This window comes from Oncorhynchus kisutch, linkage group LG9, assembly GCF_002021735.2.
Source record: "Oncorhynchus kisutch isolate 150728-3 linkage group LG9, Okis_V2, whole genome shotgun sequence".
Classification (NCBI taxonomy): domain Eukaryota; kingdom Metazoa; phylum Chordata; class Actinopteri; order Salmoniformes; family Salmonidae; genus Oncorhynchus; species Oncorhynchus kisutch.
In genome coordinates, this window is record NC_034182.2 from 18800401 (window position 1) to 18944579 (window position 144179).

General features: G+C 43.2%; 2 protein-coding genes across 5 annotated transcripts; one reads left to right on the top strand and one right to left on the bottom strand.

The window, feature by feature from the left end:
• Positions 1 to 28640: 28640 nt before the first annotated feature.
• Positions 28641 to 33491, bottom strand: ccdc166 (coiled-coil domain containing 166). Of its 3 annotated transcripts, none has more exons than XM_020491240.2 (10): positions 33244 to 33491; positions 31817 to 31935; positions 31627 to 31680; positions 30877 to 30931; positions 30347 to 30491; positions 30192 to 30271; positions 29822 to 29943; positions 29699 to 29753; positions 29505 to 29591; positions 28641 to 29412 (listed from the first exon to the last, which is right to left on the bottom strand). In XM_020491240.2, the coding sequence occupies exons 1-10, from the start codon at positions 33247 to 33249 to the stop codon at positions 29215 to 29217; spliced, it is 921 nt and encodes a 306-aa protein (XP_020346829.1). In that variant the 5' UTR covers positions 33250 to 33491; the 3' UTR covers positions 28641 to 29214. The 3 variants fall into 3 exon arrangements, with proteins under 3 accessions (XP_020346829.1, XP_020346832.1, XP_020346830.1); XM_020491243.2 differs by lacking the exon at positions 33244 to 33491 and adding an exon at positions 32502 to 32574; XM_020491241.2 differs by lacking the exon at positions 33244 to 33491 and adding an exon at positions 32325 to 32530.
• Positions 32635 to 86227, top strand: si:dkey-183c6.8 (protein O-GlcNAcase). 2 transcript variants are annotated; one of them, XM_020491237.2, is made up of 18 exons: positions 32635 to 33087; positions 42478 to 42529; positions 43061 to 43158; positions 43384 to 43514; positions 43606 to 43777; positions 46623 to 46721; positions 60780 to 60894; positions 61065 to 61219; positions 62668 to 62754; positions 63000 to 63457; positions 64027 to 64201; positions 64359 to 64415; positions 64593 to 64678; positions 66524 to 66628; positions 67004 to 67095; positions 67285 to 67468; positions 67660 to 67819; positions 83965 to 86227. In XM_020491237.2, exons 1-18 carry the CDS (start codon positions 33048 to 33050, stop codon positions 84099 to 84101), a joined length of 2403 nt encoding a protein of 800 aa, XP_020346826.1. In that variant the 5' UTR covers positions 32635 to 33047; the 3' UTR covers positions 84102 to 86227. The 2 variants fall into 2 exon arrangements, with proteins under 2 accessions (XP_020346826.1, XP_020346827.1); XM_020491238.2 differs by having other exon boundaries at positions 43459 to 43514.
• Positions 86228 to 144179: the final 57952 nt, after the last annotated feature.

Here is a 144179-nt window from a genome sequence, read left to right on the forward strand (position 1 = left end):
AGACAGCGCATCGTCCGACCTATCCCAGGATGACCAGAGGAGGGTGACGTGTGAGCCCAATATATCAATCGGTCGCGGACAGCAGACGGAACGTACAGACGACCAGCTGGACACTCGGGGAGAAGGCTCTGCACGTGACGCCCGCTCAATGTCCGCGTCCAGCTCCCACACTACAGGCGCCACCAGACACGAAGCTGGGAGTATGGGAGTGGGATCCATGGACCACTCCTCTGTGTCATACAGCTGAGACAATGTGTCTGCCTTAACGTTCTGGGAGCCTGGTCTGTAAGAAAGAGTAAACACAAAACGAGTGAAAAACATGGCCCACCTTGCCTGGCGAGGATTCAATCTCTTCGCCTGCCAGATATACTCCAGATTGCGGTGGTCAGTCCAGATGAGAAAAGGGTGTTTAGCCCCCTCAAGCCAATGCCTCCACACCTTCAAAGCTTCTACGACAACTAACAGCTCTGAGCTTCTTTGAATAGAAAGCACAGGGGCGAAGCTTCAGTGGCGTACCCGAACGCTGAGTTCGGATGCGTCCACCTCCACTATGAATGGCAAAGAGGGATCCGGATGAGCCAGCACAGGCACCGAGGTAAACAGAGTCTTCAGGTGCTCAAAAGCCCTGTTCGCCTCAGCCGACCACTGCAAGCGCACCGGGCCCCCCTTTAGCAGTGAGGTAATGAGAGCTGCCACCTGACCAAAACCCCGGATAAACCTCAGGTAGTAATTGGAAAACCCCCAAAAACGCTGCAACTCCTTTACCGTGGTTGGAGTCGGCCAATTACGCACGGCTGTAATGCGGTCGCTCTCCATCTCCACTCCTGAAGTGGAAATCCGATGCCCTAGGAAGGAGATGGATTGTTGGAAAAACAAGCATTTCTCAGACAGGCGACCAAGCACCCTGCGCACCAGGGACACATGCTCGGCGCATGTAGCAGAGTATATCAGAATATCATCGATATACACCACTACACCCTGAAGATCCCTGAAGATCTCATCTACAAATGATTGGAAAACTGATGGAGCATTCATCAACCCATATGGCATGACCAGGTACTCATAATGACCTGAGGTGGTGCTAAATGCCGTCTTCCACTCATCACCCTTCTTAATACGCACCAGATTGTACGCACCAATTTTGTTGTAAAGGGTTTAAACACTGTTTCCCATGCTTGTTCAATGAACCATAAACAATTAACGAACATGCACATGGGGAACGATCGTTAAGACACGAACAGCTTCCAGACAGTAGGCAATTAAGGTCACAAGTTATGAAGACTTAGGACACTAAAGAGGGCTTTCTACGGACTCTGTAAAACACCTAAAGAAAAATGCCCAGTGTCCCTGCTCATCTGTGTGAACGTCCCTTAGGCATGCTGCAAGGAGGCATGAGGACTGCAGATGTGGCCAGGGCAATAAATTGCAATGTCTGTACTGTGAGACACCTAAGACAGCGCTACAGGGAGACAGGATGGACATCTGATCATCCTCGCAGTGGCAGACCATGTGTAACAACACCTGCACAGGATCGGTACATCCGAACATCACACCTGCGGGACAGGTACAGGATGGCAACAACAACTGCCCAAGTTACACCAGGAACGCACAATCCCTCCACCAGTGCTCAGACTGTCCGCAATAGGCTGAGAGAGGCTGAACCGAGGGCTTGTAGGCTTTTTGTAAAGCATCTCTTCACCAGACATCACCGGCAACATCGCCTATGGGTACAAACCCACTGTCGCTGAACCAGACAGGACTGGCAAAAAGTGCTCTTCACTGACAAGTCATGGTTTTGTCTCACCAGGGGTGATGGTCGGATTCGTGTTTATCGTCGAAGGAATGAGTGTTACACTGAGGCCTGCACTCTGGACCGGGATTGATTTGGAGGTGGAGGGTCCGTCATGGTCTGGGGCGGTGTGTCACAGCATCATCATTGAACTCGGAAGTGAGTGTTGAAACCGAGGAGAGACTTTTTACATGCTACGCTCTTCAGCACTCAGGGGTCCCGTTCTGTGAGTTTGTGTGGCCTACCACTTCATGGGTGAGCCATTGTTGCTCCTCAACGTTTCCACTTCACAATAACAGCACTTACAGTTGACCGGGGCAGCTCTAGCAAGGCAGAAATTTGACGAACTGACTTGTTGGAAAGGTGGCATCCAATGACGGTGCCACATTGAAAGTCACTGAGCTCTTCAGTATGGCCATTCTACTGCCAATATTTGTCTATGAAGATTGCATGACTGTATGCTCAATTTTGTACACCTGTCAGCAACGGGTGTAGCTGAAATAGCCAAATCCACTCATTTGAAGGGGTGTCCACGTACTTTTGTATATACAAATGTAGTTAGCAGTTCAGCTTTGCATGCTAGGCAGAGTGTAAATACAGAAAATCACAGATAAATAGTGGGACCTGTAGAGAAGATTTAGTTCAGGAGCATTGCATGGTGTATGTTCCAAGCACTTTGCCCCTGTTACACTCAATTTAATCTACACACATCATGTATGTGTGTGCACATTATCTGTGACCAACTGTGAATTAATGGGAAATAGGTGTCTCCTAGTAGTTACCATATATAGGACGGGCTCATTGTCATGGCTGGAATGAAATGAATGGAACAGGTTTCCATATGTTCCATTCATTCCATTCCAGCATTAAAATGAGTCCATCTTCCTATAGCTCCCACTAGCCACTCTGTGCCTTCTACTCTCCCATACTCAGCTGGTCTCACTAACATAGAAACAATGTTTTCACACTATTTATACTGAACACATATAAATGCAGCATGTAAAGTATTGGTCCCATGTTTCATGAGCAGACATTAAAGATCCCAGGAATTTTCCATACGCACAGTTTATTTCTCTCAAATGTTGTACACACATTTGTGTATCCATCCACCTGACAGGTGTGGCATATTATGAAGCTGAATAAACCGCATGATTATTACACAGGTCCACCTTGTGTTGGAGACAAAAGGCCACTGCACACATGTGCAATTTTGTCACACAAAGCCACAGATGTCTCAAGTTGAATGAGAGCACAATTGGCATGCTGACTGCAGGAATGTCCACCAGAGCTGTTGCCAGAGAATTGAATGTTAATTTATCTACCATAAGCCACCTCCAATGTCGTTTTTAGAGCATTTGGCAGTACGTCCAACCGGCCTCACATCCGCAGACCATGTGTATCCAGCCCAGGACCTCCACATCTGGTTTCTTCACCTGCAGGATCGTCTGAGACCAGCCACCTGGACAGCTGATGAAACGGGGTTTGCATAACCAAATAATTTCTTCACAAACTGTCATAAACTGTCTCCGGGAAGCTCAGGTTTCTGCATGATAATGCACAGCCCCATGTCGCAAGGGCCTCTACACAGTTCCTGGAAGCTGAAAATGACCTGCATACTAACCAGAAATATATTACCCATTAAGCATGTGTGGGATGCTTTGGATCGACGTTATGACAGGTTGTTCAAGTTCCCGTTAATATCCAGCAACTTCGCAGAGCCAATGAAGAGGAGTGGGACAACATTCCACAGGCCACAATCAACAGCCTGATTAAATCTATGTGAAGGAGATGTGTCGTGCCGCATGAGGCAAATGGTGGTCACACCAGATACTGTTTTTCAGACACCGGGAAGACCTTTGCTAAAACCAGTATCTCATTGTCTCCTCTGCTTCATTAGAAATGGAAGAAGAATTGGTTTGTCCTCTACCCAGCCAGTCAGAATGGCATTGCACGACTAGAGTTCTATGATTGTTCTGGGGGAGGGGCCAGCGACAAGCCCAACACCAAGAAACTCGACAAAAAAGTAGGTTCAAATCCCGGGTCCTCCTTCTTTTTTGTCCTACACCGATGACCACATTAGAATCTATCAGAGTATCTTTATCTGCCCTGCCCTCACTGAAGCCTGTCCCACTGACAATATAAAATGAATAATAATCTTTCTCTCTCCTGCCCTCTCTCCCCCCTACCCTCCTCTTCAGATTATTCGTCTTTCAGAGTGTATCTCTATCCTTCCCACCCTCACTGAAGCCCTTCCCAAAGACAATATGTCTTCCTTCTGTGTGGAGACTAATGACAAAACACATGTGTTCGCTGCTGAGAGGAACGTCAGCACAGAGTGGGTGGAAAAGATGTGTGAGATCGCCTTTGGGGTAAGACAATGTTTGTGTGTGTGTGTAGGTTCAGTCTGTGCCACTAGATTCTGAGGCCAGTTCCTTAGCTTTCTGGTATTGCAGTGTTCCCACTTGTCCCCTCAGTATAAAATGTGGGCTGGATATCAGTTAGAAATATTCACATGCACTGTTGAGGAGAAAAGAAACTAAGGGAATATTTTGCTCTCTCTCTCACTTGTCTCTCTCACGTAGATTATAAAAAGTGCTGAAAAGCATGATTCTTATGTGAGTCTGAATTATAGCACAACTGAAGTAATTAATAACCTCTCTCTCTCAGGGGGATAGTGGTAGCAGCACTAGTGTCTTTGACTCCAACAGAGGACAAACTGATCTACAGATGGCTGAGAATCTCATCTATTACACCAGAGAAGAGGGTAAACACACACACACTATTCCCCCTTGAATTATTGAGTGCATTGACCCGTATAAAAACACTCATGAATGATTTATTACGGGCTGATCATTCCTTAGCAACGTTCATAGCAACTCGACCCTCTAGAGAACGGGTGGCCATTTTGCTACGATTATCTTTATTAATCAAATCACTTCAGTATTCCAGTTGTCAACACAGCCCTCCCTTCCACAGACACGGGACAACTGTTGACATAGATTTATACGCAGAAGCTGGGAGGGATACAGAAGTAATGTATTTGGTCGTTGAGGAAAAAAAGAGGCGTTTGATTTTACCTTTGTACATTGTTGCATCATCATAATGATGCAATAAACTAACTTTCTGTGGAAGGCTGAGTGACAAACTAAAACGTCAGTTAGAAAAATAATATGCATTTTAAACCTGCAATTTTATTTTTTTCTAGATTTGTTTCATTCTAACAGTGTGAGAAGAGTATTGAAGGCCAGCTCTACAAAATTCTCCTGCTTTCTCAGTCTATGTTCTTCGTAGGACAGTCCCTGGCATTGGATTCATCTCTCTTCTAGTGTTAATTCAGTCACTCTATCTTGAGGAAAGTGGAACGTTTCTTAAGTCGCCTGATGCTCAGACAGAATGTCAATGTAACTGTCCTCATTGACCTGCATAGCTCCCCTTTTCTCGCTCTGTCCTTTCCTCCTATTCTCTTTTATTTTCTCCAGTAAATAAGCATTCAAACTCTTCTCTCTTCACTCTCCCTCTTTTGTGAATGAAGGGTTGTTTCTGAACAGGGCATAGGTTAAAGGGCATACATCCATCGGACGGACAGGGAGAAAGAACTAAATGTCTATCGCCCCGTAGCATGTCTGTCATCATGAAGTGCTTGCTTTGAGAGGCTATCACCTCCACCTTACCAGACACCCTAGACCCACTACAATTCGCATACCGCCCCAACAAATCCATGGACGACGCAATTGCCATTGCACTCCACACTGCCCTATCCCACCTAGACAAGAGAAATGCATATGTAAGAATGCTGTTTATTGACTACAGCTCATCACTATCGTGCACTCCAAGTTCATCACTAAGCTCAGGGCCCTGGATCTGAACCCAGCCCTGTGCAACTGGGTCCTAGACTTCCTGGCGGGCTAACCCCAGGTGGGGAAGGTAGGCAACAACACCTCCGCTACGCTGATCCTCAACACATGGGCCCCACAGGTGTGCATAATCAGCCCCCTCCTGTACTCCCTGTTCACCCTTAACTGTGTGGCCACGCACATCTCCAATTCAATCATCAAGTTTTCGGATGACACAACAGTAAGCCTGATTACCAAGAATGACGGGACAGCCTACACGAAGGACGCACGCTGCTTGCCCTTCAGGTCATCAACAGCACCCGGTGTCACAGGAAGGCCAAGAAGATCATCAAGGATCCCAGCCATCTGAGACACGGCCTGTTCACCCCGCTACCATCTAGAAGGTGGAGACAGTACAGGTGCATCAAAGCTGGGACCAAGAGACTGATAGAAGCTGTTTATCTCCAGACCGTTAAACAGTCACCACTAGCTGGCCTCCGCCCAGTAAACTGCACTGAACACACTGTTACTATCCGGCTACCACCCAGTACTCTACCCTGCACCTTAGAGACTGCTGCTCTATGTACATAGTCATTGAACACTGGTCACCAAAAGAGTGGACTCAAGTCACATTGACTTGGACTCAAGTCTGACCTTGAGTCACACATCTGATGACTTGAGACTCAACTTGATAGAAAATAAAATTGAGACTTGACTTTGAGCCCCAAGACTCAGGAGTCGACTAACTTGAGACTGACTTTGAAATTATCTGGCCAGGTTATGTAATGTTTTGTCAGTCATTTTGTGGCTCACTCGGCTCTCTGATTGGACCAGCAAACTGTCAATCAACGTAGGTCAGGTGGAGCGCAAACGTCAAATTGTAGGGAGATCTGGATTGCCATTAATTAATATGCAGCTCTACAAATTGTTTGGTGATCAAGAATATGAACCGTTTACTTTATAAGCTCACCTGCAATGGGGTTTCAAGCAACAATTACTAGCATAGATAAGCCAATAGGCCTTTTGATAAGTCAAAATTGCTGCTTGAAATGTATAATTTATTTTTAAAGCTTGCATTTGGAATTTGTAACAATTAATTATTACATGTTGTGGACAAAATAATGAAAAGGGCTGTCAGGTAGCCTCAATAAATAGACAAAGATTTATAGTTGAACAAGTCATTGCCTGTATAGATTACTTTTTTTACTTGACTTGAAAAATCTTGATTTGACTTGATCCTTAGAATTACATGACTTGGACTTGACTCGACCTGTTCTACTTGGGTCTCGACTTGAGACTTGGACCTTGTGACTACTGCTGTACATACCTTTTCTATTCATATACAGTGCCTTCAGAAATATTCATACCCCTTGACTTATTTCACATTTTGTTGTGTTAGTCTGAATTCAAAATATATGTATATTTTTCCATCTTTGGCAGCGATCTAAGTGCTTTGCAAACCTGGATTGAACAATATTGTCATATTATTAAAAAAATTCTTCAAGCTCTGTCGAGTTGGTTGTTGAACATTTGCTAGATTTAAGTCAATCTAACTTGGCTTAGTGTTCAGGAAAACTCAACGTCTTCTTGGGAAGCAACTCCAGTACCTTCGAAAAGTATTCAGACCCCTTGACTTTTCCCACATTTTGTTTCCACAGCCTTATTCAAAAATGTTTTCCCCTCATCAATCTACACACACTACCCCATAATGTCAAAGCAAAAAAAGGTTTTTAGAATGTTTTGCTTATTTATAAAAAAAAATATGAAATATCACACTTGCATGAGTTTTCAGACCTTTTACTCAGTACTTTGTTGAAGCACCTTTGGCAGCGATTACAGCATTGAGTCTTCTTGGATATGATGCTACAAGCTTGGCACACCTGTATTTGGGGGAGTTTCTCCCATTCTTCTCTGTAGATGCTCTTATGTTGGATGGGGAGTGTTGCTGCACAGATATGTTCAGGACTCTCCAGAGATGTTCGATCATGTTCAGGTCCGGGCTCTGGCTGGGCCCCTCAAGGAGTCTTGTCCCAAAGCCACTCGCATTGTCTTGGCTGTGTGCTTAGGGTCATTGTCGTGTTGGAAGGTTCCAACAGGACCTTCGCCCCAGTCTGAGGTCCTGAGCCCTCTGGAGCAGGTTCTCTCTGTACTTTCCCTCGATCCTGACTAGTCTCCCAGTCCCTGCCGCTGAAAAATATCTCCACAGCATGATGCTGCCAACACCTTGCTCCACAGTAGGGATGGTGCCAGGTTTCCTCCAGGCATTCAGGCCAAATAATTCAATCTTGGTTCCATCAGACCAGAGAATCTTGTTTCTCAAAACTCCAAGTGGGCTGTCATGTGCCTTTTACAGAGGAGTGGCTTCTGTCTGGCCAATGTACTGTAAAGTCCTGATTGGCGGAGTGATGTTGAGATGGTATTTTTTTCATACCCTTTCCCAGATCTGTGCCTCGACACAATCCTATCTCTGAGCTCTACGGACAATTCATTCGACCTCATGGCTTGGTTTTTGCTCTGACATGCACTGTCAACTTTGGGACCATATATATATATATATATATATATATATATATATGAGATGTGTGCCTTTCCAAATCATTTTGAATCAATTGAGTTCACCACAGGTGGACCCCAATCAAATTGTAAAAACATCTCAAGAATGATCAATGGAAACAGGATGCACCTGAGCTCAACTTCGCATCTCATAGCAAAGGGTCTGAATACTTGTGTCACGACTTCCGCCGAGGTTTGCTCTCCTGCCCGTTCGGGCGGTGCTCGGCGTTCGTCGTCACCGTCCTACTAGCCACTACCGATCCCTTTTCGTGTATCTGTTGGTTTTGTCTGATTGGTTTCACCTGTGTGTTGTTTAGTTAATTAGTGTCTGTATATAATGTAGGTTGTCCCACCCTTGGTTTGTGCGGGATTGTTTATTTTGTCATTCATTTTCGTCTGTCGTGGTTTTCGTGTTTTCTTATTCTCCGGTTTGTCTGTTATCCTATGTTGGATAATTTCACCCTGTGTTTGTTTGGGTTGACCGTGTTTGTTTGTTTACCGGAGAATAAACTTCAAGATCGCATTCTGCTCTCTGCGCCTGATTCCACCCACCTTGATTAGACGTGACAGAATCCCGCACCCGCCATGGAATCAGCAGGAGCAGCAGCGTCTCCTCTCCCATCGATGGAAGAGAGGGTCCTCCATCATACCAGCCTGATTCACCGGATTGGTTCTGCTATGGACCAAATGATGGAGAAAATGGATCGATGGGAGAGGAGTGGCCTCCCCACCTCATCTTTAGCAACCCCTTCTCCAGCACCTCCTGTTTCTGCGACCACATCTGGCTCTGGGGCTCTTCGGCTGACACTCCCACGGGAGTTTGACGGATCGGCGGCTGGGTGCTAGGGTTTCCTCCTTCAGCTGGATCTATACCTGGCTACCGTGCGTCCTGCTCCCTCTGGAGAGGAGAGCGTGTGCGCCCTCGTCTCCTGTTTGACTGGGCGAGCCCTCGAGTGGGCCAACGCAGTGTGGAATGGTCCGGACTCGGCTAAGGATAATTACCCAGAGTTCACCCGCCGATTCCGAGCTGTTTTTGACCATCCACCCGAGGGTCGGGCGGCGGGTGAACGGCTGTTTCACCTGCGTCAGGAGACAGGGAGCGTACAGGATTTTGCCCTAGAGTTTAGGACTTTGGCAGCAGGAGCAGGATGGAACGACAGGTCCTTGATTGATCATTTTAGATGTAGTCTCAGTGAGGACGTCCGCAGGGAGCTGGCATGTCGGGACGCCACATCCACTCTGGATGGACTTATCGATCTGGCTATCCGCATCGACAACCTGCTGGCTGCTCGCGGGCGTTCGGATCAGGTCCTGTCGTTTCCAATCTCCAGTCCCCCTGTTCCTATCCCTATGGAATTAGGAGGTACGGCTTCAAGGGGGACCGGAGGAGGAGTGTCCTCCTGCACCAGTTGTGGTCGATGAGGGCACACGTCTGACCGGTGCTGGAGGAACTCGTCTAGGAGTCGGGAGGACAGGCGGAACACTGCTCGATCACCCCAGGTGAGTAAGCACCAAACTCATTCAGAGCTTCCTGTCGGTCATGTGTTTGTATTGATTTCTTTCCCTGGTTTTCCCCCCTCTCTACAGCATAAGGCGCTAGTCGATTCAGGCGCAGCTGGGAATTTTATGGATCGCGGGCTTGCGTTAAGGCTAGGGATTCCCCTGGTGTCGTTAGATCGACCTTTCCCCGTGCACTCCTTAGATAGCCGACCATTAGGGTCAGGAGTAATTAGGGAGGCTACGGTGCCGCTGGACATGGTAACGCAGGGTGATCATAAGGAGCAGATTAGTCTGTTCCTTATAGATTCACCTGCGTTTCCAGTGGTGTTGGGGGTTCCCTGGTTAGCTCAACACAACCCAGTGATTTTCTGGCGACAGGGGGCTCTTAAGGGGTGGTCAGAGGAGTGTTCAGGTAGGTGTATAGGAGTTGCCGTTGGTGCGACTACGGTGGAGAGTCCAGACCAAGTTTCCACCGTGCGCATTCCCTCTGAATATGCCGATTTGGCTATCGCCTTCAGTAAAGGGAAGGCGACCCAATTACCACCTCATCGTCGAGAGGACTGCGCGATAAACCTTCTGGAAAACGCTGCACTTCCTAGGAGTCACGTGTATCCATTGTCCCAGGAGGAGACAGTTGCGATGGAAACATATGTTTCCGAATCGCTGGGACAGGGGTACATTCAGCCCTCCATATCACCCGTCTCCTCAAGCTTATTTTTTGTGAAGAAGAAGGATGGAGGTCTGCGTCCGTGTATTGATTATAGAGGTCTAAATTCCATCACAGTGGGGTTTAGTTACCCACTACCTCTCATCGCTACAGCAATGGAATCATTTCACGGGGCGCGATTCTTCACAAAACTGGACCTGAGGAGCGCGTATAATCTGGTACGTATCCGGGGAGGAGATGAGTGGAAGACCGCATTTAGTACTACTTCTGGTCATTATGAGTACTGCGTCATGCCATACGGGTTGAAGAATGCTCCAGCCGTTTTCCAATCCTTCGTAGATGAGATTCTCCGAGACCTGCTCGGGCAGGGAGTGGTAGTGTACATTGATGACATCTTGATCTATTCTGCCACACGCGCGGAGCATGTGTCTCTGGTGCGTAAGGTACTTGGGCGACTACTGGAGCATGACCTGTATTGCAAGGCGGAGAAATGTGTTTTTCAAACAGTCCGTTTCCTTCCTGGGGTATCGTATTTCCACCTCCGGGGTGGTGATGGAGGATGATCGCGTTACAGCCGTGCGTAATTGGCCGACTCCGACCACGGTGAAAGAAGTGCAGCGGTTTTTAGGGTTTGCCAATTACTACCGGAGGTTTATCCGGGGTTTTGGTCAGGTGGCTGCGCCCATCACCTCACTGCTGAAGGGAGGACCGGTGCGCTTGCGCTGGTCAGCAGAGGCGGGCAGAGCTTTCAGTCGTCTGAAAGAGCTGTTCACCAATGCGCCCGTGTTGGCGCATCCGGACCCCTCTTTAGCGTTCATAGTGGAGGTGGATGCGTCCGAGGCTGGGGTTGGAGCCTTGACCATCGTAATCTCGAGTACATCCGGGCAGCTAAGAGACTAAATCCACGTCAGGCTAGATGGGCCATGTTTTTTACTAGGTTCCAGTTTACCCTCCCATATCGGCCAGGCTCCCAAAACACTAAAGCTGACGCACTGTCTCGCCTCTATGATACCGAGGAACGGTCAGTAGAGCCAACTACCATCATTCCACCGTCATGTCTCGTGGCACCGGTGGTATGGGAGGTGGATGCTGAGATAGAGAGGGCCTCACGGTCAGAGCCGGCTCCTCCTAACTGTCCAGTAGGGACCAAGTATGTGCCGAGGGTGGTCCGGGACAAGCTGATTAGGTGGGCTCATACTCTTCCCTCCTCGGGTCATCCTGGTATCAAGAGGACAGTGCAGAGTCTGAGAGGGAGATACTGGTGGCCCACACTGGCTAAAGACGTGAGATTTTATGTATCTTCCTGCTCAGTGTGTGCTCAGAGCAAGGCTCCTCGGCAACTACATAGAGGGAAATTACAACCCCTCCCCGTTCCACAACGGCCTTGGACACATTTATCGGTGGATTTTCTCACCGACCTTCCCCGTCCCAGGGAAGTACTACGATCCTGGTCGTTGTGGATCGGTTTTCTAAGTCCTGTCGTCTCATTCCGTTGCCCGGTCTTCCTACGGCCCTGCAGACTGCTGGGGCTTTGTTTACCCATGTCTTCCGGCACTATGGGGTGCCTGAGGACATCGTCTCTGATTCCCCAATTCCCCAATTCCCCAATTCACGTCCAGAGTGTGGAGGGCGTTTATGGAGAGACTGGGGGTCTCGGTTAGCTTAACCTCAGGTTTTCACCCCGAGAGTAATGGGCAGGTGGAACGCGTTAACCAGGATGTGGGCAGGTTTCTGCGGTCCTATTGTCGGGACCGGCCTGGTGAGTGGGCTAGGTATGTTCCATGGGCCGAACTAGCCACTCCTCTACTAACTTGTCTCCTTTTGAGTGTGTGTTAGGCTACCAGCCGGTCCTGGCTCCATGGCATCCGAGTCAGACCGAGGCTCCTGCGGTGGAGGAATGGGTACAGCGCTCCAAGGACACCTGGAATGCCGTTCAGGACTCATTACGGTTAGCGGGAGAACGGCAGAAGAGGAGCGCTGACCAACACCGCAGTGAGACCCCCGTGTTTGCACCGGTGGGACAGGGTCTGGCTCTCGACCCGAAACCTGTCTCTCCGCCTGCCCTGTCGGAAGCTGGAGCCGCAGTGTGTGGGGCCGTTCAAAGTCCTGAGGAGAATAAACGAGGTGTGTTATAGGTTACAACTTCCTAGGTATTACCGTATTAACCCCTCGTTTCATGTGTCTCTCCTCAGGCCGGTGGTGGCTGGTCCCCTGCAAGAAGGTGAGGTGTCTGAGGTCCCTCCGCCCCCTCTGGACATCGAGGGGGGCCTACAGTACCTCGTGGACTGGGAGGGGTACGGCCCGGAGGAGAGATGCTGGGTTCCGGTGAGGGACATTTTGGACCCTTCTCTCCTGATAGAATTTCACCGCCTCCACCCGGATCGCCCAGCACCTCGTCCTCCGGGTCGTCCTCGAGGACGGTGGCGGCGCGCTGCGGGAACCGCGCGTCAGGGGGGGGTGGGTACTGTCACGACTTCCGCCGAGGTTTGCTCTCCTGCCCGTTCGGGCGGTGCTCGGCGTTCGTCGTCACCGTCCTACTAGCCTCTACCGATCCCTTTTCGTGTATCTGTTGGTTTTGTCTGATTGGTTTCACCTGTGTGTTGTTTAGTTAATTAGTGTCTGTATATAATGTAGGTTGTCCCACCCTTGTTTTGTGCGGGATTGTTTATTTTGTCATTCATTTTCGTCTGTCGTGGTTTTCGTGTTTTCTTATTCTCCGGTTTGTCTGTTATCCTATGTTGGATAATTTCACCCTGTGTTTGTTTGGGTTGACCGTGTTTGTTTGTTTACCGGAGAATAAACTTCAAGATCGCATTCTGCTCTCTGCGCCTGATTCCACCCACCTTGATTAGACGTGACAACTTGTGAGTAATGTGTTTCTGTTTTTTATTTTTAATACATTTGCAAACATTTCTAGCAACCTGTTTTTGCTTTGTCATTATGGAGTATTGTTTGAATATTACTGAGGAACATTTTGTATTAAATACATTTTAGAATAAGGCTGTAACTTAACAAAATGTGGAAAACATAAATGGGTATGAATAGTTCCCGAAGGCACTGTATATTTGGCCTTGTGTTTTAGGTTATTGTCTTGCTGAAAGGTGAAAGCAGACAACCAGGTTTTGCCTGTGCTTAGCTCTATTCCGTTTCTTTTATACTAAAAATACTCCATAGTTCTTGCCGATGACGAGCATACCCATAACATGATGCAGCCACCACCATGCTTGAAAATATGAAGTGGTACTCAGTGATGTTTTGTGGAGGATTTGCTCCAAACATAACGCTTTGTATTCAGGATATAAAGTGAATTTCTATGCCACGTTTTTTTGCAGTTTTACTTTAGTGCCTTTTTGCAAACAGGATGTTTTGGAATTCCTTCTTTTCACTGTCATTTAGGATAGTATTCTGGAGTAAACTACAATGTTGTCGATCCATCCTCAGTTTTCTCCTATCACAGACTTTAGAGTCTTGACGCAGTGGTGCATTTATCTAAGTAACATATTTTTTACTATCACCATAAAAATACATCAGTTTTTTGCATGGGCTGCATCTCAATCCACTACAGCCATCTATGGTGGCCTTCCGCATATACAGTGGAAGGTAGCCAAGCTACAGCGGTGTTTGTCAGACCATGAGATCCTGAAAATCGGTTTTCTCGCAAAAAAGTCTTTAGCGTCCGAACGGTTTGGCCTAATTATTATGACCACTCTATGGAAAGGGGGGACTCTCACGGACATGGCAGTGTTCTCCGTTTTGCTCTATGACCCACACAAGTGTCACAGGACTCATCTGAAGGTGACCAGTACTGGTTAAAGTATGGAGGTCGTTTTGTGCCTAACCCAAAAAAGAGGGTAAATATCTATAAAAAAAAACGTTAATATTTTCGGAGCTTTCTTATGCATCAAATCAAAGTTTATTTGTCACGTGCGCCGAGTACAACAGGTGTAGACCTTACAGTGAAGTGCTTACTTTCAGGCTCTAACCAATAGTGCAAAAAAGGTGTTCGGTGAACAATAGGTAGGTAAAGAAATAAAAACGACAGTAAAAAAGACAGGCTATATAAAAGTAGCGAGGTGTACATACAGACACCGGTTAGTCAGGCTGATTTGAGGTAGTATGTACATGTAGATATGGTTAAAGTGACTATGCATATTTGATGAACAGAGAGTAGCAGTAGTGTAAAAGAGGGGTTGGTGGGTGGGACCCAATGCAGATGGCCCGGTTAGCCAATGTGCGGGAGCACTGGTTGGTCGGCCCAATTGAGGTAGTATGTAAATAAGTGTATAGTTATAGTGACTATGCATATATGATAAACCGAGTAGCAGCAGCGTAAAAAGAGGGGTTGGGGGGGTGGGGGGGGGGGGGGACTCACAATGCAAATTGTCCGGGTAGCCATTTGATTACCTGTTCAGGAGTCTTGTGGATTGGGGGTAAAAACTGTTCAGAGCATTTTTGTCCTAGATGTTGCCATGCGGTAGGAGAGAGAACAGTCTGACTGGGGTGGCTGGGGTCTTAGACAATTGTTAGGGCCTTTCTCTGACACCGCCTGGTGTAGAGGTCCTGGATGGCAGGCAGCTTAGCCCCAGAGATGTACTGGGCCGTACACACTACCCTCTGTAGTGCCTTGCGGTCAGAGGCCGAGCAATTGCCGTACCAGGCAGTGATGCAACCACTCAGGATGCTCTCGATGTTGCAGCTGTAGAAACTTCTGAGGATCGCAGGACTCATGCCAAATCTTTTTTAGTTTCCTGAGGGGGAATGGGCTTTGTCGTGCCCTCTTTTCACGACTGTCTTGGTGTGTTTGGACCATTCTAGTTTGTTTTTAATGTGGACACCAAGTAACTTGAAGCTCTCAACCTGCTCCACTACAGCCCCGTCGATGAGAATGGGGGCATGCTCGGTCCGCCTTTTCCTGTAGTCCACAATCATCTCCTTAGTCTTGGTTACGTTGAGGGATAGGTTGTTATTCTGGCACCACCCGGCCACTCTGACCTCCCTATAGGCTGTCTCGTCGTTGTCGGTGATCAGACCTACCACTGTCGTGTTGTCTGCAAACTTAATGATGGTGTTGGAGTCGTGCCTGGCCATGCAGTCGTGTGTGAACAGGGAGTAAAGGAGGGGACTGAGCACGCACCCCTGGGGTGCTCCAGTGTTGAGGATCAGTGTGGCAGATGTGTTGCTACCTACCCTCACCAACTGGGGGTGGCCCATCAGGAAGTCCAGAATCCAGCTGCAGAGGGAGGTGTTTAGTCCCAGGATCCTTAGCGTAGTGATGAGCTTTGAGGGTACTATGGTGTTGAATGCTGAGCTGTAATCAATTAATGACATTCTCACATAAGTGTTCATTTTGTCCAGTTGGGAAAGGGCAGTGTGGAGTGCAATAGAGATTGCATCATCTGTGGATCTGTTTGGGCGGTATGCAAATTGGAGTGGGTCTCGGGTTTCTGGGATAATGGTGTTGATGTGAGACATTACCGACCTTTCAAAGCACTTCATGGCCACGGACATGAGTGCTACGGGTCTGTAGTTATTTAGGCAGGTTGCCTTTGTGTTCTTGGGCACAGGGACTATGGTGGTCTGCTTGAAACATGTTGGTATTACAGACTCAATCAGGGACATGTTGAAAATGTCATTGAAGACACCTGCCAGTTGGTCAGCACATGCCCAGAGCACACTTCCTGGTAACCCGTCTGGCCCCGCAGCCTTGTGTATGTTGACCTGTTTAAAGGTCTTACTCACGTCGGCTACGGAGAGCGTGATCACACAGTCGTCCGAAACAGCTGATGCTCTCATGTATGCCTCAGTGTTGCTTGCCTCGAAGCAAGCATAGAAGTGATTTACCTCGTATGGTAGGCTCATGTTACTGTGCAGCTCGCGGCTGTGCTTCCCTTTGTAGTCTGTAATAGTTTGCAAGCCCTCCACATAAGACGAGCGTTGGGGCCGGTGTAGTTTGATTCAATCTTAGCCCTGTATTGACGCTTTGCCTGTTTGATGGTTCGTCGCAGGGCATAGCAGGATTTCTTGTAAGCTTCCGGGTTAGAGTCCCGCACCTTGAAAGCGGCAGCTCTACCCTTTAGCTCAGTGCGAATGTTGCCTGTAATCCATGGCTTCTGGTTGGGGTATGTACGTACAGTCACTGTGGGGATGACGTCCTCGATGCAGTTATTGATAAAGCTGATGTGGTGTACTCCTCAATGCCATCGGAAGAATCCCGGGAACATGTTTGCAAAACCGTCCTGTAGTTTACCATCTGCTTCATCTGACTACTTGTTTTATAGCCCGAGTCACTAGTGCTTCTGCTTTAATTTTAGCTTTTAAGCAGGAATCAGGGGGATAGAGTTGTGGTCAGATTTACCGAATGGAGGGTGAGGGAGAGCTTTGTACGCGTCTCTGTGTTTGGAGTACAGGTGATCTAGATATTTTTTTTTTTCCCCCTGGTTGCACATTTTAACATGTTGATGGAAATGTAGTATAACTATATACACAAGTATGTGGACACCCCTTCAAATTGGTGGATTTGGCGATTTCAACCACACCTGTTGCTGAAAGGTGTATAAAATTGAACACAACGCCATGCAATCTCCATAGACAAAAATTGGCAGTAATTAGTTTCAAGCTCAGCGACTTTCATCATGGCACCTTCATACAGTAGGATGCCACCTTTCCAGCAAGTCAGTTAGTCAAATTTTTGCCCAGCTAGAGCTGCCCCGGTCAACTGTAAGTGCTGTTATTGTAAAGTGGAAACGTCTAGGACTAACATTGGCTCAGCAGCGAAGTGGTTGGCCACATAGGCTCACAGAACGTGATCGCCGAGTGCTGAAGTGCGTCTGTCCTCAGTTGAAACACTCACTACCAACTTCCAAACTGCCTCTGGAAGCAACGTCAGCACAAGATTTGTTCGTCGGAAGCCTCACTAAATGGGTTTCCATGGCCGAGCAGCCACACACAAGCCTAAGATCACCATGTACGATGCCAAGCGTCTGCTGGAGTGGTGTAAAGCTTGCAGTAAGTGGAAATGCACTCTCTTAAGTGATGATTCACGCTCAACCATATGGCAGTCCGATGGATGGATCTGCATTTGGTGGATACCAGGAGAACGCTACCTGCCCGAATGCATAGTGCCAACTGTAAAGTTTTGTGGAGAAGGAATAATGGTCTGGGGCTGTTTTCCATGGTTCGGGCTAGGCACTTTAGTTCCAGTGAGGGGAAATCTTAACGCTACGGCATTCAATGACCTAGACGATTCTCTGCTTCCAACTTTATAGCAACAGTTTGGGAATGGCCCTTTCTTGTTTCAGCATGACAATTGTGGGATCCTGTGTTTTACATTTATAGCCATTACCATATATATGATTAAATATTATCTGATGTTGGTTGTGTGAGGTATCTGCATTTGTGCACTGGAGCATCATTATGAGATTAAACAACTGCTTGCTACTTGCCTGTTTGTGTGTGTGACAAGAACTGAGTAACATGGTGTGACCTGCATGTTGCAAAACTGTAGATAACAGCCCAGCAGATGCTTTGTCCTTGTGTTTGTATGTAACAATATTGAGCACATGGTGTGACATGCTGTATCTTACAAAGTTGTGATGGGGAGGTGTGGTCATCACGAGGTTTAACTGAGATGGAAAAATACTGAACAACACAATAGCAGGAACTGAGCAACTGTTATAACTAGGCTGCGATCCCAGAACAGTAAGAATCTATACATCGACGGAGGGAGGACTCCAAGAAGCGCCAAGAGGCGGGGACCCGCCTGAGCGCCTGCGATAGGCTGAGCAAGTTTAAACCACACCCAGCCTCTACTGTGATAGTTCCAACCCGTCTGTTGGCCTATGTCCATCAATGTATAAGAACACTGTTTACATACATCCTGTCAGTTCCCTGTTCTGCCCTGCGTGGTATTACAGTGAGCCCGTATATACAAAAGTTGCATTTGCCATTTATTACTTAGCTAATAAAAACTACATAGTATACAATCGGTGACTCATTGCTATATTTATCCTGATACCAGATTCGAATTCACGCAACTCTAACACAATGCCCCAGTGCACAAAGCGAGGTCCATAGAGAAATGGTTTGTCAAGATCGTGGAAGAACTTGACTGGTCTACGCACAGCCCTGACCTCAACCCCATCGAACACCATTGGAATGAACTGGAATACCAACTGCAAGCCAGGCCTAATCCCCCAACATCAGTGCCTTTCCTCACTAATGCACTGCTGGCTGAATGGAAGCAAGTCCCTGCAGGAATGTTCCAACATCTAGTGAAATCCTTCCCAGAAGAGTGGAGGCTGTTATAGTAGCGAAGGGGGGACGAACTCCATATTAATGTCCATGATTTTGGAATGAGATGTTCATTGAGCAGGTGTCCACATACACTACATGACCAAAAATATTCCCTGCATATTAGACAGACACTTCAAAACCTTATTCCTTATGATTTATTTTTGGACTGTCTTTTTTTGGCATTTATGAATGCGTTATTAATTTTGTTTCTGTGGGCTATAATAGGAAAGGCCAAATTCATGATTTTATCAAATACATTTAAATTGTATTTTTTCTAAATCGAAATGGGTAAATTAAGACCACGTTTCATTTAAAATAAAAACGGTGCATGTGTATGTATGATTTTATTTTTCAATCCGATATTTTAAATTGGAGATATAATCTATTATATTCTCCTGGGTTGCACGTGCACCCAAAATATTTTATAGAAAGTTGTCCAGCCTTGACTTAGATTCAGGTGAGTACTTTTGCAACGCTGAGCCATTGACTATCTGGCTCCATCAGATGGCAGTGTGTGTTTCTTTTGACAATGCACTGGACTACAGCCATATCGTTTTGAACCTAGAAACCTTTTAGATGGGAGTAGGCAAGGAGGAGTCGGCCGAGGTTGGTCAGAACAGTATGGTAAGTTACTGAGTGAGTGTCTTTGATAACTGCGTAGTTGGTTAGCTAGCTAGCTAAGTGTAAACACTGTGTTTTACATTTGGCTGGCTAAATAATGGACTAACTGCAGTTATCATAAACCAGACAAATACACTTAGAGCTTATGATTTAAAAGGTCTAAAATAAATGCAAGTCTCATGTCCAAAATGAGATTTTTTTTAATTAATGTATATCATACTGTTGTCTTAACTCCAACTCAATCATCAAGTTTGCGGACGACACAAGTGGTAGGCTTGATTACCAACAACGACGAGACGGCCTACAGGGAGGAGGTGAGGGCCCTTGGAGTGTGGTGTCAGGAAAATAACCTCACACTCAACGTCAACAAAACGAAGGAGATGATTGTGGACTTCAGGAAACAGCAGAGGGAACACCCCCCTATCCACATCGATGGAACAGTAGTGGAGAGTGTAGTAAGTTTTAAGTTCCTCGGCGTACACATCACAGACAAACTGAAATGGTCCACCCACACAGACAGCATCGTGAAGAAGGCGCAGCAGCGCCTCTTCAACCTCAGGAGGCTGAAGAAATTCGGCTTGTCACCAAAAGCACTCACAAACTTCTACAGATGCACAATCGAGAGCATCCTGTCGGGCTGTATCACCGCCTGGTACGGCAACTGCTCCGCCCACAACCGTAAGGCTCTCCAGAGGGTAGTGAGGTCTGCACAACGCATCACCGGGGGCAAACTACCTGCCCTCCAGGACACCTACACCACCCGATTGTCACAGGAAGGCCATAAAGATCATCAAGGACAACAACCACCCGAGCCACTGCCTGTTCACCCCGCTATCATCCAGAAGGCGAGGTCGGTACAGGTGCATCAAAGCTGGGACCAAGAGACTGAAAAACAGCTTCTATCGCAAGGCCATCAGACTGTTAAACAGCCACAACTAACATTGAGTGGCTGCTGCCAACACACTGACTCAACTCCAGCCACTTTAATAATGGGAATTGATGTCAAATCTATCACTAGCCACTTTAAACAATGCTACTTAATATGTTTACATACCCTACATTATTTATCTCATATGTATACGTATATACTGTACTCTATATCATCTACTGCATCTTTATGTAATACATGTATCACTAGCCACTTTAAACTATGCCACTTTGTTTACATACTCATCTTATGTGTATACTGTACTCGATACCATCTACTGCATCTTGCCTATGCCGTTCTGTACCATCACTCGTTCATATATCTTTATGTACATATTCTTTATCCCTTTACACTTGTGTGTATAAGGTAGTAGTTTTGGAATTGTTAGTTAGATTACTCGTTGGTTATTACTGCATTGTCGGAACTAGAAGCACAAGCATTTCGCTACACTCGCATTAACATCTGCTAACCATGTGTATGTGACAAATACAATTTGATTTGATAAATATGTATCCCAGACAAGATTAAAGAATGGGACAAAGTGAATATAAGTCAGTGCTTGCGTCCGTAGCAGGTTGTATGGATTTGAGTGGTTACATACAATACATGTTGACAGAATGGCTTCGAGACAGTTGCTGTATACCCAGGTAAGGCCCTTGCTACCGGAACCACTAAAGACCCCCAGAATTCAGTGCTACATCTAAATGTAATCCATTTTACATTCAGTATAACAAAGTCAACAATACTTTCTGAAGGCGCCGTACTGTCCACACCATATACAGTTTATTCGGAAAGTATTCAGACCCTTTTGACCTTTAGCCACATTTTGTTACATTACAGCCTTATTCTAAAATGTATTATATCATTTCCCCCCTCAATCTACACACAATACCCCGTAATGACAAAGTAAAACAGAAATACCTTACTTACATAAGTATTCAGACCCTTTGCTATGAGAATTGAAATAGAGCTCAGGTGATTCCTGTTTCCATGGATCATCCTTGAGATGTTTCTACATCTTGATTTGGACAAGATTTGAAAAATGACACACCTGGCTATAGAAGGTCCCAAAGTTGACAGTGCATGTCAGAGCAAAAACCAAGCCATGAGGTCGAAGGAATTGACCGTAGAGCTCAGAGACAGGATTGTGTCGGCACAGATGTGGGGAAGGGTACCAAAACATTTCTGTAGCATTGAAGGTCCCCAAGAACACAGTGGCCTCCATCATTCTTAAATGGAAGACGTTTGGAACCACCAAGACTCTTCTTAGAGCTGGCCGCCCAGCCAAACTGAGCAATCGTGGGAGAAAGGTGACCTCAGGGAGGTGACCAATAACCCAATGCTCACTCTGACAGAGCTCCAGAGTTCCTCTGTGGAGATGGGAGAATCTTCCAGAAGGTCAACATTCTCTACAGCACTCCACCAATCAGGCCTTTATGGTAGAGTGGCTAGACGGAAGCCACTCCTCAATAAAAGGCACATGACAGCCCGCTTGGAGTTTGCTAAAAGGCACCTGAAGGACAGACCATGAGCAACAAGATTCTCTGGTCTGATGAAACCAATATTGAACTCTTTGGCCTGAATGCTAATCGTCACGTCTGGAGGAAGCCTGGCACCATCCCTACGGTGTTGGCAGCATCATGCTGTGGGGATGTTTTTTAGCAGCAGGGATTGGGAGACTAGTCAGGATCGAGGGAAAGATGAAAGGAGCAAAGTACAGAGAGATCCTTGATGAAAACCTGCTCCAGAGCACTCAGGACCTCAGACTGGGGCAAAGGTTCACCTCCCAATAGGACAATGACCCTAAGCACACAGCCAAGACAACGCAGGAGTGGCTTCAGGACAAGTCTCTGAATGTCCTTGAGTGACCCAGCCAGAGCCCGGACTTGAAGCCGGTCGAAGATCTCTGGAGAGACCTGAAAATAGCTGTGCAGTGACGCTTCCCATCCAACCTGATCTGCAGAGAAGAATGGGAGAAACCAAATATAGGTGTGCCAAGCTTGTAGCGTCATACCCAAGAAGACTCAAGGCTGTATTCGCTGCCAAAGGTGATTCACCAAAGTACTGAGTAAAGAGTCTGAATACTTATGTAAATGTGATATTTGGCAGCCCCCCGCACCCTCTCTAATTCAGAGGGGTTGGGTTAAATTGGGGAAGACACATTTCAGTTGTACAAGTGACTAGGTAACCCCCTTTCCCTAGTTACATACTTTTTTTTTTAAACGTTTGCAAAAAAAATTGTCATTATGGGGTATTGTGTGTGTGTGTGTGTGTGTGTGTGTGTAGATTGATGGAAAAACGATTTGTTCCATTTTAGAATATGGCTGTAACGTAACAATGTGGAAAAGGTCAAGGGGTCTGAACACTTTCTGAATGCACTGTATTCATAAAGCATGTTGAGTTGTTTTTATGCATGCCTGCATCCTGGGGAATAGGGGAGCGCATACTTACGTTTGGCCTTGCATGCTCCTGTTCAAGTCCTTTTCATGCACTAAGAGAGGTCGGCATATTTTTCTTCAGAAAAAATGTATGTAATAAGCACAAACGTCAAGACACACAGTATTTTGTTCATGAATATTGGTGTATATCTGGTGTTTACTCAAGGTTGTGGTCAAGATTCAGTTATAATTGTATTTTTTAGGATGATATTAACAAGCTTGCTAATCTTTTATATGTGTGAATGATGGCTATCTCCTTGACTGATCCTTGTCTTTTGTATTGTGTGTAGAGAGAGGCGACAACTTGGCCGAACATATTTGTGCTCTACAAATGTTTTGTCTTTTCTTTTGGATGGATTCTGATACATTAAAACAGCCTGATCTCTGAAGTCCACGTCTTCGGTCCCAATCCATCACACACACAATGCAGAGCTACGGCGGTGCAGTAGTACAGTACCGGCTACATTGGTGCCTTCTAGACCCGGATTCATCGCTGAGCAATGTCAGCTCAATCACTGCGGCATTATTGCTCTGGAGACTGTTTACATTATTGAGTTACTCATATCGCCATGTGGCGGAAAGTGGAACTGCAGTATATTTTATTTCTGGTTTCATTTATTTCATTTAAACTATGTATTGAGAGGGATGTTTATATTTAACAAACATAAACATGTTTACCAACAGAGATGTGAACATAACAGTGTACTGACCCCCAGCTGGCAGCAGTATTCCAATACAAGTCAGCCGAGAAATGGGACTGCGAATGAAGTACAGGAGAGAACATATCAAATCAAATCAAATCAAATTTATTTATATAGCCCTTCGTACATCAGCTGATATCTCAAAGTGCTGTACAGAAACCCAGCCTAAAACCCCAAACAGCAAGCAATGCAGGTGTAGAAGCACGGTGGCTAGGAAAAACTCCCTAGAAAGGCCAATACCTAGGAAGAAACCTAGAGAGGAACCAGGCTATGTGGGGTGGCCAGTCCTCTTCTGGCTGTGCCGGGTGGAGATTATAACAGAACATGGCCAAGATGTTCAAATGTTCATAAATGACCAGCATGGTCGAATAATAATAAGGCAGAACAGTTGAAACTGGAGCAGCAGCACAGTCAGGTGGAAGTTGAAACTGGAGCAGCAGCATGGCCAGGTGGACTGGGGACAGCAAGGGGTCATCATGTCAGGTAGTCCTGGGGCATGGTCCTAGGGCTCAGGTCAGTTGAAACTGGAACAGCAGCATGGGCAGGTGGACTGGGGTCAGCAAGGAGTCATCATGTCAGGTAGTCCTGGGGCATGGTCCTAGGGCTCAGGTCCTCCGAGAGAGAGAAAGAAAGAGAGAAGGAGAGAATTAGAGAACGCACACTTAGATTCACACAGGACACCGAATAGGACAGGAGAAGTACTCCAGATATAACAAACTGACCCTAGCCCCCCGACACACAAACTACTGCAGCATAAATACTGGAGGCTGAGACAGGAGGGGTCAGGAGACACTGTGGCCCCATCCGAGGACACCCCCGGACAGGGCCAAACAGGAAGGATATAACCCCACCCACTTTGCCAAAGCACAGCCCCCACACCACTAGAGGGATATCCTATAAACATGAGCCTCTCACAACAAGCCTTCGTGCATTTGTAACAGTATCCTCAAAGCAAGTAACAGTACAGCTCCATTTGAAGGCTGGGCTGACGCTGGTGCGTGCAGTGACAGTTCTCACATCAGACGCCAGACAAGATGGGCAGACTGCAAGTACCGAGAGGCTCATTCACCTGCTTGAGCATACCTTAGAGAAGAGCATACCACCTATAATAGTTTCACAGACACAAGCCAAGGTGCCATCTTTCCCTGCCCAGCCCTTCAGGCGTAGGGAATACAGGGTTTGTGGCTCAACAGATCACTCCACTGTGATGCACTGTAGACATGGGACCTATGCCTCTGGTGATTTCCCCCAGATCATTGGAAGTCAAATTGTTCAAAACAGGATGAAATCTATGCCAAAACCAATGGTGCCCAACACAGTAGCAGAGAAACCCACCACAGCAGTAACCGTTAAACTGACATGCCCACAGGTGAAAGTGGTAAATGTGAGTGTTCAATTGTCTGCCGCCAAGAAAGAAAACATGAGTTTGTGCACTGATGAAAAATATAAAAAAAACAGAAAAATGTTACGTTAGATTGACAAGTGGTTGAGGTTTTACATGGGAAAGTGCAGCTTAAAGGTGCATGCTTGACATTGAAACTATGGACTGTAGATTGAGTGAAATCACTGTGCAGATGTGAAATGGCTAGCTAGTTAGCGGGGTGCGCGCTAATAACATTTCAATCGGTGACGTCACTCGCTCTGAGACCTTGAAGTAGTTGTTCCCCTTGCTCTGCAAGGGCCGCAGATTTGTGGCGCGATGGGTAATGATGCTTTGAGGGTGGCTGTTGTCGATGTGTGCAGAGGGTCCCTGGTTCGAGCCCAGGTAGGGGCGAGGAGAGGAAAATGCACTTACATCGGGTGGATGGTACACACCCTTTACCACACCAATGGACTGCACAATTCCTGGAAGCTGAAAATGTCCCAGTCCTTCCATGGCCTGCATACTCACCAGACATGTCACCACCCGTTGAGCACGTTTGGAATGCTCTGGATTGACGTGTACGACAGCGTGTTCAGCCTGATCAACTATATGCAAAGGAGATGTGTCGTGCTGCATAAGGGAAATGGTGGTCACACCATATACATATATACTGACTGGTTTTCTGATCCACGCCCATACATTTTTTGAAAGTTGTGACCAACAGATGCATATCTGTATTCCCAGTCATGTAAAATCCATAGACTAGGGCCTAATGAATTCATTTAAACTGGCTGATTTCCTTTTATGAAGTGTAACTCAGCAAAATCTTTGAAATTGTTGACTGTTGAAGGTCTATATTTTGGTTCAGTGTCTACATTTCTCAAGTGTTCTTTGGTACCTGGACAACTTGGTCTTTGCACCCACCGAGGAAATGGCTCTGCAGCACCTTGAAGTTGTGTTTAGCCGTCTACGTGCCAACAATCTCAAACTAGCACCCAACGAGAACAGTGTGCCGGGGGACCCTGAAAAGGTGGAGGCCATTACCAAGATGAGCCAAGCTCAGCTGATGAAAGTGGACTGATGCACTCACTCTGCGCAGAGCCTGAAATCCTTCTTGAGTATAGTATTATTGTCACGCCCTGACCATAGAGAGCCTTTATTTTCTATGGTGGAGTAGGTCAGGGCATGACTGGGGGGGTTAGTCTAGTTTATATTTTCTATGTGGGGTTTTAGTTTTGTTCTCTATATTGGTGATTGGTATGATTCCCAATTAGAGGCAGCTGGTAGTCGTTGTCTCTAATGGGTGATCATATTTAGGTAGCCTTTTTCCACCTGTGTGTTATGGGATATTGTTTTGAGTTAGTGCACGTAGCATCTCGTTAGTCACGGTTCATTGTTTGTTTCTTTATTTGTTTTGTTCTAAGTTTTCACTTTAATAAATTATGTGGAAACCATATCGCGGTGCAGCTTGGTCCAACCATTATTCTGACGTACGTGACAATTATATTACCAGCATTTTATTCCTAACTGTTCTGCCATAGCTAAGCCCTTGTTTGTACTCAATGGGGGTCAAAAGAAAAGCAGAAGAGATGGGAAGAAGGACAACAGTGGGATTTTCTGCAAGTTAACACAATCGGATTGGACTGAGGAGTGTGTCGTTGCATTCCAGAAGCTGAAGGATGCTCTTCTGAACTGTCATGCTGCTTCACCCTGACTTTGAGAGGCTCTTCATTCTCTTCAGGGACACCTCTTTGGATGGTCTCGAAGCTGTGCTTTGTCAATTGCCCGGAGAAGCAAGTCCCATACAGTACCATTCGTAAGCAGACCCTGAGCAAGTAGCAGAGAAGTTATCCAGTACACAGACTTGAATTTCTAGCACTGAAATGGAGTGTGTGTGAGATATTCCGTCACTGGCTTAAGGGGCAACGAGTTCACTATCTGGACAGATAGTAACTCGTTAACATACATCATGATGAAAAAACCCAAACTGGATGCTTTTGAGCAAACGTTGATCTGAAGTGCATCCCAGGCAGCAAGAATACAGTAGCAGATGCTCTGAGCCGCGCAGAGACTGATGAGTGAGTCGTACCAAGAGCACTTTTGCGTGAGGCTGTTGGAATGGTGAATGATGATGTCCAAGATGCCTTCTGGTGAGTTTCATAACCCCAGGAGATAACCTCCTTGACCACTGCTGGGCAAGTTTAGTGAAGCGGTCAGTCACCACCAGAACATAAACTGAGTTCTTCTTATGGTCTTCCACTGTCCAAAAATCCAAACACACCAACTCCATGGGAGAGCAGGTATTAATGATCTCTGATGGGGTCTGGCTGCTGGCTCTGGAGTCTTTGTTAGAACTTATCTCTGGCAGCATTGTACATAATCCTTGATGTCTCTCTCCATTGCAGGCCAGAAAAACACCTGTCTGGCTTGGGCTAGAGTTCTAGCTTGGCCTTGATGTTCTGCAAGGTTGCTTTGAGTCTTAATGCCTCTGGTAAGACATACTGGAAATATATCCGGTTGTGTGGCTCTCCCTAATGACACGGTACAGAGCTCCCTCTCTTAGGATCAAGCGGTCCCACTACTTCATCAGTAACAATACTTTGGAAGAAACAGCATATCGGTCACGTCTAGTGGGCCGTTTCTTGTTGAAGATGAAAGAGATAACCTTGTATATCACAGGGTCTTGCAGCTGGAGATCTCAAAATTCCTCATGTTCAGGCAAAGTATCAATACCAGGAGGAAGCAGCTGTTGGATGATGGAACAAAGCTGGATTGTTTGCATCTCAGTTGAGCATTCCCAGTCGGTGCTGACAGAGTATAGCTATCACTTCAGCAGCAGCCACTCAATGTTAGTGATTGCTGTTCAACAGTCTGATGGCCTTGAGATAGAAGCTGTTTTTCAATCTCTCGGTCCCAGCTTTGATGCAAATGTACTGACCTCGCCTTCTGGATGATAGCGGGGTGAACAGGCAGTGGCTCGGGTGGTTGTTGTCCTTGATGATCATTTTGGCCTTCCTGTGACATCGGGTGGTGTAGGTGTCATGGAGGGCAGGTTGTTTGACCCCGGTGATGCGTTGTGCAGACCTCACTACCCTCTGGAGAACCTTACAGTTGTGGGCGGAGCATTTGCCATACCAGGCGGTGATACAGCCCGAGAGGATGCTCTCGATTGTGCATCTGTAGAAGTTTGTGAGGGATTTAGGTGACAAGTCAAAGTTCTTCAGCCTCCTGAGGTTGAAAAGGCGCTGATGCGCCTTTTTCACCATGCTGTCTGTGTGGGTGGAACATTTCAGTTTGTCCGTAATGTGTACACTGAGGAACTTAACTTACTACCCTCTCCACTACTGTCCCGTCGATGTGGATAGGGGGGTGCTCCCTCTGCTGTTTCCTAAAATCCACGATCATCTCCTTTGTTTTGTTGAGGTTATTTTCCTGACGCCACATTCAGAGGGCCCTCACCTCCTCCCTGTAGGCCGTCTCGTCGTTATTGGTAATCAAGCCTACCACTGTAGTGTCGTCTGCAAACTTGATGATTGAGTTGGAGGCGTGCATGGCCACGCAGTCATGGGTGAACAGAGTACAGGAGAGGGCTGACAATGCACCCTTGTGGGGCCCCAGTGTTGAGGATCAGCAGACTGGAGATGTTGTTTCCTACCCTCACCACCTTGGGGCGTCCCGTCAGAAAGTCCTGGACCCAGTTGCACAGGGCGTGGTCGAGACCCAGGGTCTCGAGCTTAATGACGAGTTTGGAGTGTATTATGGTTTTAAATGCTGAGCTGTAGTCGATGAACAGCATTCTCACATAGGTATTCCTCTTGTCCAGATGGGTTAGGGCTGTGTGATTGCTGGTCCTATCATGTGGATGCATTTTCTTGGCAAAGGAGAAATATTTACTAACAGGGATGTAAACAAATTTGTGCACAATATTTTAGAGAAATAAGCTTTTGTGCTTATGGAAATTTCCGGGATCTTTTATTTCAGCTCATGAAACCAACAATTTACATGTTGCCTTCATACACACATATCCATCGATCTATATACATTACCAGTCAAAAGTTTGGACAAACCTACTCATTCAAAGGTTTTTCTTAATTTTTACTATTTTCTACATTGCAGAATAATAGTGAAGACATCAAAACTATGAAATAACACATGTGGAATCATGTAGTAACCAAAAATGTGTTAAACAAATCAGAATATATTCAAAGTAGCCACACTTTACCTTGATGACAGCTTTGCACTCTTGGCATTCTCTCAGCCAGGATCATGAGGTATTCACCTGGAATGCATTTCAATTAACACATGTGTCTTCAAAAGCAATAAGGAAAGAAATTCCACAAATTAACTTTTTAACAAGGCACACCTGTTAATTGAAATGCATTCCAGGTGACTACCTATTGATGCTGGTTGAGAGAATGCCAAGAGTGTGCAAAGCTGTCATCAAGGCAATGGGTGGCTACTTTGAAGAATCTCATATATTTTGATTGAACACTTTTTTGGTTACTACATGATTCCATATGTATTATCTCTCAGGTATCTGCTGTGTGGTGGTGTCTTGTGTCTTCTCTCCCTCTGTCCACCCCCAGTGGCCGAGTGTGGGACCCTGGTGGGGTCGGCCCCGGGGTGGCTCGGAGGCGCCTCAGCTCCCTGACGTACTCCCTCTCCAGTAGGAGCTGCTGCCTTTGGGCCTGGAGCTGGTCCTGAAGTCCCCTCAGGGAGTGGGCTCTCTGGATCAATCAATCAATCAATCAACCAACCAACCAATCAATCAAACCAATCGATCAATCCATCAATGCATCCATCCATCTTTTGGCTATACCTGTATCAGCTGCTGCAGCTCTTCCCTCAGATGCTGGTTTTCCAGGGACACAGCTCTAGTGTGGGACAGTAGGCAGCGAGATGCCTCCTAGGGGGAGGAGAGGGGGTGGGTATGGAGGTGTGTGTTTGTGTACACATGTTCTTGTGGATGTGCGTACGCATGCGTGCATGTCTATGCATGTGTGTGTTACTCACCCTATTAGCGGCGAGGGCCAGGGCCTGTATTTTTAGTTTGGCCTGTGCTTCGTACCTATAATAATAAAAATAATACATTTACAAAGGAATTTACAGTCATGCACACACACTTTTCCCATTTACCTCTCTTTCTCACTGAGGAAGCCAGCCTTCAGGGCCTGCAGGGATTCAGAGTGACGACAGTGCATACTGGTCACCTCCCTCTCTAGCTCTGCTATACGCCCCAGCTGCTGCTGCTGCAAGCTCTGTTACACACACACCATATTAAAGCACACACATGAATAGCCATGTCGATACAGTATACACACACACTCACATATGCATACAGCCATGCAAAGGGTACTAATATAAAATAAGATTATAATAAAATGTGTAATATTAGTAGATCATATATTCTGTACACTAAGTGGTGGTGTGTGAGGAGATGAGAAGGCAGAGGAGAGAATGAGAAGACGGGTGGGGGGTAGGAGGAAAGGGTGAGGAAGTGTCATACTTTAAATTCTCGGAGCTCAGCAATCTCAATATTTAACAGCGCCAGTTCATTCTCCTTCTCCAGAATCTCCTTCTTCAGCTCTGTTAGGATAGGTTAGATTAGAGTTAGCTTCCTGCTCTCTCCTCATTGGCCCCTGGCACTTCCTGCTGACTCACCATTGGCCTGTTCCTGGTATTTGTCCAGATTCTCCTCCCTCTGTCTCTTCAGGTTCTCCTGCGCCTGGTGGTTTTGGTCGCTAAGGGTGACGATGGCACTCTGACGCTTCTGGGTCCGCTTGGACATGTACGACATGTACTCTTGCTGAGAAGGCGAGAGATGGGGTCAGGAGGAGAGGGATAAGGAATTATATGCATTGTCACTTTACCCCTACCTACATGTACAAATTACCTCAACTAACCTGTACCCCTGCACATTGACTCGGTACCGGTACCTCCTGTATATAGCCTCGTTATTGTCATTTTATTGTGTTACTTTTGAGTTTATTTTATTTAGTAAATATTTTTTTAACTCTATTTCTTGAACTGCATTGTTGGTTAAGGGCTTGTAAAAGTAAGAATTTCACAGTAAGGTCTACACCTGTGGTATTCGGCACGTGACAAATCAAATTTGATTTGATTTTATAGGGAGGGAGATGGGAAAGAGAGAGATGGGGAGAAAGAGAGTGTCAGCCTTTACTGTCACTCACGCTCTCCATGCGAGTCTGGTTGGCCTCATTCTGTAGGAACTCATTCTCACGCCGTCTGGTACAGCAGCCGCAGTTAAGGGAAGTGAGGAAAGTATTCTTGAGAAGCTATCGCTATCACATGAACAGGGGTGGGTCAATTCTAATTGACGGCAGTTAATTCAGGAGGTAAAATGAAATTCAAATTCCATTATTAAAGAAGGGCATTTTTACAATTATTTTCAATGATAACTGAAATGTAGAAGCTATTTATTTCAAAAGTTTTTAATTCAGACTACTTCCTGATTTAAATGCTTTCAATTCGAATTGCCCCAAATACTGGAACGGAGGGTAACTATTTTAAAGGGCCCTTCACTTAAACAAAAATGGATGCAGATGAATTAACAGTTTACAATTTAGCGGACTTGTGTGTGTCTGTGACAACTAAATCCTGGCTGTCTATCTGCAGTGTGCAAAGTGAAAGCTTTGGGAATCGTCCTGGACTGGGACGCCATCTGCCAGACCTTCTGAACAGGAGGTCTTGTGCAGACAACTTCCAGGAATAGTGTTCATTATGTGGCTTCATCAGTGCCTGCTCTAGTGAGGCAGAAACAGACTGCTTGAACTGCATTTGTCTTTATGGCCAAATGCCACATGTTCTGGTTATCATTTGCCCAGTATGTATAAATTGAATTGGCAGATGTGTTAGAAATGCCTGGGCCGATTTCTGGTTCCACTCTGTCACTGTTGTGAAGTCTGGGATTTAAAGGATACAACTTTTCCACTTTCCTCTTGAGGTTGTTCAAGGTGTCGGTTAGCTTGTCATACCTGTAGGTTACAGGAAGTGAAGTACAGAGTCACATGATGACAGGCAAGCAGACAGACAGGTAGGCATAGAGAGAGAGAGAGAGAGACAGGCAGATAGGCTAGCAGACAGACAGACAGACAGACAGACATGTCTCACTCTCTCTGTAGCAGAGCCTCACTGTCAGACCCAGGGTGTTCTGAGTCCTCTACTCCTTGTCCAGCTGTATCCTGCTTAAGGGCAGACTCTCCTTTCTTCTTAGGGGGCATTCTAGTTGCCTACACACACACACACACACACACACGTCATCTGTAGGGATCATTCTTTGCAGAAACAGTGACATTTGATTGAATGGCACCACATCTCACCAGTAGCCTATGTAACGTTAGCCAAGCATGAGCCCACCATACCCTCGCCCACGCTTGTTAACAAACCCGTTACAAGAGAGCACTGGGGCACCGAAAGCGCTGCAAGTTAGTTAGCTAGCTAACCGCATCAGTAATGATCACTGATCAGACTACACTCAACGCTGGCTGTGCTGTTCGCATTTGTTGGCTCAGCTCTCTATCAACTTTCCATTGGGTGTAAATATAGCTTTGAATACATCTCTAGTTATAAAGTGTAATTTGATAGCTACAAAAGTAGCAAACATCTAGTTATGTCTCACCTTCACGTTTGTTTAAAACGCTCCCTTGTTGCCAAGACAACTACATTGACAACACATTTCTACAGGGAAGTCACGTTCCCTAAAAATGAAAATAATCAAGGTCGTAAAGACCGCATTTATATAAAAACACCGATCAGTCCGAGCCTGGAGTTACAATGTTACATATGTTCCACTGACCGCATTTGCCCCGCTGCCGAACTTGACCCATCATTACCACGGTTCGGTGATCTGATTTCACATTGCATTACCGTAAAGATCTGCTCAAAAGGGCAACGGACAGACAATCGCTCTACTATCATGCTTCCAGCGGGCGGCTTTGCCTTGCCTGGCAGCCGTTTACTTTGGCAATAAACGTCAACATTTGTATTACATACAGCTCGTTTATATAAATACAACATATCTCCTATAAATAACAAATAGCTCGGCATTTTGAAGATTACACGTTTCATATCGACACAGACGAGGAAATAGTATCCTCCATTCCTCACACCTTGCATTTGCGTGCAGGAGGTGAGTGCGCCTGTGCGGGAGTTGAGCTAGCTGAGCAGGGAGAGCCAGCCGTGGCGGCACAGATGGAAAGGATGGAAATGGAGAACTACTCCGGCGCCTGACCTGAGACGGTACTAGGAAACGTTCGGTAGGCTAGGCTACTGCTCCGGTCGGTTGGATTGCTGGAGAGAGGCGAGGCGCACGGTGAAAGCAGGGGCGACACAGACAGAAAATATGGACGGGAGAAGCGAGTTCCTTTGCGGGGTTGTGGAAGGTAAGGACAACGGTCGTCTGGTTATCTGATCTTTTAATGTTCACGGAGAAGTTCATATGAAATACCATGCATAAAAAAAACAAGATTTTCAGTGTTTGTAAAGCTTTGAAATGTGGTAGCTATTGTAGCCCTATGATCAATCAGACATAACCTCACATTCATCTTTTATTCTCGTCATCTTCATTTTCTCATCATTGGTGTCCCAGTTAGTTTGCCATCGTTCAAGCCTGCTACTCCAATCCTCGAGTATCACCAAAAGCACACATTTTTGTTGTAGTCTCTGACAAAAAAAACACCTGAGGTGCGTTCAGTTCACTTCAACGTTTGCTACCTTGCAGAGCGGTTTGTACTGACAGACATGTTTATCCAAAACGTTCTTGAACAGACTTTGAGGTACGTTTGGTGAGTGTGTCTTAAAGCAATGAGTGACGTATTTAAAGGGCAGTGGCCATGCTGACATCCTACTTCAACCCACAAACCAACCCTTCCCAATGTTCAACTGATCATTCAGTACAGCACCTTTTCCATTCAATTGAATGTTCCATAACCTAAAAACTTACTGAACGCAGCCTTGATTCAATTCATTGTTTATTTGACAAGTTGAATCGGGTGTGCTTGTCCGGGGTTAAAAAGGTGTACTGTTGGGGGTACTTGAGGACTGGAATTGGGAACCACTGAGCTAGTCAGTCAGTCTCTCTCTTGTGTTCTAAGGTGAGAGATAGAGACAATCTGAAAGGAGCATGGAGAAAAACATTGATAGAAAAGATAATGATGTGACTGCACACAGCTGGATCCAGAATACCCCCTCCTCATTACTGACCAGTAGCGGTGCATGGGTAAAATCACTGTGGAACCACAGAGATTTAGAACCACAGAGAGTTACTGCAAGTCGCAAAGAAAAACAGGAGCTGCTTCCACTATTCCAGCACCATTTAAATTTCAACATCAATATAATTAATAATAATAATTAATATAACCTCTGCTTTTTAAAAATGTTTTATTTCACCTTTATTTAACCAGGTAGGCTAATTTGAGAACAAGTTCTCATTTACAACTGCGACCTGGCCAAGATTAAGCAAAATAGTGCGACACAAACAACACAGAGTTACACATGGAATAAACAAACATACAGTCAATAACGCAATAGAAAAAGTCTATATACAGTGGGTGCAAATGAGGTAAGATAAGGGAGGTAAGGCAATAAATAGGCCATAGTGGCGAAATAATTACAATGTAGCAATTAAACATGAGTGAAAGATGTGTAGAAGATAAATGTACAAGTAGAGATACTGGGATGCAAAGGAGCAAAAAATAAAATAACTAAATAACAGTATGGGGATGAGGTATTTGGATGGGCTATTTACAGATGGGATAGGTGCAGTGATCTGTGAGCTGCTCTGACAGCTGGTGCTTACAGTTAGTGAGGGAGATATGAGTCTCCAGCTTCAGTGATTTAAAAATTATATATTTTTTGTCTGTAGCAGTTTGGGTCTAGAGTGTCTCCCCCTTTTGAAGAGGGGGATGACCGTGGCGGATTTCCAATCTTTGGGGATCTCAGACGATACGAAAGTGAGGTTGGACAGGCTAGTAATAGGGGTTGCAACAATTTTGGCAGATAATTTTAGTAAGAGAGGGTCCAGATCCTCTAGCCCGGCTGATTTGTAGGGGTCCAGATTTTGCAGCTCTTTCAGAACATCAGCTTTCTGGATTTGAGTGAAGGAGAAATGGGGAGGATTGGGCAACTTTCTGTGGGGGGTACAGGGCTGTTGATCGGTGGGGTAGCCAGGTGGAATGCATGGCCAGCCGTAGAAAAATGCTTATTGAAATTCTCAATTATCGTGGATTTATCGGTGGTGAGAGTGTTTCCTAGCCTCAGTGCAGTGGGCAGCTGGGAGGAGGTGCTCTTATTCTCCATGGACTTTACAATGTCCCAGAACTTTTGGGAGTTTGTGCTGCAGGATGCAAATTTCTGTTTGAAAAAGCTAGCCTTTGCTTTCCTAACTGCCTGTGTATATTGGTTCCTAACTTCCCTGAAAAGTTGCATATCGTGGGAGCTATTCGATGCTAATGCAGTACGCCACAGGATGTGTTTGTGCTGGTCAAGAGCAGTCAGGTCTGGAGTGAACCAAGGGAAATATCTGTTGCTGGTTCTATTTTTTTTTTAATGGGGCAAGCTTATTTAACTTCTTATGGCTGGGGGGCAGTATTGAGTAGCTTGGATGAATAAGGTGCCCAGAGTAAACTGCCTGCTACTCTGGCCCAGAAGCTAAGATCTGCATATTATTAGTAGATTTGAATAGAAAACACTCGGAAGTTTCTAAAACTTTTTGAACGATGTCTGTGAGTATAACAGAACTCTGAAAAAAAATCCAACCAGGAAGTGGGAAATCTGAGGTTTGTAGTTTTTCAACTCTTTGCCTATCCAAGATGCAGGGTAAATTTGGTCCGATTGCATTCCTACGGCTTCCACTAGATGTCAACAGTCTTTAGAACCTTGTTTGAGGCTTCTACTGTGAAGGGGGAGAGAATGAGTGCTGTTTCAACCAGAGGTCTGGCAGTGCCATGAGCTCAGTCTCACGCACGACCGTGAGAGTTAGCTGCTTTATCGAACAAAACCTTGCATGTATTGTGTAACATGAAGTCCAATGAGTGTCATCTGATGAAGATCATCAAAGGTTAGTGATTCATTTTATCTCTATTTCTGCTTTTTGTGACCCCTCTCGTTGGCTGGAAAAATGGTTTTTCTGTGACTAGGTGCTGACCTATCATAATTGTTTGGTGTGCTTTCGTCGTAAAGCCTTTTTGAAATCGGACACTGTGGTGGGATTAACAACAAGTTTATCTTTAAAATGGTGTAAAATACTTGTATGTTTGAGGAATTTTAATTATGAGATTTCTGTTTGAATTTGGCGCCCTGCACTTTCACTGGCTGTTGTCATATCGATCCCGTTAACGGGATTTCAGACATAAGAAGTTTTAAGATGGTGAGGAAAGCACTTTTTAAAGAACAATCAGACATCCTCTACTGATGGAATGAGGTCAATATCCTTCCAGGATACCCGGGCCAGGTCGATTAGAAAGGCCTGCTCGCTGAAGTGATTTAGGGAGCGTTTGACAGTGATGAGGGGTGGTCGTTTGACCGCAGACCCATTACGGACGTAGGCAATGAGGCAGTGATTGCTGAGATCCTGGTTGAAGACAGCAGAGGTGTATTTGGAGGGCAGTTTGGTTAGGATGATATCTATGAGGGTGCCCGTGTTTACGGATTTGGGGTTGTACCTGGTAGATTCATTGATAATTTGTGTGAGATTGAGGGCATCAAGCTTAGATTGTAGGATGGCCAGGGTGTTAAGCATGTACCAGTTTAGGTCACCTAACAGCACGAGCTCTGAAGATAGATGGGGGGGGGGGGTCAATCAATTCACATATGGTGTCCAGGGCAGAGGGTGGTCTATTGCAAGCCGCAACAGTGAGAGACTTGTTTCTGGAAAGGTGGTTTTTTTAAAAGTAGAAGCTCAAATTGTTTGGGAAACAGACCTGGATGGTAAGACAGAACTCTGCAGGCTATCTCTGCAGTAGATTGCAACTCCGCTCCCTTTGGCAGTTCTATCTTGTCATTTTTTTTTTGGGGCCTTCCTAAGCCAGGATTCAGACACGGCTAGGACATCCGTGTTGGCAGAGTGTGCTAAAGCAGTAAATAAAACAAACTTAGGGAGGAGGCTTCTTATGTTAACATGCATGAAACCAAGGCTTTTATGGTTACAGAAGTCAACAAATGAGATTGCCTGGGGAATGGGAGTGGAGCTAGTCACTGCAGGTCCTGGATTAACCTCTACATCACCAGAGGAGGAGTAGGATAAGGGTACGGCTAAAGGCTATAAGAACCCGTCTTCTAGTACGTTCGGAGCAGAGAGTAAAAGGAGAAGGTTTCTGGGTTTGTTAGAATAGATTCAAGGCATAATGTACAGACAAAGGTATGGTAGGATGTGAATACAGCAGAGCTAAACCTAGGCATTGAGTGACGATGAGAGAGGTATTGTTTCTAGAGACACCATTTGAACCAGGTGAGGTCACCGCATGTGTGGGAGGTGGAACAAAAGGGTTAGCTAAGGCATATTGAGCAGGGCAGGAGGCTCTACAGTGAAATAAGACAATAATCACTAACCAAAACAGCAATGTACAAGGCATATTGACATTAGGGAGATGCATGCGTAGCCAAGTGATCATAGGGTCCAGTGAGTAGCTAGGTGACCTGGAGGCACGGTGATTCGGACAGCTAGCAGATGGGCATTCAGGGGATGTTGCGATGGAGGAGGCTATTGAAAAAAAAAAACTTGGGCGGATTACGTCGGTAGTCCAGTCGTGATGAATCGGCGGGGCTCCATTTCAGCAATGAAAGGGGTCCAGGCCAATTGGCAAAATAGGTATTGTGGCCCAAGGAGTGGCTGATGGACCTCTTCAGCTAGCCGGGAGATGGGCCTAGCATAGGCTAGCTCCAGGCTAATTGGTGCTTGCTTCGGAACAGAGACGTTAGCCAGGAGTAGCCAATCGGATAGCAGCTAGCTAGCTGCGATGATCCAGGTGGAAAGGTTCAGAGCTTGCGGTAGGAATCCGGAGATATGGAGAAGAAGTCCTATGGGTTGAATTGCACTGTGCAGACTGGCAGGAGTTTGGGCTAAAGGTTAGCTGATGACCGCTAGCTGACTACTAGCTTGTAGCCAGCTAGTTAGCTTCTAAAGTAAAGAAAATAGCAGATCCATACCACATTGGGTTAGGCGGCTTTCAGGAGAGTATGTTGAGGTCAAGAAAAATGTGAAGAAAAAAAATATAAAAAGATGTATACATGGGACACGACAAAGATGCCTGACTGCTACGCCATCTTGGATTTTGATTAGTCTAATACAGTGATATCTAAAATATACCAAAAACAATTTAGTCCAATCAATGTAAGCTAAATATGATGTGGCTGTCCATGGTTCTGATTTCTGTGTGCGTGCAAGTAGAAAAACATGTTGACTCACCCTACTTGTAGGGAAACACCAATGCCATCCTCCGCTCTTTCATTTTGACCAAACGGTCTATCACTCTGTCATACAGTACAAGCTTACATTTTGTTGTCCTAGGCTACCTGGCTAAAATGCTTGCTAAGCCAACTTCCATTCATGGGCAACATTAGCTAGTTAACATTGGCCTTCTACATATAGCTACATATTGTACGTCCATCCTCTCAGGCCAGCATCACAACAATGTATGAATTAATGGTTGGATCAGAATCTCTGTTATAATCATTGGCCAGTACGGATAAGTCCAAATCGCTATATCCGTCCATGACCAATTTAGGAACGGGCTAATTTTAGCTAGCTAGCTAGCCACCGGAAGACAACAACACAATGAGATGCAACAATTCAAGTTTTTCTGTCAATTATGTGTGCTCTCAATGGAATTTGATAGGAGTGATGCCAAATCCAAGCTGGCTTCCCTTGACACAATTTTTTGGTGCACCAGGACTATTCACAGTTGTCAACGGAGTCCAGATGCTCGCTAGCTTCCCTTCAATACAACCAATGGTAACATACTCGTTTGGACCAGACAGCTTCAGATAGATGGCCTACACGTAGAGAGAAAGAGGGGCGCTATTTCGCTCGCTTGGATGCTTTCCCCTGTGATATACATTCAGCCTCTTGCGAATTTAATGATAATTCTGAAACACAGAGCGATGAAAGATACGTTTTTTTTCTTTATAAATCTTCTTGGTATTTTTTTGGGGGAAGCCTAGCTTGCTAGCCCTTGGTATTCATGCATACACGCTACTGACCCACTTACCTTCTTACACACAAGCATGCACTCAGTCAAAGTTAAAGGTGCTGCATGGTCAATCCGCCATCTGCATTGTCCTTGCAGCATTTACTGTGACATGGCCTCTGCAGAAGTCAGGGCATTCGTACTTCTTGCGCTCCGCAGAGCAGCGCACAGCTGTTGTGAAGAAACTTGTCAAGGAGGTTTGTGTTTATACAGGACTTCCCGCCCTCACCTACCATCAACCAATCATGTTAATGCTGAGCTATAAGGCTCCCTCAGCATTGTTACAATATTTTAGAGGCGCATAGCAATGCTTTACTGAGCTCAATTTGGCCTCTGCATGCCTCCGGAGGGTCCGCAATTGCGTCACACCATCCATATGGCGCCTCCGACCACAATTTTGGATCAAGCATAACATGGCTCTTTTAATCACACTACCCAACTAGCACATGTGGTTCTTTTGAAGTTATGGGAAGCTATGTTTTTGGTTTCACATTGTGACGTTCTTCACGTTGTGAGAACGAAGTCATGGGTTCCCTGACCTGTACAACGTAACTTATTAAAAACGTTACAAGAACAGAAGTGATAACTTTGTCTGTTCAGGAAACTTTTATTTTTAGGTTGCAGGGAGGTTCTGAGACTGTTTTACTCCGGTTCCTTATGTCTTCCTGGGAGGTTTTATTAACACTCTGAGAACGGAAATTATAGGTTACTTTTAATGACTGACTTTCTTAACTTTAACTGAATGTTTCAGTAAGACTTTTAGCATGTTACTATCTTAATATGGTTAACTTTTTTAAACTCCAAGCACAGATGGGAAACATTATTCATTCGAACACATGTATTTTTTATTTTGACACGGCATCAGTGAGATTCGAGACCCCATTTCAAAGAAACAAGCACTCATTAAGATCAGGTATGGCTAAGTAGTGGGCGTGGCCAACACACAACACACTTATGGCCTAAACTCACCATAGGTGAGCGTGCAAGTGATTTTATTTTAGAATACATTGTTTTGAATTATAATGACCCAACCGAAGCTGGGCGGAGGGTTGTCTGCTTTGACCTATCATTCAATTAGAACATGTTTCTATTTTTGCGTTTTACTGCTGGCGCTGTAGTCACACAAAATAATCTAAATGTTGTCATATTTTTATTTATTTCTAGCTCATTTGAATTGGAAGAGGTAGCTAAGGGTTGAGGCTTTACATACATGCTAAAATGAACCAATTCATTCACTTATGGAAACACAACATCGCAATCAGCAAAAATGATTGGAGATATGGACTATCCTGCTAGCAAAACGTTACTGCTCCGCCTGGCTGGTCCTTTCCACCTGCCTCACTCTGCTCACTCTGCTTGCTCCGCCCGCCTGCTTCTTGTGAGTTTTTCATTTTAACAAGACAAGAGAATAGAGAGTTTTGTTGACGCTGAGAACAGGATGTATACTTCAGTCTTAACTTTCCATGAACGTTCTTTCTTCATGTTATTAGAATGTAATTTAGAGCTTATTGATGTAATGTGTACAATCCGGTTTTTTTAATTCACAGAATATTAAACAGGAAGAATGTTGTTTCTTAAAACCTCTTAAGGGTAGGCGGGACGCATATGTCTCAACTGGCCAATTGCCAGGGGAAATGAAGAGCGCCAGATTCAAATAAAATTCAAACTTTCATTAAATCACACATGTAAGATACTCAATTCAAGCTACACTCATTGTGAATCCAGCCAACCAGTCCGATTTTAAAAATGCTTTTCCGCGAAAGCATAAGAAGCTATTATCTGATAGCCTGCACCAGCAGTGAACAAAGGAGCTAGCATATTACAACCCGGCATGCGCTACACAAAACGCTGAAATAAAATGCATTACCTTTGACAAGCTTCTTTTGTTGGCACTCCAATATGTCCCATAAACATCACAATTGGTCCTTTTGTTCGATTAATTCCGTCCATATATATCCAAAATGTCCATTTATAAAGCGCGTTTGATCCAGATAAAAACAGCTTACAAAAACGCAATGTCACTAAAATATATTTCAAAAGTTGCCTATAAACTTTGCAAAATATTTCAAACTACTTTTGTAATACAACGTTAGGTATTTTTAAATGTTAATAATCGATCAAATTGTAGATTGGGCAATCTGTATTCAATACAGGAAAGAAAACAAACCAGCTTTTCACGTCTTGCGCAACTCACAAAAGTGTCCCCAGTTCCGAGTTAGCCTACTTCTTCATTGCACAAAGGAATAACCTCAACCAAATTTCAAAGACTGGCGACATCTAGTGGAAGTGGTAGGAACTGAAAATAGGTTCCTATGAAATATCCCATGGCAAAGACAATACAGGGAACAGAGAGGGGGAAAAAAATCTAATATTCTGAACAGTTAGTCCTCTGACTTTTGCCTGCTACATAAGTTATGTTATACTCACAGACATAATTCAAACAGTTTTACAAACTTCAGACTGTTTTCTATCAAAATCTATGAATAATATGCATATCTTATATTCTTGGCATGAGTAGTAGGAAGATGAAATATGGCACGCTATTTATCCAAAAGTGAAAATTCTTCCCCCTAGCTTCAAGAGGTTTTAATGTTCTCTGAACAATTGGAGAACATGACCTTAATCAGAACCATGACAAACCAGTAGGAACCTTTTTATCATGAAGTACTGAAAATCCCAGAGAAGAATGTTGTTTCTTAACGTTCTCTGAACTATTTGAGAACATTCCCATGTCAATCCAGTTGGAGAACATTCTTAGAACATTACCAAAATAGAAATTAAATGCATCCATGTTTGAACTTTTAGGAAACTTTCTGTTAAAGTAATGAGATTAAGTTATTTGTTAAAGGGCAACTTTAGACATGAAAAACGGTCAAACTCCGCCTCTTTCTCAATTTTGAAACAGAAATGTGTGTGCCTTTGGTGGTTTATGTGACGACGATAATTTACTCCCACTCGCCAGAAAAAGCAACTGTATTAGTTGACACTGGAGGTTCTCAGAATGTTATGTGCTAGCTGGCTATGGACAATGGCGATGCTCCCATTTCTATATGAACAATTGTATGGCATGTTCTGCTGTATTTGCAGATGAGGGGTTGCCTCATAGGCAGGAATTTGTTAGTGTGGTGGAACTGGCCTGAACACTATGTTCACCATTCCATTTCACTTCACCAGTCTGGCATTCCTCCTCACTGAAACGGTCTGTAATGAGGGACACTATTCAAAATGAACTTATCTGCAATCGGAACCAATCACAGGATGAACAACCTAATTCAAAGCACAGTGATTGGCCATGTGGGATTTTGTCCTAAACCCATTGTTTCTGAGGATGCTGATTGGACCGGTCCTTTTCTAATTTATTCCAAACCCCCATCTATTGGGGAAAGGTCATACAGATACGCCAAGTGAAATAGAATGGTGAATGCAGAGATCAGGCTGGTTCCACCAGGGTATGGCCACTTCACCAATGCGTGTCCATGAACAAATACTGTGCATGTACTAACATGAATATAGGTCTGAATGGCAACACTGCTTAATTGTACACTAGCATTAATGTCTCTCTCTTTCGTGTGCTTGTCTGTGTCTCAGGGTTCTATGGGAGGCCCTGGTCTATGGAGCAGCGGAAGGTCCTTTTCCAGTGGTGAGTACTTTGTGACAAACAGAAAGGTAACATACAGATGTAGGATCTTAATTTGATCACCCTGTTGCAGGATAACTTTCCTGCAATGCATGACATTTTAAACATGCTGTGTACTAGAGGTTTAAAAAGGCTTCTGAAGATTGTAATGACAGACTTTTATCAATCTATACAAATGTGTCCATTTTAATTTTATCCACATAGTTAACATTTCCGGTTGCTGCAGGTTTATTTTCCTTCTGTAGCAAACCGGCTCAAATTAAGATCCTAAATCTGTATGGTTGACATAGGAGGACATGGAAAGGGATAAGGAGGGAGTGAGTATGATCTGCAGTTGAAACAAAAAGAAAGCGGTGGTTGACTTTGTTTTGGTAAAAAGCTGAGGGATGGGCCTGGAGAAATGTATCAACTCTCAAATGTATAGACAGAGCTATTGGTGCAAGGACTTGACTGTCCATGATATCAAAATGATTTCCAGAAACTGACACTAGGTCAATATCACTGTAAAGAACTCTCTCCCTTTCTCTCTGTTAGGATGCAGAGGTGGGAGTTGAACACCTATCTGTACGGTCCTAAAGATGATCTGAAACACAGACTACTCTGGAGAGAGGTCTACTCCCCTGAAGAGGAGGGTAAGGGATCTCCCCATCCCTCACTCATCCATCTCTTCATCCCTTCATTTATTAGTTAACATCTCTCTTTTAGTCCACCTTCCCAACCATCTCCCCATACCCTCATCTCACCTTCTCTCCTCACTCTGTCCTTTTCCCTCCATCTCTCACTTTTGCTTTAAACTAAATGTATCTCTCCTGGTGCTGTCCTTGTTTTCTCCACTCCTCCTCACTCCTCTCTTGCAGGTCAGTTGCGTACTTTGATAGTAGAGTCAGAGAAGAGAGGTCTGAGGTTTGTGTACTCTCTCTCTCCTGGTCAAGACATTGTCTTCTCTTCTTCCTGCGACCTCTCCCTGCTTAAACGCAAGCTACGACAGGTACATACATGCACCTACACACACTTGCATGCGCACATAGGCATGCACACGCATACCTACACCCCTGCCTTACTATCTCTCCTCTCTGTAGGTGTCGAAGTTGGGTTGCCAGGCATTTGCGATCCTTTTTGATGACATAGACCACTCCCTGTGTCAAGCTGACAGTCAAGCCTTCTCCTCATTCGCTCACGCCCAGGTTTCAGTTGCCAATGAGATCTACCGATTCCTGGGAGAGCCGCCCGTCTTCCTGTTTTGTCCAACAGGTGTGTAGTTGAGATGTGTGTAGTGTCCTTTCTCTCTCTCACACACACACACCACCAACAACAACAAAGTTCCAAAAGAAATAGAGACATTGCAAATGTCATATTATGGCCATATACAGTGTTGTAATGATGTGCAAGAAGTACACCCCTGATAACATGTAAACACAGTTAACGTTCATAGCAGCCACATTTTAAATGTATTTATTTTATTTGACATTTATTTAACCAGGCAAGTCAGTTAAGAACAAATTCTTATTTACAAAGGCGCAGAGGCCCATTTATCAGCAATCATCACTCCTGTGTTCCAATGACATGTTGTGTTAGCTAATCCAAGTTTATAATTTGAAAAGGCTAATTGATCATTAGATAACTCTTTTGCAATTATGTTAGCACAGCTGAAAACTGTTGCCCTGATTAAAGAGTAATAGAACTGGCCTTTAGACTAGTTGACTATCTGGAGCATCAGCATTTGTGGGTTCGATTACAGGCTCAAAATGGGCAGAAACAAAGACCTTTCTTCTGAAACTCATCAGTCTATTCTCGTTCTGAGAAATTAAGGCTTTTCCATGCAAGAAATTGCCAAGAAACTGGCCCGCATCTCAGTCGCCTCTTTACTGTTGACATTGAGACTTGTGAGGCATCTGTTTCTCAAACTAGACAATCTAGTGTACTTGTGCACCGGTGCCTCCCACTCCTCTTTCTAATCTGGTTAGAGCCATTTTGCGCTGTTCTGTGAAGGTACTGAGAGTACTACACAGCGTTGTACGAGATGTTCAGTTTCTTGGCAATTTCTCACATGGAATAGCCTTAATTTCTCAGAACAAGAATAGACTGACTAGTTTCAGAAGAAAGTACTTTGTTTCTGGCTATTTTGAACCTGTAGTCGAATGCTGATCAGGCGAAACAAAACTTTCCAAAGCCAGACCGCTACACATAACCGCTACACACAGCCTACATCATTGTCACCACATTAGCTGAAGTAACATCATAGTCAACATAGCTAATAGAACTAACATGTTAGTAAACCCACTATAATCATGCAGTAACGTTAGTGTACAGTCAGTAAGCAGTTTAGCACTTACACCGGCGGGGCCCCGTGGCAATAAGTTAGTAAAACCAAAAGGATACCTTGACTTGGAAGAGTTCCAGTGTTGTGTTGGATAGTCATAGCCAGCTAGCTAACATAGCATCCCTCTGTTTGAGCAGGGTGTCTGAGTAGGCTAAACTAGCTTGCTGCATTTGCTAGCTAAGTAAGTGAAACTGAAAGTGAAAAAAATGACTCTCTCTTGCTTTTCCTTCATTTTGAATGAAATTCTTCTTTCAGTACTAGATTAATTCTCTGAACCTTTGATTGTTTGGACAACATCTCAGTTCATGCTGCAAGAGCTCTGATAGGTTGGAGGACGTCATCATAATTACTATGGAAGTCTATGGAAGTGGGTTAGAACCATGAGCCTCCTAGGTTTTGTATTGAAGTCAATGTACCCTGAGGAGGATACACCATGGTGCTACCCTACAGAGTGCTGTTGAGGCAACTGTAGACCTTCATTGCAAAACATAGTGTTTTCATTTCTTACAGATACGTGGGACGGTAGCGTTCCCACCTGGCCAACATCCGGTGAAATGGCAGAGTGCCAAATTCAAATTTAATTACTGTAAATCTTAAACTTCCATGAAATCACAAGTGCAATACATCAAAATAAAGCTTAACTTGTTGTTAATCCAGCCGCCGTGTCAGATTTCAAAAGGGCTTTACGGCGAAAGCAAACCATACGATTATCTGAGGACAGCGCCCAGCACACAAATGCATAACAAAACATTTTCAACCAGGGAGTTGCGACACAAAAGTCAGAAATAGCGATATAATATATGCCTTTCCTTTGAAGATCTTCTGTTGGCACTCAAAGGTCCCAGTTACATTACAAATGGTAATTTTGTTCGATAGTCCTCTATATCCATGAAAACTCAGTTTAGCTGGCGCGCTTCAGTCAATAATCCACTCGGTTTCCCTCCTTCAAAATGCATACAAAATTAATCCCAAACGTTACCAATTAATTTATACAAACAAGTCAATCAAAATGTATAATCAAACCTTAGGTACCCTAATACGCAAATAAACAATACAATTTAAGACGGAGAATCGTTATTGTCTTCACCGTAGAAAAATACCAAAGAACGCCTCCCCATTCACACGCTTGGAAACACTACAGCCAAAATAGAAGCCACCTAGAAAAACTACAATTCCTGGCTCATTTTTCCAAAACCAGCCTGAAACTCTTTCTATAGAATGTTGACATCTAGTGAAAGCCCTAGGAACTGCAATCGGGCATGATTTCGCCCTATTATAAAAGTGCCAGCCATTGAAATCAGTGCTAGGATTATTTTTTTTGGGGGGGGGATCGTTTGTCCTTGGTGTTTCGCCTGCCATTTCAGTTCTGTTATACTCACAGACATTATCTTAACAGTTTTAGAAACTTTAGAGCGTTTCCTATCCATATCTACCAATTATATGCATATCTTTGCTTCTGGGCCTGAGTAGCAGGCAGTTTACTTTGGGCACGCTTTTCATCCGGACGTCAAAATACCGCCCCCTATCCCAAAGAAGTGAATCAATTATTTGCTGACATGAATATATTAAGTATAGTTTAATCTAAAAATGAAAAACTTTAAATTTTAAATTTTACAATTTAAAACATTCTGAAAATCACTGAGGATGATGTACCTCCTCTGAAGAGTCTCCACTGCTTCTCTTCTAATTAAGTAATTGCATACTGATATTGTGTTACTCTCCTCTTTCCCTCGCTCACCCTCACTCCTCCCTCCCTCTCTCCACTCCTCTCTCTAGAGTACTGTGGCTCTCTATGTTCTCCCAGTGTATCTAAGTCTCCATATTTGATGACTGTTGGAGAGGACCTGCTGCCTAACATCTCTATCATATGGACCGGTGAGACACAGACAGGCTTTCTATCCTTTAGATTAAAAAAAAATGTTTATATTCTGTAAATTACAATGATATGGCATGATAATTCCCAATCTCTATCTCTTTCGCTCTCCCACTACCTTCCCTCTCTCGCTCTCCCTCCTTCTATGGTCAGATGACATGGAAATAGGGCTTTGGCCATGCAGTGGTGGTTTCCTTCTGAGCGCTGTACTCAGATTATTGCATGGTGTGCTTTTTCGGTAAAGCTTTTTTGAAATCTGACACAGCGGTTGCATTAAGGAGAAGTTTATCTAAAGGTCCATGCATAACACTTGTATTTTCATCAACATTTATGATGAGTATTTCTGTAAATTGATGTGGCTCTCTGCAAAATCACCAGATGTTTTGGAAGCAAAACATTACTTAACGTAACGCGCCAATGTAAACTGAGGTTTTTGGATATAAATATGAACTTTATCGAACAAAACATAAATGTATTGTGTAACATGAAGTCCTATGAGTGTCATCTGCTGAAGATCATCAAAGGGTTAGTGATTCATTTTATCTCTATTTGTGCTTTTTGTGACTCTCATTTGGCTTGAAAAATGGCTGTGTTTTTCTGTGACTAGGTACTGACCTAACATAATCGTTTGGTGTGCTTTCGTCGTAAAGCCTTTTTGAAATCGGACACTGTGGCTGGATTTATAACAAGTTTATCTTTAAAATGTTGTAAAATACTTGTATGTTTGAGGAAGTTTAATTATGGGATTTCTGTTGTTTTGGAATTTGGCGCCCTGCAATTTCACTGGCTGTTGTTGAGGTGGGATACTACCGTCCCACATATCCCAGAGAGGTTAATGAATCAATTGTATAATCAGACTTTGGTCAAAAAAAAATCTAACTAAAGAACAACATAATGGTAATCATTTATGATTTTTTTTTAAATAAAAGCCTTTCGTGAACTAACACTCGCACTTGAGTCTTTTCCTTCTTGCTAGCTCTGACTTTGCTGATAGCTACCTTTTTTATTGAGGAACAATTTTCTTACTATGACTGTGGTAGGTGGTTGTTTCACCTCGCTGTCTTCAGATGAATGCACTAACTGGAAGTCGCTCTAGAGAAGTGTTTGCTATATGACTCAAATGTAATTATAAATCTCTATTGATAAAGTGGGTAAATAAAGATGTAGCCTTGGCTTATTGACATGACTGCAGAGTGTGCGCTGTCTCTTTAATGAGGAATGACGTCATTACTGGGTAGTGAATTGTGTAGCCCAGGGTAGTGAATTGATGATTGCTTCAACTGTAAGATAGCAGCAAAATCGCACCGGAGAAGATGGATGACGTTTCACATGCTCCTAACCAACTGTGCTATTTTGTTCGTTTTTTTTGTGTTGTTTGTAACTTTTTACTTATTTTGTACTTCATGTTGCTGCTACCGTGTCTTATGACCGAAAATAATTTCTATACATCAGAACAGTGACTACTCACCTCAAACTGGAAGAAGCTTTTTCCTTTAACGAGTCCATGAGACCGAGTCCATCTATAGTTACCACCACAAACCGATAATGGCACTAAGACCGCACTCAACGAGCTGTATAAGGCCATAAGCAAACAAGAAAATGCTCATCCAGAAGCGTCACTCCTAGTGGCCGGGGACTTTAATGTAGGCAAACTTAAATCCGTTTGACCTCATTTCTACCAGCATGTAACATGTGCAACCAGAGGAGAAAAACAAACTTGAGACCACCCTTACTCCACACACAGAGATACAAGTCTCTCCCCTGCCCTCCATGGCAAATCTGACCATAATGCTAACCTCCTGATTCCTGCTTTACAAGCAAAAACTAAAACAGGAAGTACCAGTGACTCGCTCAATACGGAATTGGTCAGATGACGCGGATGCTACGCTACAGGACTGTTTTGCTAGCACAGACTGGAATATGTTCCAGGATTCATCCAATGGCATTGAGGAATATACCATCTCAGTCACGGGCTTCATCAATAAGTGCATTGACGTCATCATCCCCACAGTGACCGTACGTACATATCACAACCAGAAGCCATAGATTACAGGCAACATCCGCATTGAGGCTAGAGCTGCCTCTTTTTCAAGGAGCAGGACACTAATCCAGACGCTTATAAGAAATCCTGCTGTGCCCGCAGACGTACCATCAAACAAACAAAGCGTCAATACAGGATTAAGATTGAATCCTACTACGCCGGCTCTGACTCTCGTCGGATGTGGCAGGGCTCGAAAACTATTACGGGCTACAAAGGGAAACCCAGCCACAAGCTGCCCAGTGACGCAAGCCTACCAGACGAGCTAAATGCCTTTTATGCTTGCTTCGGGGCAAGCACCACTGAAGCATACACGAGAGCACCAGCTGTTCTGGACGACTGTGTGATAACGCTTTCTGTAGCCGATGTGAGCAAGACCAAACAGGTCAACATTCACAAAGCCAGACAGATTACCAAGACGTGTACTCAAGGCATATACGCGGACAAACTGGCAAGTGTCTTCACTGTCATTTTCAACCTCTCCCTGTCTGAGTCTGTAATACTGACATGTTTCAAGCAGACCACCATAGTCCCTGTGCCCAAGGAAGCGAAGGTAACCTGCCTAAATGATTACCGCCCCGTAGCACTCACATCGGTAGCCATGAAGGGCTTTGAAAGGCTTGTCATGGCTCACATTAGCAGTATCCTCCCGGATACCCTAGACCCACTCCAATTCGCATACTGCCCCTACAGAACCACAGTTAACAATCTCTATTGCATTCCACACTGTCCTTTCCCACTTGGAGAAAGGGAACACCTATGTGAGAATGCTGTTCATTGACTACAGCTCAGCTTTCAACACCATAGTGCCCTCCCAGCTCATCACTAACCTAAGGACCCTGGGACTGAACACCTCCCTCTGCAACAGGATCCTGTAATTCCTGATGCGACATCCCAGGTTGTGAGGGCAGGCAACAACACATTCCCCACGCTGACCCTCGATACTTAGTCCACTCCTGTACTTCCTGTTCACCCATGACTGCGTGGCCGAGCATGACTCCAACACCATCATTAAGTTTGCCGAATACACGACGATGCTAGACCTGATCACCGACTACGATGGACAGCCTATAGGAAGGAGGCCTGGCAAAATGGTGCCAAAAAACAACCTCACCCTCAATGTCAGCAAGACAAAGGAGCTGATCATGGACTACAGGTAACGGAGGCCCAAGCATGCCCCAATCTCCATTGACGGAGCTGAAGTTGAGCGGGTCGAGAGCTTCAAGATCTTCGGTGTCTACATCACTAAGGATCTATCATGTTCCATACACGCCAACGCAGTTGTGAAGAGGGCATGGCAATTCCTCTTCCCCCAAAAAATATTTGTCATGGGCCCTCATATCCTCAAAGTTCTACAACTGCACAATTGAGAGCATCTTGACTGGATGCTTCACCGCTCGGTATGGCAACCGCTTGGTATCCGACTTCAAGGTGTTAGAGGGTAGTGCGTACTTGGCTGAGCTCCCTGCCATTCAAGACGTCTGTACAAAGGCGCTGTCAGACGAAGGCCATAAACATTGTCAGACTCCAGCCACCCAAGTCATAGACTGTTCTCTCTGCTGCCACACAGCAAGTGGTACTGATGCACAAAGTCTGGAACCAACAGGACCCTGAAAAGCTTCTACCCCCAAGTCATAAGCCTGCTAAATAGTTGGTCGGTAGCTATTTGGTTAACTATTTTACTGTCTGCGTTAACCCTTTTTGAAACATTTTTGACTCATCACAAACAGTTGAAGTCGGAAGTTTACATACACTTAGGTTGGAGTCATTAGACTAGTTTTTCAACCACTCCACAAATTTCTTGTTAACAAACTATAGTTTTGGCAAGTTGGTTAGGACATCTACTTTGTGCATGACACAAGTAATTTTTCCAACAATTGTTTACAGACAGATTATTTCACTGTATCACAATTCCAGTGGGTCAGAAGTTTACATGCACTAAGTTGACTGTGGCTTTAAACAGCTTGGAAAATTCCAGAAAATTATGTCATGGCTTTAGACGCTTCTGATTGGATAATTGACATCATTTGAGTCAATTGGAGGTCTACCTATGGATGTATTTCAAGGCCTGCCTTCAAACTTCAAATCAGCCAAGACTCCAGAAAAAAATTGTAGACCTCCACAAGTCTGGTTCATCATTGGGAGCAATTTCCAAACACCTGAAGGTACCACGTTCATCTTTACAAACAATAGTACGCAAGTATAAACACCATGGGACCACTCAGCCATCATACTGCTCAGGAGAGAGACGCGTTCTGTCTCCTAGAGATGAACGTACTTTGGTTCAAAAAGTAAATAGATCCCAGAACAACAGCAAAGGACTTTGTGAAGATGCTGGAGGATACCGGTACAAAAGTATCTATTTCCACAGTAAAACGAGTCCTTTTTCAACATATCCTGAAAGACCGCTCAACAAGGAAGAAGCCACATCTCCAAATCCGCCATAAAGCCAGACTATGGTTTGCAACTGCACATGGGGACAAAGATCGTACTTTTTTGAGAAATGTCCTCTGGTCTGATGAAACAAAAATAGAACTGTTTAGCCATAATGACCATCGTTCTGTTTAGAGGATAAAGGGGAGGCTTGCAAGCCGAAGAACACCATCCCAATTGTGAAGAACGGGGGTGGCAGCATCATGTTGTGGGGGTGCTTTGCTGCAGGAGGGACTGGTGCACTTCACAAAATAGATGGCGCATCATGAGGAAGGAAAATTATGTGGATATATTGAAGCAACATCTCAAAACATCAGTCAGGAAGTTAAATCTTGGTCGCAAATGGGTCTTCCAAATGGACAATGACCCCAAGCATACTTCCAAAGTTGTGGCAAAATGGCTTAAGGACAACAAAGTCAAGGTATTGGAGTGGTCATCACAAAGCACGGACCTCAATCCCATAAAAAATGTGTGGGCAGAACTGAAAAAGCGTTTGCTAGCAGGGAGGCCTACAAACCTGACTCAGTTACCCCAGCTCTGTCAGGATGAATGGGACAAAATTCACCCAACTTATTATGGGAAGCTTGTGGAAGGCTTCCCAAAACATGTGACCCAAGTTCAACAATTTAAAGGCAATGCTACCAAATTCCAATTGAGTGTATGTTCCATACATACATACATACACTTACTTACTTACTTACTTACTTACTTACTTACTTACTTACTTACTTACTTACTTACTTACTTACTTACTTACTTACTTACTTACTTACTTACTTACTTACTTACTTACTTACTTACTTACTTACTTACTTACTTACTTACTTACTTACTTACTTACTTACTTACTTACTTACTTACTTACTTACTTACTTACTTACTTACTTACTTACTTACTTACTTACTTCCTTCCTTCCTTCCTTCCTTCCTTCCTTCCTTCTGACCCACTGGGAATGTGATGAAAGAAATAAAAGCTGAAATAAATTATTTTCTCTACTATTATTCTGACATTTCACATTTTACAGTATATAAACATTACTGAAGTTACCAGTGTTCAATGATTATGTACTGTACAGGTTTTTCAGTCTCTTGTTCCCAGTTTCGATGCACCTGTACTGTCTCCGCTTTTTAGATGGTAGCAGGGTGAATAGGCTGTGGCTTGGGTGACTGAGGTCCTTGATCATCTTCTTGGCCTTACTGTGACACTGGGTGCTGTAGATGTCGTGGAGGGCAGGCAGTGTACCCCTGGTGATTCATTGGGCTGACCGCACCACCCTCTTTACCAGGTGGTGATACATCCCTCAGAATGCTCTCAATGGTGGACAAGTATAACTTTGTGAGGGTCTTAGGGGTCAAGCCAAATTTATTCTGCCTCTTGAGGTTCTTCACCACACTGTGTGGATGGACCATTTCAGGTTGTCAGTGATGTGCACACCAAGGAACTTGAAGCGTTTCACCTTCTCCACTGCGGACTCAGTGTGGGTGAGCGTGCTCTCTTTGCTCTCTCCTGAGGTCCACAATCAGTTCTTTCGTTTTGTTGACGTAGAGGTCAGTGCCCTCACCTCCTCCCTGTAGACTGTCCCATCGTTTTTCGTGATAAGGCCTACCACTTTTGTGTCATCTGCAAACTTGAGGATTGAGTTGGAGACGTGTGTTGCCACGCATTCATGGGTGAACAGGGAGTACAGGGGAGCTGAGCACAAATTTTCGTGGGGCCCCTATTTTGAAAATCAGACCTACCTCAAATTTTAGTGGGTCTAGGCTCATGTGTCGGGTAACAGCAAGCTAGCTAAATAGGACAAATTAGCTAGCAACTGCAAGCTAGATAGCTAAATTGCCTTTTTGACCTGTCCCCAAATTAATATAATTGGTTCAGAGTTTGTTTTGATATTTTAACCTGCGTGTCTTGATCGTTTGGTGTAGGGGGACAAAATCAATTTGCACACAATGGCACGTGGCCGGTTTGGGTACAGTGTAACAGGACAGAAATATCCTCCTATTTGTATTAATTGCAAATGATTTATATCAAACAAATCGGGTAATTTTTCCATCACACATGTTTACCTTGGATCAGCCTCTCCGAATGGTACTAAAAACAAACAAGAAAACCAGAAATATACAAAAAATTGCCCATATTAACATAGTGTATTCAGACCCCACAACTTTTCCCACATTTTGTTACGTTACAGCCTTATTCTAAAATGGATTCAAGAAAAAATGTTCCTCATCAATCTACACACAATACCCCATAATGACAAAGCAAATAGTTAAAAATATATATATTTTGAAAATTTAGAAAAAGTACAGAACCTTATTTACAGAGGTATTCAGACCCTTTGCTATGAGACTCGGAAAAATTGAGCTCAGGTGCATCCTGTTTCAATTTATCATCCTTTACATGTTTCTACAACTTGATTGGAGTCCACCTGTGGTAAATTCAATTGATTGCACATGATTTGGAAAAGCATACACCTGTCTACATAAGGTCCCACAGTTGACAATGCATGTCTGCACCAAGCCATGAGGTTAAAGAAATTGAACAATCGGGGGAGAAGGGCCTTGGTCAGGGAGCTGACCAAGAACCCGATGGTCACTCTGACAGGGCTCCAGAGTTCCTCTGTGGAGATGGGAGAACCTTCCAGAAGGACAACCATCTCTGCAGCACTCCACCAATCAGGCCTTTATGGTAGAGTGGCCAGATGGAGCCACTCCACAGTGAAAGGCACATGACAGCCTGCTCAAGATTTTCTGGTCTGATGAAGCCAAGATTAAACTATTTTGTGCATTTCAGGTAAAATAACAACTCAATGTTTATATCCCAGGACAAATTAGCTAGCTAGATAGGACAAATTAGCTAGCAAGTGCAAGCTAGATAGCTGAATTGCCATACATGTTTAATGCTTTTCGACCTGTCCCCAAATTAATATAATTGGTTCAGAGTTTTTTATATTTTAACCTGCGTGTTGTGATTGTGTTTGGTGTGGGGGAACAAAATCAATTCATGCACGATGGCTCACGCGCGCAGCTGGTTTAGGTTCAGTGTTAGAGGATCTCATGTCAGATGTCTACAGGTTAATCTGCCTCCCCTAAAGCCTATGCGCATAGGAAGTTGCTATAGACCACTGAATGCTAAACGTCAGTATTTGGACTGTGTGAAATACTCGATAATGTATGTGACATCAACAGAGGGGTATATTGTCTGGGTGACCAAAAGATTGACTGGTTGTCACCAAGTTGTCCACTCAAGCAGTAAATAATACTTGCAATCTGGTTCAGGTTGTCAGTCAACATACCAGGGTATTTACAAACAGAACTGGAACTAAGTCATCCACATGGATTGACCACATCTTTACTAATGCGCCCAAAATCTTCCCTGAAGCAGTATCCAGACCCATTGGATAGTGATCCATAGTGATCATAATATAATAGCCATATCTAGAAAAAACTAAGTTCCAAAGACTGGACCTAAAGTGGAGTATAAGCAATCATACAAGAGGTTTTGCGATGTCATAGTTGTGAAAAATATTTGTTGGTCTGATGTGTGTGATGAGGAACAACCTGACTCCACAATTGAAGTATTTAGGAAATTGGTTTCTTCTGGTTACTTATGCGCCCATCAAGAAACTGACTGTTAGAACTGCCAAATCCCCATGCATAGATGAAGAATTTTAAAACTGTATGGCTGAGAGGAATGAGGCAAAGGGAATAGCAAATAAGTCTGACAACACAGCAGATTGGCAAACATACAGTAAATTGACAAAATATACAGTGTCTTCAGAAGTTTTTTTACAAATGTAATTAATTAAATAAAAAATGAAAAGCTGAAATATCTTGAGTCAATAAGTATTCAACTCCTGTGTTATGGCAAGGCTTAATAAGTTCAGGAGTAAACATTTGATTAGGTTAAAAACTAAGTTGCATGGACTCACACTGTGCAATAATAGTGTTTCACATGATTTTGAATGACTACCTCATCTTTGTACCCAACTCATACAATTATCTGTAAGGTCCTTAAGTCGAGCAGCAAATTTGAAACGCTGATTAAACCACAAAGACCAAGGAGGTTTTCCAATGTCTCGCAAAGAAGGGCACCTATTGGTAGATGGGTAAAAATAAAAAAGCAGATATTGAATATCCCTTTGAGCATGGTGGTTATTAATTACACGTTGGATGGTGTATCAATACACAAGTCACTACAACGATACAGGTGTCCTTCCTAACTCAGTTGCCGGAGAGGAAGGGAAACATCTCAGGGATTTTACCATTGGGTTTAATGGCTGTGATAGGATAACTGAGGATGGATCAACAACATTGTAGTTACTCCACAATACTAACCTAATTGAGTGAAAAGAAGGAAGCCTGTTGAAAATACAATTATTCCAAAACATGATTCCTATTTGCAACAAGGCATTAAAGTAAAACTGCAAAAAAAATGTGACAAAGCAATTCACTTTTTGTTGTGAATACAAAGTGTTATGTTTGGGGCTAATCCAATACAACACATTACTGACTACCACTCTCCATATTTTCAAGCACAGTAGTGGCTGCATCATGTTATGGGTATGCTTGTAATCGTTAAGGACTGGGGAGTTTTTCAGGATAAAAAAGAAATGGAACTAAGTACAGGCAAAATCCTAGAGGAAGATCTGGTTCAGTCTGCTTTCCACTAGACACTAAGAGATGAATTCACCTTTCAGCAGGACAATAACCTAAAACACAAGGCCAAATATACACTGGAGTTGCATACCAAGAAGACGGTGAATGTTCCTGTGTGACCGAGTTACAGTTTTGACTTAAATCTACTTAAAAATGTTCAGGCAAAACCTGAAAATGGTTGTCTAGCAATGGTTAACAACTCATTTGACAGAGCTTGAAGAATAAATTGGTGCTTCTAATAATTGGTGCTTCTGCAAAGTATTGACTCAGGTGTGAATACTTATGTAAATTCGATTTCTGTATTTCATTTTTCATAAACGTGGCAACATTTTTTTATTTAATAAAACTTTTTTTTATCCAATTTTGTGATATCCAATTGCAATCCTGTCTCATCGCTGCAACTCCCCAACAGGCTTTGGAGAGGCGACGGTTGAGTCATGCGTCCTACAAAACATCACCCGCCAAACTGCGCTTCTTAACACCCGCCCACTTAACCCGGAAGCCAGCTGCACCAATGTGTCAGACGAAACACCATTCAACAGACGACCAAACCCTCACGACGCCTATGGGACTCCCGGTCACTGCCAGTTGTGATACAGCCTGGGATCGAACCAGGAGTCTGTAGTGACGCCTCAAGCACTGCGACGCAATGACTTAGACCACTGCACCACTCGGGAGGCCATATGCAAAAATTTCTGCAAACATGTTTTCATGTTGAAAAAAGGCTGTAACACAACAAAATGTGGGGAAGGGGTCTGAATAGTTCCCGAATTCCCTGTAAATCAAAGGGTATGAATAGTTTCTGATGGCATTGTAACTAAACAAAAAGAAGAAGAAAGTATTCTATGGAACAAAGAAATTATATAAAGAATGATAGTAAAAAGATTTGGAGTACCTTAAATGAAATTCTAGGCAAATAAGCGAATTGAGGCAGACTTGTTCATAACAAAACCCTTTGATATTGCCAACCACTTTAATAACTTTATTTGTTGACAAGATATGCGGACTTAAGCATGACATGCAATCAAAAAAAGCTGAGCCTTCATATTTATGCATAACGAACTAAATAATGAAATACAAGCACTGTAGTTTTGAGTTCCGCGAAGTTGGTGTGGAAGAGGTAACGAAATTGGTGTTATCTATAAATAAGGACAAGCCACCTAGTACTGACAATCTGCATGGTACATTTCTGAAGTTGGTAGTGGAATACATTGCGACTCCTTTTTGCAACATCTTCAATTTAAGCCTGGAATACGGTGTGTGACCTCAGGCCTGGGGGAAGGCAAAGGTCATTACGCTGCCCAAGAATAGCAAAGCACCCTTTAATAGTTCAAACAGCCTCTTGCCGGTGCTTGGAAAACTTTTCGAAAAAAGCTTCTCTATTGCAAATTTGGTTGAGTGGGGTGTACCGCAGGGCAGCCGGCTTTGCCCATCATTGTTTTCTGTTTCTACTAATGACCTTCCACTGACCCGTGGCTATTGAGCAAGTTGAGGAGACAAAACTCCTGAGTGTAACCCTAGATAGCAATCTACCATGGTCAAAACATATAGATAGACACAATGGTTGCTAAAATGGGAAGAGGTCTGTCCATGATAAGGCGTTGCTCTGCTTTCTAAACATCTAAATCAACCAGGCATGTCCTACAGGACCTAGTTTTGGCACACATGGACAACTGTCCAGTTGTGCGGTCATGTGAGGGCAAAGAAGGACATAGTAAAATTGCCATTGGTCCAGAACAGCATCACATATTGCACTTAGATGTACACGGAGGGCGAATGTCAGTGGTATGCATGTCAATCTCTCCTGGCTCAAAGTTGAGGAGAGATTGACTGCATCACTATTGGTCTTGTGTGTGAGGTGTTGATAGGTTAAAGGTACCAAACTGTCTGTTCCAGCAGTTGGCACACAGTCCGGATACTCATCAGTACTACACAAGTCTTGCAGCCAGAGGTCTCTTCACAGTCCCCAGGTCCAGAACAGAGGCTGGAAAACGCACAGTATTAAATAGAGCCATGACTACATGGAACTCTCTGCCACAGAGAGATATTTGGAATTCACATGTGAAAAGGTTAAGCTTCTGCTCTTAGGAGGGGAGGAGGAAAGGGGAGGCATGATTTGATTTGCCTTGTAGCTGTCCCAGAAGGGGGTGTAGCAATGGTCAAGAGTGCTTGGTGAGCGATTAGCACAGGAGATGTTGATACAATTTTGGTAGTATTTTTTCCCTCAGATTTTCTTTATTAAAGTCTCCAGCTTCAATAAATGCAGCCTCAGGATATACATTTTTCAGTTAGCATTTCCAGTGTAGTTCCTTGAGAGCCATCAGTGTCTGCTTGAGGGGATATATACAGGGACGATCATTCGTTTTTGAACGAAGCAGCTGTCTGTTCTAGCTAGCTATGTTGTGCTAACTGGCAAATGGTGATGCTAACATTAGCTAGCAAGAAAACTGGTTGTGTGCATTGTGCTGGATTTGCCACCCCATTCGTTTCATGTGAAGTGTAGCTTGCTAGCTAACTAACTAGTGCACTAGTACATCAAACCTGACAAAAAAATCCTTCTTCAAGCATTAAACTCCTTAGCTAGATGTAAAGACTGGCTATAGAAAAAATATATGTATTATGTAGCTTTATTGTTTTAGCAATTGTACGGAGCCCCGTCAGTGAGAAGAAGAAAAAAACAGGCCAGGCTAATCAGTTCCCTCCTTATTTTTCTTCCTTTCCTTTTTTTAAAATAAATGTAAAAATATATTCCCCCAACATAAAAACCATGCTTTCAATATAAAAATGTGTTCCATCAACATAATAACGTGTTCCCTCCTGCCAGTTTATTCATGCGCATGTCCTTATCATGGATTGATCACAGTTAAATGAATTCTACTTCAATCTGGGCTTGAAATAGAAAGATTTTCTTTGTTGTTTGAATATGTTACTGAGAGAAATCTATTTCCAGTTTCAGTGTTTTCATATGCCTCTGAATCATAAGAGCAAATAATGGGTCACGGACGTGCAAAACCACTCAATTAGGTGCAATGATGCACTCGCATCCCTGCGCTAGTCAGGTATTCCATCTGGCTCCGCTTCATTACCTTAGCTGTTCTACAGTATATCTATACTTTGGGGGAGTTCATTAACTACTTATCCTTCTGATGAAATGGGTGGGATTACACTGAGAAGTGCCTTTTTTTCCCCTTTTTGTTGTCACTCCTGTCTGCTCTCATGTGGAGGTTTTTGGCTCAGTCAATTTATCTGCCACTAACGAGCATTGCGATTCTGCAAGTAGAAACGTCAGGTTCGTCAGTACCAGGTTGGTACGCAGCACAGTATGTCTTTTGTTCTAGCAAGAGAAGGAACGGCCTCCTACTGTGCTAAGTACCGATCAGCAGTGAGATTTTTCAATCTTAGATTGCTCACAGGGTTCTCCAATCTCAAAAAAACATTTTAGAGAATGTGCCATTATCCTCGCAAGGTGGGGTATTGAAACTGAGGTGTCAATACTTTTGACCTATCTTTTTTATAAAAATTTATAACTTTTTATTGTTTACAAATTTTGGGGGGCATACAATACAGCTCAGTATTTGTATTATTTATTTTATCATCTTTTTTGCAAATATTTTTGAAGGGTGCCACTAATTATGGACCTGGCTGTATATGTAATATACACTGCTCAAAACAATAAAGGGAACACTAAAATAACACATCCTAGATCTGAATGAATGAAATATTCATTTTAAATACTTTTTTCTTTGCATAGTTGAATGTGCTGACAACAAAATCACACAACAATTATCAATACATCTAATTTATCAACCCATGGAGGTCTGGATTTGGAGTCACACTCAAAATTAAAGTGGAAAACCACACTACAGGCTGATCCAACTTTGATGTAATGTCCTTAAAACAAGTCAAAATGAGGCTCAGTAGTGTGTGTGGCCTCCACGTGCCTGTATGACCTCCCTACAACGCCTGGGCATGCTCCTGATGAGGTGGCGGATGGTCTCCTGAGGGATCTCCTCCCAGACCTGGACTAAAGCATCCGCCAACTCCTGGACAGTCTGTGGTGCAATGTGGCATTGGTGGATGGAGCGAGACAAGATGTCCCAGATGTGCTCAATTGGATTCAGGTCTGGGGAACGGGCGGGCCAGTCCATAGCATCAATGCCTTCCTCTTGCAGGAACTGCTGACACACTCCAGCCACATGAGGTCTAGCATTGTCTTGCATTAGGAGGAACCCAGGGCCAACCGCACCAGCATATGGTCTCACAAGGGGTCTGAGGATCTCATCTCGGTACCTAATGGCAGTCAGGCTACCTATGGCGAGCACATGTATAGCTGTGCGGCCCCCCAAAGAAATGCCACCCCACACCATGATTGACCCACCGCCAAACCGGTCATGCTGGAGGATGTTGCAGGCAGCAGAACTTTCTCCACGGTGTCTCCAGACTGTCACGTCTGTCACATGTGCTCAGTGTGAACCTGCTTTCATCTGTGAAGAGCACAGGGCGCCAGTGGCGAATTTGCCAATCTTGGTGTTCTCTGGCAAATGCCAAACGTCCTGCACGGTGTTGGGCTGTAAGCACAACCCCCACCTGTGGACGTCGGGCCCTCATACCACCCTCATGGAGTCTGTTTCTGACCGTTTGAGCAGACACATGCACATTTGTGGCCTGCTGGAGGTCATTTTGCAGGGCTCACCTGCAGAACCACTCCTTTATTGGGGGTGTCTTGCTAATTGCCTATAATTTCCACCTGTTGTCTATTCCATTTGCACAACAGCATGTGATAGTTATTGTCAATCAGTGTTGCTTCCTAAGTGGACAGTTTGATTTCACAGAAGTGTGATTGACTTGGATTTACATTGTGTTGTTTTAAGTGTTCCCTTTATTTTTTTTGAGCCGTGTATTTTATAATATATAATATATTCTCTCCCCCCAGGTAGTAAGGTCATCTCTAGAGAGCTGAGTGTGGAGGGTCTGTCTGAAGTACAGTCTGTCCTACAGCGCCCTCCTCTGGTGTGGGACAACCTGCATGCAAATGACTACGACTCCAGGTAGGATAAGATGAAATGAGATGAGAAGATAATGTAAGGTCTTCTATATTTTGTCTGTATATTTTGTTTATTGTAAGACATTGTCAGCACCATTTCACCAGGTCAAATTATTGGTACATGCCAATGTACTTGGTGAATTAGGTTAACTCTTATTGTGATTCTGATTCCAGACGTCTCTTCCTGGGTCCCTTCAAGGGTCGCTACCCCCAGCTTGCCACCCAACTCCGGGGCTTGCTACTTAACCCCAACTGTGAGTTCGAGGCCAACTACATACCCCTGCACACGCTGGGGACTTGGTACCGCACTGGGAGGGAGGAGAAGAAGGGTAAGAAAAGGGGTGAAGGAGGGGAGGGGAGTGGATGAGGGATGGGGGAGGAAGGGAGGGAGAGGGAAGAGATGAGGGGGAAGGAGGCAGAGGGATGATAGTGGGTGAGGGAGGGAGGAGGCAGGGAGGAGGCAAGGAACATTTTGGACAAATAAGTGACATGGTGTTAGAGAAAAACACACACACACTGGGTACACTGACACTATCAGAGCAGCAGACCCTTAGACTAGCGCTACCCACAGTGACAACATCATAGAGGGATTGGGGGGAGGAAGGAAGGAAGGAAGGGGGGCGAGAGGAGGGGGAAGGAGGGATGGGGAGGGGGGGGGGCAGGGAGGAAGGATAGATGCGAGAGAGGAGGAAGGTTGATGTCAACTAAATATTTTTGGACATATAAGCGACAGGGTGTTATCGATAAACACACACTGGGTCCACTGACACTATCAGAGCAGTAGACCCTTAGACTGACATTATCCACAGTGACAACATCATAGAGGGATTAGGGAGAGAGAAGGAAAGGAGAAGGGAGAGAGAAGGAAAGAGGGATGCATTCAAGAGGGGAAAGAGAATTTAAGCGCAAAAGCATGAGATCAAAAAGACAAGTGAGGGGTGAAAAAAAGAAGATATGAAGTGAGTGAGGTCAGAAAGGAAGGATGGAAGAGCGATGTACAGTAAAGGAGAAAGAGAAGGATAAAGAGACAATTGAGGGAGTGAGTGTGAGAGGGGGTGAGTGTGAGAAAAAGGAGTGAGTGAGAAAGAAGGAGTGAGAGAGATAAAGAGAGGACTGGAGCGTGTGAGTGGGCTGAGAATCAGAACACTCAGTGCCTCCATACCCCTAGGGGTAACCGCTATCACCAGGGTTACGATAGAATGTTGGGGGTCAGGCCAGTGTGATACATGATCTGACTGGCTCATTATATTTGCTTTGCAAAAAATGTATACATTTTACTCAAGTTCTGACTGAACTACTTTTCCCATACATTTTGACAAACCATGTGTGTCATATCAAATCAAAATGGTTAGCAGCGTAGCGAAATGCTTGTGATTCTAGTTCCGACAGTGCAGCAATATCTAACAAGTAATCTAACAATTCCACAACAACTACCTAATACACACAAATCTAAGTAAAGGATTTGTCTGTATCATCATATATGGATGCACAATGACCGAGCAGCATAGGCAAGATGCAATAGATGGTATAAAATACAGTATATACATATGAGATGAGTATTGCAAGATATGTAAACATTATTAAAGTGGCATTATGAAAGTGACTAGTGATCCATTAGTGTTTTTTTTGTGTGTGTGTGTGAGTGAATGTGTATTTCTCACCATAGTGTGTGTGTGTATGTGTTTCTAACAATGATGTGTGTGTGAGTGAATGTGTATTCTTCATCTTGATTTGTGTGTTCCTAACCATGGTGTGTGTACATATCTGGTGTGTGTAGATGAGGAGCACCAGTACTGTCCAGAGATGGCGCTGTCTACTGCACTGCACGACTGGATGGAAGAGCTCAGCCAACCACTGCAGCCAGGTTGTTTGTGTGTGTGTGTGCGTGTGTGTGGGTGTGTGGGTGTGTGGGTGGTACTCAAAAGATCTCAACTCAGCTTGATCTCAACTGTTCATCCTGATGTGGATTCAGATCTGTGTCAATTCTAATTCTACCAATCTACTCATTCTAATTCTATAATTCTAATTTGAATTCTACTCATTCAAATTCTGTACTTGTAATTCTATAATTCTACTCATTCTAGTTCTATATGTGTGACTTCTCCACAGGTCGCCAGAGCAGACAGGCAGACCAGAGGTCATCGGGTCAAAAGTCGGGGACCCTAGAGAGTGAAAACTGTCACCCCACCACCAGAGAAGGTCGCCCTAAACCCCCTAGAGAACCTCCGCAGGGGGACAGCCCTCCCCCCTCCAGCCCTGAGGGAGAGGAAGGGGTGAGGAGGGGGGAGAAAGAAGGAAGGAGTGAGGGAGGAGACAGAGAGGAGAGAGAGAAGAAACTCCACAACAACCAGTTCCAACAAGGGCCAGGCCAGCCAAGGAGTCCAGGGGGGGTGCTTTGTGTTGGGAAGGCTCCTCTAAGCGAGTCCCAAATCCGTCTGCTGGTAGGTCTCCACTACCTTCCCCATGAGCACGGCCCATCAGCCCAGAGATTGTTACAGGATCTCACCTGGCTCAAAGAACACTGCCACCTGGTCAGCGCCAATGACAAGAAGGGACCGCCGCAGAAGGTCTGTGTGTGTGTGTGTTTGTTTGTTTGCCAATTTACTGAATCTGATGGCATCTCAACTGTATGTGTGTGTATGTACACTATGTCAAAAAATAACATTGTATTTGTGGCACAGCGGTCTAAGGCACTGCATCTCAGTGCTAGAGGTGCGAATCCAGGCTGTATCACAACTGGCTGTAATTGGGAGTCCCATAGGGCGGCGCACAATTGGCCCAGCATCGTTGTAAATAAGAACTAACTTCTTAACTGACTTGCCTAGTTAAATAAAGGATTAAAAAAACATATATAATTAGTCACATGCATCGCAAACAACAGGTGTAGACTAACAGTGGTGCTTACTGATGGGGCGTTCCCAACAATGCAGAGAGAAACAGAAAAGAATAGAAAGATAATAACACTGGGAATAAATACACAATGAGTAACGATAACATGGCTATATAAACGGTAGACCAGTACCGAGTGCAAGGGTACGAGGTAATGTGTGTGCACCTGTGTGTGTGTGTGTGTGTGTGTGTCTGCATGCTTGTGTGTGTGTGTGTGTGCCTTCATGCTTGTGTGTATGTGTTGCAGGCGGAGGAGTGGCGTGGCCGAGCGGCTGGGTTCCTAGGTGTGTGTGAGGAGATTGCAGCGCTGCATAGTAGTGTTGTGAGTGGAGTGCGCAAGGCCGTGCTGTATGACCTTTACCCTTACGTATGGGACCTCAGAAACACTGCACTGGTGGCCAAGGCCTTTATCTGCTGGCTCGGTGAGTAGAGGGGGGAGGGAGGGAGTAGGAGAGCGAGAGAGGGGCAGAAAAAACATTTTAAACTTGGATAAAGCATACACTGTAAGATTTACTATACTCTCTTTCTCTCCACCTCTCCCTTTATCTGTCCTCCCCCCTCTCTCTCTTTCTGTCTAAGATGGGCGTGTGTTGAGTGACAGCTCTCCGTTGGGTTCCTGGAGGAACTGCTTCCACTGTGAGTAGAGGTGACTCCTGACCCCTCAACCCTGATCCCTCAACCCCAACCCCTGACCCCTCCACTGTCTTTGACCCCTGATCCTTCAACCCTGAACCCTCATTGGGTCGTTATGGAATTGGGCATGGTCTTCCTTAAATGCTGTGTGATTGACAGGTGGGTTCTCATCTATGATAGGGTGCGGGACGACCACGGGGGCAGAGTTACTGGGGGTGGAGTCAGAACCCTGGGTGTTCAAAGGGGGAGTGTCCGGAGAGTTGCAGGTAGGACCGTGTGTGTGTGTGTCTGTATGTGTATGTGTCAAACAAATCTTATGTCACATGAACGTCTTTAGCAGATGTTATTGTGGGTGTAGCAAAATGCTTGTGTTTCTAGCTCCAACAGTGCAGTAATATCTAACAATACACACAAGGAATGGAATTAAGAATATATAAATATTTGGATGAGCAATGTCAGAGCAGCATAGACTAAGATATAGTGAAATAAGATACAGTATATACATATGAGATGACTGATGCAAAATATGTTAACATTATTAAAGTGGCCAGTGATTTCAAGTCAATGTATATAGGACAGCATCCTCTAATGTGCTAGTGATGGCTATGTAACAGCCTGATGGCCTTGAGATAGAAGCTCTTCTTCAGTCTCTCGGTCCCATTTTGATGCTCCTGTACTGACCTCGCCTTCTGGATGATAGCAAGTTGAACAGGCAGTGGCTCGGGTGTTTGTTGTCCTTGATGATCTTTTTGGCCTTCCTGTGACATCGGATGCTGTAGGTGTCCTGGAGGGCAGGTACCTTGCCCCCGGTGATGTGTTGGGCAGAACGCACCACCCTCTGGAGAGCCCTGCGGTTGCGTGCGCTGCTTTTGCCGTACCAGGCGGTGATACAGCCTGCCAGGATGCTCTCAATTATGCATCTGTAAAAGTTTGAGGGTTTTAGGTTTCAAGCCAAATTCTTCAGCCTCCTGTTTTATTTTTATTCATTTTTTAAACCTTTATTTAAGTAGGCAAATCAGTTAAGAACAAATTCATATTTACAATCAGGCCTACACCGGCAAAACCAGGACGACGCTGGGCTAATTGTGCGCCGCCCTATGGGACTCCCAATCACGGTCGGTTGTGATACAGCCTTCTTCACCACACTGTCTGTGTGGGTGGACCATTTCAGTTTGTCAGTGATGTGTACGCTGAGAAACTTGAAACTTTCCACCTTCTACACTATGGTCCCGTTGATGTGGATGGGGGGTGCTCCCTCTGCTGTTTCCTGAAGTCCACGATTCACTCCTTAGTTTTGTTGCTGTTGGGTGAGCGTTTATTTTCCTGGCACCACACTCCCAGGTCTCGTCATTTTTGGTAATCAGGACTACTACTGTTGTGTCGTCTGCAAACTTGATGATTGAGTTGGAGGCGTGTGTGGCCACGCAGTCATGAGTGAACAGGGAGTACAGGAGGGGCCTGAGCACACATCCTTGTGGGGCCCCAGTCTTGAGGATCAGCACAGTGGAGGTGTTGTTTCCTACCTTCACCACCTGGGGGTGGCCGGTCAGGATGTCCAGGACCTAGTTGTACAGGGCGGGGTTCAGATCCAGGGCCTTGAGCTTAATGATGAGCTACTATGGTGGTACTATGGTGTTGAATGCTGAGCTATAGTCAATGAACAGCATTCTTATTCCGATTGGTCAGACCAGCGTTGAATAGTCCTTAACACGGGTACTTCCTGTTTAAGTTTCTGCCTATAGGAAGGGAGGAGCAAAATGGAGTCGTGATCAGATTTGCCAAAGGGAGGGCGGGGGAGGGCCTTGTAGATATCCTGGAAGTTGGAGTAGCAGTGGTTGAGTGTTTTAGCAGCACGAGTACTACAGTCAATGTGTTGATAGAACTTCGGTAAAGTTTTCCTCAAATTTGCTTTCTAAAAATCCCAGCTACAATAAATTTGGCCTCAGGATATGTGGTTTCCAGTTTGCATAAAGTCCAGTCTGTGTGTATTATGTCGTATAATTTAAGCGCATGTATAAGAGAATATATTCATTTAAAATACATTAATTTTCCATGTATTGTGTCTTGCTTACTTTCACGAGCTTGTTTGACATTTTATGTCTGTCCTACAGATGCTTCTACCTATAGGCAGTAACAGTGAACTGTTCAGCCACCCTCCTCCTCTCTTCCCCACCTCACGACTCTACAACATACGACCCTACCACAACAAGGACAAGGTGAGAGGACATTTTCACTCACACACACACACACACACACACACACATCGTTCTGTCAGCTGACTGACTCTGTATTTTATGGTGACTTTCTGTGTGTATACATTATTTTTGTTATATATTATTATGTTATATATTAAGCCCATGACGGTTCTATGGTCGAGAGCTGCCAATACCCTAGACCAGGGACTTGCAACTCCAGTTCTCAGGGGCCTGATTGGTGTCACACTTTTGCCCCAGCCCCAGCTAACACACCTGACTCCAACAATCAACTAATCATGATCTTCAGTTTAGAATGCAATTAGTTTAAATCAGCTGTGTTTGCTAGGGATGGGGAAAAGGTTAAACACCACTCGTATTATACCTCCTGTCCCCTAGGCGGAGCTGTATTGTATGGTGCGCCAGCTTCAACAGGGAGCCCAGGGGAGCCCTGATTCCAGCCCAGCACATCCTGACCTCATCGGAGACAGGTGTGTGTGTGTGTGTCTGTTCCTATGCTATGAGTCGAGCCAAGCTGTACTGAGCTGGCTTTGTTATGCATGGTTCAGGTCGGCAGAATAGTGTCAAAAGGGTATGTGTCTCTGAGCGTGCAAGCTTGAGGACAAATTATCAACAGTTTGTGTGCCTGTGTATTTATATGCATGCGTGTGTCCCTGCAGGTGTCTGGGGCCCTGCCTGACTTTGTGTCCTGAGTACAGCATGGTGCTGGAGGATGAGCTAGGTGTGTGTGGGTGTGTGTTGGGTGTCGTAGATGTTCGTTCCTTTGCCAAGCGCTGCCAGACTTGCTGGATGCCCGCCATGAGAGATAAATACCCACCACGCACCGGACATGCCAACTCACAGGTTAGAACAAACAAACACACACGCAGGTAAGAACACACACATAACACACACACACTCATTCTCTCCCCCATCCCGCTCTCTATCCCTCTCCCCTTCCCTCTCTCCATCTCTCTCTCCAACCTGCTCTCCCCCCCATCCCCATCCCTCTTTCTTATGTATTATCTAACTCCAGTTCCCCTCCTGTCCTGTAGGAGGTGTTGCAGCAGATGGAGGAGGACCAAGGGGAATACCCAGACTCTCTTCTCTACCACTTTCCCTCCCAGCTCCGTCTGGACGCTTTGCCTGACCTGGTGGACATCAGTGTGACCCGCTGCCTGCTAACCGCACTCCTCACTGCCCTTAAAGCCAATGGTGAGAGTGTGTGTGTGGCGATGGGTTGAGTGAGTGTGGTGTGTGTGTGTGTAAGTGGACGTCAGTGTGAACCCGCTGCCTGCTGACAGCTTTATTTACTGCACTGAAAGCCCACTGTGTGTGTGGGTGAGTGTGGTACATGCATTGCCTTTTGAGGATAACTGTCTGTCCTCGATGGTTTAGGCCCAGGTATAAAAAGTTACAATGATTTATTGAATTATTTATTGGTTATAGACTCCCCTGCGTATATATATATATTTGGACAGTGAAGCTAAAACGTATAATTTGGCTCTATACTCCAGCATTTTGGATTTGAGATCAAATGTTTCATATTAACACCTTTTTATTTTAGGATATTTTCATGCAAATTTGTTTTACTATTTAGAAATGAAAGCACTTTATGTATCTAGTCCCCCTATTTGAAGGTGTCATCAGTTCAAATTCACTTATGTAAGGGAAAACACAGACATTCTGTACATTACCTTGGAAATAATGGACGACGTAGCGGCACAAGGTTGGAGCCGAGTCCCTTTGCGGAGTAAATTTTTCCAAGGTAATGTGCATAACGGAGGCGTTTGGCCCGCGAATACCACAGTTGGCAAAGAAAATCATACTGAAGCACACATTTAGGGGTAGAAATAAATATTTTGTGTTGATATTTACATTTTTAAAAGACAATTCATACTTCTTCATATTTTGGTTGCTCAGGTCCCAGTATTTTGATATTTATGGTCGCAGCCCAGTTGTTTGTTCTATATGTTCTGTTGCCATGCTTGGTGGAAACGTTATTGTCCCTTGCTTCCTAGCTAGCCAACTAGCTACGGCTAACACAGTCACCTCTGCAACCAGAATTACAGCGAAGTAGCTGCGTTTGAGTTTGTTTAAGCTGTTTTCTATTTACATTCATTTGGATACATCCGTAACAATGAGCTGATGATGCTTGATTTTGCCTGGCATAGCTATAAAAGTTTTTCTTCTCGTCAGGACACTCAGCACTGTTCATTATGAGGAGATCGCATTGCATATCAAACTCTAGGCTAGAAGCTAGCTAAATTGTTTGTTGCTAGCAAACCTGCCAATATGACTGCCAAATAAAAAAATAGTAGTTGCTGACAACAGCTGGTCAAACTAGAAACATTTGGGAATATTTGACAGCAAAGTGCCACTTGCGTCATGACTGCAACAGTAGGGACCAGAGAAATTCATGTTCATCTCTCACCATCTTAGATCATCAGATGCTCAAAAACAAATAAATGCTGCTGGCTATCTATGTTTTTCAAATCAAATCAAATTTTATTGGTCACATACACATGGTTAGCAGATGTTATTGAGAGTGTACCGAAAATGCTTATGCTTCTAGATCTGACAGTGCAGCAGTATCTAACAGGTAATATCTAACAATTTCACAACAATACCTAATATCTAACAAATAACGCAACAAAACCTAATACACACAATTTAGTAAAGGAATGGGATAAGAATATATAAGTATAAAATATATGGATGAGCAGTGACAGAGCGGCTAAGATGCAATAATAGTAAAGAATGTATAGTGAAGGATACAGTATATACAGTTGAAGTCGGAAGTTTACATACACTTTAGCCAAATACATTTAAACTCCGTTTTTCACAATTCCTGGTATTTAATCCTAGTAAAGATTCCCTGTTTTAGGTCAGTTAGGATCACCACTTTATTTTAAGAATGTGAATGTCAGAATAATAGTAGAGAGTATGATTTATTTCAGCTTTTATTTCTTTCATCACATTCCCAGTGGGTCAGAAGTTTACAAATACTCAATTAGTATTTGGTAGCATTGCCTTTAAATTGTTTAACTTTTGTCACACGTTTTGGGTAGCCTTCCACAAGCTTCCCACAATAAGTTGGGTGAATTTTGGCCCATTCCTCCTGACAGAGCTTGTGTAGGCCTCCTTGCTTGCACACGCCTTTTCAGTTCTGCCTGCAAATTTTCTATGGGATTGAAGTCAAGGCTTTGTGATGGCCACTCCAATACCTTGACTTTGTTGTCCTTAAGCCATTTTCACACAACTTTGGAAGTGTGCTTGGTGGTCATTGTCCATTTGGAAGACCCATTTGCGACCAAGCTTTAACTTCCTGACTGATGTCTTGAGATGTTGCTTCAATATATCCACATACTTTTCCTCCCTCATGATACTATCTATTTTGTGAAGTGCACCCTCCTGCAGCAAAGCACCCCCACAACATGATACTGACACCCCCGTTCTTCACGGTTGGGATGGTGTTCTTCGGCTTGCAAGCCTCCCCCTTTTCCCTCCAAACATAATTATGGTCATTATGGCCAAACAGTTCTATTTTTGTTTCATCAAACCAGAGGACATTTCTCCAAAAGTACAATCTTTGTCCCCATGTGCAGTTTCAAACCGTAGTCTGGCTTTTTTATGGCAATATATTGATATATCGCCATATATATATATATATATATATATATATATATATATATATATATATATATATATATATATATATATATATATATATATATATATATATATATATATAATATATAATATATATATATATATATATATATATATATAATATATATATATATATATATAATATATATATATATATATATATATATATGACTCGTTTTACTGTGGCTATAGATACTTTTGAACCTGTACAATGTTTTTTCAGAGGTCTTGGCTGATTTCTTTTGATTTCTTTTGATTTTCTCATGATGTCAAGCAAAGGCACTGAGTTTGAAGGTAGGCCTTGAAATGCATCCACAGCTACACCTCCTTAGCCTATCAGAAGCTTCTAAAGCCATGACATAATTTTCTGGAATTTTCCAAGTTGTTTAAAGGCACAGTCAACTTAGTGTATGTGAACTTCTGACCCACTGGAATTGTGTTACAGTGAATTATAAGTGAAATAATCTGTCTGTAAACAATTGTTGGAAAATTACTTGTCATGCACAAAGTAGATGTCCTAACCGACTATAGTTTGTTAACAAGAAATGTGTGGAGTGGTTGAAAAACGAGTTTTAATGACTCCAACCTAAGTGTATGTAAACTTCCGACTTCAACTGTACATATGGCATGAGTAATGTGAGATATGTAAACATTCTTAAACTGGTATAATTAAAGTGGCATGTGTTCCATTTATTAAAGTGGCCAATGATATCAAGTCTGTAGGTAGGCAGCCGCCTCTCTGTGCTAGTGGTGGCTGTTTAACAATCGGATGGCCTTGAGTTTGAAAAACAGCTTCTATCTCTCTGTCCCAGCTTTGATGCACCTGTACTGACCTTGCCTTCTGGATGGAAGCGGGGTAAAACAGGTAGTGGCTCAGGTGGTTATTGTCCTTTATTATTGTTTTTGCCTTCCTGTGACATCTGGTTTTGTAGGTGTCTTGGAGGGCAGGTAGTTTGCCCCCAGTGATGCGTTGTGCAGACCGCACCACCCTCTGAAGAGCCCTGTGGTTGTGGGCTTTGCAGTTACCGTGCCAGGTGGTGATACAGCCCGACAGGATGCTCTCAATTGTGCACCTATAAAAGTTAGTGAGTGTTTTCAGTGACATGCCACATTTTTTGTCCTTCACCACACTGTCTGTGTGCGTGGACTATTTCAGTTTGTGGGTGATATGTACACAGAGGAACTTAAAACTTTCCACCTTCTCCACTGCTGTCCCATCAATGTGGATAGGGGGGTGCTCCCTTTGCTGTTTCCTGAAGTCCACGATCATCTCTTTTGTTTTGCTGACATTGAGTGAAAGGTTATTTTCCTCACCTCCTTCCTATAGGCTTTCTCGTCGTTGTTGGTAATCAAGCCTACCACTGTTGTGTCGTCTGCGAACTTGATGATTGAGTTGGAGACGTGCATGGCCACGCAGTCGTGGGTGAACAGGGAGTACAGGTGGGAGCTGAGAACGCACCCTTGTGTGGCCCCAGTGTTGAGGATCAGCGGAGTGTAGATGTTGTTTCCTACCTTCACCACCTGGGAGTGGCCCGTCAGGAAGTCCAGGACCCAGTTGCACAGGGTGGGGTCGAGACCAAGGGTCTCTAGCTTAATGATGAGTTTGGAGGGTACTATGGTATTGAATGCTAAGCTGTAGTCAATAAACAGCATTCTTATATAGGTATTGATGGGAAATTATGTAAAATATATCACTAGCCACTTTAAACAATGCTACCTAATATAATGTTTACATACCCTACATTATTCATCTCATATGTATACGTATATACTGTACTCTATATCATCTACTGCATCCTTATGTAATACATGTATCACTAGCCACTTTAACTATGCCACTTGTTTACATACTCATCTCATATGTATATACTGTACTCGATACCATCTACTGTATCTTGCCTATGCTGCTCTGTACCATCACTCATTCATATATCTTTATGTACATATTCTTTATCCCCTTACACTGTGTATAAGACAGTAGTTTTTTGGAATTGTTAGTTCGATTACTTGTTGGTTATTACTGCATTGTCAGAACTAGAAGCACAAGCATTTCGCTACACTCGCATTAACATCTGCTAACCATGTGTATGTGACAAATAGAATTTGATTTGATTTGTCCAGATGGGATAGGGCAGTGTGCAGTGTGATGACGATTGCATTGTCTGTGGACCTATTGGGGCAGTAAGCAAATTGGAGTGGGTCTGGGGTGACAGGTAGGATGGAGGTGATATGATCCTTGACTAGTCTCTCAAAGCACTTTATGGTAACAGAAGTGAGTGCTATGCGGCAATAGTCGTTTGTTCCTGTTTCCAATAAAGCTAAGGTAACTGAACTAATGGTGGCCATCTTGAAGCATGTGGGGACTGGGATAGGGGTTGATTGAATGTGTCCGTAAACACACCAGCCAGCTGGTCTGCGCATGCTCTGAGGACGTGGGCTGACAGCCTTGCGAGGGTTAACACGTTTAAATGTTTTTCTCACGTGGGCCACAAATCGGGTTTCCTCATAGGACCTGCATTTGTGCAGTTGTTGGTTAGAAGCTCTAACTTTACAGCAAGTGCAGTCTGCATGAGTAGGCGCATATTGCATCATGATTGCAAGGTGTCCCGATATCTTTTCCAACTTTCCCATTATCTTTTTTTAATTGTCATTCTAGAATGCATTCTAGCCAATCAGAAACGAGTTTTCAACAATGCTGTGTGATGGGTTCTGACTTCGAAACTAGAAATATTGTTAATCCTCAAGTATCCTATGGAAATCAGAAGTGCCACACTCTGGTTTCTACACCAGAAGTTTATGGTTATGTGTAAGGATCAAGACAAGAGACCGAGGACAACCATCCAGCTCACCAACAGATCTACACGTGATCTTCTCTGGAGGCGAGCGAAGAATTGGGAGTTCCTCATCAAGCAAAATTTGAGGTTCATGAGGATCTGACCTCAGCGGACAAAGTGACAAGAGAGAAACTGTGGCTGCAGCTCAAAAGGCAGGGAAAACTTATTTTTTTTATCGGTGCAAGAGTGATCATCGATGGGAAAGAAATGCGTCCAAATCTGAACATTTGAGAGAGAGCCAGTCTAACTCGGACAGAACTGGCAGGCCAAAAAACTGCCTAATTCCCAGGTGAAAAGCTGCCTTTTATTATACAAAATGTACACAAACACTTAAATGAGAAAAGGCTGACCTGAGAACTGGTAAACTGAACACTAACTATAGGTGAATAACTGCTTATTGTAAAGTCTACACAATGTCTCCCCCTTGTGGGAGTAAGAATTATTTGTTAACTTTATGACCTATATTTGTTTGTTTTTGTTGGAGAGGATAATAATGGGATGGAAATCCTTTTGAGTTACATATCCTTAGGAAAAGCTTATGTTAGCATAATAATGTTATTGGTTGAATTTGGTCTTTATCTCTTTGTTCAATTAATGTCAGGGGTATTTGTAATATACTCAAACGTAAAACTATGTTCCTGTATTGCAAATGGTTTAATGCAGACGTTTACATTCTACAAGAGACTCATGCGTGTTCTTCCGGTCTGTCTTTTTGGAAAAATCAATGGGGTAACGATATCTGGCTATCATATGGCAACAACCACTCTGCAGGTATAGCAGTTTTAAGAGGTGCTTTTAAAGGGAAGGTCATCAGTAGTAAGACTCACCACTCTGGACGTTGATTAATTTTGCCAGTGAATTTCAACAATGAAACTTTTTTACTAGGGAATATTTATGCATCCAGCAACAAACAAAACAACAGGATATTATTTCAAGAATTTGAAGAAGCGTTATTGGATATCAAAATGATCTTAGGTGGAGATTTTAATTCTGTATCTAATGTGATGACTGACAGATATCCCCCTCCTAACAGATCCAGCATTGTTAATCCTGAGTTTAATAATCTATGTCTCGGTCTTGGATTAGTCGATATTTGCATATCTAAATATCCTGATAGAAAGGACTTCACTTGGAGTAACAAGGACATGTGCAGACAGTCAAGAATGCACTTCTGGTTGATTTCTAATTCATTAGATAATACTGTAGTCAAGGAATCAATTGAACAATCAATTCTTACTGATCATAAAGTTATATTCTTATCTTTAAATATTAATGGATCTGAAGCTAAACCGAATCGGAGTTATTGGAAACTCAATAGTAGGCTGTTGGAAGATGATCATTTCAAGATGAATGCCAAAGATAATATACAAGACAATTGGAGGAAAGCCCAACTATTTAAGTCTTATGGGAAATATTGGGAATGAATGAAGTATGAAATAAGACAAACAACCACAAAGAGAGGTAAAGAAATTGCTTAACTTAAAAGATTGAGGGAAGATAAACTTAAGGAAATACTTTCCCTAATCTCTATGGAGGACCTTGATGAAGAAGGAAAGCGTCAGTTATTCTCTTTACAACTAGAAATGGACTGAATGTATGAAGAGAGGAAAAGGGGCATTTGTAAGATCAAGAAGGAGATGGTTGGAGGAAGGTGGGAAAAAAAATACAAAATACTTTTGCAATTTAGAGAGAAAAAAAATCTGAATTTACATTATTCACAAGCTTAATATAGATGGCAAAGGAAATGAAAACCCCCAAAGATATTTCAAAATATGTTTCAGAATTCTATGGTAACCTTTATACCAGCAATGCCTGTCTTACTAGTGACATATCTGCCTTTCTAGACTCTGTCAAAGACTATGCAAAATTCATAGCTAAAGTCTTCCAAAAGTCTTGATGAAATTATTTCTATCAATGAAATATAAAAAATGTATCAGCAAGTTAAAAGAGAACAAATCTCCAGGGAATTCTTTAACATTTTCAGGAGGATATTGTGGAATTTATATTTCATGTTTTTAAGGAGGCAATTGGTTTTGGGGTCCTGCCTGTTTCCTTGACACAAGGCCTCATTTCTGTAATACGCAAACCAAACAGAGATTCTATGATGTTAGAAAATTGGAGACCAATCACATTAATGAACAATGATGGAAAGCTACTTGCATCTATCTTTGCAGAAAGATGGATGCCTTGACCAAATCATTGATGATACCCCAGTCTGGTTTTATGAAGGGCAGACATATATGTAATAATATTCAACTAGTATTGGACTTGATAGACTACAATGAGCACATTATTGTAGATAGCTTTATTTTATTTGTAGACTTTTACAAGGCATTTGATACAGTTTAACAATGTTCTTTTTGAGACTTTTCGATTTTGGGGTTTTGGTCAATATTTTCAAAGTGTAATTAAGACACTTTACAATAATAGTAACAGCTCTGTTATATTATCCCATGGAACAGATATTAGACATGGAAATGAACAAGGATGCCCAATTTCTCCTTTCTTATTTTATTGGTAACACAAGTTATGGTGCTTCATATAAATAAGGATAATTTTAGGAGTATTCAGATACAGTGGGGCAAAAAAGTATTTAGTCAGCCACCAATTGTGCAAGTTCTCCCACTTAAAAATGAGAGCGGCCTGTAATTTTCATCGTTGGTACACTTCAACTATGACAGACAAAATGAGAAAAGAAATCCAGAAAATCACATTGTAGGATTTTTAATGAATTTATTAGCAAATTATGGTGGAAAATAAGTATTTGGTCAATAACAAAGGTTTGTACAAACACAATGTACCAAATTGTTGTTAGAGTTGTCCCTAAAGGTACTATTCTTCTTTTAGGAGATTATAACAATACTCCAAGTGCAACTTTTGAATACGTTTTTAAATTTTTATTTATTGTACCATTATTTAACCAGGCATGTCAATTAAGAACACATTCTTATTTTCAATGACGGCCTAGATAACAAAAATGGCTGGTGGCTTTGGTCAACTATTTCAAGCTCGAGTGCTATCCTGGTTGAGTCAACATTGATGCACTGTATAGAAGACCGCACCCCTGCAGCAATCAAGAGGATGACTGGATTGAAGTTCCAGGTCTTGGTGTCAAAGCCAACTGTCGGACCATTGCTATGGAGGTGACACCGTCTGACATCCAAAACTGTGCAGCCATGATGTTAGGAGTCACCCCAGAAGCATTGCCTAATGCCCACGTGAACCTCATAGGTTCACATAGTCCTTACCTGTCTCAACTGGATGTTGCAGAGCTTGAGAGAGCCCAGCAGAGTGATCCTGTGATATCTCATGTCATGGGAGCTGTGAAAACAGGAAATGACCAATGTGCCCCACTAGAGTTGGAGTGTATAGACTTCCTCTCTCTGAAGAATGACAGTGTGTATTCGTAACATCACTCTAATGACAGATCACTTCACTCGCTATGCCCACTAAAGACCAGAAAGCCAGCACTGTGGCCAAGGTGCTTTGTTAAGTGTCCATTATGACCTGAATTCCTGCATCAACTCTGATCAGGGACTTTGAAAGTAGACTCATCCGGGAGGTCCTTCAGCTGGCTGGGATGAAGAAGTCATTCACATAGCCATACCATCCTCAAGAAAACGCGCACTGCTCTATAGGAACTCTTTTATTATTATTATTTTTTTTCTCCCCAATTTTTTTCTCCCCAATTTCGTGGTATCCAATTGTTTTAGTAGCTACTATCTTGTCACATCGCTACAACTCCCGTACGGGCTCGGGAGAGACGAAGGTTGAAAGTAATGCGTCCTCCGATACCCAACCAAGCAGCACTGCTTCTTAACACAGCGCTCATCCAACCCGGAAGCCAGCCGCACCAATGTGTCGGAGGAAACACCGTGCACCTGGCAACCTTGGTTAGAGCGCACTGCGCCCGGCCCGCCACAGGTGTCGCTGATGCGAGATGAGACAAGGATATCCCTACCGGCCAAACCCTCCCTAACCCAGACGAGGCCAATTGTGCGTCGCCCCACGGACCTCCCAGTCGCGGACGGTTACGACAGAGCCTGGGTTATTGGCAGAGTCTCTGGGTTCGCGCTGCAGTACAGCGCCAGCTGTGCCACCAGAGACTCTGGTGTGGCCTTAACCACTGCGCCACCCGGGAGGCCCACCAATAGGAACTCCACATGGAGTCAGCAGTTGGTGTACCTAGTCCATGCCTACAACTGCACCCAAAATTACTACTGGATTCTCACCTTACTACCAGATGTTCGGGAGGGAGGCTAGACTGCCCATTAATCTGTGCTTAGGAGTCACCCCGGATGGCAGCTCTGACCAAGACTACCTGAAGAACACCTCCAATTGAAGGGAACAGCTAAAGGAGGCCTATCAACTAGCCTCCACGGCAGCTTCAAGCAGGAACAAGATGAACAAAACAAGGTACGACAAGAGGGTGAGACATCAAGAGCTACAACCTGGTGGTTGTGTCCTTGTACAGAACTTGAGACTCCCAGGAAAGCACAAAATTGCCAACAGGTTGAAATCTGAACCTCGTTATAGTGCAGTGGCTACCTGGAATGCTCACATATCAAGTACATCCCAAGAGAGGAGGACCTATGGGAACGCTCCAACGAGACCACTTGCTTCCCATTAGCCTGCTGAGTGGTGAATATGACGGTGAGACCATAGAACATAAATAGAGGATGGAGATATGTCAACAGCATAAATCGCCCGTCTCAGTTTCTGCCCTGGCATTTGATGAAGATGAGGAGGCAGTTCTGGGCCTCGCTATAGGAGAGGATGAAGGTGAAGGAATAAATGAAGATGAAGGAAGCTCGGAAGAGGAAATGGGATTCTCTGAAGCTCCAGTGTTGGATTTTCCCTGGAGCAATGCCAGTACACAAGTCCTTCCCTCTCAGCACAAGTTGAACCGGAGTGCCCCTCTGAAGATGAAAGTGAAGTGACCTCTGGAGGATAGTTAAATGGCCCTAGTGTGCAACAGTCTCTTGTGTCAAGCCCTAGTTTAGAGGATTCACTAACCCCAAGCCCTAGCTCTGACGAGTCAGTAGTCCCTGGCCCCAGTTCAGAAATCTTGCAATCCCTTGGCCCCAGTTCAGATTAGTTTTTAGTCCCAGTTCCCTCAGAGAAGAGACAGACTAAACCAATGGTTAAACTCACTTATGACCAGCTAAGAATGCCTTAATACACTCCGCTATCAGTCATACACAGAGGAGTCTCTCTTGCTGCAAATTTCACTTCATTACAGAGTGTTTTCTTGCACCACACACACCTCATATTTCTGAGAGTCTTTTTGGTTTGAGGGTGTTTTTATATGCCTGTGCTTTACTGTTGCATAGTGTTAAGTAAACTTATAGCTCAAGGTGTGTCGTAAACTGTGTTATGCGTTTTAATTCATTGTGATGCTTAATCTTATGTATAACTTCCCGGACATCAGGTTTTCCTAGTGAGGGATGAATGTAACACCCTGTAAAGACTTGGTGTAGTTGTGTGGCAATGCTCATGTCCGTGTTCTGGAACTGCCCGCGTCCCCGTACAGGACTGTCTGCATCCACGTGTAGTGTGGCTGCAAGGATATTGGCAGGGTACACGTAGGTTGGGTTGAGGTGATCTTGTGGAACAACGACAGAGTTCACTAAGAGTGTTGAGACACTGAAGTTTATTGTTCATTTAGCTTTTTGTTTAATAGTCAGGGGTAGTATGAGTGTAGCCAGCTACTTTTCGCTCGCTGACATCACCTGGTTTAAACATCTCTAGAGACTATATCTCTCTCTTCATTATTCAATGCCTAGGTTTACCTCCAATGTACTCACCTTACCTTTGTCTGTACACTATGCCTTGAATCTATGCTATCGTACCCAGAAACCTGCTCCTTTTACTCTCTGTTCTGAACGTGCTAGACAGCCAGTTCGTATAGTCTTTAGCCGTACCCTTATCCTACTTCTCCTCTGTTCCTCTCGTGATGTGGAGGTTAATCCAGATCCTGCAGTGCCTATTTCCACTCCCAGGTGCTCTCATTTGTTGACTTCTGTAAACGTAAAAGCCTTGGTTTCATGCATGTTAACATTAGAAGCCTACTCCCTAAGTTTGTTTTACTCATTGGTTTAGCACACTCTGCCAACCCATATGTCTTAGCCGTGTCTGAATCCTGGCTTAGGAAAACCCCCAAAAACCCTGAAAACATTTTCCGCCAAGATAGAACTGCCAAAGGGGGCGGTGTTGCAATCTACTGTAAAGATAGCCTGCAGGGTTCTGTATTACTATCTAAGTCTGTACCCAAACAATTTGAGCTTCTACTTCTAAAAATTCACCTTTCCAGAAACAAGTCTCTCACTGTTGCCGCTTGCTATAGACCTCCCTCTGCCCCCAGCTGTGCACACGATACCATATGTGAACTGATTGCCCCCCATCTATCTTCTGAGCTCGTGCTAAACACGAGCCCGTAAACACGGGCACCCTCATAGATGTCATCCTAACTAATTCGCCCTCCAAATACACCTCTGCTGTTTTCAATCAAGATCTCAGCGATCACTGCCTCATTGCCTGCATCCGTAATGGGTCTGCGACCAAACGACCACCCCTCATCATTGTCAAACACTCCCTGAAACATTTCTGCGAGCAGACCTTTCTAATCGACATGGCCGAGGTATCCTGGAATAACATTGACCTCATCCCGTCAGTAGATGATGCCTGGCTATTCTTTAAAAGTGCCTTCCTCACCATCTTAACCTGTTGGTGTTAGGGGGCAGTATTTTCATTTTTGGGGAAAAAACGCTCCCTTTTTAAACGGGATATTTTGTCAGGAAAAGATGCTAGAATATGCATATAATTGACAGCTTTGATAGAAAACACTAACGTTTCCAAAACTGTAAAGATATTGTCTGTGAGTATAACAGAACTGATGTTGCAGGTGAAAGCCTGAGACAAATCCAATCCGGAAGTGCCCCAGGTTTTGAAAGCGCTGCGTTCCAATGACTCCCTATTCAGCTGTGAATGTAGCATCAACGAGCTTACGCTTTCTACGTATTCCCCAAGGTGTCTACAACATTGTGACGTAGTTTTACGCATTTCTGTTGAAGAATAGCCGTAGGCAGCCACATTGCGTAAGTGGTCACATGGTGGCTCCGAGAGAGATTCTCGCGTAAAATACAGAGGTAGCCATTACTCCAATCGGTCCGAGTGAAAAATGAATTTTCCCGACTGATATATTATCGAAGAGATATTAGAAAAACACCTTGAGGATGGATTCTAAACTACGTTTGCCATGTTTCTGTCGATATTATGGCGCTAATTTGGATTATTTTTCGGTGTTGTGGTGACCTCAATTTACGGGCGATTTCTCAGCCAAACGTGAAGAACAAACGGAGCTATTTTGCCTACAAAAATAATATTTTGGGAAAAATGAACTTTGGCTGTCTACCTGGTGTCTACCTCGTGAGTGAAAACATCCGAAGTTCATCAAAGGTAAACGATTTAATTTGATTGCTTTTCTGATTTCCGCGACAAGTTTGCCTGCTGCTAGCAAGGCCTAATGCTATACTAGGCTATGATAAACTTACACAAATGCTTGTCTAGCATTGGCTGTAAAGCATATTTTGAAAATCTGATTAACAAAAGGCTAAGCTGTGTTCCAATATATTTCACTTGTGATTTTCATGAATAGGAATATTTTCTAGGAAGATTTATGTCTGTTGCGTTATGCTAATTAGTGTCAGATGATGATAACGGTCCCGTTCACGGGGTGGGGTGTCACTAGAGGTTGTTAAATAAGCATGCCCCCCTCAAAAAATGTAGAACTAGGAATAGATATAGTCCTTGGTTCACGCCAGACCTGTCTGCCCTTGACCAGCACAAAAACATGCTGTGGCGTTCTGCATTAGCACCGAGTAGCCCCCGTGATATGCAACTTTTCAGGGAAGTTAGGAACAAATATACACAGGCAGTTAGAAAAGCTAAGGCAATATTTTTAAAACAGAAATTTGCATCCTGTAGTACTAACTCAAAATAGTTCTGGGACACTGTAAAGTCCATGGAGAATAAGAGCACCTCCTCCCAGCTGCCCAATGCTCTGAGGCTAGGAAACACTGTCACCACCGATAAATTCTTATTGGAAGACTCGACAGCCTTGGTTTCTCAAATGATTTCCTCGCCTGATTTACCAACTACTTCTCTGATAGAGTTCAGTGTGTCAAATCGGAGGGCCTGTTGTCCGGACCTCTGGCAGTCTCTATGGGGGTGTCACAGGGTTAAATTCTCGGGCCGACTCTCTTTTCTGTATACATCAATGATGTTGCTCTTGGTGCTGGTGATTCTCTGATCCACCTCTACGCAGACGACACCATTCTGCATACCTCTGGCCCCTCCTTGGACACTGTGTTAACTAACCTCCAGACGAGCTTCAATGCCATACAACTCTCCTTCCGTGGCCTCCAACTGCTCTTAAACGCAAGTAAAACTAAATGCATGCTTTTCAATCGATCACTGCCCGCACCTGCTCGCCCGTCCAGCATCACTACTCTGGACGACTCTGACTTAGAATACATGGACAACTACAAATATCTGGGTGTCTGGTTAGACTGTAAACTCTCCTTCCAGACTCACATTAAGCATCTCCAATCCAAAATTAAATCTAGAATTGGCTTCCTATATCGCAACAAAGCATCCTTCTCTCATGCTGCCAAACATACCCTCGTAAAACTGACCATCCTACCCATCCTCGACTTCAGTGATGTCATCTATAAAATAGCCTCCAACACTCTACTCAACGAACTGGATGCAGTCTATCACAGTGCCATCAGTTTTGTCACCAAAGCCCCATACACTACCCACCATTGCGACCTGTACGATCTCGTTGGTTGGCCCTCGCTTCATACTCGTCGCCATACCCACTGGCTACAGGTTATCTACAAGTCTCTGCGAGGTAAAGCCCCGCCTTATCCCAGCTCACTGGTCACCATGGCAGCACCCACTCGTAGCACGCGCTCCAGCAGGTATATCTCACTGGTCACCCCCAAAGCCAATTCCTCATTTGGTCGTCTTTCCTTCCAGTTCTCTGCTGCCCGTGATTTGAACGAATTGCAAAAATCTCTGAAGCTGGAGACTCACATCTCCCTCACTAGCTTTAAGCACCAGCTGTCAGACCAGCTTACAGATCACTGCACCTGTACATAGCCTATCTGTAAACTGTCCATCTATCTACCTACCTCATCCCCATACTGGTATTTTTTTTTCCTTTTACACCCCAGTATCTCTACCTGCACATTCATCTTCTGCCAATCTACCATTCCAGTGTTTAATTGCTATATTGTAACTACTTCGCCACCATGGCCTATGTATTTCCTTAACTTACCTCATTTGCACTCACTGTATATAGACTTTTTGTTTTCTTTTGTTATACTGTATTATTGACTGTATGTTTTGTTTATTCCATGTGTTGTTGTATGTGTCGAATTGCTACGCTTTATCTTGGACAGGTCACAGTTGCAAATGAGAACTTGTTCTCAACTAGCCTACCTCGTTAAATAAAGGTGAAATAAAAAATAATAATAAAAAAAACTTATTCCACATTTTGTTTTGTTTAAACCTGAATTCAAAATGGATTAAATCGATTTTTAATCTGACCTACAGTACCAGTCAAACGTTTGGACACACCTACTCATTCAAGGGTTTTTCTTTATTTGTACTATTTTCTACATTGTAGAAATGTAGAATACTAGTGAAGACATATAACTATGAAATAACACACATGGAATCATATAGTAACCAAAAAAGTGTTAAACAAATAAAAATATAAGGGCTTAAAAATTGACCGACTGCAGCCACCCAAGTCATAGACTGTTTTCTCTGTTACTGCATTGTAAGCGTTACCGATGCACCAAGTCCGGAACCAACAGGACCCTCAACAGCTTCTACGCCCAAGCCATAAGTCTGATAAATATTTAGTTAAATAGTTAACCAAATAGCTACCCGGACTATCTGCATTGACCCCAGTCCTACCTACCAACAAGTTATGGAAATATGCTCTTTTTTAGTATTTCTCCAGTAGGTTTCCTCAAGTAGAAAGCCTTCACTTCTATGTCAAAGATAATAAATGAAAAATACTATAGTAAATACTACAGTATACTACAATCTGCAAAAACACTACATTAATTACTATAGTATATACTACAGTTTTATTTTACTACTATATTTATATTATAGTTCACTGTAGTATGTAGAACCCTTCATAGAAGGTTCTAGGAAGAAACGTAAGATGATAAAATGTTTCTTGGTAGAATCGTTTTATAGAGGGTTCTTGGAAGAACTCTTCAAAAGGTTCTACCTAGCACCAAAAAAAGTTCCCCTGTGGGGACAAACCGAAAAAACCTAGAGTGTAGGGTGGCAGGTAGCCTAGTGGTTGGACAGTAACCGCAAGATTGCTACTTTGAATCCCAGAGCCGACTAGGTGAAAAATATATCGATCTGCCCTTGAGCAAGGCACATAACCCTAATTGCTCTAGGGTCGGCGTCAATAATGGCTGATTCCTGGCAGATTTCCATTTCAGATTTCCATTTCACACCACAGACTTGTACAGGTTACACACTTGTACATGTGTGAAACAGGACAAATGTAATATGGTGCCATTTGGGAGGTAACCTTTGTCTTTCTGGTTGTTCTAGTTCAGGGGTGTCAAACTCATTCCACAGATGGCTGAGATATTTTGTTTTGTTTTTTCCTTAATGGAATGAGTTTGACACATGTTCTACTTTCTCTTCTCTGCTCGCTCTCATATTTCTATCAACGATCATCTTATTCACTCTTTGTCTCTCTGTGTGTGTGTGTGTGTGTGTGGTGTGTGTTTGTGTGTGTGTGTGTTACAGGTTCTCATGGTGTGTTCTGTGAGATGCAGCCTACAGATCGCATGAGGCTGGACTTCCTGACTAAACTAGGCTTCCTGGAGATCATCAGAGGAGAGGCACTACACAGAGCGGGAGTGGTACTGGGCAGGCTGCTCTGAACACACACACACACTCACACACACAGAAATGTACACACAAGAGGTGTAATGGTTTACCAAACCCACGGTTCGGTATACACATGATTACTCATCAAAACTACATTTAAAATAAAGTGCCATATGCGTGTGAAATCAATGTGTAAAAATGGCTCAGACATTGTATAGGTCTATGCTAATAATGTTTTTCTTACAAAGAGAAAAAGATGTTCACTTGTGTGACTCTCATAAAGAGAGCATGTCTGTAGCACAGTACTTCTCATCTCCCACTCCGAGGTAATGTGATGGGCTGTCACTGTTAAGTAGCTCTGTATACCTGGAGGTCCATTCATCTGTGGTAAGCATAACAGAGTGTGAATTGGAAAATTAATTTGTCGACCTCACCACCCGCCATTGTACAGAACTAGTTCCCGGCTGCGCCTCACAAAATGACAGTTTTTAAGTGCACCAATTAAGATCACAATTTTGATTACAACGTGCGCATAGGCTGTCGTTGTTTCAAGGGAATAGCCAGAAATGTTTTTTTTTCAGTACAGAATTACTCGAGGCATACATCGCAGCGTAGGCATAGCATATATATTTCAAAAAATGTATTCATTAAAGTTCACAGTACGACCCGAGGTCTCTGTACTGCTACCGTTACACCCCAATACACACCCATACATGCACGCGCTCACCCATTCATTTGCATGCATGCACGCACACACACACACAGCACATGCTCAAAAACACACATATACTCATATAAACACTGTGGAGTACAAAAGGAACAATATAACTACTGTAAGCTTAATCACACACAGGTGATACAGGGTAATGGATTACACAGTGCTGTCTTTACACACACGAAAACGCATGAAAAGACAGAGGGCAAACATTCACACGAACACACACAAACACATATGCGAACACAGATATGAACACACACAAGGCTGAGGGTTATATGGATGATGAAGACAGGCACAAAACCAATATGTGCATCAGATGGCACACAGACACAAACACACACACTGATAAATCTTACTCAGCGTAGGACATATAGCATCATTCATCACGTCCTTTTATTTCTATCTTCTAGAAGCACAAGAACAACAACGCATCCTTTAAACATTTTATACCTGAGACATGTCTTCACTAGAAACCAAGAATGTCATTTTCTATTTAGGAGACTTGGGCTGGGATTCAATCCGATCCTGCTTGTAGACAATGCAGCTTTTAAAGGCAATATCCCCACGTTTGCGGAGATCGCATTCAAGGGATTGGCACGGACCCTGGAACTGACCATATATGTAGCTTTATTACTTTCTTGTGTGTTTTTGTTCTACTTTACTTTTTTTTATAGTACTACTAACTTGAGGAAAAAGCTGCAACATGGAAATTACTTTTAAACAACAACCACGCTGCAACAAGTTTCGGATTGAATCCGGACTTGGTTGAGAAGTCTGTCATCGGTCTATGTCTTTTACCTTTATTCAATTTAATGAGAATAATACACTTTATTTATAGGGTTAGGTCACAGATGGAAGGGATTTAGTTATCAAAATCTTTGACTAGGTGAGTGCTTGAGAACAGTACAAACATGTCAGGTTTTTTCTCTCGATCACTTCCTAACCATTCGTCTCCTATCGGTGTGACTACTTTTCTAGAACAGCAGCGCTTACTATTCATTGTCCTTGTATCACTGTTTCTGTCCCAAATGACACCCTATTCCATATTTAGTGCACTATGGTCAAAAGTAGTGTACTATGTAGGGAATAGGGGGCCATTGGGACGGAGCCTATGTCTTTGCTTCAGTGAACAATGGTTGTTTTGTAATGAGGTCTGTTGTTAGATGTGTATAGCCAATGTTCATTCCATTTAAAGGCAATGGTCCCAGAGATCACATTCACGGTAAAAGCTGCAGAGGTTGGTTCAATGAGAAATTACCTTTAAATGTCAAACGTGCTACAACGCAGTTTCGGACTGAATCCCGACCTGACTGTTCATTCAGGGTGTGTGAGGGTTAAACTATCATGTTACTGTGTAGAAAGAAGTCTGTTTACAAATTACTGCAGTAATACCAATGTTTTAAAATGTAACATTTTATAAAAATGTTTTGTGTTGAAACTATTAAAATATTTTTCCCTCTCCTTGTGCCTTTCAGTGTCTTGTCTTCCATCATGTCATGAAGTTATATCTCTTTAAGAAATTTATTTTTTAGTCATTTTTTTCACATCTACAGTTCCTTCACAAATTCTTCATACCCCTTATTGCACATTTTCGGCAAGGACTCCGTGACGTGTAGTGTTGGATTTTCCCCAAACATAACGCTTTGTATTCAGGACAAAATGTGTATTTCTTTGCCACATTTTTAGCAGTATTACGTAAGTGATTTGTTGCAAACAGGATGCATGTTTTGGAATATTTTTCATTCTGTGCAGGCTTTCTTTTCACTCTGTCATTTAGGTTAGTATTGTGTAGTAACTACAATGTTGTTGATCCATCCTCAGTTTGATCATATCACAACCATTAAACTGTAACTGTTTTAAAATCACCATAAACCTCATTGTGAAATCTGAGTAGTTTTTTTCCTCTCTGTCAACTGAGTTAAGAAAGAAAAAATGTGGGGGAAAAATTGAAGAATTAGTCTGGTAGATGATTGTATCTGGTAGATTTAAATATAACTTAATGCTTTACATTGTGTGATTTAAGTCATCCCTTCCACCACATGTGTATCACCCACATGTAGAGGAGCAGGAGAGCCAGGGAGAATGTGCGAGTCAAAACAACCAGCCTGAAGACACGAGGCATGGGGAGGAATATCCTAATACAGCTTAAAGGGATGGAGGGGAGGGGACAGGAAAACATAATAATAGATGCCATTTAGCAGATGCTTTTATCCATAGTGCCTTTCAGTCATACGTGCATACATTTTACATATGGGTGGTCCTGGGAATCAAACTCACTATCTTGGTAATGTAAGCACCATGCTCTACCAACTGAATTAGAGGACTTCACTTAGCTACAGAGGAGGGAGACCGGTATGGATTGAGGGAGTGTATTTGGGAGAGATACGGGTTAGGGTCAATTCCATCACAATTTCTCTTTGTTCCTGAATTGAATTTGAATTGACCCTAACCTAGGGTGAGTCTGGTGAGATATCATACATTTACATTTTGATATTAAGGGAGTGGGTGTTTAGATGATAGTAAACAATAGTAGCCTCCCAGTGAGCACTGTTTCAGTATGATATGTTAGATAAAGGAATAAAGACAGACACCAATGTCAGGTTCAATAGCCTTGTTTGTGCATTGTGCAAATCCCTACAACTGGAGTCCCGGGGAACAGTCCGGCTAGTCGATTACCTATCAACTAGACTCCGTAACAAGCACCTTCCAAAGTCTGGCATGAACCGAATCTGCACCATACATAGACGTCAATAATAATAGTTCTGATTTGGTCGGATCTGCATCAATCACAGTTGTCTGGTGTGTGTCTAACTTCCTGATAAATTTGAAACATTTTGTTGATACCAGTTTCAATCTGTCAGCGCCACTGACTGACTTGCTGGGGCTTAGCTAGCATATTTTTGTACAATTCATGTGATAGGTAGCAAGCTAACTCATGCCTTGCCTAAACACGGTTCAGTAGCATAATTTGACATCAAAGCAACACTTCACTTTTGGTGTTGGAAGAGGCTGTTTTGGGAGGATGCATCAACACCCTGGAAATATGTTTGGTGCACTCACTCATAACACTATTTGAGTGATAAGGTGAGTAAATGCATGTATTCTCAAATGTTGCGATCTCATACATTCATTATTTTAAATAATTTGCGAGATATTTTCCTTGCCCTTTAACTAGCAGCTAGCTCATATTGATCGTGTTCCTTCTCTTTCTAGAAGCAATTGGTTATAAGGGAAAATACAGTTTGAGTCCTTCAATCAAACTGAGGACAGACAAATGTGTGCACCAGACAGGTCAAGGCTTCTTGCGTGCATGGCATCGAGATGTAAATTACACACAAAAAGTGTTGGGTTGTTGGGATGACCCAATTGCTGGGTTGCAGGTCAAGTGGGTCAGTAGTTGGGTTGTTTTTGTTGTTGTTGTGTGTGTTGTAAATACAGCAAGGTTGAGTTATTGGTGCTGCGTTATTAAGGTTGAGTTATGGATATTTGACCCAGCCAGTGGGTTAGTTATCCCGCCATCAGTGTGAAGTCCACAAGGATGCTTGCAAACGTTCTAGTGCGACAGTGACTGACGAGTGGAAAACGGCTAACGTTATTTCAACAGACTAACACGGAACCCAAACCAACACCAAGCTAGCTAAATAGGACAAATTAGCAAGCAAGTGCAAGCTAGCTAGCTATATTGCCATTAATGTTTTAATGCTTTTCAACCTGTCCCCAAATTAATGTAATTGGTTCAGATTTTGTTTTGATATTTTAACCTGCGTGTCATGATCGCATTTGGTGTGGGGGGACAAAATGCATATATGCACAATGGCGCATGCGCGCAGCCGGTTTGGGATCCGTGTTAAGGGTATTTTGGCTGACTGAAAACGTTAAGTACTAATTATGAATGTGATGGTCATTCAGGTTAAGTAGATAGTCCTATCATAATTAGGTAGGTAGCTAATGTTAGATAGCTAATGACCGTTAGCTGACTAACTGTTTTCTGAGGTATTATCTCTGGCTGTGGTAATGTTAGCTAGGTTACTGAAGTGTTGTTGCGGAATATAACTAAATGTACGGTTTTAGCTAGTTGGCTAACTGTCAGTATCTATAACGGTAACTACCTTAGCTAAGTCTGACACTTCTTCTGGACTGTCTCTGACACGGTTTCACTTGTTAGCCTGCTAGCTAAGTTACCTTAGTTTATATTTATTCTCCATCTGGGTTAATTTAACCAAGCAATTATGCAGGCTTATCTCATGCTTGAATGGTGATTGATTGAGTTAGCTTGCGTTACTGTACTGGTTTTCAAAGGTTTCTGGCAGGCAGTGGCAGCTTTAGTCGGACTTGTGAAGTTGCGAAGGATGGATGCTAATTCTGTTAGCTAGCTAACGTTAGAGTTGACCTTAAACTTCCCCACAGCCTTTTAGAACCATGCGGTCACTTTGGTGCTAGATACATTACATGCACAGCTACCATATTCTGGCCTTAATTTTACCATACTTTCTTTATTGGTCATTTTCACAGATTCTGTTAAAGTGACCAACCTGACACATATCACATGATGGGAGCAGCTCATGGGCATTTAGGGGTAAAGGGCCTTGCTCAAGGGCACAACAGCAGTAGGTGGTACTCATTGTTCTCTTTTTTCACTCCCTTGTATTTGTTCAACCATTTGACAAGGCTTAGAAATGTGGGTGACACTATCCCTTTAAAATATTCCTTCTAAGCTTCGTGGTTAAGATTGTTGTGCCAGTAACTGATACACAAATTGACCAAAAGTATGTTTACACCTGCTAGTCGAACATCTCATTCTAAAACCACGGCCATTAATATGGAGTCCCCCCCCCCCTTTTGCTGCTATAACAGCCTCCATTCTTCTGGGAAGGCTTTACATTGCTGTTGGGACTTGCTTCCATTCAGCCACAAAAGCATTAGTGAGGTCAGGCACTGATGCAGGGTTTTTAGGCCTGGCTCGCAGTCGGCATTCATATTCATCGCAAAGTTGTATGATGAGGTTGAGGTCAGGGCTCTGTGCAGGCCAGGCAAGTTCTTCCACACTGATCTCTACAAACTATTTCTGAAGAGACCATTTCTGTATGGACCTTTCGGTGCATGGGGCATTGTCATGCTGAAACAGGTAAGGGCTTTCCACAAAGTTGGAAGCAAAACATCCTCTAGAAGGTCAATTTATGCTGTAGAGTTAAGACTTCCATTCACTGGAACTAAGGTGCCAAGCCCAAGCCATGAACAACAGACCCAGACCATTATTCCTACTCCACCAAACTATACAGATGGCACTATGCATTCGGGCAGGTAGCGTTCTCCTGGCATCTGCCAAAGATTTGTCCCTTGTACTGCCAGATGGTGAAGCGTGATTCACCAGTCCAGAGATCACGTTTCCACTGCTCCAGTCCAATGGCGGCGAACTTTACACCACTCCAGCCGAGGGTTGGCATTGCGCATGCTGATCATAGGCCTGTGTGCGGCAGCTCGGCCTTGGAAACCCATTTCATGACGCTCCCGACGAACAGTTCTTGTGCTGACGTTGTTCCAGAGGCAGAACTTCCGGCGCCGACAGAGATGGCCACCTCGCTTCGCGTTCCTTGGAAACTATGCAGTTTTTTTTACCATGCAGTGTTTTACAGTGCAGTGTTTTGCAGTGTTATTTCTTACATTGGTACCCCAGGTCATCGTAGGTTTTATTACATACAGTCGAGAAGAACTACTGAATATAAGAGCAGTGTCAACTCACCATCAGTACGACCAAGATTATGACTTTCGCGAAGCGGATCCTGTGTTCTGCCTTTCACCCAGGACAACGGAATGGATCCCAGCCGGCGACCCAAAACAACGACTTCGTAAAAGAGGGAAACAAAGCGGTCTTCTGGTCAGACTCCGGAGATGGGCATATCGCGCATCACTCCCTAGCATACTTCTCGCCAATGTCCAGTCTCTTGACAACAAGGTTGATGAAATCCGAGCAAGGGTAGCATTCCAGAGGGACATCAGAGACTGTAACGTTCTTTGCTTCACGGAAACATGGCTCACTCGAGAGACGCTATCGGAGTCGGTGCAGCCAGCTGGTTTCTCCACGCATCGCGCCGACAGAAACAACATCTTTCTGGTAAGAAGAGAGGCGGGGGCGTATGCTTTATGGTTAACGAGACATGGTGTGGTCACAACAACATACAGGAGCTCTTCAAGTCCTTCTGTTCACCTGATTTAGAATTCCTCACAATCAAATGTCGACCGCATTATCTACCAAGGGAATTCTCTTCGATTATAGTCACAGCCGTATATATTCCCCCCCCAAGCAGACACATCGATGGCTCTGAACAAACTTTATTTGACTCTTTGCAAACTGGAAACCACATATCCTGAGGCTGCATTCATTGTAGCTGGGGATTTTAACAAGGCTAATCTGAAAACAAGACTCCCTAAATTGTATCAGCATATCGATTGCGCAAGGGCTGGTAAAACCTTGGATCATTGCTATTCTAACTTCCGCGACGCATATAAGGCCCTCCCCCGCCCTCCTTTTGGAAAAGCTGAACACGACTCCATTTTGTTGCTCCCTGCCTACAGACAGAAGCTAAAACAAGAAGCTCCCGCGCTGAGGTCTGTTCAACGCTGGTCCGACCAATCTGATTCCACGCTCCAAGACTGCTTCCATCACGTGGATTGGGATATGTTTCGTATTGCGTCAAACAACAACACTGACGAATACGCTGATTCGGTGAGCGAGTTCATTAGAACGTGCGTTGAAGATGTCGTTCCCATAGCAACGATTAAAACATTCCCAAACCAGAAACCTTGGCTTGATGGCAGCATTCGCGTGAAACTGAAAGCGCGAACCACTGCTTTTAATCAGGGCAAGGTGACCGGAAACATGACCGAATACAAACAGTGTAGCTATTCCCTCCGCAAGGCAATCAAACAAGCTAAGCGTCAGTATAGAGACAAAGTAGAATTGCAATTCAACGGCTCAGACACAAGAGGTATGTGGCAGGGTCTACAGTCAATCACGGATTATAAAAAGAAAACCAGCCCAGTCACGGACCAGGATGTCTTGCTCCCAGGCAGACTAAATAACTTTTTTGCCCGCTTTGAGGACAATACAGTGCCACTGACACGGCCCGCAACCAGAACATGCGGACTCTCCTTCACTGCAGCCGAGGTGAGTAAAACATTTAAACGTGTTAACCCTCGCAAGGCTGCAGGCCTAGACCGCATCCCCAGCCGCACCCTCAGAGCATGCACAGACCAGCTGGCTGGTGTGTTTACGGACATATTCAATCAATCCTTATCCCAGTCTGCTGTTCCCACATGCTTCAAGAGGGCCACCATTGTTCCTGTTCCCAAGAAATCTAAGGTAACTGAGCTGAACGACTACCGCCCCGTAGCACTCACTTCCGTCATCATGAAGTGCTTTGAGAGACTAGTCAAGGACCATATCACATCCACCCTACCTGACACCCTAGACCCACTCCAATTTGCTTACCGCCCAAATAGGTCCACAGACGATGCAATCTCAACCACACTGCACACTGCCCTAACCCATCTGGACAAGAGGAATACCTGTGTGAGAATGCTGTTCATCGACTACAGCCCAGCATTTAACACCATAGTACCCTCCAAACTCGTCATCAAGCTTGAGACCCTTGGGTCTCGACCCCGCCCTGTGGAACTGGGTACTGGACTTCCTGACGGGCTGCCCCCAGGTGGTGAGGTAACCTCTCCACCCCGATGATCCTCAACACTGGGGCCCCACAAGGGTGCGTTCTGAGCCCTCTCCTGTACTCCCTGTTCACCCACGACTGCGTCCAACTCAATCATCAAGTTTGCGGACGACACAACAGTGGTAGGCTTGATTACCAACAACGACGAGACGGCCTACAGGGAGGAGGTGAGGGCCCTCGGAGTGTGGTGTCAGGAAAATAACCTCACACCCAACGTCAACAAAACTAAGGAGATGATTGTGGATTTCAGGAAACAGCAGAGGGAACACCCCCCTATCCACATCGATGGGACAGTAGTGGAGAGGGTAGTAAGTTTTAAGTTCCTCGGCATACACATCACAGACAAATTGGTCCACCCACACAGACAGCATCGTGAAGAAGGCGCAGCAGCGCCTCTTCAACCTCAGGAGGCTGAAGAAATTTGGCTTGTCACCAAAAGCACTCACAAACTTCTACAGATGCACAATCGAGAGCAACCTGTCGGGCTGTATCACCGCCTGGTACGGCAACTGCCCCACCCACAACCGTAAGGCTCTCCAGAGGGTAGTGAGGTCTGCACAACGCATCACCGGGGGCAAACTACCTGCCCTCCAGGACACCTACACCACCCGATGTTACAGGAAGGCCATAAAGATCATCAAGGACAACAACCACCCGAGCCACTGCCTGTTCACCCCGCTATTATCCAGAAGGCGAGGTCAGTACAGGTGCATCAAAGTTGGGACCGAGAGACTGAAAAACAGCCGTTGTTGCTCCTAGACGTTTCCACTTCACAATAACAACACTTTCAGTTGACCGGGGCACATCGAGCAGGTCATAAATTTGACAAAAGGACTTGGAAAGGTGGTATGCTATGACTGTGACATGTTGAAAGTCACTGAGCTCTTCAGGAAGGCCATTCTACTGCCAGTGTTTGTCTGGAGATTGCATGGCTGTGTGCTTGATTTTATACACCTGTCAGCAACGGTTGTGGCTGAAATTGCCGAATCCACTAATTTGAATGAGTGTCCACATTCTTTTGTGTATAGATAGTGTAGTTTGTTCCTTCTTGCTGCTTCGGGGATTCTAATCAGCAATCTGCCTTTCTGCCCTTAAAGGCCATTAACCCCCAACAGCAACTGTTCCCACACTTCGAAGATGTGTATTTTGTTTTAAGGCAGCCACCTGCACCTCTCTGATTCATATGGGTTGGGTTAAATGTGGAAGACACATTTCAGTTTAATGCATTCACTTGTGCAACTGATTAGCTTTTCTGCTGCAAAATAGAGGGTAGAAGGGAAGAGATGGACCAGAAAATTCTCTTGCTTTTGGACAACTCAACTATAGTCGGAAGTTAATGAAGAACGTAAAAGCCTTACATGCAGTGAGTATTCTGTAAATGCAACCTTTTTTATACACGTGGGAAGGTCCTCAGGATATACATAGGAATGTGGACACCAAGCATTAGCAGTAGCTGTCTTGCCAGGTACATGTTGAAAGAGCTGTGTATTTTGAAAACGGATTGTTTAAAGGAATTCATAATTAATTGAATACTTTGTGCACACAACAGTGTCAAATGTGATTGGGCAGCCCAGATGACCAAGTAGCTGAACATCTGGCAGGCAAACCAGGTTGCGGAGTACATGAAGGTGACCGCGATACAGAGGGCTCAGTCTACCAGACAGAATGGGGTCGAGATAGTCCGAGAATATCCGTGTCTTGCTGGATACTCCAGGCATGGTGGTTACATTTTTTTACCTAAACATTAGACTTGAATTTGTTGCGCATGGAGAGCTATGACCACACGGGTCTGGAAGGGAAGCTTTTTGTTAACCTCTGTAAGTCTAAGCCATTGGAGGGGGATACGGTGGGAACATGTGGATCTGAGCAAGTGTGATGTCATATACGGTGATCGCTACATAAATAGTCATATTAAACATTCATGAAAATACCAGTGTCTCACAAGGGTTGAAAGCCTAGAATCTTGCTAATCCAACTGCGTTGTCAGATTTAAAAAAGGATTTACTGCGAAAGAATACGATGCGATTATCTGAGAACAAAGCCCCATAAATAAAAACTATTTCAACCAGAACAGGCGTAACATGACAAATTGCAATAAAATAAATTGTTTACCTTTGACGATCTTCCTCTGTTTGCAATCCCAAAGCTCATTGTTACACAATGAATGGTCTTTTATTTGATCAAATGAATTTTTATAGCCTAACACGAAACATTTTGTGAACAGCTTGTGTCGTGAATTCCGTCTCATTCCATGTTCGACGACACATTCGATGTAAATACTTTTCATTACTTTTCCAGTCATGTTTGGTTTCATTGCAATCAACTTGTTTGTTTGTAACACAACCATACCTGATGGGTCATTTCACGGGATGTATTGACTGAAAGAAACCGATTTGAAGACAACAAGTAATCATTGTGCACCAATGATATGACCGCTGTTTCGTTGATTGACTGTATTTTAACCCAATGACCACTGATAGTCTTGAAATCTAGCTGGGTAGATGGCCAATGAGCTGAGGTAAACGACAATATGCAATGTTTGTGTTGGAAGACCAACCCATGTTGTAAACTCCGGCGTAAAGAGGTTCATTCACCATTGAAGATTCATACCGGAAGGAGCCACGCATGTTTCGCACAGCATTGTTTTGGTAAAGCGCATCTTCAGCTGTTTATACACTGCTCAAAAAATTAAAGGGAACACTTAAACAACACAATGTAACTCCATGTCAATCACACTTCTGTGAAATCAAACTCTCCACTTAGGAAGCAACACTGATTGACAATAAATTTCACATGCTGTTGTGCAAATGGAATAGACAATAGGTGGAAATTATAGGCAATTAGCAAGACACCCCCAGTAAAGGAGTGGTTCTGCAGGTGGGGACCACAGACCACTTCTCAGTTCCTAAGCTTCCTGGCTGATGTTTTGGTCACTTTTGAATGCTGGCGGTGCTTTCACTCTAGTGGTAGCATGAGACGGAGTCTACAACCCACACAAGTGGCTCAGGTTGTGCAGCTCATCCAGGATGGCACATCAATGCGAGCTGTGGCAAGAACGTTTGCTGTGTCTGTCAGCCTAGTGTCCAGAGCATGGAGGCGCTACCAGGAGACAGGCCAGTACATCAGGAGACGTGGAGGAGGCCGTAGGAGGGCAACAACCCAGCAGCAGGAGTGCTACCTCTGCCTTTGTAAAAGTAGGAGCACTGCCAGAGCCCTGCAAAATGACCTCCAGCAGGCCATAAATGTACATGTGTCTGCTCAAAAGGTCAGAAACAGACTCCATGAGGGTGGTAATGAGGGCCCGACGTCCACAGCTGGGGTTGTGCTTACAGCTCAACACCGTGCAGGACGTTTGGCATTGCCAGAGAACACCAAGATTGGCAAATTCGCCACTGGTGCCCTGTGCTCTTCACAGATGAAAGCAGGTTCACACTGAGCACGTGACAGACGTGAAAGAGTCTCGAGACGCAGGCAGCAGAACATTCTCCACGGCAACATCCTCCAGCATGACCGGTTTGGCGGTGGGTCGGTCATGGTGTGGGGTGGCATTTCTTTGGGGGGCCGCACAGCCCTCCATGTGCTCGCCAGAGGTAGCCTGACTGCCATTAGGTACCGAGATGAGATCCTCAGACCCCTTGTGAGACCATTTGCTGGTGCGGTTGGCACTGGGTTCCTCCTAATGCAAGACAATGCTAGACCTCATGTGGCTGGAGTGTGTCAGCAGTTCCTGCAAGAGGAAGGCATTTATGCTATGGACTGGCCAGCCCATTCCCCAGACCTGAATCCAATTGAGCACATCTGGGACATTGTCTAGCTCCATCCTCCAACGCCACGTTGCACCACAGACTGTCCAGGAGTTGGCGGATGCTTTAGTCCAGGTCTGGGAGGAGATCCCTCAGGAGACCATCTGCCACCTCATCAGGAGCATGCCCAGGCGTTGTAGGGAGGTCATACAGGCACGTGGAGGCCACATACTACTGAGCCTAATTTTGTCTTGTTTTAAGGACATTACATTACATCAAAGTTGGATCCGTCTGTAGTGTGGTTTTCCACTTTAATTTTGAGTGTGACTCCAAATCCAGACCTCCATGGGTTGATAAATTTGATTTCCATTGATAATTTTTGTGTGATTTTGTTGTCAGCACATTCAACTATGTAATGAAAAAAGTATTCAATAAGGGTATTTCATTCATTCAGCTCTAGGATGTGTTATTTTAGTGTTCCCTTTATTTTTTTGAGCAGTGTATATCAATCAGTATGGCGACTAAGTCAGGGAAAGCTAAATCTAAGTGTAGATATACAGATGTACACACAATTTTAGAAGAAATTGATCGGGAAAGTGAGAGAGATTATTGGAGGACGATTAATTTAGCGATTCCCAAATGGAGGAATATTTTTTTAACGGAGAGGACATCGTTTTGGACTTGTAACTTCTCATGCTAATGCCGTTGTTTGAAATTAATAATATAAAATATTATTTGTGAAACAAAATAGCCTATTTGAGGCTGTTGAGGGGAGGGCAGGCCCACAACAATGGCCAAAGTCAAATGGAGACAGTAGATACAGCTGGTCTGTTGTAATATAATGAAGAGAGTAGATCTTACTGAAATGTCATAATATAAAATAGACAGTAGATCTAGCTGGTCTGTCATAATATAAATGAGACGGTAGATCTAGCAGGTCTATAATAATATATTCAGCCTTATGTTCCCTGTACTCTATATATATATATATGTTTATATATATGTGAAACTATTCCAACTGAACATTTTCTTTCACAGTGACACTGACTCCGAACAGGAGCCCCCAGTGCCAAGGTGTCCATCCCCCACTGAAGCTGGTTCATCCAGCTCCTGCCACAAGTGGTGTTCATCTGCCCAAATGTATTTCTGCAGGAATGGATGTGTCTCAGGGCCAAAAGGGCACAGCATGGAGGCGTCGCTGTGTTCTTTGCAAAATGAAGTCCCCCATCACCTGCACCACATGCTTGGTGACGCTCTGCTTTACAGCAGAAATAGATTGCTATGGCACGTGGCATCAGCAGCACAATATTGTGTAGAGGACTGAGGGTCTTCCAAATATTGAAAGTGTTATTTTGTAAATGTATATATTTTCTTTAATGTTTTTGGTATTTTTTTGATATATCCATTTTGGTATTTTGTATATAGTTATGCCATTCAAAATGTATACCTTCACCAATTTGGCCAAACGGACACTTAAAAAACGGCCAAAATGGAGGGTGGTTGATGGCAAAATGAAATTGTTTTGTTTTCATATACATTTTTGGGTAATAAAATGCATTAAGTTTTGCGCTCTATTACAAAATATTTGATTGCAAATGTTTTACTTTGAAGCCTCTTTTGCTTTCAGAACAATTTCTTTTTTATTGAAAATAAAGTTTTGCTCTTGACAAATAGACATCCATTTGTTGCAAGTTGGGGAGAGGGGCTAATAGCTGAACAATAGACTATTCAACCTTTACTAAAGAATAGTCTAATAGCCGAGCTAGGTGTGATCCCCCTGTCCTATCAGAGACCAGAATTGCCCTAACGACCAAGGGGGATTTAGAGCACTGATTGTGCTTTTGAGACACACAGTAGTGCATTGGGACCAACTGACAATGAATGGGAAATATAAACCAAATAATAAACTGATAATTGTGCACCACTTCAAATGAAACAAGCAGGGACCATGTTTCAAACCCTCAACCTTCTTGCCCCAAGTACAGCGCACTATCGACAGTGTACCAAAAACATACTCAAGCCGCAGAGTTGATAGAGCGCATCCTCGCGGTAGCTAAAAAATGTAAGAAAGTAGACTTTTCAAATAAGTTACCTTACACGTTACCTTACGCGTTGGCTGACAATTTGTTAGCTACAGTTGAAGTTTACATACACCTTAGCCAAATACACTTAAACTGTTTTTCACAATTCCTGACACTTAATACTAGTACAAAAGTCCCTGTCTTAGGTCAGTTAGGATCACCACTTTATTTGAAGGATGTGAAATGTCAGAATAATAGTGATTTATTTCAGCTTTTATTTCTTTCATCACATTCCCAGTGGGTCAGGATGTTTACATACACTCAATTAGTATTTGGTAGCATTGCCTTTAAATTGATTAACTTGGGTCAAATGTTTCGGGTTTCACAAGCTTCCCACAATAAGTTGGGTGAAATTTGGCCAATTCCTCCGGACAGCTGGTGTAACTGAGTCAGGATGTAGGCCTCCTTGCTCGCACACGCTTTTTCAGTTATGCCCATAAATGTTCTATAGGATTGATGTCAGGGCTTTGTGATGGCCAACCATACCTTGACTTTGTTGTCCTTTAGCCATTTTGCCACAACTTTGGAAGTATGCTTGGTGTCATTGTCCATTTGGAAAACCCATTAGCGACCAAGCTTTAACTTCCTGACTTCAATATATTCACATAATCTTCTTCCATAATGATGCCATCTATTTTGTGAAGTGCACTGTTCCCCCCTGTAGCAAACACCCCCACAACATGATGCTGCCACCCCCGTGCTTCACGGTTGGGATGGTGTTCTTCGGCTTGCAAGCTTTCCCCTTTTTCCTCCAAACATAACGATGGTCATTATGGCCAAACAATTCTATCTTTTTTTTCATCAGACCAGAGGACCCTCTTTGTCCCCATGTGCAGTTGCAAACCATTGTCTGGCTTTTTTATGGTGTTTTTGGAGCAGTGGCTTCTTCCTTGCTGATTGGTCTTTCAGGTTATGTCGATATAGGACTCATTTTACTGTGGATATAGATACTTTGTACCTGTTTCCTCCATCTTCACAAGGTCCTTTGCTGCTGTTCTGGGATTGATTTGCACTTTCCGCACCAAAGTACGTTCATCTCTAGGAGACAGAACGTGTCTCCTTCCTGAGCAGTATGACGGCTGCTTGGTCCCATGGTGTTTATACTTGCGTACTATTGTTTGTACAGATGAACGTGGTACCTTCAGGCGTTTGGAAATTGCTCCCAAGGATGAACCAGACTTGGAGGTCGACAATTTCCTTTCTGAGGTCTTGGCTGATTTCTTTAGATTTTTCCCATGATGTCAAGCAAAGAGGCACTGTTTTTGAAGGTAGGCCTTAAAATACATCCACAGGTACACCTTTTAAATTGACTCAATTTATGTCAATTAGCCTATCAGAAGCTTCTAAAGCCATGACATTATTTTCTAGAATTTTCCAAGCTTTTTAAAGGCACAGTCAAGTGTATATAATCTTCTGACCCACTAGAATTGTGATAGTGAATTATAAGTGAAATAATCTGTATGTAAACAATTGTTTGAAAAATTACTTGTGTCATGCACAGTCGATGTCTTAACCAATAGTTTGTTTCATAAGAAATGTGTGGAGTGGTTAAAAAATTAGTATTAATGACTCCAACCTAAGTGTATGTAAACTTGCGACTTCAAATGTACTCCCAAATGTCCCAAGAAGGAAGTCACCGTACCTAAATGAAAAACATTGCTCACTTGTTATGCAAGTGTTGCACACCAACAGATAGAGAAGACCTACACCAATCGAGTAATTCATTTCAACAATAATTTTAATTTGACTTTACAAACAACAAGAGGGTTTAATTGGAGTATATTTCTTCGGAGTCTCTATATGGGGCGCGAAGGCCTCTGAAAGTTCTAATCTTGGATTCAAATTACTTGTGTCATGCACAGTCTGAGATTGAATTATTTTCAAACTGCAATATTTTCTTCGCAAATAAGACACACTGGCTTGTCAAATATGGAAAAGATGGAAAGATTACATTTGATCTTGCTATCAAGCAAATTGTTCTGAACAAATGTGTCACGAATATTACCGAAGGTGACTCCCCTTCTTGTTCGGGTGGCGGTCGTCGTCGCCGGTCTACTAGCTATCGCCGATCCGTTGTTCTGTGTTCCTTTGGTTTTGTCTGATTGGTATCACCTGTTTCTTGTTTGGTTGTTAGGGGAGGGTTATATATAGTTTGTTCAGCCCGCTTCTGTTTCGTGCGGGCTTGTTAGTCTGTTTTGTTGTTTGAGTGTATTTTGTTTGTATTTGGGTTTCACGCTGACCGTTTATATTTCTGATCATTTGTTTTTCTACTTTTGATTCATGTTATGTTTCCGGGACATTAAAGCGTGTTTTTTCCCACATCTTTTGCTCTCTGCGCCTGACTCCACACCTCCTCACTCATTTCTCGTAACAAAATGTTAATGTAAAAAAGTAGTGTGGCCTACAGTAGGCTACATAAACCTGTTTTTCCCCACCAATCAAAGAGATAGTGATTTTATGTGCATAATCAGAGCAAATTATTAATTTATTGTCACTGAATTTATTACATACTAATCATATGTGTTAAACATGTTACATTTGTAGTGTAGGCCAATTAAATGTGCTAATATTATATACTTATTATGTTTTGGCCCGCCGTCATCCAATTGTTATAATATGATTTGAAACAATAGCCTATTTCAGCACTATTTCGCTCTGCTCTGAGACAAGCATGGGGACTGGTCTTGATAAATCAATGAGGTTTTTATTTTCACTGAATCTATCAGTCAGCAAACCATTGCTAGTGGTCATCAGCTAACCTTTAGCTCGGAAAGCTCTCGCCAGTCAAACAACGCGACTCTAACCAGAGCATAACGGACCTATTATTTTTATCCCCGGATTCCCACTGCAAACGGAACATTTTCATCTGGATCTTCACAACTAGCTAACCGCAACACCGGATGACTACTCCTGGCTAGCGTTTCCATCCACTTAGCTTGAAGCTAGCCCGGCCAGAGCTCCTGTGCTACCACCGAAGCATACTCCTGGGCTACAATATCCGGACCCATGACCAGTCTATCGATGGCATGAAGAGGCATAAACAGACTTAACCCCATTGCGATGTGCCCCAAAGGCTAACTTTCTAGCCCTTGCTATCTGCTTGCTTGCTAATTCGGCCTGCTAACTGCTAGCCTGCCCCGGTCTGCTAACTGCTAGCTTGTTTAGCCCCGGTCTGCTAACTGCTAGCTTGTTTAGCCCCGGCCTACTAACTGTTAGCTTGTTAGCACAGGCCTGCTAACTGTCTGAATCGCCGTGTCCCCAGCTAGCCCAACCACTCACCGGACCCATATTTATTTTTATTTTCAACCTTCCGGTAACCTGCCTCACCCAATGTGATACGGAATCGCTATTATTTTTAATTTTTAGAACACATTCAAGAACCTCCAGAAGCTAACCAGCTACAAGCTATTTAGTCATTGTTAGCCACTGCTAGCGGCTTTTACCTTCTGCACAGCCAGCCAGTTTTTTTTTAGCCTGGATAACTGTCTCTCCACAACAACGCCGGATTCCTGCCGTAATCCCTAGACCACTACTTCTGATCTTCACAGCTAGCTTGCACGCCGTACCGAAGCTATCCCTGAGGCCCACTTCCCGGCCTACTCAGCTGTTCACCCGAACCACACTCATACACGGCTAGAGCCCAATACTCCACCAGATCCTTGCTGTAAACTTGGCTACATAGCTGATGCCTGCTGGACACTGTGATCACTTGGCTACATACCTGATGCCTGCTGGACTGTCCATTAATCACGGTACTCCATTCTGTTTGTTTTTATGTTTTTATCTGTTGGCCCCAGCCGCACTCAGGCTCTGTGTGTAGTTAATCCGACCCTCTCTGCCTAGTCAACGCCATTTTACCTGCTGTTGTTGTGCTAGCTGATTAGCTGTTGTTGTCTCACCTGCTGTTTTAGCTAGCTCTCCCAATCAACACTTGCGTTTACTGTATACCTCGCTGTATGTCTCTCTCAAATGTCAATATGCCTTGTATACTGTTGTTCAGGTTAGTTATCATTGTTTTAGTTTACAATGGAGCCCCTAGTTCCACTCTTCATACCTCTGATACCTCCTTTGTCCCATCTCCCACACATGAAGTGACCTCACCCATTACAACCAGCATGTCCAGAGATACAACCTCTCTTATCATCACCCAGTGCCTGGGCTTACCTCCGTTGTACCCGCACCCCACCATACCCCTGTCTGAGCATTATGCCCTGAATATATTCTACCATGCCCAGAAATCTGCTCCTTTTATTCTTTGTCCCCAACGCTCTAGGCATTTTTAAATATTTTATTTTTGCATTTTCCAATTAATAACATTCAAAACAAACGTGAAAAGATAGGACAAAGTGACAGTAACAGACGAGCGTAACAAAAAAAAATATATATAATTATATATACAAACATACAATAAGAAAAAAAATAATAACGAGACATTGGATCACCTGCCGTAAGCTACATATTATACATTACGTGTGAAACATTATGTGAGGATTATATATAGATTCAATCAATGAGATGTGTGGGGGGGGGATTCTCCATATAGTCAAAAGGTTGCCAAATTCTGTAAAATGTCTTTAACTTATTCCTCAAGCAGTAAGTGATTTTCTCCAAAGGGATACAACTATTAACTTCCGATAGCCACATTGCAACTGGCAGGGAGGAATCCAATTTCCATTTCAAGGCAATACATTTTTTGGCAATCGCTAGCAATATTTCTGTTAGCTTTATAGTATGGCTTTGCCAAAGATTGGTGTTAGTAAAGTTACCCAGTAGACAGTTTTTCCCATCTAAGTCGGGGTTTATCTAGCCCAGGCAGTGTTAGTCCTGACATAAGAGCATCGTATACACGGGAAATGGTCTTGAACAGTGGTTGGTCTGCGTGGCAGAGTTGTTCAATAGGTGACATCTTAGGTAGGTTCCATTGTCCCTTGAGAGTCACCCTAATAAGGTTTTGTAGTTGCAGGTAGCTAAAGAAGTCCCTGTTAGGCAAGTGGTATTTCTGTTTCAGCTGATCAAAAGACATAAGAACTCCCTCCTCGTAACAATGTTCCAGAAGAGTGATCCCCTTATCAGACCATGGTCTAAAGTTACTATTCTGGAAAAACATAGGGATCAATCTATTTTCCATAAAGGGGTTTTAGGGGAAAGGAATCCCTCTCGTCCGAACAGCTCATGCAGTTTGCACCATGCCAGGACAGAATGTATGATTAAAGGGTTGTCTGTGATGGTTTTTATAGATTTTCTGTCCCATTTGTAAAACAATTCTGCTCCAGTGTCATTTCCCTCAAGCTTTTCAATGTTCAACCATGAGGGAGAGGGACCATTGTCAACCTCTGAGCCAGAAACCTAGACTGTGCAGCCCAGTAGTACATTCTAAAATTGGGGAGGTTTAAGCCCCCTTGACTGTAAACAAGGGTCAGTTTATCCAGGCCAACCCTAGGGATTTTGCCGTGCCAGATAAACCGTCTGGTCAGCTTGTCGAGAGAGGAAAAAAATGCTGCGGGAACAGGGATAGGGAGAGATTGAAACAGATATAGAAATCTGAGCAGGACATTCATTTTAATTACATTGATTCTACCCAGTAGAGTGAGAGGTAAATCCATCCATTTACAAAGGTCAACCTCCACCTTTTGCAACAAACTGGCCAGATTGAGTTTATAGAGGTTGTTCAGATTACCATCCACCATTATGCCCAAATATGTGAAGCCCATAGGCATCCATCTAAAAGGAAACTTGTGCTTGATGGTATGATGGTCAAAGATAGACAACGGTAAGATTTAGCTTTTATCAAAATTGACCTTATATCCAGAGAAATAACTATAACACTGTAGTAGGATCTGCAAGTGAGAGAGGGAGTGTTCTGGGTTTGTTAGAAATAAGATAAGGTCGTCCGCAAAGAGTGATAATTTATGGGTATGGGGGCCCACCTCAAAGCCATGTATGTCAGGGCACGTTCTAATAGCCTCAGCCAACGGTTCGATGGCGAGGGCAAAGAGGTGGGGGCTAATTGGGCAACCTTGTCTGTTCCCCCTATAAAGAGGGAAAGAGGAGGAAGTAATCCCATTGGTAGCAATCCTAGCTTTAGGAGATTTGTAGAGTGATTTTATCAAATTTACAAACACGGTACCTAAACCGAACTTTTCCAAGACGCGAAAGAGGTATGGCCATTCAACCCTATCAAAAGCCTTTTCAGCGTCGAGGGAGACTGCGACACTAGGTATTTTGTTTTTGTTAGCAAGGTGAATTATATCAAAGAACCTTCTGAGATTATTGGAGGACAATCTATTAATTATGAAGCCAGTCTGATCTGGGTTGACCAACAGGGGAAGACATGACTCCAGTCTCTTAGATAGCATCTTGGTGACCAGTTTACAATCTGTGACTTCTTATGGACGAGGTCCCTGTGGCGGGATCAAAATCAGCGGAAATTTTAGAGCGCCATTGTTTTCGATAAAACTCAAACTTTCATTAAAGCACAAATGCAAGGTAGTGAATTAAAGCTACACTCGTTGTGAATCTAGCCACCAAGTCAGATTTGTAAAATGCTTTTCGGCCCATCCTCGGATGGGGCCACAGTGTCTCCTGACCCCTCCTGTCTCAGCCTCCAGTATTTATGCTGCAGTAGTTTATGTGTCGGGGGGCTGGGGTCAGTTTGTTATATCTGGAGTACTTCTCCTGTCCTATTCGGTGTCCTGTGTGAATCTAAGTGTGCGTTCTCTAATTCTCTCCTTCTCTCTTTCTTTCTCTCTCTCTCTCGGAGGACCTGAGCCCTAGGACCATGCCCCAGGACTACCTGACATGATGACTCCTTGCTGTCCCCAGTCCACCTGGCCATGCTGCTGTTCCAGTTTCAACTGACCTGAGCCCTAGGACCATGCCCCAGGACTACCTGACATGATGACTCCTTGCTGTCCCCAGTCCACCTGGCCATGCTGCTGCTCCAGTTTCAACTTCCACCTGACTGTGCTGCTGCTCCAGTTTCAACTGTTCTGCCTTATTATTATTCGACCATGCTGGTCATTTATGAACATTTGAACATCTTGGCCATGTTCTGTTATAATCTCTACCCGGCACAGCCAGAAGAGGACTGGCCACCCCACATAGCCTGGTTCCTCTCTAGGTTTCTTCCTAGGTATTGGCCTTTCTAGGGAGTTTTTCCTAGCCACCGTGCTTCTACACCTGCATTGCTTGCTGTTTGGGGTTTTAGGCTGGGTTTCTGTACAGCACTTTGAGATATCAGCTGATGTACGAAGGGCTATATAAATAAATTTGATTTGATTTGAAAGCATGAGAAGCTATTATCTGATAGCATGCGCCCCCCCAAAATACCAGACCGTCAACAAAACAACAGATTTTGCGGTAGCCGGCGCTACCCAAAACGCAGAAATAAAATATAAAACATTCATTACCTTTGACGAGCTTCTTTCTTGGCACTCCTATATGTCACATAAACATCACAATTGGGTCTTTTTCCCGATTAAATCCGTCATTGTATACCCAAAATGTGATTTGCTGAAGACCGGTCTGATCCAGAAAAATGCCCCTTTACAAGACGCAACGTCACTTTTTAAAATTACAAAAGTTGCCTATATACTTTTACAAATCACTTCAAACTACTTTTCTAAACCAACTTTAGGTATTAATAAACGTTAATAATCTATTAAATTGATCACGGGGCGATCTGTATTCGATAGCAGCAAGTCTTGAAATCATCGTCCATGTTTTCACAATCATAACATCCTGTGGTGAGCCCAAAGAAAGGAAGTGCTATACGTCACCAAACCAAGGATAAAGCCACCCCTAAATGACAGCACTGGCGACATCGTGTGGAAGCTGTAGGCGTTTACAGGGGATTCCCATGTATTTTTTTCAGCCTTAGACAATACATTGACTGGCGGATGGATATTTTTTTTTGTGTTTTGGTGAACAGTTTTTCGACGGATTTTGACTCCTAAACACGTTATGTTATAGCCACAGACACGATTTAACCAGTTTTAGAGACTTCAGAGTGTTTTCTATACACACACACATATCATATGCATATACTATATTCCTGGCATGAGTAGCAGGACGCTGAAATGTTGCGCGATTTTTAACAAAAAGCTGCGAAAATTCGCAGCCTCCTTAAGAGGTTTTAAGGAGAGAGATTGGTCTATAGGAGGCGCACTTTAGCGGGTTTTTCCCTTTCTTATGGATTACAGTAATCACTGCTTGAGAGAAGGACTCTGGAAAGCAGTTGTCTTCTCTGGCTTTTTTAAGTACCTCCATAAGGTAGGGCACCAACAGCTCCCTAAATTCTTTATATAACTCTGGAGGGAAGCCATCCTCCCCAGGAGATTTATTAGAAGGTAAGGATTTAATGGCCTCCAACAATTCAGGAACTGAGAAGGGTTCACTCAGGCGCTCGCTGTCTTCCCCTGACAGGCATGGGAGGTTGAGAGAGGAGAGAAAGGAGTCAATCTCTGATAGATCGTCGCTTGATTGGGAAGTGTAGAGGTCTTCATAGTATTTCTTAAAAGTATTATTCATTTCCGTAGGGTCGAAAGATATATCATTAAGAGTTTCTATGGCATTAATTGTCCTCTTACTTTCCTCTGCTTTCAGTTGCCATGCCAATACTTTGTGAGCTTTCTCTCCAAGCTCGTAATAACGCTGTTTTGATTTAGTGATGGCCCTCTCAGCTTGATATGTGTTCAGAATGTTATATTTGAGTTTTTATTTACCAAAAGCCTGTATAGATCTTTAGTCGGGACTCTTTGGTAGGTTTTCTCTAGCTCAGAGATTTCAGATTCAAGGGCACTCAGTTCTGCACCGTGTTTTCTCTTCAGCACTTTAGTATAGGAAATAATCTGTCCCCTCAGATAGGCCTTCAGTGTGTCCCAAAGAATGAAGCTGTCAGGAGCAGTAAGTAAAAATATTGATCTGCTCTTTGATGAATGCACAAAATTCAGGTTGCTTTAGGAGTATAGAATTTAGTCTCCATCTATAATGCTCCATTTACCTTGGTAGGAATGGAGATTGAAAATACCAGAGGAGAATGGTCACTAAGCAATCTGGGGAGATACTCGACATCTAACACTCTATGAAACAGTTGTGTCGAAAGTAAAAAGTTATCTATGCGTGTGTGTGTCTTGTGTGGGTGTGAATAAAAAGAGTAGTCCCTATCCTGTGGGTGCAACTGTCTCCAGATGTCTAGTATATTGAGATCTTTCATGAATGACATGAGTGAGCTCACACGGTGAGCTTGCCGGCTTTGGTAAGAAGTGAGGGTTTATCAGAAGACCTATCAAGAACTGCATCTAAGCAAAAATTAAAATTTCCTCCAACCAGTAGCCATCCTGGTGGTGATTGAGCGACCTGAAGGGAGACATTCTGAATAAACATATGGTCATCGAAGTTAGGAGCATAAATATTCAATAGGGTCCAAGACTCTGAAAACATATGCCCCTGCACCAAAACAAACCTGCCAGAGGGATCAGAGATGGTGTTGTTGATACAGAAGGGGATGTGTCTACTTATCAAAATTGCAGTTCCTCTTGCTTTGGAGTTAAAAGAGGATGCAAAACCTTGTCCTACCCATTCCCTCTTCAATTTCTTGTGTTCACTGGCTGTAAGATGTGTTTCTTGTAAAAACACGTCAGCCTTTAATTTCTTAAGGTATGTATAGACTCTTTTTCTTTTAATCGGGCTGTTAAGACCTTTTACGTTGAATGTGACATATTTTTGTGGATTAAGCATAGGTTGGGTTTCAAATATGTAATTGAATAGAAATCTATCATATGCAGATAATTAGGAAATGTTTCAACTTTGGTTTGAGCACAAAAGTGACCAATGTGTCTCTTTAGGAAGGAAACAATAAACAGAAAAAAGGAAGAAAAAAATAATAAAAATCCCACCCACCCCGATTGTCAGACTAAAACAACAATCAAACATGGATAAACTTGTAGAGATATGTTGCTGCTCGCTTTCTATCTTGTTCTTACTAGTTAAACCTTGGCGTAAACTACAACCTGCGAGCTCTCTAAGTTGAAAACAAATGTTATGAATAGACATTTATGGCTGAATATTTACTGCCCATGGTAAGGGCTGCTTGAGTCTCTTTTTGAAAGATTAACATAAATGAGGGGGAAAGCAGTGGGCCTAGGCCCACTTATTGCTTCGCCCAGTGGATATGGACTAAACCAAAATATACTCTCCTGTAAATATAATAGAACTCACCCCGGAAAGATATGGTTAGTTGAAAATGTACAAATCAATTATAGTGACCGGGAGATACCAGCAGTTCAGTCAGAGAAAACAAGCGAACTGCATTTTATCCCCCAGAGAGACCGTCCTGGCTCAGACATTGCTCAGTTCTTTGCGAAAAGTGTGCACATCTCCCGATGTGTTGAAGAGATGGCTTCGGCCTTTGTACTGAACTTTCATCCACGCAGGGTGGATGAGGTAGCCGGTGATGTTCTTCTCCTTCTCGCCAGACGTCGCAGGTCTGAACTGCTTGCGACGTCTGGCGAGATCCGTGCTCATATCTGGGAAAAGGCTGACCCTCTTTCCATCGATGGTGATGTACCCTTTGGCTCTTGCGAGTTGCAGTATCTTCTCTCTGTCTTGGAAACGTAGGAACCTGATCAGGACGGCTCGTGGGGGCTCATCTGGCCAGGGTTTCGGCGCTGATGTTCTGTGGGCGCGTCCGATTTCCAGCGGCTTGGTGAAGTGGATTATGCCTAGGACCTCCGGGATCCATTGAGTGAAGAAACGGACCGGGTCACTGCCCTCGCTGTCCTCTTTCAATCCCACCACACGGATATTACTACGTCTACTCTGGTTCTCCATCTGATCTACCTTGTTTTTGAGGTAGGCATTGTCCTTTTGCAGTTGTATCAAGACCTGGTCATGTCTAGCGATGGTATCTTCAACTGTGCTAATGCGCAACTCTGCCTCAGTCGTTCTCAAAAGGAGATTATTCATGGAGGATTTCAGGTCGTCAATGGAAGAATGGAGTTCAGCCGATTTCTTATACATTTTCATAGAAAGACCTCTGTTACCATCCTGAATTTACCGGAGGAGAGTAGCCAGCATGTCGGCAGGCTTGCAAGAGGCTGCTGACAGCATCAGTCTGGAACTGTCGTCTGAGTTATGAGGGCTAATGCTAATCTTGCTAGCTGTAGCATTATCGTTATCTTGGGAATCAACAACGTTTTGGTCGTCCTTCTTGCCTCTCGGTTGGAGGTCCATGGCTCTTTGGGAAGGTAAGTACTTGACAATTTATCAGCCGATGTTAGAATATTGTTTCAACGTTGTTATTTAGGTAAAAATAGAATAACTTTGAAGAGCTCGGTTTGTCAACGTCTGCTCAGCTCCGCGGCATCACGTGCTCCTAGGCGACCAGTTTTGATAGACTTTAGCCGCACCCTCAAACTACTCCTCCTCTGTTCCGCGGGTGATGTGGAGGTAAACCCAGGCCCTGCATGTCCCCAGGCACCCTCATTCGTTGACTTCTGTGATCAAAAAAGCCTTGGTTTCATGCATGTCAACATCAGAAGCCTCCTCCCTAAGTTTGTTTTACTCACTGCTTTAGCACACTCTGCTAACCCTGATGTCCTTGCCGTGTCTGAAACCTGGCTTAGGAAGGCCACCAAAAATTCTGAGATTTCCATACCCAACTATAACATTTTCCATCAAGATAGAACTGCCAAAGAGGGAGGAGTTGCAGTGTACTGCAGAGATAGCCTGCAAAGTAATGTCCGAACAGCTCATGCAGTTTGCACCATGCCAGGACAGAATGTATGATTAAAGGGTTGTCTGTGATGGTTTTTATAGATTTTCTGTCCCATTTGTAAAACAATTCTGCTCCAGTGTCATTTCCCTCAAGCTTTTCAATGTTCAACCATGAGGGAGAGGGACCATTGTCAACCTCTGAGCCAGAAACCTAGACTGTGCAGCCCAGTAGTACATTCTAAAATTGGGGAGGTTTAAGCCCCCTTGACTGTAAACAAGGGTCAGTTTATCCAGGCCAACCCTAGGGATTTTGCCGTGCCAGATAAACCGTCTGGTCAGCTTGTCGAGAGAGGAAAAAAATGCTGCGGGAACAGGGATAGGGAGAGATTGAAACAGATATAGAAATCTGAGCAGGACATTCATTTTAATTACATTGATTCTACCCAGTAGAGTGAGAGGTAAATCCATCCATTTACAAAGGTCAACCTCCACCTTTTGCAACAAACTGGCCAGATTGAGTTTATAGAGGTTGTTCAGATTACCATCCACCATTATGCCCAAATATGTGAAGCCCATAGGCATCCATCTAAAAGGAAACTTGTGCTTGATGGTATGATGGTCAAAGATAGACAACGGTAAGATTTAGCTTTTATCAAAATTGACCTTATATCCAGAGAAATAACTATAACACTGTAGTAGGATCTGCAAGTGAGAGAGGGAGTGTTCTGGGTTTGTTAGAAATAAGATAAGGTCGTCCGCAAAGAGTGATAATTTATGGGTATGGGGGCCCACCTCAAAGCCATGTATGTCAGGGCACGTTCTAATAGCCTCAGCCAACGGTTCGATGGCGAGGGCAAAGAGGTGGGGGCTAATTGGGCAACCTTGTCTGTTCCCCCTATAAAGAGGGAAAGAGGAGGAAGTAATCCCATTGGTAGCAATCCTAGCTTTAGGAGATTTGTAGAGTGATTTTATCAAATTTACAAACACGGTACCTAAACCGAACTTTTCCAAGACGCGAAAGAGGTATGGCCATTCAACCCTATCAAAAGCCTTTTCAGCGTAGAGGGAGACTGCGACACTAGGTATTTTGTTTTTGTTAGCAAGGTGAATTATATCAAAGAACCTTCTGAGATTATTGGAGGACAATCTATTAATTATGAAGCCAGTCTGATCTGGGTTGACCAACAGGGGAAGACATGACTCCAGTCTCTTAGATAGCATCTTGGTGACCAGTTTACAATCTGTGACTTCTTATGGACGAGGTCCCTGTGGCGGGATCAAAATCAGCGGAAATTTTAGAGCGCCATTGTTTTCGATAAAACTCAAACTTTCATTAAAGCACAAATGCAAGGTAGTGAATTAAAGCTACACTCGTTGTGAATCTAGCCACCAAGTCAGATTTGTAAAATGCTTTTCGGCCCATCCTCGGATGGGGCCACAGTGTCTCCTGACCCCTCCTGTCTCAGCCTCCAGTATTTATGCTGCAGTAGTTTATGTGTCGGGGGGCTGGGGTCAGTTTGTTATATCTGGAGTACTTCTCCTGTCCTATTCGGTGTCCTGTGTGAATCTAAGTGTGCGTTCTCTAATTCTCTCCTTCTCTCTTTCTTTCTCTCTCTCTCTCGGAGGACCTGAGCCCTAGGACCATGCCCCAGGACTACCTGACATGATGACTCCTTGCTGTCCCCAGTCCACCTGGCCATGCTGCTGTTCCAGTTTCAACTGACCTGAGCCCTAGGACCATGCCCCAGGACTACCTGACATGATGACTCCTTGCTGTCCCCAGTCCACCTGGCCATGCTGCTGCTCCAGTTTCAACTTCCACCTGACTGTGCTGCTGCTCCAGTTTCAACTGTTCTGCCTTATTATTATTCGACCATGCTGGTCATTTATGAACATTTGAACATCTTGGCCATGTTCTGTTATAATCTCTACCCGGCACAGCCAGAAGAGGACTGGCCACCCCACATAGCCTGGTTCCTCTCTAGGTTTCTTCCTAGGTATTGGCCTTTCTAGGGAGTTTTTCCTAGCCACCGTGCTTCTACACCTGCATTGCTTGCTGTTTGGGGTTTTAGGCTGGGTTTCTGTACAGCACTTTGAGATATCAGCTGATGTACGAAGGGCTATATAAATAAATTTGATTGGATTTGATTTGAAAGCATGAGAAGCTATTATCTGATAGCATGCGCCCCCCCAAAATACCAGACCGTCAACAAAACAACAGATTTTGCGGTAGCCGGCGCTACCCAAAACGCAGAAATAAAATATAAAACATTCATTACCTTTGACGAGCTTCTTTCTTGGCACTCCTATATGTCACATAAACATCACAATTGGGTCTTTTTCCCGATTAAATCCGTCATTGTATACCCAAAATGTGATTTGCTGAAGACCGGTCTGATCCAGAAAAATGCCCCTTTACAAGACGCAACGTCACTTTTTAAAATTACAAAAGTTGCCTATATACTTTTACAAATCACTTCAAACTACTTTTCTAAACCAACTTTAGGTATTAATAAACGTTAATAATCTATTAAATTGATCACGGGGCGATCTGTATTCGATAGCAGCAAGTCTTGAAATCATCGTCCATGTTTTCACAATCATAACATCCTGTGGTGAGCCCAAAGAAAGGAAGTGCTATACGTCACCAAACCAAGGATAAAGCCACCCCTAAATGACAGCACTGGCGACATCGTGTGGAAGCTGTAGGCGTTTACAGGGGATTCCCATGTATTTTTTTCAGCCTTAGACAATATATTGACTGGCGGATGGATATTTTTTTTTGTGTTTTGGTGAACAGTTTTTCGACGGATTTTGACTCCTAAACACGTTATGTTATAGCCACAGACACGATTTAACCAGTTTTAGAGACTTCAGAGTGTTTTCTATACACACACACATATCATATGCATATACTATATTCCTGGCATGAGTAGCAGGACGCTGAAATGTTGCGCGATTTTTAACAAAAAGCTGCGAAAATTCGCAGCCTCCTTAAGAGGTTTTAAGGAGAGAGATTGGTCTATAGGAGGCGCACTTTAGCGGGTTTTTCCCTTTCTTATGGATTACAGTAATCACTGCTTGAGAGAAGGACTCTGGAAAGCAGTTGTCTTCTCTGGCTTTTTTAAGTACCTCCATAAGGTAGGGCACCAACAGCTCCCTAAATTCTTTATATAACTCTGGAGGGAAGCCATCCTCCCCAGGAGATTTATTAGAAGGTAAGGATTTAATGGCCTCCAACAATTCAGGAACTGAGAAGGGTTCACTCAGGCGCTCGCTGTCTTCCCCTGACAGGCATGGGAGGTTGAGAGAGGAGAGAAAGGAGTCAATCTCTGATAGATCGTCGCTTGATTGGGAAGTGTAGAGGTCTTCATAGTATTTCTTAAAAGTATTATTCATTTCCGTAGGGTCGAAAGATATATCATTAAGAGTTTCTATGGCATTAATTGTCCTCTTACTTTCCTCTGCTTTCAGTTGCCATGCCAATACTTTGTGAGCTTTCTCTCCAAGCTCGTAATAACGCTGTTTTGATTTAGTGATGGCCCTCTCAGCTTGATATGTGTTCAGAATGTTATATTTGAGTTTTTATTTACCAAAAGCCTGTATAGATCTTTAGTCGGGACTCTTTGGTAGGTTTTCTCTAGCTCAGAGATTTCAGATTCAAGGGCACTCAGTTCTGCACCGTGTTTTCTCTTCAGCACTTTAGTATAGGAAATAATCTGTCCCCTCAGATAGGCCTTCAGTGTGTCCCAAAGAATGAAGCTGTCAGGAGCAGAGGGTTTGTTTGTCAAAGTAAAAATATTGATCTGCTCTTTGATGAATGCACAAAATTCAGGTTGCTTTAGGAGTATAGAATTTAGTCTCCATCTATAATGCTCCATTTACCTTGGTAGGAATGGAGATTGAAAATACCAGAGGAGAATGGTCACTAAGCAATCTGGGGAGATACTCGACATCTAACACTCTATGAAACAGTTGTGTCGAAAGTAAAAAGTTATCTATGCGTGTGTGTGTCTTGTGTGGGTGTGAATAAAAAGAGTAGTCCCTATCCTGTGGGTGCAACTGTCTCCAGATGTCTAGTATATTGAGATCTTTCATGAATGACATGAGTGAGCTCACACGGTGAGCTTGCCGGCTTTGGTAAGAAGTGAGGGTTTATCAGAAGACCTATCAAGAACTGCATCTAAGCAAAAATTAAAATTTCCTCCAACCAGTAGCCATCCTGGTGGTGATTGAGCGACCTGAAGGGAGACATTCTGAATAAACATATGGTCATCGAAGTTAGGAGCATAAATATTCAATAGGGTCCAAGACTCTGAAAACATATGCCCCTGCACCAAAACAAACCTGCCAGAGGGATCAGAGATGGTGTTGTTGATACAGAAGGGGATGTGTCTACTTATCAAAATTGCAGTTCCTCTTGCTTTGGAGTTAAAAGAGGATGCAAAACCTTGTCCTACCCATTCCCTCTTCAATTTCTTGTGTTCACTGGCTGTAAGATGTGTTTCTTGTAAAAACACGTCAGCCTTTAATTTCTTAAGGTATGTATAGACTCTTTTTCTTTTAATCGGGCTGTTAAGACCTTTTACGTTGAATGTGACATATTTTTGTGGATTAAGCATAGGTTGGGTTTCAAATATGTAATTGAATAGAAATCTATCATATGCAGATAATTAGGAAATGTTTCAACTTTGGTTTGAGCACAAAAGTGACCAATGTGTCTCTTTAGGAAGGAAACAATAAACAGAAAAAAGGAAGAAAAAAATAATAAAAATCCCACCCACCCCGATTGTCAGACTAAAACAACAATCAAACATGGATAAACTTGTAGAGATATGTTGCTGCTCGCTTTCTATCTTGTTCTTACTAGTTAAACCTTGGCGTAAACTACAACCTGCGAGCTCTCTAAGTTGAAAACAAATGTTATGAATAGACATTTATGGCTGAATATTTACTGCCCATGGTAAGGGCTGCTTGAGTCTCTTTTTGAAAGATTAACATAAATGAGGGGGAAAGCAGTGGGCCTAGGCCCACTTATTGCTTCGCCCAGTGGATATGGACTAAACCAAAATATACTCTCCTGTAAATATAATAGAACTCACCCCGGAAAGATATGGTTAGTTGAAAATGTACAAATCAATTATAGTGACCGGGAGATACCAGCAGTTCAGTCAGAGAAAACAAGCGAACTGCATTTTATCCCCCAGAGAGACCGTCCTGGCTCAGACATTGCTCAGTTCTTTGAGAAAAGTGTGCACATCTCCCGATGTGTTGAAGAGATGGCTTCGGCCTTTGTACTGAACTTTCATCCACGCAGGGTGGATGAGGTAGCCGGTGATGTTCTTCTCCTTCTCGCCAGACGTCGCAGGTCTGAACTGCTTGCGACGTCTGGCGAGATCCGCGCTCATATCTGGGAAAAGGCTGACCCTCTTTCCATCGATGGTGATGTACCCTTTGGCTCTTGCGAGTTGCAGTATCTTCTCTCTGTCTTGGAAACGTAGGAACCTGATCAGGACGGCTCGTGGGGGCTCATCTGGCCAGGGTTTCGGCGCTGATGTTCTGTGGGCGCGTCCGATTTCCAGCGGCTTGGTGAAGTGGATTATGCCTAGGACCTCCGGGATCCATTGAGTGAAGAAACGGACCGGGTCACTGCCCTCGCTGTCCTCTTTCAATCCCACCACACAGATATTACTACGTCTACTCTGGTTCTCCATCTGATCTACCTTGTTTTTGAGGTAGGCATTGTCCTTTTGCAGTTGTATCAAGACCTGGTCATGTCTAGCGATGGTATCTTCAACTGTGCTAATGCGCAACTCTGCCTCAGTCGTTCTCAAAAGGAGATTATTCATGGAGGATTTCAGGTCGTCAATGGAAGAATGGAGTTCAGCCGATTTCTTATACATTTTCATAGAAAGACCTCTGTTACCATCCTGAATTTACCGGAGGAGAGTAGCCAGCATGTCGGCAGGCTTGCAAGAGGCTGCTGACAGCATCAGTCTGGAACTGTCGTCTGAGTTATGAGGGCTAATGCTAATCTTGCTAGCTGTAGCATTATCGTTATCTTGGGAATCAACAACGTTTTGGTCGTCCTTCTTGCCTCTCGGTTGGAGGTCCATGGCTCTTTGGGAAGGTAAGTACTTGACAATTTATCAGCCGATGTTAGAATATTGTTTCAACGTTGTTATTTAGGTAAAAATAGACTAACTTTGAAGAGCTCGGTTTGTCAACGTCTGCTCAGCTCCGCGGCATCACGTGCTCCTAGGCGACCAGTTTTGATAGACTTTAGCCGCACCCTCAAACTACTCCTCCTCTGTTCCGCGGGTGATGTGGAGGTAAACCCAGGCCCTGCATGTCCCCAGGCACCCTCATTCGTTGACTTCTGTGATCAAAAAAGCCTTGGTTTCATGCATGTCAACATCAGAAGCCTCCTCCCTAAGTTTGTTTTACTCACTGCTTTAGCACACTCTGCTAACCCTGATGTCCTTGCCGTGTCTGAAACCTGGCTTAGGAAGGCCACCAAAAATTCTGAGATTTCCATACCCAACTATAACATTTTCCATCAAGATAGAACTGCCAAAGAGGGAGGAGTTGCAGTGTACTGCAGAGATAGCCTGCAAAGTAATGTCATACTTTTCAGGTCCATACCCAAACAGTTAGAACTACTCATTTAAAAAATTACTCTCTCCAGAAATAAGTCTCTCACTGTTGCCGCCTGCTACAGACCCCCCTTAGCTCCCAGCTGTGTCCTGGACACCATTTGTGAATTTATTGCCCCCCATCTAGCTTCAGAGTTTGTTCTGTTAGGTGACCTAAACTGGGATATGCTTAACACCCCGGCAGTCCTACAGTCCTCTAAGCTAGATGCCCTCAATCTCACACAAATCATCAAGGAACCCACCAGGTACAACCCTAAATCTGTAAACAAGGGCACCCTCATAGACGTCATCCCAACTGGCCCTCCAAATACACCTCCGCTGTCTTCAACCAGGATCTCAGCGATCACTGCCTCATTGCCTGTATCCGCTACGGATCTGCAGTCAAACGACCACCCCTCATCACTGTCAAACGCTCCCTAAAACACTTCTGCGAGCAGACATTTCTAATTGACCTGGCCCGGGTATCCTGGAAGGATATTGACCTCATCCCGTCAGTTGAGGATGCCTGGTAATTCTTTAAAAGTAACCTCCTCACCATTTTAGAAAAGCATGTTCTTTTCAAAAAATGCAGAACTAAGAACAGATATAGCCCTCCAGACCTGACTGTCCTCGACCAGCACAAAAACATCCTGTGGCAGACTGCAATAGCATCGAATAGTCCCCGCGATATGCAACTGTTCGGGGAAGTCAGGAACCAATACACGCAGTCAGTACACGCAGTCAGGAAAGCCAAGGCCAGCTTCTTCAGGCAGAAATTTGCATCCTGTAGCTCTAACTCCCAAAAGTTCTGGGACACTGTAAAGTCCATGGAGAACAAGAGCACCTCCTCCCAGCTGCCCACTGCACTGAGGCTAGGTAACACGGTCACCACCGATAAATCCATGATTATCGAAAACTTCAACAAGCATTTCTCAACGGCTGGCCATGCCTTCCTCCTGGCTACTCCAACCTCGGCCAACAGCTCCGCCCCCCCCCCCCCGCAGCTACTCGCCCAAGCCTCTCCAGTTTCTCCTTTACCCAAATCCAGATAGCAGATGTTCTGAAAGAGCTGCAAAACCTGGACCTGTACAAATCAGCTGGGCTTGACAATCTGGACCCTCTATTTCTGAAACTATCCGCCGCCATTGTCACAACCCCTATTACCAGCCTGTTCAACCTCTCTTTCATATCGTCTGAGATCCCCAAGGATTGGAGAGCTGCCGCAGTCATCCCCCTCTTCAAAGGGGGAGACACCCTGGACCCATACTGTTACAGACCTATATCCATCCTGCCCTGCCTATCTAAGGTCTTCGAAAGCCAAGTCAACAAACAGTTCACTGACCATCTCGAATCCCACCATACCTTCTCCGCTGTGCAATCTGGTTTCCGAGCCGGTCACGGGTACAACTCAGCCACGCTCAAGGTACTAAACATATCATAACCGCCATCGATAAAAGACAGTACTGTGCAGCCGTCTTCATCGACCTGGCCAAGGCTTTCGACTCTGTCAATCACCATATTCTTATCGGCAGACTCAGTAGCCTCGGGTTTTTCTAATGACTGCCTTGCCTGGTTCACCAACTACTTTGCAGACAGAGTTCAGTGTGTCAAATCGGAGGGCATGTTGTCCGGTCCTCTGGCAGTCTCTATGGGATGCCACAGGGTTCAATTCTCGGGCCGACTCTTTTCGCTGTATATATCAATGATGTTGCTCTTGCTGCGGGCGATTCCCTGATCCACCTCTACGCAGACGACACCATTCTGTATACTTCCGGCCCTTCCTTGGACACTGTGCTATCTAACCTCCAAACAAGCTTCAACGCCATACAACACTCCTTCCGTGGCCTCCAACTGCTCTTAAACGCTAGTAAAACCAAATGCATGCTTTCAACCGTCCGCTGCCTGCACCCGCACGCCCGACTAGCATCACCACCTTGGATGGTTCCGACCTAGAATATGTGGACATCTATAAGTACCTAGGTGTCTGGCTAGACTGTAAACTCTCCTTCCAGACTCATATCAAACATCTCCAATCTAAAATCAAATCTAGAGTCGGCTTTCTATTCCGCAACAAAGCCTCTTTCACTCACGCCGCCAAACTTACCCTAGTAAAACTGACTATCCTACCGATCCTCGACTTCGGTGATGTCATCTACAAAATAGCTTCCAATACTCTACTCAGCAAACTGGATGCAGTTTATCACAGTGCCATCCGTTTTGTTACTTAAGCACCTTATACCACCCACCACTGCGACCTGTATGCTCTAGTCGGCTGGCCCTCGCTACATATTCGTCGCCAGACCCACTGGCTCCAGGTCATCTACAAGTCCATGCTAGGTAAAGTTCCGCCTTATCTCAGTTCACTGGTCACGATGGCAACACCCACCCGTAGAACGTGATCTAGCAGGTGTATCTCACTGATCATCCCTAAAGCCAACACCTCATTTGGCCGTCTTTCGTTCCAGTTCTCTGCTGCCTGTGACTGGAACGAATTGCAAAAATCGCTGAAGTTGGAGACTTATCTCCCTCACCAACTTCAAACATCTGCTAACTGAGCAGCTAACCGATCGCTGCAGCTGTACATAGTCTATCGGTAAATAGCCCACCCATTTTTACCTACCTCATCCCCATACTGTTTATATTTATTTACCTTTCTGCTCTTTTGCAAACCAGTATCTCTACCTGTACATGACCATCTGATCATTTATCACTCCAGTGTTAATCTGCAATATTGTAATTATTCGCCTACCTCTCATGCCTTTTGCACACAATGTATATAAACTCTCTTTTTTTCCCACTGTGTTATTGACTTGTTAATTGTTTACTCCATGTGTAACTCTTTGTTGTCTGTTCACACTGCTATGCTTTATCTTGGCCAGGTCACAGTTGTAAATGAGAACTTGTTCTCAACTAGCCTACCTGGTTAAACCTGTTGCGACTCTAGGGGCAGTATTTTCATTTTTGGATAAAAAACGTTCCCGTTTTAAACAAGATATTTTGTCACGAAAAGATGCTCGACTATGCATGTAATTGACAGCTTTCGAAAGAAAAAACTCTGACGTTTCCAAAACTGCAAAGATATTATCTGTGAGTGCCCCAGAACTAATGCTACAGGTGAAACCAAGATTACATTTCATACAGGAAATGCCCCAGATTCTGAAGGCGCTGTGTTCCAATGTCTCCTTATATGGCTGTGAATGCGCCAGGAATGAGCCTGCACTTTCTGTCGTTTCCCCAAGGTGTCTTCAGCATTGTGACGTATTTGTAGGCATATCATTGGAAGATTGACCATAAGAGACTACATTTACCAGGTGTCCGCCCGGTGTCCTGCGTCGAAATTATTGCGTAATCTCCAGGTCCATGCGCGTTCCATTTCTTCAGAGGAGAAACCAAACTGCCACGAATGATTTATCATCGATAGATATGTGAAAAACACCTTGAGGAATGATTCTAAACAACGTTTAGAATCATTAAATTGGAAAGTTAAATTGGAAAGAAGTTTGCGTTGTAATGACTTAATTTTCGGAATTTTTCTTGCCCAAACTTGATGAACAAAACGATTTGTCCTACACAAATAATATTTTTGGAAAAACGGAACATTTGCTATCTAACTGAGAGTCTCCTCATTGAAAACATCTGAAGTTCTTCAAAGGTAAATGATTTTATTTGAATGCTTTTCTTGTTTTTGTGAAAATGTTGCATGCTGAATGCCAGGCTTAATGCTGTGCTAGGTTATCAATACTCTTACACAAATGCTTGTTTAGCTATGGTTCAAAAGCATATTTAGAAAATCTGAGATGACAGTGTTGTTAACAAAAGGCTAAGCTTGAGAGCTAATATATTTATTTCATTTCATTTGTGATTTTCATGAATAGTTAACGTTGCGTTATGCTAATGAGCTTGCGGAGAGAATTACACTCCTGGATACAGGTTTTTTTCGTAGCCAAACGTGATGAACAAAACGGAGCGATTTGTCCTACACAAATAATCTTTTTGGAAAAACTGAACATTTGCTATCTAACTGAGAGTCTCCTCATTGAAAACATCTGAAGTTCTTCAAAGGTAAATGATTTTATTTGAATGCTTTGCTTGTTTTTGTGAAAATGTTGCATGCTGAATGCTAGGCTTAATGCTATGCTAGGCTATCAATACTCTTACACAAATGCTTGTTTAGCTATGGTTCAAAAGCATATTTTGAAAATCTGAGATGACAGTGTTGTTAACAAAAGGATAAGCTTGAGAGCAAATATATTTATTTCATTTCATTTGCGATTTTCATGAATAGTTAACGTTGCGTTATGGTAATGAGCTTGAGGCTATAAATAGGATCCCGGATACGGTATTGCTCGTCGCAACAGGTTAAATAACTTGCCATAGAATCCTGCGGCAGCCGTATGACAACTGCAGTATGATAACTTTTACAGGAAGTCAGTGAAAGTTAAGGAAGTTATTCAAAAACTTTTAAATAACCTTGAAATGTTAAAAGACATTAAAAGATAACCATAACAAATCTTTCAAAACATTTAGAGAATATTCTCTGAATGTTATTTAATTACCTTAAAATAACCTTTCATTTCTGTTCGCAGAGCATTGATAAAATCTCCCAGGAAAACTTTCAGCGAACCAAAGTAAAATGTTTTTACCTGCAACCTAAAGATATACATTCCCAGAACAAGCAACATTTTCACTTCTGTTCGCAGGGCGTTTGAATTTTCTTTCAGTTTAACGGTCAGGAAACGTATGGCTTTGTTCTTCCAACCAATGTGAAACCAAAAATATTAGTTCCAACCACTTCCAAGGAACCAAATGTGCTAGCTGGGTAGGAGCTAATGCAGATTCCTCTTTGTATTCATATCCTTCCTTTCCTCCACCCCAGGAAAGGAGTGGAAAGAAAGGTGTGAAGAATTTTTACTTTTACTGCAGTGGGCTAAATAAGAGTCAGAGTATGTCTTGGTAGTCTTAAACAAATCCACTTTGAAACATAAGTATACACATCACACACATTGGGCTTACAAAAAAGAAAACACCTGTACCATATCAGATAAAGAGTTGAATGTATTTAATTTGGAGTTTGCATTCCAATATTAGACTTTATATGCAGAGACTGAAATATAAAAAAACTGTTTGACATACAAACACCGAATTTTCAGCTGTGAAAATATATTTTTTGTTCATTGTTAAATTATGAAAAATATTAATAGGATTCCACCCATGAGGCCACTAGGTCATTTGACTGCAGGAAAGGGCTTCTCGAAGGCATACGTCAGGAGGTTGAAGTCGCCCAGTACGATTCACTCACTCACTCTCTCTGAGTTAGGCTGTGAATATGACCTTGTAATAAAGAGATGGCGATCAGTCTCTCAATAAAGTTGTCAGACAGTTGTGTGTGTGTTTGTTTCACCAGATCTCTGAATGTTTAGAATCTCATCAGATCCACCAAGGCTGAGATAGACTCTCTGTCTGTCCATCCGCCTTCCAGCCCGTCTGTTCTGAAGGCCTTCACATATTAGGGGTCTCCATATCCGTCTGTATGATTTGATGGGCAAACAAATGGGTGGAAAAGAGAGGCGGGAGAGAGAGGAGGTAGAGGAGGGACAGATGGAGGGAGGGAAGAGGGACAGAGGGAGGAAGGAAGGGAGGGAGGAAGAGAGAGAAGCTGAGGGCTGGAAACAAATCTCTCTTCCTCCCTCTGAGGTGCTTGTTACTCATAAAAAGAGAAACAGAGAGAGAGAGAGCCCACGCTAGCTGCTCTACTCCATCAGCCACATGACAGCTGGTTTTAACTGTTCCTTTAATCACTCTCTACCAGTGTCCTCCCTGCCATACCCTCCCCTCTCTGTATATTAGGGGGACGGGGACGTGGGGGTGCACACACACGCACGCGCACGCACACACACACACATTCTAGCCAACTCACCAGTGAGAGTCCCGGCCCCAGAACCCAGCAAAGTGCGGCCCCCAGGATGGGCATAAAGGGGCTCAGGTCCCCACAGTCATAGATCTGACCCACACCCAACAGCACCCTCTAAAGGTGCTACAGTGAAACACATACACGCTCATAAACACAGATCTGATCCACAACCTCTCCTTCTCCTACTCTGCTCCACTCCTCTCTTCTCTTATCATCCATATTCTCTCCTCTCATCTCCTCTTGTTTCCTCATCAGCCTCTCCCTCCTCCTATCCTCCTCTCCTCCCATTTTCCCTCCTCCTCTAATTTTCTCTCCTCTCCTCCAGGCGATGACAGGATGATGATGTCGATCTTATTAATATTCTGTCAGCATCCCAAATGGCACCCTAATCCCCTGTTTAGTATTCTACTTTTGACCAGGGAACATGGGGAACTACTTACCCTATATAGGGAATAGAGTGCCAGCACCGCGCACACATACAGATAGGCAGGCACACACACCCCGACAGCGAGATAAAAGCGGTTTCTGTGGCGATGTGATAAATGTGTCTGCCATAAACTTCTCTTAATGATACCACTGCTGCAGGCTGTGTCTCTCTCTTTCTCTCTCTCTGTGTGTGCGTGCGCGCCTATAATAAGATTAAGCACGTCAAGCTCCCAGTGCACCAGACTCGTTCAGCAGAATCAGATGGAGACACAAAATATAAATAGGATTCACGTCACCTCCATAAAGAGAGAGAGAAAAAGAGAGAGGCGGATGGAGACTTGAGAAAGCCCCCGAGGGGATAGGGGTGGAGGAAGGAGAGAGGGAGAGGTGGAGATGGAGAAAGCGATAGAGAGTTAAATAACAGAGAGGAAAAGAGAAATTAATGGATGGAGGAAAAATAGAACAGACAGATGCGGTAGAGAAGGAAAGTTGGAGAGGATGGAGTAGGATGAGAAACATTAACACATACCGAGGATATAGGCAAATCTGTTATAAATTAGAATAAGTGTGTGCGTGTGTGTGCACTCATGCGTGTGTGTCCTTGCATGTGCATGCTCTCGTGTGTGCGTGCTTGCACGTGCGTACGTGCATGTGTTTCTCACCAGATAGCTTCCCTGAGACAGACCGGCAGTAGAAGCCACCAGTACCAGTCTCCTTCAAAGCTGAACACCCCCATCAACAGAGCCACCAGCATACCATTGAACCCATGGAGACCTCCAGATACCTCTTCACAATAACACACAGACACACCACAGGAGGTTGGTGGCACCTTAATTGGGGAGAACAGGCTTGTTCGAGCGGAATCAGTGGAATGGAATCAGTGGAATGGTATCAAATACATGGTTTCCAGGTGTTTGATGCCATTCCATTTGCTCCGTTCGGGCTATTATCATGAGCTGTTCTCCCCTTAGTAGCCTCCACTGAGACACACATATACACACAGACACATTTGTTTTATTTCAAGCTCAGCATGTCAGATTATTTTGGAAGTCTTGAAATGTTCACTGTTTGTCAGATATAACCAGCAGCAGTGCATGAGTAAAATCACTGGGGAACCCAGGAAAGAAAACATATTACAGCCTGTGTTGTGACAACTGCATTGTTTGCTCTATAACCTGTTCGTTCATATGCCACTGTGATATAAAAATCAGAGACAAAAAAGAAGACAACAGTGGCAGTATAAATTCAACCACCATTTTTTTTTATGACCTACATCTTGGTAAGCAAGTTAATCTTGAAGTTAATGTGTAAAGTCGCAAAGAAAACAGGAGCTGCGTTCACTGTTCTAGCACCATTTCAACATGTCCATATAGTCAAATCACCTACGCTAGTCTATTACAGTGACAATTTAAAGATACCAAAAACAAAATTAGTCCAGTCAATGTAAGCTAACTACGCTACATAACCAGAGGTATGCAGACAGCTGTACGTCGAACATCTCATTCCAAAATCATGGGCATTAATATGGAGTCGTTCCCCCCTTTGCTGCTATAACAGCCTCCACTCTTCTGGGAAGGCTTTGCACTAGATGTTGGTTGGAACATTGCAGCAGGGACTTGCTTCCATTCAGCCACGAGCATTAGTAAGGTCGGGCACGGATGTTGGGCGATTAGGCCTGGCTCGCAGTCGGCTTTCCAATTCATCCCAAAGGTGTTCGATGGGGTTGAGATCAGGGCTCAAGTTCTTGAGTCAAGTCAAGTTCTTCCACACTGGTCTCGACAAACCAGTTCTGTATGGACCTCGCTTTGTGCACGGGGTGAAATGCAGGCGGCTTCTATCTTCAAAATGCTTTAAATGCTTTATTATCCAAATATTTAAATTGCTTGTGTGCGACCTCATGCATCCGCAAAATGTCAGATAAAGCACATACTGTACAGCACTGTATTTCTTCATCAGCATCTTTAGGCTTTCGTTAATATAACAATGATAAAAATACTCTTTCAAAATGCAGATGTTTATTTAGTTATGGATCTGTAACAAATTATCATGGGAATAAATATCACTGAATGACAGAAATATTGAAACAAAGTAGGCTAATGAAGGTAAACAAATAGTTTATTATGGAAAGATTTATGGAATTATTGGAATTCTGAGACAAGCATGGGGATTGGTCTTGATAAATCAACAAGATTTTATTTTCACTGAATGTCCATTTGGGTATTCGTTAGACTACAATTAGGGTGTGGACATGTTATGGTCTTAGTACTGTAGCCTACTCCCAACAGTCACGTTGTACAGCGCCATATTTTCCTATAATTTTTCTTGGAATAGAAACACTAATATTAATCAAATTAATAAAGCTACATTTCTTAAAATCAATCCCATATACTATGTTCTTACAAAAAAAAGGTTTTACATTATCGTGTACAGGCAATATTACAAAAAGTCAAATGCTTCTACAAGATACCCTCTGGGGGTCAAACTAGCACTAACTAGCGTTAATGGTAACAATGGGTGACAATTAAAATAACATGCCATAGAATTCTGCGGCAGCCCTCAAGGTGTGCTACAGTATGATGCAACTTTTAAAGGAGGAACCACTGTGGGCTCAGTTGATAAGAGTTGACATTTCTCCAGCTCTGTCTTCATAAAAACATAAAGGAAATGGCACTACAATTACACAATGTGACCATAGATTCTATGTAAAACTATATCTGCCCAGTTCGTATCTTTGTGAGTAAAACAGATTGGTAGCCACTTGTCCCTGTATGTGAGCTCCCTCCTTTTACTGTGCCCAGTTGGTTTTATATACAGTACCAGTCAAAAGTTTGGAAACACTTACTCATTCCAGGGTTTTCTATTTTCTACATTGACGAATAATAGTGAAGACATCAAAACTATGAAATAATACTTATGGAATCATATACTAACACAAAAATAAATGCAAAAATATATTTATATTTGTGATTCTTCAAAGTAGCCAACATTTGCCTTGATGACAGCTTTGCACACTCTTGCATTCTCTCAACCAGCATCACATGGAATGCTTTTCCAACAGTCTTGAAGGAGTTCCCACATATGCCGAGCACTTTGACTGCTTTTCCTTCACTCTGCAGTCCAACTCATCCCAAACCATCTCAATTGGGTTGAGGTCAGGTGATTGTGGGGGCCAGGTCACCTGATGCAGCCTCCATCACTCTCCTTCTTGGTCAAATAGCCCTTACACAGCCTAGAGGTGTGTTGGTTAATTTTGCTGTTGAAAAACAAATGATATTCCCACTAAGCGCAAACCAGATATGACGGCTTATCGCTGCAGAATGCTGTGGTATCCATGCAAGTTAAGTGTGCCTTGAATTCTAAATAAATCACTGACAATGTCACCAGCAAAACACCCCACACCATCACACCGCCTCTAAGCTTCACGGTGGGAACCACACATGCAGAGATCATCCGTTCAATTTCTGAAACTGGTAACTCTAATGAACGTATCCTCTGCAGCAGAGGTGACTCTGGGTCTTCCTTTCCTGTGGCGGGCCTCGTGAGAGCCAGTTCCATCATAGTGCTGGGTGGTTTTTGCAACTGCACTTGAAGGAAATGTCAAAGTTCTTGAAATGATCCGTATTGACTGACCTTCATATCTTAATGTAATGATGACTTTCGTTTCTCTTTGCTTATTTGAGCTGTTCTTGCCATAATATGGACTTGGTATTTTGCCAAATAGGGCTATCTTCTGTATACCACCCCTACCTTGTCACAACACTACTGATTGGCTCAATCACATTAAGAAGGAATAAAATTCCACTATTTAATTTTTAACAACGCCCACCTGTTAATTGAAATGCTTTCCAGGTGAGTACCTCGTGAAGCTGGTCGAGGGAATGCCAAGAGTGTGTAAAGCTGTCATCAAGGCAGAAGGTGGCTACTTTTAAGAACACTTTTTTTTGTTACTACATGATTTCATAGTTTTGATGTCTTCACTATTATTCTACAATGTAGAAAATAGTGAATATAAAGTAAAACTCTTGAATGAGGGTTTCAGTCATATAAAAACTATACTTAAATCTGAACTGGTTAGTAAAATTGGCTCACCCCATGTTCAAGAATGGCCTTTATACCTTTATCCAGATTACATCCTAATTTTCGGTTATTTGAAAATTAAATAATCTCCAAAAAGTTGCTATTTTTAAAACAGAAGTAGATTTTTTTGTTGCTATTTCAGTTTAATACACCAGAAAAGACAGAACAAATATTATGGCAAAAATATACTAAATGATACCCAAACACAAATGTTTTTGGGTGGGGAAGTGTTTAAAAACAGTATAATCTTTGTAAATTATATCATAAATAGGACTGGTGGAGTTGTTACACGTAGTTTACAAAAATATATGGAAATGTCTGCTCTATCCAAAATTGCAAGCAACTGATTGAGCCATTACTGCAAAAATGGAGGAGGAAAGGGGAAAAGGTAAACAACTTGTCTTTTGACCCTACATTAAAGACCAAAATTGGCTAAATATAATTGTGATAAATGAAACTGGTATACTTTTTTAAATTTAAGAACCATACCTTTGACAGCTGCGCCATACAGGCTGCAAAATAGCTGGGATGAAATTTGCGATGACATGACGCATGGTTTATGAACTGATATAAAAAATTACTCCGGATTCAAAACTTAGTTTTTCAATTTAAATTATTATTCAAAATTCTTGCAACCAATAAAATGTTGTATATATGGGGGATACAACCATCCAACTTCTACAGATTTTGCTACGACGAGACAGAATGTCATGTATACTCCCTCTCCGGCCTCTAGGTCATCAGTCTGCTGGTTATCCTGCACACCTATCACCATCATCAAGCACACCAGCGCCTCCTTGATTATCTTCCCTATATCTGTCACTCCCCTTGGTTCTTTCCTCAGGTGTTATTGACTCTGTTTCATGTTGGTGCGTTGTTTGTGTTTTGTGTTTGTTTTGTTTATTTATTAAAACACTCACTCCATGTGCTTGCTTCTCGACTGTCGGCGCACATCGTTACACAGAATCATTACATCACTTGTTATGTGTCCGTAAAGAGTATATATAAATAAGCTGGAAGTAGAAGCCTAAGTGTTGTTGTCCATTAGTTTACTCCAATTAGGGATGATAGGCTTAGGGGAAAATATAACAAAAAATATATTGACCCAAAAATGTTTGGGGTATTAGAAAGGATGCAGACACAATCTGCAATATTAACGCTGATCTACCCCCATAAAAAAAATTATGTAGCACGTTAATTTCCATAGTCAGTAACCAGTACCAGAGTTACTTTTAAAAGTAACGTTCCCCAACACTGATGACTAATGGGTGTTCGGCGAGAGGTTGCAGCTCCACTGGGAACACTGTCGATATGGCATCAGAAAGTTATTCCCCTCCATTGTGGAGTTTCCTTAGTTATCCTCTTCCATCTCCTCATGGTGTGTATCATCTCTCTCTCCCTCTTAGAAACCTACCCTTTTAAGATCATTGATTAGGGACAGATCTATGTATCAATAGCACTTAAATGGAATATCTTACAGGGTGGTGTATAGGTTTCTGGACCAACTGAAGATCTTACAGTGTGCATGTGTTGTGTCATGTCATCTGGAGAAAACCTCTGCATCCTAAATAGTACCCTATTCCCTACATAGTGCCCTGTGGGCCATGGTTGAAAGTAATGCACTACATATGGAATAGGGTGCCATTTGGGAAGCAGAGTGAGAGGAGAACTCTAGAAAACTGACCGTCACGACCGCTCCCTCCCTCCCTCCTTCTCCATCCCCTCCTCCCACCCTCTTCCGTTGCTGTCTCTCCATCCTCTCCTGCCTCCTTCCCCCATCATCTCGTCCTACCTCCCTCCATTTCATCCCCTCATTCTCTCTCCATCTGATGAGGTTCAGGTTGCTGGGTATCCATGGAAACAGGAGTCTCAAGGTAACAGATCAGAGGAACTGTACATATTTTCAACCACACACACACACACACACACGTCTTAATATACTTGTGAGGACTTCTACTACTTCTACAACTATAGTAAAATGTGTACACACACCCTGGGAATCCTGGCCTCTACCTTCACTGCTGTCATGATCATAGAATAGATACACATACAGTACCTGTCAAGAGTTTGGACACACCTACTCATTCAAGGGTTTTTCTTTATTTTTACTACATTGTAGAATAATAGTAAAGACATCAAAGCTATGAAATAACACATATGGAATCATGTATTAACCAACATTGTTAACCTTTGTGATTAACATTCTGTATACTCCTCTTGTTCTAAGGGTAAAAAATGGTACGCCTTCACCAAACCCCTAAAATAAAGCAGCTTAATTGAATTTGAAACCCCAAATCTATTTTGCATGAAGACACAACCTGTCAGTCATCAATAACATTGTGAATATATGGATTTTCCCTCTTCACAATGCAGAAAGACTGCATTTAAATCAGTGGACACCACTCGTTTTTATTACAACACACCTGTCATAATTGTTTTCTTTACTAAAGTAGAGATTTATTATTATTGCTAAAGGTACTGCATCGGTGTAAACATCATTTTATTAGCAAGAGATAGCACTTGTATAGCCTAAGAAAGTAGCAGAAATGTGCAGAAAGTCGTTTTGAAGGGAAACAATTAGCAGTCTTGAACTTTTTGGGCAACACGTTGATATTCTTATATACTGTACAATGAGGAATTCAACTACAAAATGCTTCTCCCATTTTTTTGAACCATTGCCCCCACCCACAAGGTGTATAAACATCAACAATGAACAAGATAATAGATACAAAACAAAAACGTGAAGAACAAAATCAATAAACTCTATAGGATGATAGATAGATATATGCACATGTAGGACAGTATGCAAGTGTGTGTGCATGGACTTTTCAGATGTATCTCTTACATGTGCAGCACATAGTATTTGTTTTACAGTCCTTTGGGTGGCAGAAGTGGCATCAGCTCTTGCCTGCCCCAGCTGCAGCCTCAGGTGGATCAGGATAAGATTCAGCCCCTGAATAGCTTTCCCAAGCACTGCAGAGGCTGCTTTGCGGGGGAGGCGCTCCCTTTGAATGTGTGGGGTTACAAGTGCCTTTCCCAGCTGCTCCAGGAACACCCTCTTGTTCTTATCAGGCATCAAGGTAGGGTTGATCTTGTTCCATATCACAAAGGCATTGTATGAGGACACAATGTTGTTATGGAAGATGACCAGGGGCCAACGGGCTGTCATCTACCTGCAGCTGTAAGTTCCAATCACCTTGTCCAGGTAGTCCACACCTCCTTTGTTGTAGTCCAGGATGATGGCTGGCTTCCTGTCCTCACGATCACTGATCTCAGCTATTTTGTGCAGTGTGCTCAGGAGGACCACATTCATGTTTCTCTTTGGGAGGTAAGAAACTAGTGTGGTGGCAGGGGTGAAAGAGAACTTTGATGAGAAGGCCTCTCTCCCCCTTGTTGTGAGGATTGCATTGGGGAGCTCAGGCTTGTTCTTTCTAACTGTGCCAACCATGGTGATCTTCCTCTTCAGGAGCTGCTGCTGAGTTCATAAGAGGTTAAGAAATTGTCATGTGACATTGTGCCCCCCTCAGTTCATCTGTCACATCAAGCACAACTCGCATCCCCTGGTTCTTCTCCAGGCCTCTACTGGTCGGCTTCCCTGTGTAGATTTACATCTTCCAAGCGCAGCTGGATTGTGCGTCACAGGCCACCCATATCTTGATGCCATACTTTGTTGGCTTGCTGGGCATATACTGCCGGAAAGGACAGCAACCTTTTGACAAAAGAGATTACTATCAGTAATCTATCAGTGTCACAGAAAACAAATCAATGATATTACAGCAATATATAATAAAATTAACAGTTAAAATCACTTACATTACAGATATGAAAATTTACCTCTGAATGGAACCAGTTGCTTATCCACTGTTACTTCAGGCCCAGGGTTGTAGAGGTATGGAAGACGCTCCACCCACTTCTCCCAGACTTCCCTTAGAGCCTCCAGTTTGTCTCTCACATGTCTTGCAGGTCTTGACTCACGGTTATTACATTGTTGCATTCTTGAGAAAGTGTGAGAGACTTGAGAAAATTGCCCTTCCACTCTCTGCATCCCAGAGACTGCATGTAGCCTCGTCTCGGGACCTATACACCCCCGCTAAGATAGGCAGCCCTATGTAGGCACGCAGGTCAATCTCATACATCTTTTTCCAGTTGTCTCCATATTTACAAAAACCCTCAAAATGTGTCATCTCCAAGTAGATTTTTGATGCCTGGTGTGATGAACATGTAGAATGTTGAGCAACCGCATGTCTTGTGGGCCCTGGGGTCATCCTTATGACATTGTGCCGCCTTCCTGCCTTGGTTGTAATATGGTGATGAGGACCATGTTATTTTGCTGTTCTTTGACAAAAATGCTCTTTCAGCTTGGAATATTACTTCTTCATCTGTAGATGATGCATGGTGCTCAAGGTTGTATTCTTCCCCATCTTCTTCTGATACCTCCTCCTCTAAATCATTATTCTCTATTCCTCCTGGATATCTGAAAAAAACTGATCTACGACCTGTTGGGCACTGAAACGTCCACTCATGGCTTCAGCAAAGATAACTGGGGGGGGGGGGGGGCACCTTTATAAACTCTGACTGCATTCCCCATTAGTAAACATTGCTTTCAAAAAATGTTTAGTCTGCAATTGTTTAAAATTTTTCTGTGAACTTGAGTCATGTGTGGGGTGGAGGGGAGATGCTGCACATGCACAAGAATATTTGAGTTTTGTCTGAGTTCAATCAGAAGCACACAATCTCTCTGTGTGTGTGTGTGTGTGTGTGTGTGTGTGTGTGTGTGTGTGTGTGTGTGTGTGTGTGTGTGTGTGTGTGTGTGTGTGTGTGTGTGTGTGTGTGTGTGTGTGTCTTTGGTTTTTGTGGTGTGTAAATGATTTTATAACTGCCGGGTCAAAAATGACCCTAAGACAATCTGTGTGTACAGCTTTCATGGAAATATGAACAAAGATGATGTTTAGCTTTTTCTCATGTTGGGGTGGTCACTCGAGGAAAAGTCCAATTAAAAATATAATTTAGGGGGTTTTCTCTGCTGTTAAACATAGTGGCGGGTAAAAAATGTTTACCCTTGAGACAACACAAGGGTTAAACCAAGTGGACAACCTTTAACTTGGATGACAGCTTTGCACACTCTTGGCATTCTCTCAACCAGCTTTACCTGGAATATTTTTCCAACAGTCTTGGTGTTCCCAGATATGCTGAGCACTTGTTGGCTGCGTTTCCTTCACTCTGCGGTCCAACTCATCCCAAACCATCTCAATTGGGTTGAGGTGGGGTGATTGTGGGGGCCAGTTCATCTGATGCAGCACTCAATCACTCTCCTTCTTGGTCAAATAACACTAACACAGCCTGGAGGTGTCCTGTTGAAAAACAATCAATAGTCCCACTAAGCGCAAACCAGATGGGATGGAGTATTGCTGCAGAATGCTGTGGTAGCCATGCTGGTTAAGTGTGCCTTGAATTCTAAATAAATCACTGACAGTGTCACTAGCAAAGCACCCCCACACCATCACACCTCCTCCTCCATGCTTCATGATGGGAACCACAAATGGCAGATCATCCATTCACCTACTCTGCGTCTCACAAAGACACGGCGGTTGGAACCAAAAATCTCAAATTTGAACTCATCAGACCAAAGGACAGAAATCCACTGGTCTAATATCCATTGCTTCTATTTCTTGAGCCAAGCCTCATCTTTTTTGTGTCCTTTAGTAGTGGTTTCTTTCAGCAATTCGACCATTAAGGCCTGATTCACGCGATCTCCTCTGAACAGTTGATGTTGACATGTTTCTGTTACTTGAACTCTGAAGCATTTATTTGGGCTGCAATCTGAGATATAGTTAACTCTGGGTCTTCCTTTCCTGTGGCGGTCCTCATGAGAGCTAATTTCATCATAGTGCTTGATTTTTGCGGCTGCACTTGAAGAAACTTTCAAAGTTCTTCAAATGTTCTGTATTGACTGGCCTTCATGTCTTAATGTAATGATGGGCGGTCGTTTCTCTTTGCTTTAATGAGCTGTTCATGCCATAATATGGACTTGGTTAACTAAATAGGGCTCTCTTCTGTATACTACCACTACCTTGTCACAACACAACTGATTGTCTCAAACGCATTAAGAAGAAAATAAATTCCAACATATTAACTTTTAACAAGGCACACATGTTAATTGAAATTCCAGGTGACTACCTCATGAAGCTGGTCGGGAGAATGCAAAGCTGTCAAGGCAAAGGGTGGCTACTTTGAAGATTTTCAAATATATTTTGATTTGTTGTACACTTTAGGTTACTACATGATTTCTTAGTTTTGATGTCTTCACTATTATTCTACAATGTAGAAAATAGAACAAAGTTAGAAAAACCCTGAAATGAGTAGGTGTGTCCTAACTTTTGACTCGTACTGTACATACATGCGTACAGAGACAAACACACACTGGAACATTATACGTACACAAAGGATCCCCATTATCTATTGCACATGCAGCCACTACCTGGGGTCCACATAAAACTGGAACACTATACACATACGTAAATGACAGTGGGGCTCAGGGCTAAATCCTCAGTTGAGAGTGAGAGAGACACACGCTTCTGATGGCAGCATATTTCATAGCTGTCATCTGACAAAATGACACACTGCTCAATAGTAGACCGATGTAGCATCCAGTTACAACTTACAGGTGGACAACAATATATGGACACATTTCATCCGAATAATTCACAACAAACTCCATGGCCTTTCACAATGGATTTACAATTCGTCCAATGATCATGGCTATTCCATGCCACTAGTATGAAGTGAAGTAACTGGCTAGCTAACTGACTAGCTAATCAAAAGTGTGACTTTCAGATCACAGACATCAGAAAAATAACACAACATCAAGGATACACTTAAGAGTCTAAGCCTGAAGCTTACTGCTATTAGCCCATAGAAATGCATTGAATAACGGATTCATACATGGAAAAACAAGGACATCCCAGCCAGCCAAACCCTCCCATAACCCGGATTACGCTGGGCCAATTGTGTGCTACCCTATGAGACTCCCAATCACATCCAGATATAATACAGCCTGGATTCAAACCAGGAACTGAGATGCAGTAACTTAGACCACTGCACCACTCGGCAGCCATGACCAATATGACCAATATATATTGTCCTAATAGGCCATCCTCGAAATGTTTTCAGAATTCACAGCCTGCTAAAATTGTGAAAAACAGGGTTAATAACAACAATAATAATACTTTTAATAATACCCTTCCACAAATGAAAGGTTCCAATTGATAATGTTTTTTAAAAATCAATTAGTATATTTGAGTTTAACCACAATATTTGTTGTATTATTTGTTCTGTCTTTTCTGGTGGATTAAACTGAAATTGTAATCAATCACGGCCGGTTGTGATTACAGCCAACCTAACTAAGAAATACATTGACGATAAATTCTCTCCCTGCCCTCCTTCTAGGCAAGTGGCCTAGAGAATGTGTTTGAATGAGCATTTTCCAGTAAGCAACCATTTGTTTACCTTCATTAGCCTACTTTGTTCCAATATTTCTGTCATTCAGTGATATTTATTCCCATAGTAATTCTTTATGGATCCAGAACTAAATTAACATCTGCATTTTGAAATAATATTTTTTATCATTATTTTATTAACGAAAGCATAAAGATGCTGATGAAGAAATACAGTACTGTACAGTATATGCTTTATCTGACATTTTGATGTTGCTAGAGGTCGCCCACATGCACTTTAAATATTTGGATAATAAAGCATTTAAAGCATTTTGAAGATAGAAGCCGCCTGCATTTGTTCATTAGGCTACTGTGCAGTCTGACAAGTAAACATAGCCTAGTTCCTCACATAAGTACCTAATTCCTTACATAATGGAGAGCAGGCCATGCCCAGACTTTCTCGGTGACCTCAAGTACTCATTAATTCTGTCTTTAATGCTTTTTCGGGTTGCATCAGTCATGGACAGAAACTTATGAGACACAGTTTTAACAATGAGCACCCGGAGGTTCACTGCTAAGCCACATTTGCCTCGGGATCTATCCCAGTTGGTGTTCTGTGTCCACTAGAAGGTATCTCTCTTCGGTTACACATCCTTGGAATAGCAGAACAGCATAACGGTCCGGACGGCCCTTGCTGTGCCTGGTGAGCAGTTGGTCAAGTTCTGTTGTCAGAAGAGGAATGTAAATATCAGGGTGAACCGACGACCTGACGAACCCGCCAGGTATGTTGACTCTGCCTGTTGGAGGTGGAGTTCCAGAGCTTACAGGTGTGCCTGGCATGGATTGTGACTCTGTCTCATTCCTTGCCCTCCTCAACGCGTCATTCTCCACCTGACTCTCCGCCAATGCCGCCTGACTCTCTGCCAAAGACAGTGACTCTCCACCAATACCGCCTGGCTCTGGACCAATGCATCAGCTGTCGCCCGTATCTCTGCTCTCAGATAACGTTTCTCTTTCTGCTGGTCTGCCTTCAATGACTCGATCTCGGTCCTCAAAGTTTGAATCTGATCCATGTGCACCTTCATCAGATGAGCAGAATGGTACCACCCTGAGCCCCCATCGATTACAGTGGCTTATGATAGGAATGGTAGATCAAGTAAGAATTAAAGGTGACTCCAACACACCAATGCTGCGTACACATTATAAGAATCTAGCAAAACGAACTGCTTTCTTGGCAACCATTTGCTTTTTCGGTGCGGCCCGTTGTCCAGCCCTTTGTCCACTGATCTCCATAATGGTTGTCAACATGGTTGTATGCTCACAAAACACATTCACGTTTTAAGTCCACAATTATTTATATATTTTTTTATTTAACCTTTATTTAATTAGCGATTTTATTACACAGTATGCCTACACATTGATAGGCTATATAATGTTTTTTTAAGAAAATGCACTGAAACCAAAATACCTTTAGTTTTGGTGATCCTCTCAGCTCCAGCACATTTCAAGTCCTATTGAAAATCCTAACCCTGGAACAGGTAGCACCATAGAAAGAAGCTGGCTTGATGAAAACTATTTCCATTTCGTCTGTTCTCTTTGGTCGCAATGTCATCGAATACATTGCAAGTTGGGGGAATGTTCACACCCACGGTAGTCGGGCTATAAAGAGTGGCTATAAAGAGCCTGCTGATAGGGCTACACCTGCTACAGTACACTTGTGAAAAACAAGTGTTTGAAAACCTGTTTTCAAAATGCCTCCAGCTGTCCATCACTACTGTAAATAAAAACACAGCATCTTGTTTACATCCTGTTTACATTCTTTATTTTAACCACAATGTCACAAATAATTTGTATCTACTTTCCAATTACTTTTAAAGTTTGGGATTTACAAATGCACGCTTTTCATGTCATTTTCCGTTAAATCCAGTTTGGATTTTAGTATAACTTTTCACTGACGTTTTTAGTGAGAGGTCTAATGCTCTAATATTTAATCATTTCTGCCCTCCGAATTCATATCTAAGGGGCATTTTTTGCGCCATTATTAGTTTGAACATGCAGACAGGCACTAAGAACAGTGGGAAAAATTTCCCTAGTCAGCTTCATTATTAATGCAATGACCCTTAAAGTGTTCCTCTGTGCAACCCGGTGGGGTGGGGGTCCAACCCCCCTCCCTCTTCCTCCTCCTCCCATCCCCATGGGCTAGGTCCATCTTCTGTGCGCTGCTCTGCGGCCCATCCCTTGCCTCCTGCCCTCATGCCTTGAACCTTGTGTGCCTACTGCTATCTCAGTGGATAAAACTGGAGAAATGCAAGGCAATCCTATTGTGCTCCACCCGGGAGCCATGACCAATATGACCAATATATATTGTCCTACTGGAAATGGTTGTTAGCAGAATTCACAGCCTGCTACGCTTGTGAAAAACAGGTTTAATCATAAATCTGTGAGAATATCTAAGGGGATTTTATATAATTATTAATGAATTATTAATAATAATGACAATGGCTTTGTTTTAAAAATAAAAAATTTTGGGAGATGATTTAGTTTTCAAATAATGTAAAGTGAGCGAGAAAAAGGACATTCCTGAACATGGAGTGAGACATTGTTACTAATTTGTAAATAAAGCCAGTTTGTTATTTAGAAATATTTATTTCTGTTTTTAGAGGGAGAGAAATCAAAAGCCTACCATCACCTCATGGGTCTCTCAGTCATGGCCTACACAGGTATTGAACCAGCATCTGTACTGTAGCAATGCAGTTTGCACTGCGATGCAGTTTCTTAGACCACTGCGCCACTCAGATGCTGTACAACATGATTGGTCAGGTGTAGGCAGTACTACAGTAAAATCTAAATAATCCTAACATTTCCATACCCTAATTGTAGTCTAAGTTTCTTTTAGAATAAAAACCTTAGTGTAACAACAGTTTTAGTAAGTAATACTGACAAGTAGTGACAAAACAAATTCCAAGTGGCACTGCAGGACAGAGGAATAGCAATTCTTACACTATTGTTCTAAATTCAATCATCTTCATCCTCATCATTCAGTTCATTGAAATTCAATTTTGAAGTCGTGCACAATTATCAGTTTCTATTTGGTTTATGTTGCCCATTCATTGTCAGTTAGAGACACAGTAGCGCCTTAGGACCCAAAAGCATAATCAGTGCTCTAACTCCCCCTGGAGCAATGAAGCAGTGACGCAGGGTACCGTACTAAACCACAAATTACCTCTAAATCCTGCAGCATAATCTCAAATTTTAGTTGAGCAACCACTTTACCTATTTGTCTACACTACCTCCAACACGTAGCAGATATTCCTTTTTTCATTTTATTAAGTTTATTACGGCTCATAAAAAATTAGGTAGTACTTTGAGTTGAAACTCCCTTGTTGAGTTACATGTAGTGGCTTTATATAGTGTTTTCCATATGTTGATAAAAACATTTCAACATTTCAACGTTTTCCCCTTGATAAAGTAATTCAATCATTTCGTCAATAGAAGTAATCGGCTAAGTCATTTTTTGTAACAATCCTTTTTAAACAATGAAATGCCTTACTTGAAGGTACCTATAAAAATGTGTTTAGGATATAATGAATTCCTCCTGGATTTCTTTAAAAAATGAGCCTTTGAATAGTTGAGCCTCTACAAAGCCATTCTTCACATTCCCTAAATCCTTGGGACATACAGTGGGGCAAAAAAGTATTTAGTCAGCCACCAATTGCGCAAGTTCTCCTACTTAAAAAGATGAGAGAGGCCTGTAATTTGCATCATAGGTACACTTCAATTATGACAGACAAAATGAGAAAAAAAATCCAGAAAATCACATTGTAGGATTTTTTATTAATTTATTTGCAAATTATGGTGGAAAATAAGTATTTGGTCAATAACAAAAGTTTATCTCAATACTTTGTTATATACCCTTTGTTGGCAGAGGTCAAACGTTTTCTGCAAGTCTTCACAAGATTTTCACACACTGTTGCTGGTATTTTGGCCCATTCCTCCATGCAAATCTCCTCTAGAACAGTGATTTTTTGGGGACTTTCAACTCCCTCCAAAGATTTTCTATGGGGCCACTCCTTCATTGCCCGGGCGGTGTGTTTGGGATCATTGTCATGCTGAAAGACCCAGCCACGTTTCATCTTCAATGCCCTTGCTGATGGAAGGAGGTTTTCACTAAAAATTTCACGATACATAGCCCAATTCATTCTTTCCTTTACACGGATCAGTCGTCCTGGTCCCTTTGCAGAAAAACAGTTCCAAAGCATGATGTTTCCACCCCCATGCTTCACAGTAGGTATAGTGTTCTTCGGATGCAACTCAGCATTCTATGTCCTCCAAACACGACGAGTTGAGTTTTTACCAAAAAGTTATATTTTGGTTTCATCTGACCATATGACATTCTCCCAATCTTCTTCTGGATCATCCAAATGCTCTCTAGCAAACTTCAGACGGGCCTGGACTTGTACTGGCTTAACCTCTAGCGACGAGCAATCCCGTATCCGGGAGCTTAATCATAGCCTCAAGCTCATTACCATAACGCAATGTTTCCTATTCATGAAAATTGCAAACGAAATGAAATAAATATATTGAAACACAAGCTTAGCCTTTTGTTAACCTGTTGCGTCGAGCCATCCCGGATCCGGGATCGTGAATACAGCCTCAAGCTCATTACCATAACGCAACGTTAACTATTCATGAAAATCGCAAATGAAATGAAATTAATATGCTAGCTCTCAAGTTTAGCCTTTTGTTAACAACACTGTCATCTCAGATTTTCTAAATATGCTTCTCAACCATAGGAAAACAATCATTTGTGTAACAGTAGCTAGCTAGCGTAGCATTTAGCGTTAGCATTCAGCGGACAACATTTTCACAAAAACCAGAAAAGCATTCAAATAAAACCATTTACCTTTGAAGAACTTCAGATGTTTTCAATGAGGAGACTCTGTTAGATAGCAAATGTTCAGTTTTTCCTGAAAGGTTATTTGTTTAGGAGAAATCGCTCCGTTTGGTGCATCACATTTGGCTACCAAAAAAAACAAAAATCCAGTCATAAAAACGCCTAACTTTTTTCCAAATGAACTCCATAATATCGACTGAAACATGGCAAATGTTGTTTAGAACCAATCCTCAAGGTGTTTTTCACATATCTCTTCGATGATACATTGTTCGTGGAAGTGTGCTTTCTGTCCTGAATCCCAGGAGAAAATGCCCGCAACTGAAGATTACGCACCAATTTAGACAAAGGGCACCGGGCGGACCCCTGGAAAATGTAGTCTCTTATGGCCAATCTTCCAATGATATGCCTACAAATACGTCACAATGCTGCAGACATCTTGAAGAAACGACAGAAAGCGCAGGCTCGTTCCTGGCATTCATGTAAGGAGACATTGGAAAACAGAGCTTCAAAAAGTCTACCCATTTCCTGGTAGAAGTTTCATCTTGGTTTCGACTCTAGCATGAGTTCTGTGGCACTCACAGATAATATCTTTGCAGTTTTGGAAACCTTAGAGTGTTTTCTTTCCAAAGCTGCCAATTATATGCATAGTCGAGCATCTTTTCGTGACAAAATGTTGTGCTTAAAACGGGCACGTTTTTTTATCCATAAATTAAAAGAGCGCCTCCTATATCCAAGAAGTTAACAACACTGTCATCTCATATTTTCAAAATATGCTTTAACCAAAGCTAAACAAGCATTTGTGTAAGAGTATTGATAGTCTAGCATAGCATTAAGCCTAGCATTCAGCATGCAACATTTTCACAAAAACAAGAAAAGCATTCAATTAAAATAATTTACCTTTGAAGAACTTTGGATGTTTTCAATGACGAGACTCTCAGTTAGATAGCAAATGTTCATTTTTTCCCAAAATATTATTTGTGTAACAGAAATAGCTCCGTTTTGTTCATCACGTTTTGCTAAGAAAAAGACTGGAAAATGCAGTCACTTACAACGCCGAACTTTTTTCCAAATTAGCTCCATAATATCGACAGAAACATGGCAAACGTTGTTTAGAATCAATCCTCAAGGTGTTTTTCACATATCTATTCGATAATCTATCAGTGGTGGCAGCCTCCAGACCGTAATCCCATAGAAAATCTGTGGAGGGAGCTGAAGGTTCGAGTTGCCAAACGTCAGCCTCGAAACCTTTATGACTTGGAGAAGATCTACAAAGAGGAGTGGGACAAAATCCCTCCTGAGATGTGTGCAAACCTGGTGGCCAACTACAAGAAACATCTGACTTCTGTGATTGCCAACAAGGGTTTTGCCACCAAGTACTAAGTCATGTTTTGCAGAGGGGTTAAATACTTATTTCCCTCATTAAAATACAAATCAATTTGTACCATTTTTGACATGCGTTTTTCTGAATATTTTTGTTGTTTTTCTGTCTCCTATTGTTCAAATAAACCTACCATTATAATTATAGACTGATCATTTCTTTGTCAGTGGGCAAACGTACAAAATCAGCAGGGGATCAAATACTTTTTTCCCTCACTGTACTTGAAAATGTAGCAATTGACCAATTCTGCACATTTGGGCAAACTCCTGGAAGACTTGATACAAAATATTGTGCAGTAATGTAATTCATCACTGGATCAGTCTGAAATGTTGTACATGTGCTGCTGTCATCTGTTGGCCAAAATGTAAATTAGAGATAGACTCTTATCTGAAAGTATGGCCTTTCTCTTGCATTTCAAAATGCTGGGAAAAAAACTACAAAAAACGCATGTTTTTTTGTTTGTATTATCTTTTACAAGATCTAATGTGTTATATTCTCCTGCATTAATTTCACATTTCCTCAAACTTCAAAGTGTTTGCTTTCAAATGGTATTTATTCGAATTTTCGCCTAAAATGACATACCCAGATCTAACTGTCTGTAGCTCAGGACCTTATTTACTTAATGTGACTCGGAATGGAGTTCAGGTGCATCCTGTTTCCATTGATCATCCTTGAGATGTTCCACAACTTGATTGGAGTTCACCTTAAGTAAATCAATTGATTGGGAACCCAACTGTCTAAATAAGGTCCCACAGTTGACAGTGCATGTCAGAGCAAAAACCAAGCCATGAGGTCGAATTAATTGTCCATAGAGCTCAGAGACAGGATTGTGTCGAAGCACAGTAATAGGGAAGGGTACCAAACAATTTCTAGAGTATTAAGGTCCCCAAGAACACAGTGGCCTCCGTCATTCTTAAATGGAAGAAGATTGGAACCACCAAGACTCTTCCTAGAGCTGGCTGAGCAATCATGGGAGAAGGGCCTTGGTGACCAAGAACCCGATGGTCACTCTGACAGAGCTCCAGAGTTCCTCTGTGGAGATGGGAGAACCTTCCAGAAGGACAACCATCTCTACAGCACTCCATCAATCAGGCTTTTATGGTAGAGTGGCCAGATGGAAGCCACTCCTCACTAAAAGGCACATGACAGCCCGGTTGGAGTTTGCCAAAAGGCACATAAAGACTGTCAGACCATGAGAAACAAGATTCTCTGATCTGATGAAACCAAGATTGAACTCTTTGGCCTGAATGCCAAGCGTCACATCTGGAGGAAACCTGACACCATTCCTACGTTGAAGCATGGTGGTGGCAACATTATGCTGTGGGGATATTTTTCAACAGACTAGTCAGGATTTAGGCAAACATGAACAGAGCAAAGTACAGAGAGCTCCTTGATGATTAGCTGCTCCAGAGCGCTCAGTACCTCAGACTGAGGCGACGTTTCACCTTCCAAAAGGACAACGATCCTCAGCATAAAACCAAGACAACGCAGGAGTGGCTTCGGGACATGTCTCTGAAAGTCCTTGAGTGGCACAGCCCAGACTTGAGCCTGATCGAACATCTCTGGAGAGACCTGAAAAAAGCGTTAATGCTCCCCATCCAATCTGGTAAAGCTACAGAAGAAGATCTGCAGAGAAGAATGTGAGAAACACCCCAAATACATGTTTGCAAAACGTATTGCATCATACCCAAGAAGACTTGATGCTGTAATCACTGCCAAAGGTGCTTCAACAAAGTACTAAGTTAAAGGTCTGAATACTTATGTAAATGTTTCTTCGGGATCGGTGTCCCTTCCATGGGAAGGTTGAGCTAACATGGGCTAATGCGATTAGCATGAGGTTGTAAGTAACAAGAACATTTCCCAAGACATAGACATATCTGATATTGTCAGAAAGATTAAATTCTTGTTAATCTACCTGCACTGTCCAATTTACAGTAGCTATTACAGTGAAATTAATACCATGCTATTGTTTGAAGTTATTAATTAAATTAGACATATTTGGTCAGTATTGATAGAACATTTTGAACAGATATCCAATGGTTCATTGGATCAGTCTAAAACGTTTCACATACACTGCTGCCATCTAGTAGCCAAAATCTAAATTGCACCTGGTCTGGAATAATACATTATGGCCTTTCTCTTGCATTCAAAGATGATGGTACAAAAACAATTCAAAAGAACGGTTGCTTTTTAATTAATCTTCTACCAGATCTACTGTGTTATATACTGCTACATTCGTTTCACATTTCCACAAACTTTAAAATGTTTCCTTTCAAATGGTACCAAGAATAAGCATATCCTTGCTTCAGGGCCTGAGCTACAGGGAGTTAGATTTGGGTATGTCATTTTAGGCCAAAATTGGAAAAAGTGTGCGGGTCCTTAAGAGTCGAGCCTCACCAACAGAGCACATTTACGTGACTGAATAAGGTAAGTCTGAATACCAAATTCTGAGAAGTGCTTAGGAAAAGCATGCATAGGAAAGGCATACTTCTGAATAGGCCCATTTGTTGAATAAGATAAAGAGCTCTCTACACAGCTAAGCGGATAAGTATTTGTGAGCTTCAGGCTGTGAACAAAAATTATGACTGTGTCTATCACTTGGACTCCTGAGTGGCGCTGCGGTCTAAGGGACTGCTTCTCAGTGCAAGAGGCATCACTACAGTCCCTGGTTTGAACCCAGGCTGTATCACACCTGGCTGTGATTGGGAGTCCCTTAGGGTGGCGCAAAATTGGCACGGGGTAGGCCGTCACAGTAAATAAGAATTTGTTCTTAACTGACTTGCCAAGTTAAATAAAGGTTGAAAAAAAAATGTATATTATATATTTTATCTGTATCGGGGCATCAGGTAAAACAAATCAAAGTGTATTGGTCGCATACACAGCTCCTAACAATGCAGTGAAATGTCAAACAAGTACACAAATAATAAACAAGAAAATAATCAAGAAATCAAGAAATGTCGGGAAACAACTAATCTAATGATGAATTTACACAAGAAACAGTGCGTTCAGAAAGTATTCATACCCCTTGACCTATTCCACATGTTGTTACAGCCTGCATTCAAAATGGATAATAAAAAAATTCACCCATCTACACACAATACCCCATAATGACAAAGTGAATCCATGTTTATTTTATTTTTGGCTAATTTATTACAAATGAAATACAAAAATCTAATATACATAAGGATTCACACACCTGAGTCAAAACATGTTAGAATCAACTTTGGCAGTGATTACAGAGTCTTTCTGAATAAGTCTCTAATAGCTTGGACTTGGATTGTAAAATATTTGCTTGTTATTCAATGGTGTCTTGGTAAGCAGCTCCAGTGTACATTTGGCCTTGTGTTTTAGGTTAATGTCCTGCTGAAAGTGAATTAGTCTCCTAGTGTCTAT

Coding starts and splice junctions, on each gene's coding strand:
- si:dkey-183c6.8 (XM_020491237.2), top strand. CDS start 33,048: ATGGACGGGAGAAGCGAGTTCCTTTGCGGGGTTGTGGAAG. Junction 43,778..46,622: donor CTTCCTGTTTTGTCCAACAG/GTGTGTAGTTGA, acceptor TCCTCTCTCTAG/AGTACTGTGGCTCTCTATGT. Junction 64,202..64,358: donor GGCCTTTATCTGCTGGCTCG/GTGAGTAGAGGG, acceptor TTTCTGTCTAAG/ATGGGCGTGTGTTGAGTGAC.
- ccdc166 (XM_020491240.2), bottom strand. Junction 30,272..30,346: donor ATACCAGGAACAGGCCAATG/GTGAGTCAGCAG, acceptor CTATCCTAACAG/AGCTGAAGAAGGAGATTCTG. Junction 29,944..30,191: donor CTGAGCTCCGAGAATTTAAA/GTATGACACTTC, acceptor TGTGTGTAACAG/AGCTTGCAGCAGCAGCAGCT.